The 144,179-nt window shown below is 41.1% G+C and overlaps 2 protein-coding genes and 1 pseudogene across 4 annotated transcripts; 1 reads left to right on the plus strand and 2 right to left on the minus strand.

Annotated features, from left to right (window-relative positions):
• The first annotated feature begins 22,964 nt into the window (after positions 1-22,964).
• Positions 22,965-28,151, plus strand: CD8A (CD8 subunit alpha). Of its 2 annotated transcripts, none has more exons than XM_057558461.1 (6): positions 22,965-23,071; positions 23,174-23,539; positions 24,115-24,225; positions 24,407-24,521; positions 25,809-25,835; positions 27,988-28,151. In XM_057558461.1, the coding sequence occupies exons 1-6, from the start codon at positions 23,023-23,025 to the stop codon at positions 28,037-28,039; spliced, it is 720 nt and encodes a 239-aa protein (XP_057414444.1). In that variant the 5' UTR covers positions 22,965-23,022; the 3' UTR covers positions 28,040-28,151. The 2 variants fall into 2 exon arrangements, with proteins under 2 accessions (XP_057414444.1, XP_057414442.1); XM_057558459.1 differs by having other exon boundaries at positions 22,989-23,071; positions 24,410-24,521.
• Positions 28,152-37,583: 9,432 nt separating this feature from the next.
• Positions 37,584-98,731, minus strand: RMND5A (required for meiotic nuclear division 5 homolog A). 2 transcript variants are annotated; one of them, XM_007175320.2, is made up of 9 exons: positions 98,126-98,727; positions 77,010-77,152; positions 63,426-63,560; positions 61,619-61,719; positions 49,429-49,595; positions 48,570-48,735; positions 45,469-45,571; positions 43,331-43,485; positions 37,584-42,080 (listed from the first exon to the last, which is right to left on the minus strand). In XM_007175320.2, exons 1-9 carry the CDS (start codon positions 98,265-98,267, stop codon positions 42,017-42,019), a joined length of 1,176 nt encoding a protein of 391 aa, XP_007175382.2. In that variant the 5' UTR covers positions 98,268-98,727; the 3' UTR covers positions 37,584-42,016. The 2 variants fall into 2 exon arrangements, with proteins under 2 accessions (XP_007175382.2, XP_057414253.1); XM_057558270.1 differs by lacking the exons at positions 37,584-42,080; positions 43,331-43,485; positions 45,469-45,571 and adding an exon at positions 45,612-46,354 and having other exon boundaries at positions 98,126-98,731.
• A 40,614-nt stretch (positions 98,732-139,345) lies between these two features.
• Positions 139,346-139,955, minus strand: LOC102998781 (high mobility group protein B1-like; annotated as a pseudogene).
• Between the last annotated feature and the right edge of the window lie 4,224 nt (positions 139,956-144,179).

Here is a 144,179-nt window from a genome sequence, read left to right on the forward strand (position 1 = left end):
TTTATTTACCCATTCACCTACTGAAGGACATCTTGGTTGCTTCCAATTTGGCAATTATGAATAAAGCTACTATACACATCTCTGTGCAGTTTTTTGTGTGGACGTGAGTTTTCAACTCCTTTGGGTAAATACAAGGAGTACAACTGCTGGATCATACGATAAGAGTATGTTTAGTTTTGAAAGAAACTGGCAAACAGTTTTCCAAAGTGGCTGTACCATTTTGCGTTCCCACCAGCAACGAGTGAGAGTTCCTCCACATCCTTGCCAGCATTTGATGTTGCCAGTGTTTTGGCTTTGGGTCATTCTAATACGTGTGTGGTGGTAACTCGTTGTTTTAATTCGCATTTCCCTAATAACATATGATGTGGAGCATCTTTTCTTATGCTAAATTGCTATTTTCATATATTCTTTGATGAGGTGTCTGTTAAGATTGTGGCCCTTATTTTAATCAGGTTGTTTGTTTTCTTATTGTTGAGTTTTAAAAGTACTTTGTATAATTCAGATAACAGTCCTTTATCAGATGTATCTTTTGCAAATATTTCTTCCGGTCTGTGGCTTGTCTCATCACTCTCTTGACATTGTCTTAGCAGAGCTGAAGTTTTTAACTTTAATGAAGTCCATCTTATCAGTTACTTCTTTCATGGATCATGACTTAGAAAAATGCAGCATTTTAAAACTCTGTGTTTCCCAAGTGGAACAGCTTTCCTTGTAGTACACAGACCTTCCTGCTGTGTTTATAGACCTAAAGCATAGGAGCTTATGCTAGAAACACTGCAGGAACTCAAAGCCCTAGGGAGGGTACCTGGTTTACTCCACCCTGCGCCTGGAGGCAAATTAGGGCAGGATTATTTGGAAGCGGTAACCTAAGTACAGGGTTACACTGAGTTGCTTGAGGAGACAGCAAGAGAGGTCTTTGGGCAGAGATTCCTCATCCAGGCAGAGGGCAGATGGACAATCCAGAACCTGAAAGCAGTGCAGTAGCTGTCCAAAATGAGAGAGAAGCAGAGTTGGAAAAGGCAAAAGGATAAAGAAGGCAAGATGGGATGGAGCTAAGGCATTAGCAGTGGTAAGAGAAGGGTGCAGGAAGCAAGGGGCATAGAATGAGCGCATCCCCCCCACAAGGGGACTCTGCCTTCGGAGAAGGTTGGTTACAGTGGGGGCTTTCCCCCGCTGCGGCAGGGTCTTGCTAAAAGTGAAACTGGGATTTTCCAAGGGTTCTGAAGGGGGTTGCCCTGGCAAGGAAGATGTTCCACTTGGGGGTCCACACTGGCTTAAAAACAATCCTCCAGCTTTCGGTTACCAAGCCCTACGGCAGTGACCCCAACTCACCCTGCATCTCAGCGTGGGCCGGGGCGTGAAGGACCCCCAGTGTGTCTCAGCTCAAGTGTGCAAGGACTAGACCCCAGCTGCTTCCTCACCACAAGATGAAGAAGAGTAATAAAGCTCCCATCTGCTGAGTGCTTCCCAGGCGCCAGCACTATGCTGGGATCTGTGCGTTCCTTTTCTTCTTTACTTTCCTAACAGCCTTATTTAAAGTAGATATTAGTGACCCCTTTAACAGGTGAGGAGACTGAGGCTCAGAGAGGTTCCCCAGCATGATCGAAATCACACAGCATTTAATGAATTGGAGCACTACGATGCAACACCCATCGGCCTAGCTCCAACGCCTTACCTACTCTCCACTTACCCCAGAAATAGCCCAGCTGCTCCTTAAGGCTTTCAGGAGCAGCAAGCAGGTGAGTTTGGAGAAAAACTTGCGAGAAGCCTGTGTAACCTGATAAAAGTCTGAGTTATTGGATTATTTGAGAATAAAGTTGGTCTTTTCAAATCAACTAACTCCAGCTACACAGCGTAGTTCAGGAAAAGAGGTGAGGCTGGAGGAGGGGTGGTCAGAGCTCTTGGGGCAGACAGAAGGTCTCAGCGGTTAGGACAGAGGCCGGCGTCTGGCAGACTTGGGCTGCTGTGTGACCCTGGGCAAGTGATCCTGGTTATTTTTCCCCCAGTTTTATTGAGAGATAATTGACAAAATACTGTATCAGTTTACAGTGTACAATATAATGATTTGATATATACATATTGTGAAATGACTACCACAATGTCTAGTTAATGTCGCTCATTTCACATAGTTACAATTTTTTTTCTCATTATAAGAACTTTTAAGATCTACTTAACAACTTTCAAATATACAAAACAGTGTGGCTAACTACAGTCGCCATGCTGTACATCACATGCCCGGAACTCATTTATCTTATAACTGGACGTTTATACCTTTTGATCCCCATCACCCATCCCCGCCCCTCCATCTTTTCTCTGTTTCTCTGTGTTCAGTTTTTTTAGATTCCACATATAAGCGAGATCATACAGCATTTATCTTTCTCCATCTGACTCATTGCATTCAGTGAATGCCTTCAAGGTCCATCCATGTTGTTGCAAATGGCAGGATTTCCTTGTTCTCTGTGGCTGAACAATATTCCATTGTTTATATGCACCACATTTTCCTTATCCATCCATCCATCTATGGACATTTAACTTGTTTCCATATCTTGGCTATTGTCAATAATGCTGCAATGAACATGGGGATGCCGATATCTCTTCAAGACAGTGATTTCATTTCCTTTGGATCAATACTCAGAAGTGGAATAACCGGATCATATGGTAATCCTATTTTTAATTCTATTTTTAATTCTTTACATTCTCACCAACAATGCACAAAGGTTCCTTTTTCTCCAAACACCCTCCACAACATTTGTTATCGCCTGTCTTTTTTTTTTTTTTTAATTAATAGCTACTTTATTTATTTATTTTTGGCTGTGTTGGGTCTTCGTTTCGTGCGAGGGCTTTCTCTAGTTGCGGCAAGCGGGGGCAAGCGGGGGCCACTCTTCATCGCGGTGCGCGGGCCTTTCACTATCACGGCCCCTCCCGTTGCGGGGCACAGGCTCCAGACGTGCAGGCTCAGTAGTTGTGGCTCACAGGCCCAGTTGCTCCGCGGCCTGTTGGATCTTCCCAGACCAGGGCTCGAACCCATGTCCCCTGAATTAGCAGGCAGATTCTCAACCACTGCGCCACCAGGGAAGCCCCTCTCCTGTCTTTTTGATAATAGCCATTCTAACAGATGTGAGGTGATATCTCATTGTGGTTTTGATGTGCATTTCCCTGATGAATAGTAATGTTGAGCACCTTTTCATGTACCAATTGGCCATTTGTATGTCTTCTTTGGAAAAGTGTCTGTTCAGTTCCTCTGCCTATTTTTTAATAGGATTGTTCAATTTTTTGCTATTGAGTTGTATGAGTTGTTTATATATTTTGGATATTAACCCCTTCTCAGATATTTGATTTCCCTGGCTATTTTTGAACGGCCTAAATCCCACCCCGACTTAAGGCCAGGAAACAGATGTTTCATTAACCTTGGGAATTCCAGTACTTCAGACAGTGCCTGGGACACAGCAGGTACTTGTTATATGTAATTATTCTATAAAAAACTTCTAAAGAGAACAGAGTTTTTGAATTTTTGTTTTAAATTGCATAATATGTCAAATAAAAGTACTGAAAGTCATATCATAAATGCCCAGGGACCCCTGTCAGATTTAGAAAATTTAACATTTTTCCAGTTTGCTTCAGGTTTTTATTTCAAGAAATAAATGTTCATACTTACTTCACCCTCATTCCTTCCTCCACTACTGCCCAGAGATTGTCAGAGTATAAAAATCCAAGACCCAACCCTATGTTGTCTATAAGAAACCTACTTTAAATGTAAAGACTCAGGTAAGTTGTAAAGGGATGGAGAAAGCTATATCATGCTAACACTAATCAAAAGAAAGCTGGAATAATCAGACAGAACAGACTTCAGAACAAAGAAAATTATCAGGGTTGAAAAGGGGCATTACATAATGTTAAAGGGATCAATTCTCCAAGACTTAACAATCCTTAATGTGGATGCGTCTAATAACAGAGCATCAAAATATATGAGACGAAAACTGAGGCTACAAGGAGAAATAGACAAATCCACTATTATAGTTGGATATTTCAATGCTCTTCTGTAAGTAATTGATAGAGCCAGCAGGCAGAAAATAGTAATGAGTTAATTGACCTGAACAGCACTATCAAATAACTTGATTTAATTGACATTTATAGAATACTCCATCAAACTACAGCAAAATATACATCCTACCCAAGCTCACATGGGACGTTCACCGAAATAGACCAGATTCTGGGCCATAACTCACATCTTAACAACATTTAAAAAATAAAAACCATACAAAGTATGTTCTCAGAACACAATGAAATTAAACTAGCAATCAGATAACAGAAAGATATCTGGACAATCCCCAAATATTTGGAGATTAAACAACATACTTCTAAATAACGCATGGGCCAAAGAATAAGTCTCAGTGGAAATTTACGAATATTTTGAACCAAATGAAAATGAAAACACAACTTATCAAAATTTGTGGGATGCAACAAAGGCAGTGCTTAGAGGCCCTGCACATAAATTTATAACATTAAATGCACATATTAAAAAGTAAGGAAGGTCTAAAATGAATAACCTAAGCTTTCATCTTGGGAAATGAGAGAAAGAAGAACAATTTAAGCCTAAAGCAAGTAGAAGAAAAGAAATAAAAATTAGAGCAGAAATCAGTGAAATTGGAAGCAGGGAAACAATAGAGAAAAATCAATGAAATTAAAAGTTGGTTCTAAGAAAAGATCAATAAAATTGATAAATCTCTAGCCAGGCCAACCAAGAAAAAAAGAGAGCAAACACAAATTACTAACAGAGAAATGAAAGTAGGGTCATATCTACTGATAGTGTGGACATTAAAGTTATACTGAAGGAATACTGTAAATCGATGGAGCTACTTGTGTATGACAAGCTGGGCCATTCCTCCTCTTTCTTAGTCCTGAAAAAAAAAGCAAAGGACTCCAGCTCCCCACACCTTACTCTACCCTCCCTCTCACCACACCCCCTTTATCTGAGGGACACTGGAACAGGAACCTATCGATCCCGGGAAAATCACGTAATCTCATTAGACATCACTTTTCCCCATATTTCAGCCCAGTTACCCTAAAATCTCACCACTATAAAAAAAGAGCTAAAGAAGCCCCTCCCCCCAACTGTATAAGCTTTAGGTCCCACAGGACCCCTATCTGCTTTGTGTGCTACATTGAAAGATCTGCTCAGGTAGCAGGGAGAGAAGCAGTCAGGGTGAATTCAAGGTATCTGGTTTGAAGGGATGGAGTTTTTCTTTTTCAATAAGGTGTTTTGTGGTAGAATAAACAAAAACATATTCCTAGAATATGAGCTGGAAGAGATTAATCTCCACAAATTAGAAGTTAGAAAACAGAAGCACAAAAAGATGAGAACAGACAATCCACACACACAAAAAAGAAAATTCAACTGATTGGACCTACAGAAAAAAAAAAAAAGTCAACCTCAATAAAAATCAAAGCAAAGTTTTTAAAGTATCCCCATTTCTTACCGTCTTGCTTGATTGTGTTCTTTTTATACCTTTTGCTGACCATGTGGAAGCCAACAATGTGCATTTGTCAAATCCTTAAGAGGCCAATTTGGCTTTCAAGGCCGTTTTCTTCTGAAAATCCAGGTCAAGAAAATAATTCAAAATGCATAAAAAGATATATATGCCAATAAGTGTATTTGTTTATCATCTCAACAGCCACGTGGTTTTTACACCTTATAATGTTAACTTTAAAATACGGAAATAAAACCATCAAAGGGTACAAATTTCCAGCTGTAAGATGAGTAAATTCTGGGGAAGTAATGTACAGCATGGTGACTATAGCTAACAATACTGTATTGTACTTTTGAAAGTGGCTAAGAGAGTAGATCTTAAATGTTCTCAACTCACACACACAGAAAAAAATGTAACTATATGAAGTGATAAATGTGTTAACTAACTTTATTGTGATAATTTCGAAATGTATGCGTATATCAAACCATCATGTTGTGCAGCTTAAACGTATACAATGTTACACGTCAATCATATCTCAATAAAACTTGAACAAAAATTTTTTAAATACATAAATATGTAAAGCAAAATCTGTTAGAAGTATAAAAAGGAAATGGCAAATCCACAAACATATTTTGAAAAATTACAGTTCTTTCAAAAATTAACCCATCAAGTAGATACAATAAAGAACATAGCAAATATGGATAATATATATTTACTAAGTTTGATCTAATATATAGAATTTTGTATTCATTCATTCAAAATTATGCCTAAAGTTATTTTAAAAATTGACCATCTATCAAAAGCTCAATAAATTCCAAAAGCATAAATACAAGCCACATTCTCAGACCACAGGACAATAAAATTAAAAACAAATGGGGAAAAAAATCTATCCACTTTAAAAATTGTAACGTTTTTAAAGAACGCTTAAGATAATTAAAACACAAAAATTGAAATTACATACTATTTAGAAACCACTGTATCATAATGAAAAAGTACACACCCTTAAATGTCCAACTAACTGGGGACTAATTGGTCAAAATATAAACAGAATATTATGCAGATATCAGGTGAGACTCATGAAGAATATGTTAGAAGAGAACTGTGTACGATACAAGAATTGTAAAAAGCAGCCTGGAAACCTGAATAGGAGATATGATGACATTGATGGAAAAAATTTTTAATATATAAATATAGGATTCGAACAGAAAAAAGGCTTAAACCCCCCCCCCAAAAAACAACAAACAAACAAAAACAAAATAAATACACCAAAATGTTGAGAGATTATAGTTCCATACTGGCATTATGAGCGATTATTTTTTCTTTTCTATTTTTCAACATTTTTGACCAAGGGGCTCTGGTTCCTAGCACGTCCTGGGCCAGTGCGGGGCTGAGCCTTCCACATAAACTAAAACCAAGAGCGAAACGAAATCGGTGAAAAGGCCAAGGAACCTCAGAGAGGCCCTGGCCCCTGTAACCTCCCACCTAGTGCTCCGAGGCTTTCCCTTCTCCCAGGCCCGCCCGCGCCCAGTGCGGACGAGACCCGACCCGCCGCCTGGACCTTACTTACCCTGCACAGTGACCACCGCGCCCTGCGCGAGAGAAACCAGGGGCCGGCCGCTCCACCTGACCTCAGGACATCCGAAGCCCCCCGACCCCGTCCGCTTCCTGCCTGGTGCACCCCTCCTGCCCTCCCTCCGGGCCCAAGGCCCCCTCTCGGGGCTGCTGGTCTGGATAAGCAAGCTGGAGGAACCTGTCCGCCTCTCCTCCGCGCCTGGGTCCCGCCGTTCGCGCCAGGGACCAGCAGACAGCTGCTGGGTCAGCCCCGGGCGGGGCTCCCGGAGCTTGCGACGGCCCAGGATCTCCAGTCCGGTCCCTTTTCATTTTTGACAAGTGAGGGAGGGAGAGCTGGGAGAACTCACAGCCTGGCACAAAGAAGAGAGGTTCTCAAACTGGGGACTCCTCTCCACCATTAAAGCGTTGACATTTTATTTCTACGGACGATGCATCGCACAGATGGTTTAGGATTCATTGGTAGATACTGAGGGATTGGGGGAGGTTAGGAGTCTACCCGAGATATCTCCCCGCCCTATCTTGGGCCAGAAATTCCGTCTTCAACCAGTCTTTTGATCCCCAATCAAATGCAATTCCTGCCCTCCACCCCACGCCACTCCATCCCCCAAGGTACCCTCGGTCGCCGAAGAGAAGTAGAACTCTAGGGGCCTGTAATAGGACTCTTGGGAGTCGGGGTGGGAATCCTGAGAAGGGCGAGGCCAAAGCCACAGCCGGGGAACAGCTAGGTGGGGTCTTTGAAGAGGGCTGGGCACCGGCGGGCTGGGAGGGAGCGTAAACCGGCTTCAGTTTTGCTTGGGGGCACGCGCGGACTGAATTCACAATTCCTCCCTCCCCGCCCCGCCCGCCCGCTCCGCCCCCAACCAGGCCCAAACTAGAGCAACATCGCCCCCTGCTGGACTGAGCGGGGCATTAGATTTTATTCAAGGCAGGCCGCGCTCGGGAGCGGGAAGGAGCGTCCCATGGTACTTAGTCCCGGCTCAGTCCTGGCCTCCTGAGTTACTCTAGTAAATGGCTCACCCTCCCTGGGCCTCCGATTTTCTTCCTCTATAAAATAAATGTGTTGGGTCGGATCTTCTCTGAGCTCACTTCCAGGTCCGGATTCTAGAACTCTCCTTTCTCCTCCCCCCGCCCCCAGCCAGGGGCCCGCAGGCGCTTCTTCACCTGCCTCCCCCCGCCCCGCCCCGCCACCCGCAAGGTCCTGCCCACCCGCTAGGGCACCCCAGTTTCTACCCCAGTGCTGCGGGCTGAGCTCTGTGCCCTAAGCGTGCAGCTGCAGGCCAGCACCTGCCCCTCGTCTGGGGCCCCTGTTTTCCTGGGGTAAGAGTGGGAAATGTGCTGCCCCCTCCGATCAGGGCTGGCTGTCCCCAGAAAAAGTTTCTGTGAGAAACGGTGGAGGAGAATCCAGGCCTTGGATCAATCGGGGTGGATATTTGAGACCTCTGCCCAAGTCTGGCCCAGAGAATTGTGCAGAAGGAGTAACTGAGAAGGGAAGGAGTGTCAACCGACCCCCAGCCCCTCTCCAGCATCAGCTCTGCCTCCACAGCCCCGCCTCGGGCCACCGTACCTCTGCAGCACCGCCTGCCTTCAGCCTGGCTCGCCACCCGACCCCCCCCACTCCCATCACGCCTGCTTCTTCGCCTCCAGGAAGACCGAATCCGGACCCAGCTGGCTCTAGTCGCTTTGATCGCCCTCCCCAGTCCCCACCCCACCGGCTGAGGGCGGCGGGAGGTTGGGCTCCTCGTGCGCCTGTCCGCGGCGGCACCCACCACATCCTGGCACGCTCATGGTGGTACCACGTGTTCCCTTGTCTGTCCCCATTGCTTAGCCGGTGCCCAGGACGGCAAGAGACACCCACGGCAACCGCACGCCCCCCCCCCCACACACACACACCCGCACCCCAGCTCCCTGTAGCTCCTCTCCACTGCGCGATCGCTTGGGGGTCTCTGCGTGGAGATCCTATTTCATGCCTCTGCCTCTGAGCACAGCCAGGAACATTCCTGAAGGGCAGTTTACCTTAGTGTCTGGGGTGTGAAAGAAGCAGCTCATTTCTCTCCTTCCTGCTAAACTGAGAAGGTGCAAACCACCCTGAGAAATCCTCTAACCCCCATCATTCCGCCCCCGCCAAAGGCGGTGGGTGGGAGGAGCCGGAGGACAAGAAGAGAAGGGAGGGAAAAGCCTTCGGCCTCCCTCATCTATTCTTTCCTTCCCTAGCTCCGCCTTTTCTGCCCTCCTCCCTCTCCCAGGATCCACACCTCCCTCCTCCTCTTCCCAGAGAAGACTCTGATAAATGGTCACCGTCCTACAGGAGTTGCCGGGCCCTTTTAAAGGGCCCGCCCTCTGGCTCTGGTGGTTAGCTGTGGAAACAGTCGTTCTTCCCTCTTGCAATGTTTCCATTGCTGCGTCCTCCGGCTTCCACAGCTCACCCCGCAGGTAACCGGAGACAACAACTCAGGTCCCCTCGGAAAGTTGCATGAGGGGCTTGTCATAGTTTGTAAAATGTGAGCGTGAAAAGCTTTACACGGTTGAGTTGAGGTTACTTCGTGGATGCTCCACCAGCGGCCAAATAAAAAAAATTAACCCTCTTGTGTAAAAAGAAAACTTTCCACTGACTTTTTAAAGTTTCTCTTTTGGGTAAACGGTTTCAAGACGACAAATTGTCTCACCAAAAAAGAAGGAGGAGGAGGAGGTGAAAGAGGAGAAGGAGGGGAGGAGGGAGAAGGGGAGGGGAAAGAAAGGAGCCTTGGCCTTTTGATAGTTTATTTTGCCTCACAGGGTTTTTTGGCAGAGCCTGAACTGCGAATACAGCAAGACTCAGGACAGTCTGAACAGAGAAAAGAGCTGAAGCCTCATTTGGTTGTTGAAATTAGTAGTGAACAACTGACTGGAAAGAAAGCATGTTCTTTAAGCACCAATGAAATTTGTATTTTAAGTGATGTGAGTTCTGGAAGATAGGGACAACACCTGGTGTGTGGAAGTTACTAACATTGTTGACACTCAAAGAAGGCAAAGAAAACAAACAAGTGCTTTGCAGAAGAGGCTGAATGGCCAACATCTGACAAAACGCTCAATCCCATCCTTGTTTAGGGAGATGCAGGTTTAAACAACAATAAGATACCAACTCACACCTATCAGATTGGCTGAACTGAAAACACTGGCAAAACCAAGAATTAGAAAGCATGTGGGTAAATGGAAATTCATCCATAGCTGGTGTGAGTGTAAGTGGGTACCATCACTTTGGAGAGAACTTTGCCAGTAGCTATGGGGGTAAGAGAAGAAGATGCTTCAAGTCATCATTCCTCTCAAGGTCAGTGTCCTCCTTAAGTCATTCCTCTTCCAGGTTGATACCCTAGAGAAAATCTTGTACATGGACTCTAGGAAGTATATGTACAAGGATGTTCACTGTAGTGTTGTTTATAATGGCAAAAACTGGAAACAGCCAAAAGGTCCATCAACAGAGGACTAGAGAAGTAAACAGTGGCATTTGTCATCAAATCTTACTTCTTTTGTATCACCCCCCAAATATGAAAGACTATGTGCTCCACTCATTTAAAAAATTTTTATTGTGGTAAAATACACGTAATGTTTACCATCCTAACCATTTTTAAGTGCACAGTTGAGTGGTATGAAGTACAGTCACATTGTTGCCCAACTATCACCACCATCCATCTTCAGAACTTTTCACTTTGCAAAACTGAAACTCTATACCCGTTAAACAACTCCCCATTCCCCCTCCCCTCCAGCCCCTGACAACCACCATTCTACTTTCTGTCTCTGATTTTGGCTACTCTATGTACCTCGTGTAAGTGAAGCATACAGTATTTGTCTTTTTGTGACGGCCTTATTTCACTTAGCATAACATCCTCAAAGTTCATCCGTGACTACAGTATATGTCAACATTTCCTTCCTTTTTAAGGTTGCATAATATTCTATTGTATGCATATGCCACATTTTGCTTATCCAGCCACCCATCAATGGACATCTGGGTTGCTTCCACGTTCTAGCTACTGTGAATAATGCTGCTGTGAATGTGGTGTACCTCTTCACTCAGTTTTAACTTGACATCAAACCCTTTTCTTCATAGTATACTTGTAAAGTATATAATTTCCAATGTGTTGTAAATACTGGTATTTTAAAATAAAACTTTACATCACTCTTTTTATTTCTAATAGAATATAAACAGATGACGTATCAATTTTATTTCAACCATTGATGCCAAAAATCTTGGCTCTCTGTACCCCGATGCCAAAAAGAAATACCGAGACAGAGTTTTGGAGGAACGAGAAAGAGTAGCTTTATTATTTGCCACACAAAGAGGGAACAAAGTGGGCTAGCACCTCAAGAACTGTGCCCCCCTCCCTGGGGAATAGGGAAAGGTTTTTTTATAGCCCAGGGCTCCTGATCTGGGGTAGGTGATAACACTCAAAGTAAATAAGGTCTTGCATTTCTTTTCTTCTGCAAATTCAGGCAGTGCAGCAACCTGGTCTGGTGTCCCTGAAGTTATTCGCCCATAACCTTCTTTCTGAAATGAAGAGTGCTACAAGGGAGTGTAGGGGGAGAAGAAATGCCAGGTGCAAAGGGTAATTCATATGGAGTCAGAGAGTAATTAGCTTTGTGAAGGACAAGTCTAGCTACAAGTGTTTGTTAGTAGTAACAGCTAAAAAATAACCAAGATTGCTTAACTCTTTATGGGCTGTTTCCCCAGCCTGTTCATTGTTTCCTTATTTTCCTTGTTTATCAGAAAAGAAAAGTCTCATTTCTATTTTTTGCTGCAACACCATCACCCATTTTAAAAATACAACAACAAGTTCTTTAACTTTTGGAAATTCTCCATCATTCCTTTTTTTCTTCAGACTTATGAATTCTATCCCACTTCCTCCATAGACATTTATTCTAATATAATACATTCTTATGCTTGAAGATCTTTTATTGATCATACTTCTCTGCCAAAAAAAAAAGCATACAAACTGAAGTTTTAATTTCCTACAATCATAAATTTCCAAGTATTAAAAGTTTAGATTATGCCATCATTGCAACTATCAGTAGTACACAATTGTTCAAAAATAACAAATTTAAAATAAAATTAATTTTAAATTATAAAAATTTAAATTATTAAAAAGTAATTATTAAACATAAAAAGTAACCCTTGGTTCTAATGTACTACAGTTAAGCAAAATGTTACCATTGGGGGAAAGTAGATGAAGGATACATGGAATCTGTCTATATTATTTCTTATAATTGCAGTGTCAATCTGTAATCATCTCAAAATAAGAAGTTTTATAAAAAAGTAACTTTGAGGGTGTCAACCACAAATTGGCATTTTCCATGAGCACTTGCCATTGACCTCTACAAGGAGTAAATCATGAGCTGCTGCAGCCGCTGACTTCCAACACCCCTTGAAAGGAGTTCAGGGTGGAGAGCAGAAATGAGGCACTCCGTGCTCTGGGAAAAACTGGCAGAACAGGTCTTCAGATAGTTAGATATTTTCAGGAGCCCATTTTATGAGCCCAATTCTTGTATCTCCTCATATCTAGAAAAGCACTAAAATCCTTCATGGTGACTGACGTCTGCTCCTGTTGGCTAGCAGTAACCTGCACGAGACTAGCAGCAACCTTCTGTAAAAAATGTGTGCTTGGTTGCATGTATTCCCCCTTCACCAAAATCACATATATACTGATCTTCCTGCCTGCCTCTTTGGAGCAGTTTCTCAGAGCTATCTGGGATGCTGTCTCCTGGGCTGCCGTCCTCATTTTGCCCCAAATAAAACTTAACTCACTCCTCTCGTGCTGTGCATTTTTTTTAAGTCGACAAGGGGAAATTCAGCTCTTAATGAGATGAATAGAGTCCAATTAGTTAATGAACCCACAGGATAATATTACCTATTGTTAGAATGAGACAGAGCTCAGCATCAATTATTTTACTTTTTTTGTTTGTTTGTTTTTGTTTTGTTCATAAAGGAAGCACTGAAAAATCTTGTTTCCATAAATAAACAATTGGTTTTGTTACAGCAGAGTCACTAAATCTTTTAACTTTTTCCAAATTTTTTTTGGCCAAAAAAAACCCCAATAACCCCACAATAGTGACCCATCATCAGAAGGTAAATTTAATGATCTATTAGTTGCTTTGTTATTTTGCAACTAACAAAGTACCACAAACTAAGTAGCTTAAACCACAGGAACGTGTTGTCTCACAGTTCTGGAAGCTAGAAATTTGGGATCAAGGTGTTGACTACATTAGTTCCTTCTGAGGGCTGAAAGGAAGATCTGTTCCATGCCTCTCTCATAGCTTCTAGTGGGTTGCTGGCTGTCTTTGGGGTTCCTTGAATTGTAGAAGCATCACCCCTATCTCTGTCTTTATTTTTGTTGCAGCAAAAATAGAAATGAAGTTTTCCTTCTCCTGAGAGCAAGGAAAACAAAGGGAACAGTGAACAGGACAGAGAAGAGACATAACCTGGCTTGAAAGAGTTAATCACTCCTAGTTTTATTTTAACTGTTACTAATCTGTAGTATCTGTAACTAGATTTATACTTCTCAAAGCTAACCTCACTCCCTCACACTATGTAAATTACATTCTGCACCTATCACCCCTGACTCTGTGTGAGTTATAGCCTGTGCCTATCACTCCCTAACCTTATCACATCCTCGGGCATACATCCCCTATGCCCTCTGGTAACAAATTACCCCCTGTAGCTTCTGCATTTCAGAAAGGTCTCTGGCGGATAAATCAGAAACAAACGGTCCCAATTACCAGAATGCTGGACCCCAATTACCGGGCTGCCTGACGCCAGCTATGATTGTTTTGAAATAATGCAAAGGAAAAAGAATGCAAGACCTTCACTATTTTGATCCTTATCACATACCCCACCTGTGAGCCCCACATATAAAATCTTCTCCAATTCCCCAAGGAGGGGGGGTTGGGCACAGTTCTTGAGGCACTAGCCTACTGTGTCTTCCCTTTGCCTGGCAAAGAAAAATAAAGCCATCTCTCTCATCCTCCAAAATCTCTGTCTCGGTATTTCTGTTCGGCATCGGTGCACAGAGAAGCTGAGATCTGGCAACATTTTCACTTGATGTTCTCCCTGGCTATGTGTCTATAACCAGATTTCCCCTTTTTTAAGGACACCAATTATATTGGATTAGGACCCACCCTGATGAACTCATATTAACTCATTTACCTCTGTAAAAACCTTATCTCCAAATAAGGTCACATTCAGAGATACTGGGGATTAGGACTTCAGCATATGTAAATTTGTGGGGGGGTGGGGTGGGGGGAGACTCATTTCAATCTATAACAGTTGCCAGCTCTAGTAGGTCTTCTTCCAATTATGTTGGAAGGAAAGACTCAGGAAGCACTGACCTGCATGTGGATTGGTCATGATCTTTAGAGTTATTCACTTCTCAGTTTCTGGAATCCACCGAAATAGGCTTTATACTACAGCCTATCAAGTAACTATCACCTGCATTGTTCCTCTCTCACCAAAAGCAGTTGCCTACCCTGATGAACTCAGAAAGGGTTGGGGAAATAGAAATATTTTTAATTACCATACAAATTTACCAAAACAATATTTTGATAAAATATTTTTATCTTATCAAAGGCTTTACACTTTGTTTTCACTACAACTTTGGAGCTAAAGGTTTCCCTCGTGTGATTCACGGAAAATAAAAATACTGCCAACTAACCTCACTGGCAAAGGCTTCAATGTCAAACCAACTAGCAAATCAGGCTTCCGTTCTGTTAAAAAAAAGAAGTCTGATTCCTTTTGCAATTCTAATGAACATGTTAATGTGCCTCCCATAATAACTGTCTCACTTCTGAATTCCAGCTCTACAGTGGAGAGGCAGGTAGAGCAATGCGGCTCAGGAGTCCGCCCCGAGGAGCTCTGCCTCTAGTATTCTCCCGGATGCCCTGTTTTCCAGCATCTCGGGGACTCTACTCAGGAGAAATGCATTCTTTGGCAACTCCTAAGCAGATGGATACTAAATGAAAAATATTTGGGTGTTTCTCTTTGATTGCACCACAGTAAGGTACAGGAGGGTGGGAAGTCTGCTGTTTTGTTTTAAAGCAGGTAAAGAGCAATTATGAAATGCGGGGTGGGGAAGGAGAATCTGTGTGAAAACTAGACAAAGGCATTTGTTCTTGGGCAGATCTGTCTCAGGAAAAAGGATAAACAGGCTTTCGGGATCTGGAAAACAAACCCCTTAAAACTATGTGTATCCTCTGTTGATGGGAATGTAAATTGGTGCAGCCATTATGGAAAACAGTATGGAGGTTCCTCAAAAAACTAAAAATAGCATTACTATATGATCCAGCAATCTCACTCCTGGGCATATAGCCAGACAAAACTGTAATTCAAAAAGATACATGCACCCCTATGTTCATAACAGCACTATTCACAATAGCCAAAACATGGAAACAACCTAAATGTCCATCGACAGATGAATCGATACAGAAGATGTGGTATAAATACATATATACAATGGAATACTACTCAGCCATAAAAAGGAATGAAATAATGCCATTTGCAGCAACATAGGTGCAACTTGAGATTATCATACGAAGTGAAGTAAGTCAGAAAGAGAAAGACAAATACCATATGATATCACTTATATGTGGAATCTAAAATATGACACAAATGAACTATCTATGAAACAGAAACAAACTCACAGACATAGAAAACAGACTTGTGATTGCCAAGGGGGAAGGCGTGTGGGGGAGGGATGGATTGGGAGTTTGGGATTAACAGATGCAAACTCTTACATATAGAATGGATAAACAACAAGATCCTGCTGTATAGCACATGGAACAATATTCAATATCCTGTGATAAACCATAATGGAAAAGAATATGAAAAAGAATGTATGTATATGTATAACTGAATCACTTTGCTGTACAGCAGAAATTAACACATTATAAATCAACTATACTTCAATAGAATAAATTTTTTAAAAGTTACGTGTATCCTTAAGGACAGTCTTCACGTCCCCCCAAAGGTATGAAGACCCTGATTGAGAACTACTGAACTGTGGTATATTCACCAGATAATACTACTATACAGCATTTAAGTTAAATGAACTAAATTTACGTCTCAGCATAACTCAAACTCAAAGACATTCAACATGATAATATTTCTGTATAATGAAACATTCTCAAAAATTATATACAGCTAATACATACATATATATATATATATGTATATATATATATATATATATATATATATATATATATATATATATATACAGTAAAGGTATTAAAACAGAGAGGGGCAAGTTGAAAGTAATAGGATGAAGATATCATTCAAACAGAAAACATAAGAGAGCTAGAGTGGCCATATGAATATCAAACTAGACTTCCAAACAAGGTATCACCAGAGATAAAGAGGGACAATTTGTAATGATAAAAGGGTCAATCTGATAAGAAAACAGAACAATCTTAAATGTGTATGTATCCAACAACAAAGCTTCAAAATATACAAGGCAAAAAGTGGACAGAGTTAAAGGGAGAAATAGACAAATCCAGGACCATAGTTGGAAATGTAACATCCTTCTTTCACAACTGATAGACAAAAACCCAATTTTTGCTTCTGGGGAGGAGGCAAGTTATTTGAGGTTGCTGCAATTGTATCTGTAACGTTTATCTGAAGCAAATATGACAAAATGCTAACACATTAGTTTTGAGGGGTGTTTTCTGAGGAGCATATGAGTGTTTTATATTATTTGCTCTATTTTTTCCAAATGCTTTCGTAACTTAAAAAAAAAGTGAATGGAAGAAACATTTAAGTGAATGAACAATAAATGAGGTGCAGACATCAATGTCACCTCATCCAACATTACTCCAACTCCCTACCCTCCCCAGCCTACCCTCCCTCCCCTGCCTCCCTCCCTACCTGTGAGTCTTCCTCTGATAAGCATGTCCTTAAGTGGACCAGGCACTGAACACAGGCTTACAATCTCTTCCTGCTATGGGCTGTATTCAAGCTGTCCCAAGCTTGAATGCCCTCCCAAAGCTCCTTTATAGCCCAAACCTGCAGCAGCCCCTTCTCCATAAAGGCTTGCCACCTTCTCAAGCCCCATCCTGAAGTTCCTACACCACCTGAATTAATGCCAATGTCTTCTTCCCTCTCCTTAAATATGCACCTTCCCTAAAGGTTCCATATCCTCTTCTACTCCTCCCCTCCACTCTACCTCTCTTTGCAATCAGACCCACTCTCACAACTTAAATTATTACCCCCTTGCAGAGGCTGCCACCCCAGCCCTGGCCCCTCTCTTGAATTCAAATCCTGGCTCTCCAATTGCATTCAGGATGCTTCTGTTTGAATGTTCTTGACATTAAAGATCTGTAGCAAGTTGATGCAACTTTACAGCAAACGTGTGTCTGCACCAAGAGAGGAGAATGACACAGCGTGAATACAAGTTGTCAACTGATATGTGGGTTTTTCCCATCACAGATCAGCTTCTTACTCTCTTCACCCCATCCAAACTGTGACTAAGCCTCCCCCAAGCATATTTTAAACATCATCTCAACTTCTTCTGGCCTCCTGGGATGCCTTCCTCTCTTTGCTTTTGAAGTCTTGTGGTTCATCTTGATATGTTCAGAGATGGACATAGTTTTACTTATCCTATTTGGCATTCTGGGAGCACTTTTGATCTGATCACTTGTGTCTTTAATTGTAGAAAATCATAAGCAATGATCTCTTCCATTTTTCCTTCTCCACACTCCCTTTATTCTCTTCTTTCTGAAATCCCATTAAACATTTCACAATACTGATTCACATCTCAATAGCTTTTCAAACTGCTTCTGTCTTTATCTCCCTGCATTGCAGTCTCTGTGAATTCCTCAATGCTAGTTTCCATTTCACTAATTGTCCCTTCAACTATGTCTAATCTAGAGTGTATCCTAGTTTATATCTAAACTATATATAGATTTCATTTCCAGGATGCTCAGTATTTATCAGTATTTATTCAGTTGTTCTTGTTTAATTTCTGCATTTTTTACACCTTCTTGTTCTCTGTTTCAAACTCTTTTCAGATTGTTCTATAATTTGCATCTCTTCTGGAGTGAACTCCCATCCCAATTTTAGTTAAATATCTTTACATATATTTTGAATTTTGAGTGTCTACATAATCTCATCTTGAATGGGAACTTTAAAAATCTCTCTCTCTTTATACTGCATCCTCCTGGGTTTTTTCAGGGCCCACAGTCAGAACCAGGCCTTATTCTGATGGCTCTGGGCTCCTGTCCAGTAGTGACACTGCCACAGCTCCAGTCTCTGGCCTGCCCTCCCGACACTATAGGGGAGCAGCCCTATGTGAGCCTTGACTATGGAGAAGCGCACAGCTTTCTCCAGACTTTCACCAAGAGAAATCCTGACCCAAGACACAGACTCAGGAACAGACCCCAACAAGCTGGCCCCAGATTTCAGCCCTGGTTCCACCCCTACATCCAGGATGACACTCGCCTTGCTTTTGAATGCATCTATCTTCTCCCCTTCCTCCATCTCCTTCTTTTACCTTCAACCATACCATTACTACGTATTAAAACATGGTATCAGCACCATCTTGATTAGAAGTCAAGTGCCTCATTCTAAGCAACCTCTCTCCTAATTCTTACCTTATCTACAAACCAGCCACTTTGTAAAGCCTTCCCTGAGCACTCTTACCTGAAATGAGCAATCTCTACCTCCTCTGATCTGCTCTATGCTGCATTTAGCTTTTACAAAACAAGGGTTTCTTGAAGACCAAGCGTGTGCCATGGCCTATTAGGCACCTCGATATAAACATGAACAATACAAGGTCTCTTCCTCAAGACACCAAGGGTCTGGTCATCAAGCTGGATGAGCAAACACACCGTTGCTGTGCAGAATAAGTGCTTCAGTCCAGGGACGCCCAAGGTCCAGGTGACACTGAGAAGCATATGGTCTATACTGCCTGGGAGCACAGGGAGGGGGCAAGGGGCTGAGCCCAGGAGGAGGAGATGCTTGAACTGGGTCTTAAGGAAGAGGAGTTTACTAAGCAGAGAGCAGAGCTGAGAACAAGCCAGGCTAAAAGAATAGCATGGAGGCAATGGCGCTGAGGAGAAACAGAGAGGCACCAAGCCTAGGAGGTGTGAAGGAGGCAAGCGGGAGGGGATGAAGATGGGCTGCAGAGCCGAGTGTGCAGGGCCTCAGACAACATCCAGGATCCCCCAGTGTTCTCCTAGGGACCATGGGAAGCCCTTGCAGGATGGAGCACAGGGTTGGCAGGACAAGATTTTCACTGAAAGGGACCAGAAGCACGGGAAGAGACCAGAGTAGAAGTGGGGTGGCCAGTTAGGAGACCACTGCGAAAGTCCAGACAAGAGATGACAGTAGCCTTGTTGAACTTGGGAGCCTGGGGGGTGGAAAAGTGGAAATAGCAGAAGTGAGGTAGAATTAACAGGTATTTGTGATTGAGATAAAGCAAGGCTCTGATAATTCTAGAGTTCAAAGGCCTTTCTAGGCCCAAACAAGCTAACTCTTTCCAAGGAGACGGTAACATCTCTTGGACCAGGAAGGGGAGACAGCAGGCAACTTCCAACACCGTGATTCCAGGTTGGCCCTGAGTCAGCGTCTTAGGAGCTGATTAATTTCCTACCACTGCCCTGCGCAGTTATGTGTTCTGAATAGTCTTTAATTAATGTAAAAAAGTATTTGCATGGCTTAAGAACATACACCTTGAGGAAAAACAAAGACCTGTTTAAATTCAGCATAGAAACTGGTTACTCTCTTACCCTCTCTCTCTCTCTCTCTCTCTCTCTCTGGATATCTTTAAAAATAAGGAGTTTATTTGACAGAGTGCTGCTGTTCCCCTTTCTTCATCCACCCCATGTGAGTGCCACACAGTGTGGGATGTGGAAGCTTACCTGGCAGGCCCCACCCAGCCCTCTGCACACCTGGCCCTGCAGCAAACAAGCATCCCCAGAACTTGCACAATTGCATCTGTTCTCCTGTCTTTTGCAGGGCGGATGTCACTGTGGTTTCATTGAGACTCTACCAGTTCTGTGAAAAATATCATTGGGGTCGCAAAGCCTCCTTGGTGGGTTTGACATGTTGCCCTGACATCCCCCCATCCTCTGTCATGCTCTGCACAAAAGGGGCTGCCACACACACGGCTGACACTTTTCTTAACTGCAAGGCTGGAAGACCTCCAAACCAGCTGCAGTTCACTTTCAGGAGATTGGGATAGGACGATTCTATTTTCAAGTCTTGTACCCCAGAATCTGGCCATCATCGTACTCAGGGACCTGGTTCCCAAGATCCAAATATCTGCGGGTTGACTCTGGCTCCCCTCCAATGCTTCCTCCACCAGCAAGGTATGCCTTTGTGGCTGGCCATCCTCTTCACCACCCTCCTGATTGCATCTTTTGGCCAGAAGGGCCATTGAACATTCCTGCAGTGGGAACAGAGACGAAGCAAAATGGGAAACTATCTAAAAAGAGGATTGCCTTGTCAGTGGCCTATCTGGACTTGGCTGTTTCCTTGTCACCCTCATTGATGTAAGTTAAGGCACAGCACTGTGTCTACACAGCCAGGAACACACACACACACATATATCGATATGCCAGGGGACCCACTGCTGTGTGCCACAGTCATATTTACAGTTACAAAGGGTTTTCCTTCCCCCACCTGCCTGTCTTCCATCTGAAAATGTTACATGTGCATGAGTGACTCCTCAATGATACAGATACGTTGTATCTACTACAGCCTTACTAGTAATTGCAAAAATTGAGAAACTGCTTAAATGTCTATTAATAGGAAAACTAAGTTAGGGAACACCCATATAAAATGCGCCTCTTTAGAAATATGGAGTAGATCTACAGGTGCTGACACAGAAAGCTTTCTTCTGCTGTTAGACAAGAAAGGCAAGTTGCAAAAAATATGTGCATAGTACAACCATGTGTCAAAAATGGTGTGTAAGCAGCTGTTGATGCATAGATTACATCTGAGGAGCACACTTAACTGTTAACAGTGCTTTTCTCCGGAGGATGGATGATGGTGAGGAGAACTGAGACAGGGAAATTTCCCCATACTCTTTTTTGTATTGTCTGAAGTTTTTCAAGAATACATAACTTTTGTAATTTAAAAGACACTGTAGGGCTTCCCTGGTGGCGCAGTGGTTGAGAGTCTGCCTGCTAATGCGGGAGACACGGGTTCGAGCCCTGGTCTGGGAAGATCCCACATGCCGCGGAGCGGCTGGGCCCGTGAGCCACAGCTGCTGAGCCTGCGCGTCTGGAGCCTGTGCCCCGCAACGGGAGGGGCCGCGATAGTGAAAGGCCCGCGCACCGCGATGAAGAGCGGTCCCCGCACCGCGATGAAGAGTGGCCCCCACTTGCCGCAACTAGAGAAAGCCCTCGCACGAACCGAAGACCCAGCACAGCCAAAAATAAATAAATAAATAAATAAATAAATAAATAAATAAAATTAAAAGACACTGTAAAAAAAACATGTCTAAATATAAATGGTCCACGTTAGAGTAAGCACCTTTGATGCTTTGGGCGGAGGGCTGGGGGAGGGGGTTGAAATCAAAGTAAAAAAAAAAAAAAAAAAAAAGAAGCCCACCCAACACTTAAGTTCAGACCGCACGAGGGGAGTACAGTTCTGCAAACACAGCTCAGCCCAAGCTGTGATGTGACATGACATGCAACCTCGCGGCGGGGGGCAGAGGGGGCGCCGGGGCGTGTGTCTGGAAAATAGTTCTCGCCACTGCCGCGGGGCAGAACTCACGGGTGGGGCAGACACATGGAACAGATAATGCCAGCTGGCTTAGAATCAGGCAGCAGCAGCAGGAAGGGCACCCACTATGGGATGCAAAGTGGGAAGACCCTGAAGAAATGAGAGAGGGCACCCACTATGGGGCGGAAGTTTTCCGGACAGCAGAAGACATAAAGGAAGTGGCCAAGTGTGTGTCAGGTTCAGACAGGGAGAACTGTCTCCACCCAAGCATTCACCCAGGCTGCACACTTGTCCCCACCAAGCACCCATAGCCAGAGGTACAGAGGAGTGAGGTCCAAGTCCCCTAGCACGGGAGCTGGGCCCGGGGAGGAAACAGAACAGCATTCCAGGCATAGGGAACAGCAAAGGCAAGAGGAGCCCACAGTTCAGATAATCTCAGGCCCTGTGGGAATGCAGCGGTAGGTGGATGGGAAAGACCAGGGCAGAGGCTTGGGAGCAGCCAGAACCCAAAGGCTCGGGGCCAAGCCAGGGCTGAGCTGCCACGCGGTCCTGCAGGTCATGGAAGGTTGCGGGAGTGATACCATCAGATGCCCTTTTGGAGAATAATGTTCACAGCAGGGTGGCTGGGGGACTGGCCAGGAGAGGGGCTGGTGTGGAGACTGCTGGGTGGGCGCCGGAAGGAGTGAGGCTGTGTGGCCAGGTGCAGCTGCTGGGGAGAGCCTGAAGGGTGTGGTCAGCAGAGGTCACAAAAGGCTTGAGTGGCTGCTGCCCCTTGGAGCTCCGGAGGAGTGGGCCAGTCACGAACTCCTCTTCAGCCCTCAGGGCCCATTTTACGGCCCCAAAGCCCCAAGGTGCCGGTGCTAGGGCCACTTTGAGTGAGGGCAAAGGAAGTGGACACTTCTCTCTCCTTCCTGCTCACTCACCCTCCCTTCTTGAAATCTCTCATCTCTATCCCCTGCCGCTGTCACACCCACAGGAGAGCCATTCCAAGGGCCACTTCCAAGCCCTTTTCCTTGTCCTCAAACCCGCGGTTCTCAACCATTCCCAGCTTCCCGTCAAGGCTGCCTCGACGGCCTCCATTCACGGACCCCAGCCCCCTCTCTGGGCTGGAAGGTGACAACCGCGAAAAGGAGGGCGACTCTCTCCTCCGCGGGACTTCACGTGACATCACATCCTCCGAACGCGAAATCGGCTCCGCGGCCGGCCGAAGGGCGCAACTTCCCCGGTCGGCGTCCCACTGGCTCCTGCGCTCCTTCGAGCTTCGAGCCGCGAGCGGAGCGGCGCCGCGGGGAGCGCGCCATGGCCTCGCCGGTGACCGCCCTGCTCCTGCCGCTGGCCCTGGTGCTCCGTGAGTTGGCGACCCCTGGGGAAGACGGGGCCGGGGCTGGCGGGGGGCGCGGGGCGCGGGGCGCGGGGCTCCCGGCTCAGCCTCACTGCCTGTGCCCCGCAGATGCCGCCGCGGTCCTCGAGTCATTCTCGTTCCGGATGTCGCCGGTGCAGGTGCAGGCTCGCCTGGGCGAGAAGGTGAAGCTGCACTGCGAGGTGCTGCAGTCCAGCATGACGTCGGGCTGCTCCTGGCTCTACCAGAAGCCCGGGGCCGCCTCCAGACCCATCTTCCTAGTGTACCTCTCCAGCACGCGGTCCAAGCCGGCCGAGGGGCTGGACACCAATTACATCTCCGGCGCCAAGGCCGAGGGCGCCAACTTCCACCTCACTCTGCACCGCTTCCGCGAGGAGGACCAAGGCTACTATTTTTGCTCGTTCATGAGCAACTCGGTTATGTACTTCAGCAATTTCGTGCCTGTCTTCTTGCCAGGTCCGGGCGCCCGGGGCGTGGCACCCCTCGGTGTGGGGTTTGGGGCTCAGTCTGAGTCCGTTTTTCACACGCTTCGAGCCTCTTAGCGCCCCTGGGGGCTACTTAGATACTGTTCCCATTTCACAGATGAGGAAACTGAGGCTAGGGGCTAGAGTGCGACTGGATAGGAACTGAAGATGGCTTTTTAGGTCCGGTTGATCTGGGCTCGAGTTCCGGGCTTGTGTGATCCTGGGCAAGTTGTACTTAAATTCTCTGAGCCTCCCTTTGCTGGTCAGTAAAATGCGGGTATCACCGCCAAGCCCACGAGGTTTCTGGTGGGGCCCTGGAGAGAGGCCGGGCGGAGGGGAGCGGGCCCTGCATTCACGTCCGAGGCGCCGGGTGCGGTTCGCGGACCAGGAGGTCCCACCCCATCTCCCCTGCCCTGAGCGCAGAGCTCCGCGCGGGCGGCGGTCTACGGCTCCTCCAGTGGAAAATCGGGAGGAGGCGCCCACTTGGCCAAGGCGCGCGGAGCGGTGGGGAGGGTTCGCGTGCACAGCTCCAGCCCGGCCCCTAACCACTCTCTGTTGCTCCCGCAGCGAAGCCCACCACGACGCCGGCGACGCCACCATCCACGCGGGCGCCCACCAAAGCGTTGCAGACTGTGTCTCCGCGCCCAGAGGTGTGCCGGCCCTCGGCGGGCAGCGCAGGTGAGGCGGGCGCGGGGAGAGCCCTCTACCTGCAGCCCTGATCCTGCAGGTAGAGCCGAGGGCAGCCCGAGTGGTGGGGAAACCGAGAGACGGAGCCGGGAGAGGGAAGTGCCCCGGCTGGCGGGGTGGGGTGAGGGATCCCGGGCCCGCTCCTAAATGTCGGTGTCTTCTGTGTCGTCAGTAGACACAAGGGGGCTGGATTTCTCCTGCGATATCTACATCTGGGCGCCCCTGGCCGGGACCTGCGCCATCCTTCTCCTGTTATTGGTCATCACGGTCATCTGCCACCGTCGTAAGTCCTAGGGAATCGCGGCAGGGAGAGTCCGCCCGACTCCCGCCCTTTGCGCGGCTTCGCTCTAGGCAGCCCTTGCCGGGAGTCGGAGTTGGAATTCCTGGGACTCCGAGCTGCTCCGCAGGGCCAGGCGCAGCCTTTGTCTTTCCTGGAGAGAGAACGCGGGAAGACCCCTTCGCGCTGCTCTTTCCGCTCTCCGGGAGGTTTTTAGGAAGACAGTGCCCCGGAGCGGCAGCAGCAGGGGTGGGGTGTTCCCTGGGCAAAGCCTGTAGCAAGCGCACAGGTCTGGGCTTATTACAAACGCCTGGGACAGGGCGCGGGGGGCGCGGGGGGGGGTGGGCTCTGTGGCCCTGGGACCTGTGCCCGGGAGGGCTGGGTCAGAACCACGACAGGCAATGGTTTATCTTTGGTCCCCCTCCTTGCGAGCCCCCCACCCCGTCTTGGATCCCACACAGGTGATTGTACTAACCCACGTTCACCCACATCTGTATTTGCAATGTTTTTTATTTAACATCTTTATTGGAGTATAATTGCTTTACAATGGTGTGTTAGTTTCTGCTGTATAACAAAGTGAATTAGCTATACATATACATATATCCCCATATCTCCTCCCTCTTGCGTCTCCCTCCCACCCTCCCTATCCCATCCCTCTAGGTGGTCACAAAGCACCGAGCTGATCTCCCTGGGCTATGTGGCTGCTTCCCACTAGCTATCGATTTTACATTTGGTAGTGTGTATATGCAATGTTTTTAAAATTGATACAAAGAGGGATAGGAACGAAGCCCTCACCTGGACTCTCATGAGTGATAATCTTACTTACTGTATAGCACAGGGAACTATGTTTTTGTAATAACCTATAATGGAAAAGAATCTGAAAAAATATATACATATTATTTGTATAACTGAATCACTTTGCCGTACAGCTGAAACTAACACCATATTGTAAACTGTCTACAATTTTTAAAATTTTTAATAATAACTATTAAAACCATAAAATATAAATATTATATCATGCTTTCTTTACAGCTTATTTCTTTATAATATAAATTAATCTTCACAGTGTCAATCATCATTATGCACTAATGTCATTTTACAAGTTTATTATGTCTTTTTTATAATGTCAATGTAGTTATTGTTTGCTTTAAATAAAATAGTCATAGCCACACTAGAAAAAAAAAAAAAAGAGTTATAATCCTAAATAAATAGGAAAAGTGAAGGAGAAACCATATTTGGGAACTATTCGTCGTGATGGGGCAGTCACTTTATCCCTTCTTTTTACTTATCCAGGGAGCCGAAGACGCGTCTGCAAATGTCCCAGGTGAGTCTCTTATAACCTCTGGGCCTGCTAACCCCAGGCAGCCCTGGACACAGGTCCTGGCTCCCCAAGCAGCAGATGGTGGGAACCTTTCCCAGAGAGAGGCCATGGCAGTGGAGTCCTGGGGGCCAGGGAGTCAGCATAGTGCCTGAACAAAGAGAGGCAGAAGGCTGACATTGGGGAGAAAATGGAGGCCCAGGTTGGGCTTAGGGGAAGAGAAGTGTGACTTCAGGAAATGTCTGTCTTATTTGGCCTAGTATCAAAAAGCCCATCTGAAGAATTCCCCCAATTAATCCTAGCTCCTCCGAAGACCTGAGGTCTATTTATCTGGATGATTCCAGCTGGGTCTTGTAGTTTTCTTAAGAAAACTTATTTTTTCCTATTGGCTTGGTCTAGACTTTTTTGAGAGACGGCCAGTTTTATCACCTGAACCAAATAAAGAATGGCCTCAGTTCCTAATTTCCCTGTGGCAATTCGGGGCCTTGATTTGCTGCCAAGGACTGGAGCGGGAAGAAAGGAGGACCAGGGGTAGGGGCAATTAGCTATCTGGCAGTTCGACTCCCTTACCCAGTTCCAGCCCATGATCTTTCTGAAGCGATTAGGAAAAAACAAAAACCAAAAACAGTGTCTGGAAGAGAGGCCTCAGTCTCCTCTCTCCTTCGAGCTTCGGCCAGGCAGCCCTGTGCTAACATCCTGCAAGCGCCCACTCTAGCCCAGCTCTGTGGTGGGAGTTATACCCAGGGTCTTCCTTACCCTCACAGCAACGCCATGGGGGAAACACCGTGGTACCATCTCACAGATCACTGGCTCAGAGATCAGGAAACCTACCCAAGGTGGCAGAGATATGCTTACCCTCCAATTATCAATAATATTGAATAATAACAACCATTTGATGAAAGCCTAAAGTGTACCAGTGCCATATATATATATATATATATATATAAAGTTTCAAGTTTCATAACAACCTTTAAAATAGTTACTGTGACCACCATTTTACAGACGAGGAGACTGAGGCTTAACACATTTAGTGACTTGTCCAAGGCCATACTGCTAGCAAGTAGCAGAGCTGCAACTGCTATTCAAAGCCCAGGCTCCTCTCTGTGGCTGGGGGCCGGGGCAGAGGGCATTAACGATAACCAACTATATTCACCAGTTCCTTTCGGTAGGTGAAAATGTTTCAAGTTTTATGCCTGGGGTTCGCATTTCACACTCCTTGATATTTCTCTGCAGGAACCCAAATTCACTGTCTTATACATCATTATTTTTAACAGTGGAAATGTAATGAATTTCCAATGCATATACTAGAGGTGATATACCAAGGGGATAAAGACTCTTTAAAAGCAGAGAAGGATTTTTAGCAATTTCAATATTCAGGGTACAGTTGGGAGCTTTTGGAGGAGAATCGTCCCTTATCTCTATCTTTTCTGAAAATTCTCATTTTGAAATGAGCAACTGAGAATAAAACTCTGCCCTGAAATACAAAGCTATGCAGATTAAAAATATGAGGAACTCACGCATGAGTTAATAAACTCAGTGATGACCAAGGGCAGCTCAGCTTCAACACAGAGGTTTTGGAGGATGGTGTGTGTAGACATGACACTCACGATGAATCAGCCCATTTAGAAGGTGCCAGCCCAGTCCTGAATTAACACATTTTTAGTGCAGCATCAAATTTGGGTTGTCAAAGGGACTTTCAGGTAAAGTAGCTCTGCTTGGTTGATGGTGGTGGTTCTTTCACATCCTCCCCTATCACTGTGATCCTCCTGAGGGCTGAGAATCAAGTCAGATGATGGCTTGGTTATCAGCCTGCTTCTCTCACCTCCATGGGGACCTTGACAAAGTCTCTAAGAAGCTAGGCTAACTGGCTTCAGATCCTGGCTCCACCACCTCCTAGTTATGTGACCTTGGGCACGTTCTCTAACTTCTCATCCCCAGTGGCTACCCCTCAGGTTGCCGTGAGGATTAAACAAGATGGCACAAGGAAAGCTCTTGGCAGGGTTGCTGAGGTCATTCACCCAGTGCTGGTGCCGCAGGGACAAGTCCTCAGACCCCCATGAAGGCTGGGAGGTTGGTGAGGGGTGGGTAGACACGGGTGAATGCTGCATCGCATTGCAGGGGCTCTTGCTGCAGTGATGGTCACCTGCCTCTCTTCCAGGCCTGTGGTCAGACAGGGAGGCAAGCCCAGCCCTTCAGAGAGATGCACCTAGCATGGCGATGGGCCCCGCGTGACAGCCACTACAAGACTTCAAACTGAGAACCCTCCTGACGGGGAGAGCAAGAGTCCTTCCCTTTCGGTTTCTCCAGCCTTCCTTCCTTCCACATGTATTCATTCTCATTATTATTGTTTTCCTGGGGGTGGGGTGGGAAGGGTTAACTTTTTCTTTACGTGTTTACTTTAATTGACACAAAACGAGACTCTACCGTGTCTACGGTACACCGCAAGGGTTATAATACCGTTGCGCTCCCATATTGGGGTAAAGGGGAGGTAGGCCAGAGCTATACCGCAAGCTGTGTTCTCAGAACAAGGCTGTGAGGGCTGGCAGGGGCCTCGGCACCCACTCAGCCCCAACCTCTTCCCCAGCCATTTACAAAGGAGGAGGCTGAAGCCCAGAGATGGGGGGCAGCTGGACCAGAGTCCCAGCAGGGCTCAGGGCTCAACCTCCACATGGTTCAGATCTCTCTTCTGGAGGCCTCTGTCTCAACATGGGGAGCTGTGTCTCAAGCCTCAAGAGAACGAGTGATTTTTTGAGCACCTGTGATAGACCCATTACTGCGCCCAGAGCCCCAAGGAGGTAATGAAATAAGACAAGAGGACTTGACAGAGTTCTATGATGTAGCTGAACAGGATCAGACTTTTTAATAATCAAGCGTGAAACAATACAGGTAGCAGGAATTCCTCAAATAAAGTGGAAGGGGTGAACTGAATCCTGGAAAATGAAGAACTAGACCTCTGAAGAAAACCTCTGTGAAATCCCAAAGTCGAGGCAGGATGGTTCCCCCAGCCCTTGCGTTGCAGAGGGACCCATGAAAGAGGAGAAGCTGCCCTTTGCAAACAAGATTTGAACATCAGGAAAGCTGAAGGGAAGTCAGCTCTCTCTGAACTTGAGATTTTGTATTTGAACATGCTCCTGGGATCGTCGGTGAGTTTTTACAGTTTGTAAAGGCAGAATTGTGACAGCAGCTGGTACAGGCCCTGGCCTCCCCCAGACCAGCAGATGTGGGAACGTACCAGACAGACTCTGGCGAGGAAGCTAAGAGCCCAAACTGCAGCCCTACACACGCATTTCCTCTCTTACCGCGTTGTAGAAGAAATGCATGCTCATTGGAAGAAAACACTTAAAAGATAAGGTAATAAGAATCACCCATAATTCTTTACCTCAGGAATAATCCATTGTTAATATTACGGTGTACATTCTTCCTGATTATTTTCTATGCATATATATAAAATGTATACTTTTAAAAAATGGGATTGCACTATGCTTTTATAAGTGGCTTTAATAAACAAACATTTATGGCAAAATCTTTTTTTATTACTTGGCTGCATCGGGTCTTAGTTGCGGCACATGAGATCTTCGTTGCGGCATGCAGGATCTTTCGTTGCGGCATGCGGGCTTCTCTCTAGTTGCAGCACGAGGGCTCTAGAGCGTGCGGGCTCAGTAGTTGTGGTGCACAGGCTTAGCTGCCCCATGGCATGCGGAATGCTAGTTCCCCGACCAGGGATTGAACCCACGTCCCCTGCATTGGAAGGCGGATTCTTAACCACTGGACCACCAGGGAAGTCCTATGGCATACTTCATAATAGCAAAATCTCATTCCATTTTTGGTTGTGCCATCGTTTAACTATGACTTGACATTTAATTGTTTTCAGTTTTCCACCACTATAATAACAAACACTACTAAAATGTTGCACACATCTTTAGGAGGAATACCTAAAATTATTGGGTCACTGCCCACTTTCACCTTGGACCCCCCCCCATTTTCACATCAATTGAAATGGGTTCATCTCTTCTTGTATCATCTTCCTTCCTTTTGTTCTTTCTTGGCAACAGATGAGCTGATACTCCTCTCATAATAAATCACAAAATCTTCGTGTCTGTTGTTCAGGTAAAATATACATACTGAAAAGTGCACAAGTCGTAAGCATACAGCTCCAAGTCGCTATTAAATGAACACTCGCATACCCAGCACCAGGGCAGAAATAGAGCTTTCCCTGCCTCCCAGAAACTGCCTTCCACAGCCTTAATTTTTAAAAACAGTCTACTTTTAGAGAACAAAATTCTAGAGGAAAAAGTATCCCGAGTGTGGGAAAGCAGAAATGAAAGCTGAGACAGTTCCTTTGAGACAAAATCTGGTTCTTGACCCCTCCTCCTGAACATACCAAGCTAACCAGACCAGGGTTGGGGGGAGACACCCCAGGGACTGAGGCCCAGCTTGGAGCAGGTGCCAGGCTCTGGGGCTGTCTCTGGGTTCCCTGAAAGAGGTGAGGAGAGAAGCATCCCACAAAGGGCACTCCTCTCCTCACGGGAGAAACTTGTAAGGATGGCTGTCCTCATGGGACTAACCGGAGAGGATGGCCGTGGAGCACCAATGTCAGAGAATCTGAGCCAGGGCGAAGGGACAGGAAAAGAGCATTTCCTCTCCAACCTGCAGCTCAGGTGTAAGCGGCCGGTGAGCCATGCTAGGGAGGCTCCAGAGAGGGTTAAATATAATACTTACTGATCTTTTTCATACCCCCTACAAAAGGGTTTCACTTACCACAAATAATATGGTAAACAACAACTTGGAGATTAAAAACATCAACGTAGGAAAAAAGCATTCATTAGAGTTGGCCCTCGAGACCAGGAAGAAAATAGAATGCCAGTCTGCAGACCACGAGGCCTAAAGCATGCTAGGGGTGGGGGCTGCGAATCTAGGCTCAGGGCTCTCCGGAGACCACAGACATCCAGTCTGCCTGTTCTACACGTGCGGGAGGAACACCCACAGTTCAAAGCCGAAGGCCTCAGGTCCAACCGTCGTATTTTACTTGCCAATCTCTAGCCTGAAGCTCTGGTTTTACAAATTCTCCTATGTGAAAGATGCCCACAACACATTTTTGGACCCTAAAAAACAGAAACTAGAGAAATGACTTCTGTACTAGGCAGTACACTTGTTTATCAGCTGGCCAGAATCCAGCCTCAGTGTGGTTCATTAAACAAACATGCATTCTCTTAACAAAGTGTATCCTATTTGTGGAAGAAAAAAACAGAGAAATTGGTGGTTTCTTTCTCCAGCTTTTAAACTGTTAACTGTTTTTAAGAGAGCCCACCATATGCTTGGAAATCCCCCATGACTCTTCAATAAGTGGGTCAGGGAGAAGGCTCTTTTTTTTTTTTTTTTTTTTTTCTTTAACCAGCAAGAAGCTGCCCCTCCCTTCTGCCCTGGGCCTGTATACAAATCCTTCCTGCACATGATTTTACAACAGGTAGGGACAGGCACCCCTTAACCTGCTCTGAAAAGCAGGTTTGAGCAATGCCTCTCCACCAAAGGGAGCTGCAGGAGGTCGCCACGATAACCTTAAATTAGGTTACATGCAGAGGCTCTGAAAGCAGCTCCCTGGCTCTGCTACTTATTAACTGTGTGTTCTCCAGCAAATGACAACGTCTCAATACCTCAGTTTCCCCACTTGTAAAATGAGGGTAACAATAGTCCCCATCTCAAAAGGTTCTTGGCAAGAATACACATGTTTATATGTATTTTCCAAGTGCCTAGAACAGCTCCTGGAACATAGTAACAAATGTATACTGAAAAAATGAACTTGTACCGAATTTCTCAAAACTACTGTTGTGGGCTTCCCTGGTGGCGCAGTGGTTGAGAATCTGCCTGCCAATGCAGGGGACGCGGGTTCGAGCCCTGGTCTGGGAAGATCCCACATGCCGCGGAGCAACTAGGCCCGTGAGCCACAATTACTGAGCCTGCACGTCTGGAGCCTGTGCTCGGCAACGAGAGGCCGCGATAGTGAGAGGCCCGCGCACCGCGATGAAGAGTGGCCCCCACACCGCGATGAAGAGTGGCCCCCACTTGCCACAACTAGAGAAAGCCCTCGCACAGAAACGAAGACCCAACAAAGCCATACATACATACATACATACATACATACATAAAAAGAATGTAAGCAGACAATAGCATTAAAAAAAAAACCAAACTACTGTTGTACCAATTACACTCTGAATGCAGCCACTCGTGTCTGATTCTTCCAAATTCTATTGTGAAAAGGGGTACACAATAGTCATTCCTGATGGATCCATGGGCTAGTATACCCAGGGATCTCCGCCCCTGTGTGCGGAAGACAGCCCTTCATACACATCTCACAAGAGCTCAGTCCCAGACGGACGTGGCCTCTGCACGGTGTGATGTGAAGCTCCCTTCAGCCTGGCATCCTGAGTGCCACCACCCTCCCTGTGCTGGTGGGGGCTGTGCCTGTCCACTGCACAGGAGAGTCTTACCATCCTTAGAACACTTGGCTGAGGCCAGCAGAGTGGGAAAAGGATGTGTCCGACCGTTGGTCATCTCAGCACCTACTGAAGGCCCCGTCCCTGCAGGCCTATCTCACCTTTGCATGCCAGTTACAAATTCCCCTTGTCTGCTCTCTCTGAGCTGGCTGTGACCCGCATATGTCATCAGTCTTATGTTTCATTGACTTAACGAAATAATAGCTACCAGTTACTCAGCACTCACCACGGGCCAGGTATCTCATTTAGGCCTCATCAAAACCATGAGGTAGGAACTTTTATTCTACTTTACAGGTGAGTAAACTAAGGCATAGATAGGAAGTTTCTATCACTTGCCCAAGATTCTACAACTAGAATCTGGTGGGATTGGGATTTGAACTCAGGTCTAATCCCATAGCCCAAACTCTTAACTGCTTTGCTATATTGAATATTTTACAGTCTGTTTCTATTTTAAAATTAGGCAAATACAGGCAAACCTCAGAAATATTGTGGGTTCGGTTCTAGACCACTGCAATAAAGCAAGTATCACAATAAAGCAAATCACTCGAATTTTCTGGTTTCCCAGTGCATATAAAAGTTATGTTTATACTATACTGTAGTCTATTAAGTGTACAATAGCTTTATGTCTAAAAAAATGCACATACCTTAATTGTAAAAACTTTATGGCTAAAAAGTATTAACCATCATCTGAGCCCTCAGCAAGTCGTAGCAGTAACATCAAAGATTACTGATCACAGATCACCGTAACACATAAAATAGTGAAAAAGTTTGAAATATTGCTAGCGTTACCAAAATGTGACAGAGACATGAAGTAAGCAAATGTTGTTGGCAAAATAGCACCAATAGATTTGCTCAACGCAGAGTTGTCACAAACCTTCAATTTGTAAAAAACACAATCTCTGTGAAGCCCAATAAATTGAAGTGCAATAAAACAAGGTCTGCCTGTAGAGCACTTAAAAATTCTCTAAAAGTCTAAAAGCATCTCAAAACCAAATGTACTTTTTTTTACCTATGCAGCCCAAGGTAGAGAACAAAGGTCACCACCTGCTCTGAAATTCAACAAATGGGAAGAATATTCTAGAACAAGCGTAGAACAGGGGTTCTGTCGGAAGTTAGGGCGAGGTTGCTGCTTCTGAATACCACCAGGGGCCAAGAAATGCAGCTCGAGGAGACGTACTGTCAGTGAAAAGCACTGACAGCTAACTCCTCATTTGTCCAGTATCTCAGGGCAGGTGAAAGCATTGACCACTGGTGCTGATGACTTAATTCCATTCTGTGAATCAAATTTCACCTGTTTCCTGGCTGAAATACATGGTTAAGTGTGGCAGAGACTGCAGGTTGCTCTCCTAACAACCATTCTCCCCTTCTTCCTTCCGAACAGAACTTTCATTTTATTATAGGCGGCGATGTGCCAGGCTCAAAGACTACATTTCCCAGACTTCCTTGCAGCCAAACGTGGCTCGTAAGCCGCTGGGTAGAGCTTCCGGGGAAGACTTCAAAGGGGCTAACTCAGCTGGAAGCTTGTTCTTTCCCCACTCCTTTCCTCCTCCTTCCTGCCTGGAACACAGATATGATCAGAGGTGAAACTGAGGCCACACGTCAAGGCTGTGGAGCAGAATGACAGGAGCCTGGGTCCCCTGATAGCATGAAGCCACCACACATACCCCAGACTGCCTACAGCACACGTGGGGCTAACTGATACACACTAGCACAGACACGGGCCCTCAGCCCGAATTTCCAGAACCACCTCTCAAAGCTTTCACGACAATGTAATAATTTCCTGTGAAATTCCTCTGTAGGGCTGATTAGCTCACTTAATCTAAAATAACTAAAAGCAACAGTCTTGTGTTAAGAATGAAAGGAAACCTAAAATGCATTTCTAACCTGATCAAAAGGGGAAAGCTCCCAAAACAGTCTTGAACGCTAACAAATAACGTGTTTCCTTTCAAGGTACATCTTTGCTTCAGAGGGGAAAGGACACCAAAGCCGTTCATTTGAAGGGCAGCACTTGCTCTGTGGCTGAATGCAGTCTTCAAACGGAGTAAAAAGACCAGTCCCAACGGGAGATTGGCATATCATTACACAACCCCCATAGTGTAGGGGGCCAGTATAAGTAAGCAGAGTGTGGAGAAGTTAGAAACTCACCTAGAAACTGGAGACAATAGAAAGAAATGGGAATATCTTCTAGAACACCAGAGCAAGGAGTCCCATCGCCTTGAGAGACAAGAACGCTTCAATGCCTCTGTATATTACAAAAGATTTTGGAGCACTGTGTGTGACAAAAGCATCACCTTGCTGCATTTTCATTACACTTCTCTCAGATTACCCTCACTGAGAGTAGAGACCAAGTCTGTCTTGTTCACCACTCTCCTCCCAGAACCTAGAGTGCTCAAGAAAAACTCACTCTCAGCTTCATTACCTCCTGTACTGGCCTCCCAGGGTCTAACCTCCTCCTCTCCCCAACCACCTTTCAGACCACTGTGGCCAGAGTGGACCTTAAAGACACACAGATCAGGAAATTTCCCGGCGGTCCAGTGGTTAGGACTTCACGCTTTCACTGCCAAGGACGCAGGTTCGATCCCTGGTTGGGGAACTAAGATTCCCGCAAGCTGCGGGGTGCAGCCAAAAAAAAAAAAAAAAAACCACACACACAAATCATTACATCTCTCCTTTCTCTTCTCTCCCATCATCATCCAGTAGTTAGGTCACTGGTGGGGATTAACCTCACTACAGGGTCTTCGTACTTTTCTACTTTTCTGCACCTACCAGCAGTCCATAAGCTCCTGGAGGCCCAGGAACTTGCTTCCTCCCAGTGCCTGGCGCTTAAAAAAAAAATTCCGTGTTGAATGACTGAAGGTGTCATTCCACGATATGTTAAGTACTTTCTGCATTTAACAGGCACACAACTGCTTAAGTTACTAATGGATTCTATTGCACAAGCCAGTATTTAGCTTGAAGCACTTTGCACTTTTCTAAGCTGGAAGGAAGCATAGCTAAGGAGATACAAAATTCCCTGACACACATGAGCCCTTGCTTAGGCAGTGCTTCTAATGTTCAGGAATGTTACATTTGCTAGCATGGAAGACTCATGGGAGCATCACACCCCGCTGCAAGGAAAAGGTTTTTTGGAAAAAGAAAAAACTTTCTATCATACACATTGACAGGAGATTTCAATGAAGCTTTGTGAATGGATCATTACACTGTCATCCCTTAATGCGAGGCTGGCTGGCTTGCCTAACCACCCATCCAACCATCCAACCATCCATCCATCCATCCATCCATCCATGCATCCATTCGTGCCGGGCCTCGCGGCTTCTTGGCCCTCAGCATTGAAAGCGCAGAATCCTAACCACTGGACCGCCAGGGAATTCCCAATGCAAGGCTTTTTTAAACAGTGGATCCCGACCCATTAGAGAGTCATGAAATCAATTGTCTTGATGAGCATTAACCAAATAATAAAAAATATCAGAGGGCTTCCCTGGTGGCGCAGTGGTTAAGAATCCGCCTGCCAATGCAGGGGACACGGGTTCGAGCCCTGGTCCGGGAAGATCCCACATGCCGTGGAGCAACTAAGCCCGCGAGCCACAACTACTGAGCCTGCGCTCTAGAGCCCTCGAGCTACGAATACTGAAGCCCGTGCTCTGCAGCAAGAGAAGCTACCGCAATGAGAAGCCCCCGCGCGCAGCAATGAAGACCCAACGCAGCCTAAAATAAATTAAAAAAAAAAAATCAGAGCGCACCACACATAAGCATTAAATATATAGTTCTGTAAAACTTGTTTCAGAGTTATAAACTTTCATGTGTATACAGGGTTGTATTAATTTCTTACTGAGGGCCAGAAAAAAAGTTAGGAAAGAGTGTCCTCTGGGAAATGACATTTGTGTTTGCTGGGATATTATCATCAAGTTTCTCTACTGGGAGTTGAGGGTGAGAAGCATCAAGCTGTTCATCTGAAGGTACATTTTCAGTCTTTATTCTGCCATGACAAAAATCTATTATTTTACATCTTTGGTGCTCAACCTTCCCCATTTGGAGAGGGGTGGAAAATGCATTTTGCCACGCTGTGAATACAACAAACACTCCCTCAATTACCTGGATGCCTAAAGAAATACACTGATTTCTAAAATAACCATACTAAAACAGAGTTCAAAGCACACTCAATTTAACTTTTCTTGATGACTCTGGACTTAGTCATCAGGGTAAATTTTGTTCAGTACATGTGATCCTTACCTGCCACATTTAAGAGGAAGGATACTTCATAAAATAGGGAGCATCCAAGAAGCTCCTTATGAGGGAATCCAGTTTCTCACGAGCATGCAGATGTGGATTCATCAGGTCTGGGCTGAGGCCTGGGATTCTGCATTTCTCACAAGCTCTCAGGTGATGCCCGTGCTGCTAGAGACCGACCACACTTTGAGTCTGGAGAGCCCCAAATGCAGGGATAGGTGGTGATGCCACGCCGCATCTATACCCCCTGGACCACTAGCTCCAAATGCGACTGGGTAGAACCCACCCTGATTCCCCTAGGTAGAAACATTCTCAAATTTCAGATGAGAATGAGTCTTTCTTAGAAAATATACAAAAGCAGCACAAATAGATCCTTGGTCTCTACCACCTTAGTGTGTCACGGTGTATGACAATTCGTCCTCTGTTCCTCCTTGGCAAAGCTGGGTGTTCATGCCCCACTCCACCAGCAGCCTGGGCAGAGCTGTTTCTGGGCCCCTCTTCCCAGTCACACACTATTCACTTGGTCAGAGGGTCCCAGGCATCCACAGGATGAGCATGAGGGGCAGGAACCTGTAAACATTAACCCAATTCCCCCCTTAGAAACTGGGGACAGTGCCCAGCCACCTCCTCTTCTCACACTGCTGGTGGCCCAGAAACAGGATGAGATGGTGACAAAGATATTTCCTTAAATTCTTTACGTGCAGACCCTCAGCAAATACAGACAGCGATGTTCTCTTACCTCCATACTCCCTCCCTCCTACCTCTGGCACCTGTCACATTTATACAGACTGGTTCCACAAAACACTTTTCAAATGTGCATTTCTTTAATTTTTAAAAATATACACAGGAGAAGCCATGTGTTTTACATAGGAATACACACATTAACAAAGCATTTCTTATAGTTTTCCAAAACTCTATTATATCAGTCTGAGATTTATAAATTAAATAGATCAGAACCTTTTAAGTTAAAATGATATCCCTGAAACTACTGGATATGCTAGACTTTTCTCAAGATCAAATGAACAGAGAATGTGAATATGGTTTGTGTTAAATAAGGTTTATTGTTAGCTTTATTGCCTATAGTCTATAAGATGCAACTTTATTGTGCCTTTGCAAACAGGATACATTTCTTAAAAAAAACTGATCAAAATTTTCCATACATATAGCTCTATATGATAGATTACAGTGCAACACTATTGTTACATAATTATAGAAATACTATAGAACCCAAGAGCACAGGGTAAGCAAAAGAAATACAATCCTGAGCCATCTGAACAAGATGATTTGATGAATCCTTTCAGTATAAGTCTAGAAAACATGGAGGAGGGCAAAAAAATACATGCACACTGCAGTCAGGAGCAAAATACATTAAATACCTGTTCCTTGCTAGACACAGGTGGGGGTAATGGTGAATTTCAGACACATGCACACTCATTCACGCTCCCATTTTCTTCTCCTAGCTTCCCTCCCATCCCCGATACATTCACTCCCACCCCTTCCCAAAAGAAAAGATCAGGCACTAAGTCCTCGTGAACCCCACATCTGCCTTGCTGGAGAACATTAAAGTAAGAGTGTAGGTCATCACCCATAACATGAAACAAAGCATGTGCTATAAGCCAGTTCCAGCTGCTTCTGCCTCTTTGGAAGTAAATGAAGCATATGCTCACTACAGTTTCAAACTGTAGAGCAAAATGTCTTGAAAACTAAACTGTTTTCTCTCCCTACATCTTGAAGTAAAATCAACAGCGGAAAAACTCGCCCTAAAACTAATTGCCTCATCTGCTATTAAAATACATTTGTCATTCCATTTTTGGTATCTATTCAATTATCGTTGAGTAAGAACAGTTCGTGAAGTTTGTACCTGCTTATGGTAAACACCACCGTACTACATAAAACCTGCCGTAGCCGGACAGGCTTATGAAGCACCAAACCTTCTGTTGTGTTCCCTGCTACCATTCCCCCAAGACCAGAGCATTCTAGTGTTACCAAAGATAATGTACGAAGAGTTAAGTAATTAAAGGTATTTGGTTTGTGTCTTCACCTTACACATCCTAGTGATGAAATTAACCAAACATGCCTCCATGCCTTCCCTGAAAATAACCTGAGTCAGCTGACTAAGCAGACTGGCCAGCCTGACTGTCAATCCACTTAATCAGAAGTTGAGCTGGAAAACCAGAGGGCTAATGTCTACCAGCAGCTTGTCTTGTGCAGATAAACCAAGAGTTCTTGGTTTTTGCAGTATCTACTGTCCCAAAGGCTGAAACCACCGAGGTGGAAAATAACTCACAGCGTAAAATTTACTGAACTTTAAACTGCATAACCTGTGGGACTACCTGGAGAGAAAAAAGGATCCTCATTGCCCCACAAAATGTGGCGTGGGTTTTAGTGTCTCTGTATACATCATCAGCTGCTACAGAAAAATCAAAACAAAAGATTTACTTCATAATTTCCTTAGTTTCAGTCAAATGCTCATACACCCACAAAATACTCACACACCCTATGAATATGAGGTGGCTCTTTTCTTCGAAATTTTAAAAATCGAGAGGCACCAATACCCGTTCATTTATGTATTAGAAGTATCATATAATCACCACTAAAACGACAGAAATGGCATTTGTGATGATCGCACAAAGGAGAAAAAAAGATCAAAAGACAACCTTAGCCACTGCACTTCAGGCTGCACTTGAAAGCACAGATGCTCTAAATCAGAATCTAAGAATCTGATAAGGTTTTACTGGTTTAGCATAGTCCCATGGCCTTTGTCCATGACTGGTAAATGGAAATGGTTTCCTAAAGAAATTTAGGAAACCACTCTGAAATTCTGTTTTCAATGGACATAATTAGTCTGACTGTAAAAACCTTGGCTCTTTTTCACGACCTTTTGCAAGAGGAAGCAGAGAGCGACGAAGTGCGTCCGCCCGCGCTGCTGACTGACAGCCTCAGTAATGACATGGTCCTGACACCATTGGTGAAGGTGTTTCTAGAGTAGAAAGGACAGCACGTTTTATTTCAGCATCTTTGGTTAAGGTCTGGCCTCTTCAAATCCACCTCTCTCCTTCACATTTAGTCACCAGTGAATTTTAAGTCCATGCATTTAATTAAAGAAGGTTACAAGACATCATGTGCACGTTAAATTGTCAGATCAATAGAGTTTCAAATTTTTGGCCCTAACCCTGCCCAGTGGGACCACAAGGACCTTTGCACAGGAAGCTGTAAAATCAAATGCTTCCATTAAAGCATATTCTTTCTAACGTTTCATGAGCTGCACAGAAAACTGTCAACAGGATTTCCAACATGGGGAGAGGGACAAAGCAGAGCTCTCTCCTGATTTTCTCCTTGAAACTGGCCTGAGCCAGCTGTGTGAAGTGTCTGGCCGCCAACAGACATTTACCACCAGCCTCTGGAGCAATGTCTGTATTGTTCCAACCTTATGTAAAGCCTAAATGTTGTGCAGGTATTTGAGGTGGAAAGGTGAGAGTAAGTTGTAACTAAAACTAAAACTACATCTGGCCTAGTGAGAAAAAGGTAAAAAAAAAAAAAAAAAAAAAAGACACTCTGGGTTTCATTCAAAGGAAAAAATACATAATAAAGCAATTTTACATCCTCGGCCAGAGTGTCGCCTGGAGTTCTCTACCTTCTCCTGGAGTCCAAGGAGCTTCTCTCTGCTCCCTTCCTTCACTGTGTTAGTGGACAGAGGGTGCCGACAGGAAAGCCGTGAGGCTGAGCCGGAGGCTGGGCAAAGCGAGCGGCTCAGCAGGCCAGTCGATCCCTGGCCAAGCCCCCCAGCACACAGTAACTCCTGCCATCAGCCTGATCACACACAGCAATCAAGCAGTACCCCTTTCCTTTACAAACAAATCCCCGTTCCCTCAGGTGAACATTTCAAGATAAACCATCCAGGCTAGGATACACTACAGCAAACGCTGCCCGTTTCCAATTAACTTAGCACCAGATCTGGTATCTCCCTCCCCCGCAAACGAAGTCAATCTGCAGTTTAAAATGTGAAGCGTCACATTTGTCTTTGCTTCTGTGTATTCTTCTTTCTTCATTTTCTCATGAAAGTCTTCCTCTATTGATATTCAGTTCCGTGTCAGACGACACAGAGTTGCAAAGTATTTGGTGATTTCCATATGACATTCTTCTCAAAATGAAGTAACTTCATGGGTTTAAGTCAGAATTATGTCCACAGAAGTCTTTTCCATGTAGTTCAGCATACAGAGAAAGACTCTTACACATGGCTATTTCTGGACAGTGCATTAAATGAAGATACCTCACAAGAGAAAAGATCGTTATCTGTATCCATTAGAATAATATACAGATTCACAGTCAATGAGATGATATGCTTTGCAGAAGAGAGGCATTGAACAGTATACTATTCAAATACAAAAACAGCAATAAACATATTCTGCACTACAGAAAATTTGCTAGCTTCTAACTTTAAGGGTTGAAAGTGATGAGTCTGGTAACTGCACTTTAGGACTGGAACATGCTTCTTCCCCTCCAGATACACAATGTTTAATGCTGGTGCACATATATATATATATATATACACATATATATATACACATACACGCAACACTGTGCCTGCAATGATATACAAATGCAATATAAACAGCCAAGTCCTGAAAGCAGATTTTAGAGAAGAGGGCTACCAAGACCAAGAGAGCAAATATCAACTTAAGAACACTTCTAACTTCACGATTTTGTTTTATTGAACACTCTTTTAAAACAAGCACCTCTTGGCAATAAAAGCAAAGAAACAATAGTACTGCTTCCACTCTGTTCTAGTGGAAGACTGCTCACACCAACTTGCTAATAAATTGGTGATGGAATTTTATAACAGGCAGCCTGCTGGGGCTATAAGCAGAGCTCAGATGCAGGTCTGCTGACTTCTTGGTGAGAGCTGGAGCAGAGGAAAACATCACAAAAAGCAAATTTGGAAGCTATCACAGCTCTCGTCCTTAAGCAAAAAAACCCCTGCAAATTAGTTTCATAACCACAATTCAGTTTTTCAAACTGTTTCTGAAGAATTTTCATTTAATTATGTATACATAACAGGAAATAAAACATTTTCCACACACATTCTCAAGGCTTACAGTTATCAGGAGAATGACAAAAGTAAAAGCAGGAGAAATATTAAACACATGGCAGGAAGGTAAATTTCTGTTTCTGCTCTTAAAAAGTAAAAAAATCACCATATAATTAAGTACAAAAACCTGCATTGAATGACAACTGCTGGTGTATTTACTTGATCAGAAATGAAGACCAAGAATATAATAAAGCCCTGTGATAATATTCATCTGGAGCACTCCCCTCAGTGTGTAGACACTAAAATGTTGGCAAAGTTTCCGGAGCATTAGCTTATATAAACACGGGAGTCCTTGGTTAGCTGCATTAAATGGAACGTTCTCTTCTGAAATGCACTCTCGATTCAGTTTCACTTACAAATTGCAAACTAAAGTTATTTCTTCAGAAAAATATCTGTTTGGCATCCCCTGGACTTTGTTCCATTGGACAATATGGACATTTTAATCTAAAGACAAGAAAGAAAACATTAAATCAAGGGACAGGATCAGTACCGAGCATTCAATTTTTATCTAGTTATAGAGTCTTTAACAATTACACACACACACACACACACACACATGCACACATCTGTTTTTTGCTTTGAGGATTAACTGTGCTTTCCCTTAATGTTAACAGCCAAGCTCTGAAGGGTCACAAATAAACACCATCCAAGCCAGACGCTAAACTTCAAGGCTCTTCTTCAGTGGAAATCAGTGAAAACTATTTTGAAAACAAAGACAACTGTTCTGAAAATTACTTTTGGGGTTTCAGAAGTAAATCCAATCTTTCTTCTCCAAGGTTTAGCTCATACCTATCTCAAAATGACTTTCGGTACTGGTGTCACAATCCACTCACATGCAGCAAATCTGATGCCAGCTGCTCTGCCTACCCAGAGCAGCCTACATGCCCCGTCGTGGCACACAATACCCTGTAGTGAGTGGCACATGAAACCAGCATGGTCTGAACCAAGATCAAGCTCTGGCTTCAAGTCACCACCTATCTGCACTCCCAGGGTTTCTGGGAAGAACGTGAACAGCTTCAGGGCCTTCTCTTAAAAGAAAGACTTCACCATAATGGGTCTGAAATGAACCCCAATGAGAAATTTTCTAGCTGCCTTAGCTAGCAATAGGGTTTTGAGACTGTATTTTTAAATTCAGGTTCATTATGTATAGAAATTATAAATGTGTATACCTGTTGAATTACAATTCTACAAATTTATAAATCACATATAGATACGGTAATTCACTTTACAGTAACAAAAGTTAAATGCTCATCGTTAGGGAGCTGGTTAAATAAATTATCACATTTCCATATGACAGAATAATCTACAGCTTTAAAAAAGAATGAGGGCTCTTTCTATACCATAAGAAAATCTCCAAGATGTATCACTAAGTGAAAAAAAGCAAAGTTCAGAACAGTGTATAGCATGCTACCATTTGTGTAAAAGGGAGGGGAAGGGCTGAGATGACAATGTACCACCCACCCAAAAAGTTAAGAGTTAAAGATCATGCTTATAAATCTAATCAATAAATTCACGAACAAAGACTAAAGACTGAGAAAAGATACCACCCACTAAACTAAATAAGTAGTTAAGAAATCTGTTTATTTCTAAATTCTAGCTACATTTATTTATCCTTGTTACTTATCTTCCCACTAAGTTCCAAAAGAGTATTTGTTTCTTTATTTTTAATGCCACTGAAAAAGTCAGACACTTACTTGCTACCATTAAACATTTTATTCAGGGCATCTCTTGATATAATATGACCACAGACCAATTTCATGGGTGGATTGTTATCTGTTGTTTGCTGACGAAGAATAGGACAGGCAAATATTGAGTGATACCAGCACTTTTTACCAAGGTCCACTTCAATCTGTTTTTAAAAAAAGGTAAAAGGCTCAAGTTATATTACAGAAAACCATCCACATATCAATACGTACTCTGCAGCAAAGAACATGTATCAAACCTACTCATCTGAAGGTAACTTTTTACAGCACTCTTCTAAACTAACCAAAGATGGACAGTCTTTGGGAGTCAAAGTATTACCTCACAATTCTAAATTATTTTTAACACTATGTATCAAACCAAATTCTGATGCCTGAGAGCAAGAGTCAAAGGCAAGGCAACACTCTACAAGTCAAATACTCTTGAAAATTCATCAGGATATATCGAAGAGTAAACCCACCCGAAATCCTGACTGTTTTTACAGCACCCTTAGCTAGGTGATACAATTCAGTGCGATAATTCCTTTAAAGGTAGACTAAACATTGTTTACTGCTGTGTGGGCCTCAGATCCAGATCTTTTCCATGTTTTATGTGTAATTGTCCAGAGAAACTACCTGAAACAAGGGCTTTAAACTAAAGTTTAGCAGGAGAATTCACAACCCATCCATCTGAGATCACAGCACTTGTATCAGCTATCTCTCTTTGCAGTAAACAAAAGCTATGAAATCACCTTAGCATAGGGGTTCGCACAGGACAGAGGCTCCACAAACATCAGCTCTTTCTGTTTTCTTTCCTTTTAAATCTAAAATGGCTATATCTACATAAAAGTCTATTGCTCAGATTCTTTCAAGAAAGGTGGCAAAGTGTAACAATAATCCTGAGAAAAAATGACCAGATCATTCCCCCCCCCCCCCCGCAACTGTTTTATTACCCTGACACACAGGCTTTGGGTGAATTCAGATTTCAGTGTGCTTTGTTCTAGTGCGCAAGCGTCAAAGATACTGACAATACACCTGGGAAACTGCCAGGTTCCTGCAGGCACCTGCCTCAGCAAAGCGAGTGAAGGCTCAAGTTCTTTTCATTTGCTCAAATGAGCAGCCACAATGCAGGGTATTGCTCGTGTCCCGACCACACTCAGGACTGGCAGTGCACCTGCGCCTTTCATCAGGACAGATCTCTGAGAAGCTGGGGCAACCAACCGACAGTTACCAGCTGGAAGAACAGGGTAATTGCAGATAAACCTGCGCACAGGGGTGGCAGAAAAAAAGCAAAAAGCCAAATGCATATTTTAGCCCTTTAGGGTCTGTGACCAAGTCATGACAGGAATGATAATTCCCGTCAAAGTTTCAGTGCCTACTGTCAGAGGCCTGGTGGAAACATACACACACGATGACCTTTGTTATTGCTCCACGTCATAACTACTACGGCAACAAAACCTGACTGCCTACTATGTGTCCTATATTATTCTAAGCATCCCTCTGTTACCTCCAGCCTTTAATAGCCCCATAAAGAGAAGGATGGTCCCCATTTCAGAGATGGACAAACTACTGCTTTGAGAAGTTAGAGAGTTGGCAAGTGACTGGAGCAGATGTTTAAAACCACGGCCCAGTCCGTGACAACAGTGGACACACAGCACGGGAGGGCCACTGATGACCGCAGGTGTCGCTGCGATGACCTTTAACAGCTATACACTTGTTTTAATTGGTATTAGAAAAATATAACCAGCACAAGCCCATGATCTCAGAAATATCAATGTTTCAGACAAAACTAAATCAAGTTGACTCACTGCTTTCATATTTTAAAAAGTTCACAGTACGAGTGGTTTAGCAACTGCACTTAGAACACACCACATGCTACAGTATATCCACTCTCCCCACTTCTGATGCTTTCCTTCATTAGCTGTCACTGCCACTCTAAGTCAAAATGGTAAGAAAGCTCCTCCAGCGCCTCCAAAATGTACCAGCTCCCCACTTCTACTGTTTAATCATGTCTACATACACATAAAAGAACCCCTGTCAAAAGGCTACAATAATGTTCCCTGATTAAAAGGCAAGACAGGCATTTAAAATCCTTAACATCCACGTTCTTCTAATGACAGGAGAGGTAATAACTAACAGAAAATGGCACTCACAGGTAATTCATCTTTCTGGTTCCAAACTCCAGTGCACTGCCTCTGTTCGATCACAGCTTTGATATTAATTAAAGCTGGCAGCGCCACACAACCTGCTGAGAAACTGGGAGGGCAGAAGAGGAAATGTTAATGCCAGGCCAGGTGTCAGAAACCTTGGTCCTAGGAAACGCCAACTCCTCCAGACTCTGTTCTGTGTGCAGAGGGCCCCGGCCATTGGATTCAAAGCATTACAAAGCCCTCTATTTTGCGTGCACGCACGCACACACACAGTCTTACAGTTTACAAAACCACCAGATTTAATAAGCTCTGCCTACCAGTCATTAATAGCATTTTTTTAAATTATTTTATTTTATTTTATTTTTCGCTGCATTGGGTCTTTGTTGCTGCGTGCTGGCTTTCTCTAGTTGGGGTGAGCAGGGGTTACTCTTCATTGCAGTGGCCGGGCTTCTCACTGCAGTGGCTTCTCTTGTTGCGGAGCATGGGCTCTAGGCGCACGGGCTTCAGTAGTTGTGGCACGTGGGCTCAGTAGTTGTGGCTCGCGAACTCTAGAGCGTGGGCTCAGTAGTTGTGGCACACAGGCTTAGTTGCTCCGCGGCATGTGGGATCTTCCTGGACCAGGGCTCGAACCCATGTCCCCTGCATTGGCAGGCGGATTCTCAACCACTGCGCCACCAGGGAAGTCCATTAATGGCATTCTTAACATTAATGACACTCTGAAACATTTTCTTGCACAGTTCCTTCCAGACCCAGATCACCCCTGTACAGGGCAGAAGCACCTTTCTCATCTAGAAGTGCTGGCGGTCAGCTCTCCACTGAGTCCCTCTTCAGGACTGTCCTCATTTGGAGAAAGCGACCTGACCAGGGACACGTTCGATGACTGCTCCACCTGAGGATACAAAAGTTGTACCAATTTGGGACAACTCCACAGGCCGCTGCAGCTCCAGAGCTCCACAGGGGTGGACTGAGGCCTCTGGTGAGACTGTCTCCCAGTCCGGCTTCTCCCTCTGCCTGGTCCTGCTGCTTTCATTCCCCACAGGGGCTGATCCCAGTAAACTTCCTGCACGTGGGTCTCCGCTCATTTCAGAGTCCGCCCCAGACAACCAGACCTGCAGCCCCACCACACCTTACAGTTAACTGCACGAGTCTGTCTCCTACGCTCAGGTGGGGCCCCTATGGAATGCGGGCTGCGCCTTATTCACCTCTGTGTCCCACACAATGCCTGGCACGTAGCAGGGGTTCAAAACACTGGAGGAGCCAAATAAAGAGAAGAGCTAAAAAGGCTTTTTTTTTTTTTTTTTTTTTTTGGCTGCGCCGCGAGGCATATGTAGGATCTTAGCTCCCCGACCAGGGATCGAACCCGCGCCCCCTGCAGTGCAAGCAGAGTCCTAACCACTGGACCACCAGGGAAGTCCCCAAAAAGTTATTTCTTAAAACTGGTTCTTGAACCTTTTGGATCTCAGGACCCCTTTACAGGCTTAAACATTAAGGATCTCAAAGAGCATTTAGTTTTGTGGGTTATATCTATCATTATTTATTGTATTAGAAATTAAAACTGAGAATTAAAATATTGATTAATTCACCTAAAAATAATAAACATGTTATAAATAACAGTCTCACAAAAAATAACTATATTTTCCAAACCAAAAATAAACCTGTGAGAAGAGCAGCATTGTTTTATGTTTTTACAAATCTTTCTAATATCTGGCTTAACAGAAGACAGCTGGATTCTTACAACTTCCTCTGCATTCAATCTGTTGCAATGTATTCTTTTGGTTGAAGTAAGTGAAAAAAATCTAGCCTCACACAGATATGTAGTACGTAAACCACCTTTTCAGATAACTGTGGATATTCTTCTTTAATGCCACACCAAAACTCAACAAATAGTAGTTTTGTTTTGTTTTTAATTTGGCTGCCCCAGGTCTTTGGTTGCAGCATGCAGGATCTTCAGTTGTAGCATGTGGAATCTTTAGTTGTGGCATGCGGGATCTAGTTCCCTGACCAGGGATCGCACCCAGGACCCCCCCACCTGCCCCTGCATTGAGAGCATGGAGTCTTAACCGCTGGACCAACAGGGAAGTCCCAACAAGTACTAGTTTTTTTTAAAGGTTAGTTGGAAAGTGGAATCTGAATCCTTGCCATTGTACTTTTTGTACCCTGCTCCACTGAAATCCAGTGGTCTTGTACTCTGAATGAATCTTTTACTCATGCATGATTTTGTGAGATCTTACTGATCTTCCAAGTGTTAGCACATTTCATTATGTAATATGAAAAAATTCAAATTCATTATTATTACCACCAATCTCATCAGAAATGTCTTTAAGCATTGGGGAACTGTCAAGCTTACAGTGGTCGGTTCAAGTTTTCCCAACTTTCTATTTTAGCTTACAATCTTGAATTTTACCACTGTAGTAAAAGATACCACCAGTTGCTTTCCCTGACACCACAGGCTTACTTCATTCATCTGAATAAATATCTGCCAAAAACCTGAGTGTAACTATAGTCTGTCTTTTAAGACAGTAAAAGTAAAAACTGTGTTCAAGTAAAAACTGTGTTCCAGGAAAAAAGCAACCAGTTTTTAGCTCATAACTCAAACATTATACAGATGCTTTTTCTTGAGACAATCATCATACTGTCTTATGATTTGGCATGAGCTGAAGTGCTTTATCTGAGCTTCCTATTTGGGCACACAGAATATTAAAAAGATGTATACTCAAAGGTCAAAATTTATAAAGTGAGTGATTTTTAACGTTTTGTCAAGAACATTCTTAAGTAAAACTAAAATATCTGCAAGTGTGTGGTGGATGAGGAATACAGCAAGTCCTTGTGGGGTTTGGGACCACTGCCCCGATCTGTGCTAAGGCTGGAGCAGTTTAACCCACAACGTGAACACAGTGAAAAAGGCTCTCAGAGACCCCCCAAAGGATCACAGACCACACTTAGAACTAGGTCACTGCCAATTGTGACGATCTCTTGAAATACCAATTGTACTCTTCTTCAGAAAGACACATGTTCTCTCAGCTTTAAACGTCAAGAACTAGACAACAAATTAAGCAGAACTAACCAATGCAACGCACATTTCAATAATAGGACAATTTCCATACCTGACACTGAGCGGGGACTCCACGGAGAGCCCCAGGAGGGCACAGGCATCCCGTGTAAAGATGTCACAGATGTCAGCCCACTGGTTTGCGTCAAGCAGGTGAACATATGGTGAGTTCTCAATCCCTTGTCTCAGGTACACGAGGCTTCCCATCAAAACCTGAATGTCTAAACAAAAGCAGCAACAATTTGGAGGTGTGAATGATCACATCTGAAACAGAGCTTGCTAGTAACACACTGAAAAAGGCAAGAATTCCCCAAGCTGACATGGCATAAAATAACTTACTGACAATATCTTTTAAAATTCTGGTACTTAAGCTTGGTTTCTATTAAAGAAACAGCACAGAGAAAAAGAAGAAGAAAAGGGAAGCACTAAATACTGAACTTATAATTTATACACAGCACAGTATAATTACCATTATCTAGAGAAGTAACACTAATGTCATAAATGGGGTCATCACATCTCTTTGGCTGTAAAACTAGTCAGTCCCTCTACACTGACACTTGGGGGTAACTGCTGCTACCCTGTCGCACCTTCAGACACTCTGTCGTGGCCGTAACAGCAGTACGGTGGGGGATGCCAGGGGCAAGTGCATACTTTACGTTTTCTCTGTCTCCTCTTAGGTTAATGTAGAATCCCCCAAAATGCAATGTCTCTCTCTGACTTTTCAATTAAGAGGCTTTAATGCTTTACTTTTGTTCTAGAGCCAGCCAAGAAGCTCTTTTTAGTAAGTGATTTATCATCTACAATTGTTTCAGTTTATTAGCAAATGTATATTAGATCTAGTTAAGATAAACTTAAATTCCAGTGGCGGCCATGGTCCTGTTCCAACCATTAAAAACAGCTGACTCTAGACTCACCTTTTTGATGATTTAGGGCAAACGGCTGAAAGTTTTTCGCATATTGTAATGCCTCTCGTTGATTTGTAGTTCCACCCATTAACAAGCTAATAAAATAGAGTCTGTGTAGCTTAAATTCCAAGGAGCTGTTCTGGGCTATGAGCATTTCTCGGTTTGATACCGCCCATCTAAAGAAAAAGCAAAAAAAGATTTTTAACAGTAATTAAGAGCACAGGCATGTCTGTTAAAAATGGTTTGAAACCTAACACCAAAAAATGGGTTTAGTCTGCCATCTTGTGGAAGTCAGTGGTAACATCAATCCCTAGGCCCAGAGACTTTCGTAAAGAAAGTAAACAAACGACACCTAAAGATGCTCTGCAGCCAGTGAAAGAAAGAAAAAATATTAAGTTAGATGACAATTACATATTTAATAAGGTTTAACACCAAGACAAGACTGTCTCTGACATATTTGGAACTGTACAAGGCCACCCTTTGAAGCAGGTGTCAGCCATGAGATTGACTATTGACTGCCTAGATCCACTACTCTTTTCCTGTTAAACTGGCATGTTTATAAATGAAACACAAGATTTTGAAGGCGAACATCTATGTTTAAACTTTCACTGGTGCAAGATTTTGTGCTATACGTGCTTTGAGATTAAAAACAGTAATCGTAAGTATTTACCCTCAAGATGCTTTCAGTCTAATCAGGCAGATAAAGCTGTATAAGTAACATATAGTGTCAACACACAGCGCCAAAAAGATTTGTACAAACAGTGCTAATGAGGGAAAGAACAACATGCAGTTCTGAATGATCCGAAGTACAGTGACGCCAGCCTCTAGAGTACAGACAGTTGGAATAACCCATCTTGAGATGGGACTACCAGTTAAAGGTAAGCACTAAAGCAGAAGAGCATTATCAGCCAGCTGTTAAAATCAGATTTGCAAGCAAGCGGTAAGAAGCACTGCTTCATTTCTTTAAACATATTAACACGTAGAAGATGTTGGTATCATTCTTCTTCAATCTGATCTTTAGTTGGACAGATATTCCCCACCTAACCCAATTCACTAAGGACCCTCAGAATCTGAACTACTGGGTATGAATATGAACACTGAGTTACTCTACAAACTACAAGAGTAAAAATGCTTCAAGTTATTCATAATGAATCAGCTGACTGGGATTAGATGTCACGCAGCAGCACTTTCACTGGGTCCTGTCCTCCCCAAAAAGGTCGGCACACGCACATGCATATTCTCATCAACTTGCTGATACATCCACATCTTAGAGTCAAATCATGAAGCTTCTCTGACCTCAAAATCAATGTGATTTTTAAAAATACTAATCACTTGGACCTTGGAAATATTTGCTTACATTTATTTAAGTAAGCCTTGGATCCTGACGTGGCACTAAGGTTAATGCAGTCTGGTGACTTGGTGACACCAACTGGGTACCGCCAGCAGCTCTCTTTTATGAATGCCCAACACCAGCTGTCAGTACCGAAAGCAATGCGCATCTGCCCGTCTCCAGTCTGTCAGGCACCTTCCTGACTTCCAGGTCCAAGCAAGCGTATTTTTTTTTTTTTTTTGAGAGGAAACCTTTTCTGTTTTTTATTGAATAATCAAGAATATAATAAAGTCCACATGAAGTACAGACATTATTCTGGCAAAACAGTCATCTAGGCAGATTACATAGAAGGTAAAGAGTAACCTTTCATATTTTAGGCAGGTCATTAACCAGTAAACCAAGGAAGCAAGCCCAACAAAATTGAACAAATGTCAAGCAAGCGTATTTAAATCAGATCACTTACCAAAGTTTTTCCTACTCCCTTCTAACTCATAAAAGCATGAGTATGTTTTCCTCCTACCAAGTAAAGAGAGGCAGTGAGCCTTTTCTTTTTTTCAGTTTCTGATATGAGGTATATACCCAAGCGTTTGCAAGAGTCAAAGAAGGGAACTAACAGAGAGTAACTACAAATTTTAGTGAACGATGAAGACCAACAGAAAAGGGCAAAGTCCTTAAGTGGGCAACTCACAGAGGAGGAAAAACTCTATTTTTAGAGGCAAATGTTCATGATACAATGTTAAAGGGGGGGAAAAGTTGTGATATATAGGGAAAAAATAAATCCTACTCGCCAGAATTTTTAACAGGAATGACTCTAGGAAAGCTGGATTCACGCATCATCTGCTGCAGTGTGGGCTATGACTCATCGGAATAGGGCACCGACTGTGAGGGCAGCCCCAGGGGGCTCAACACACCCAGGGGGACACACGGATGAACAGCAGCTAACGGCAGTCCAGAGGACAGGGATTTTTAAGACAGGACAGTTTTCCAAGTTTTCTATAATGAACATATATCACTTATTTTTATACTTAACTTTTGTAGCTAATGCAAAACTAAACAAAATTCCTTAACTTTCTTTTTTCATCAAAGAGCTAACGGTAATTGCAAATTACTTTTGTTAAAAGTAATTCAGGCTATGCATTAGAAATTCAAGCGTTTCAAGCTACAAATATATGGACCTTGTTTTTAAACTTGGAGAGGCATTTAGACAATGTAATTCCTTATTTACTACTTGAATTTATTTTGACACACTTTCAAATTTTGCTATAGACAGGGCTACAAAATAGTCAGGAAAAACTAGCATTGCTAATTGCTGTCCCCCTACAAGATTCTTAGAAAAGTAGATACCGATTACAAAAAGGAGCTGCAGAGAGAGTGTAGAGAGAATGCAAAACCTAAATTCATAGAATACAAGTTTTCACGTGTTTCTTAAGAGTCATATTTCTTGTCATTCTATTCTGCAACACTGTATTATCTTCATTTAACTTCTAAATATTATATTAAGCTTAAATCTCACAAGGCAAGGGATTAGAATAAACATTTCTAAGTTTCTCCCTCTCTGGCAAAATGTCATTTTCTAAGCTAAGGATGATATACCCCAGTTTTAGCCCTGCAAACATGTAAGCACGCTTAAGCATTAGGGTGAAACCCTTGCTGATGGGGCCTCTCCCTCATCCCCAGGATTGTACCCGGGCCCCCATGTTTGAGTTTTCTTGACCCTAATTCCTGGGCCACACTTAACCAGCCAGGTAAGTATCGGTTTAACACTCTGTGTTGCCTCCTAACATGAGAGTTCATCTATTTTGATCTCCTTCATGATCACTTCATGGTCTTAAATCTCTAGCTGTGTAAGTTCTTGATGGGGGTTGTCTCGCTCGACAATCATCGTTAACACCTGCCTTACCTCATCTTTGGAATCTGGGTACGAATTTCACAGCAGCTTTCTTATCCACGCTAGCAGCCTCCCTAGACAGTTTAACGTTAGTCTATTCATGATGATTTCTGAAATGATGAAACCATCCTTTACTGGCAGTAAAGTCCTTCCTCAATCTCCTTTTATAACTGTTTTCTTTCAGTGAGGCAACTAATAACTTAAGCACTTTGGCCTGAATGTTAGCCAAACTGATGGGAGGTGTTTTGGTTTGTTTTGTTTGTTTTTACAAACAAAGTAGAAGTAAATGCTCCATCATTTAAACCACAAGCAGCTTTCTGTTCCCAGTGCGATTTAAATTAAAAGGTGTTGAAGCGACTTTAACCTTGGTTTTTACATTCATGGGACTTATCAATATGCAGTGTACCATTAGCTTCATGTAGGCCTAGGTCTTGTCCTAGCCTCACTTTGCTGTCATCATTTTCAAATCTTCCTCAATGCATTCAGTTTCACTTCTAGCAATTCATCTTTGTTGACCAAGTCCCTCTTTCAATGATCCATTTCTGTAATGTGTCATGTGGGCTTATCAGCAGAGGCAAGGAAGCAACACAACCACACATTTGCTGTCTGAGGGTGAAACGAATTGCACTGTGACCAATCACCAACAGACTGAAAAAGCAGTGAGGTGACCGGTCATGATCATGAGGCACATGTGTTATTATGTAGTGATCTGTGGACTGAAGAGCTGGCAGAGAAGTTTTTATTTTATGCAATTACTCACAATACTTCATGGTGACTGAAATCTGAACTGTGCTGTTGGGGAACTGGTGTTATTTAACTAAACTGTGGTAAATGAAATTTGGGCATACTGGAATTGTGCAGAGAGAACTGCCCATCGCTTCAACAGAGAAAAGAAATAGGAGAGGAAAAACATAAGGATCTCAGAGGCAGGAGGTTACTTTATAAAGGCAAAGACAGCCCAGAGTGACACAACGGAGAAAGAAGTTTGGGAACTGGGCCTAGCATCACCGAGATCTCTGCCCCTCCACTCTTCTTTCTGAGAAGAGGGAAGGCTGGAAAACCAAGAGGCTGATGCCGAGAGGCAGCACAGGGAAGGTGAAGAACACGGTGGCTGGCCAACAGGGTAAATTAGAGGCATCTGTCAGGCGGTATAAAGAATTAAAGGAGGAAAATAAGAGGCCTCTTGAGAACAGAACGGAGGCAGAGAGAGGTGCAGGCCAAGAAAAACATGCAAACAGATTCAGACAACCTGATGCAGCAATATCCATCACCAGCAACAGTGATGTGTCCAGGTGAATGAAAGCTGGTCCAGATAGAGGACTTGTTCCTTCTATGAAATTAGAAGCCATGGTCCTATCTCCGAGTGTAGGTGCTAGTTATATTTTTACAAAAGTACAATCAAACAAATTGAGTAGCTGAGAACAGAATTGAAAAATCCAAGGCCCAGGCTCAGTGACCATATTTTCTACAAGTTCCCCACTCATCTCTCCATCCACAGAACTCAAGAGGTTCTTTACTTGAACCTGTCTCAGCTCTTCACACACAGTCTACTTGGTAGGACAGTTTCTGGTCTCTTAAAGCAGGGGCTCTGCCTTGCTCAGCTTGGCACCCCTTCTACTCTGCATGGGATACAGTGATAGAGGGCACAGGTTAATAGAGCCAAACATGCATGGACCTTTAAACCCTGGCTCTGTGGTGTGAATCGGGGCAGTCTGTTACTTAATGCTCTCAAGTCTGTTTCCTTACTGTAAAGCGGGGGCAACTCAGAGGGTTATGGGCATTAAATGAGGGGGCTCGTAGAAGCACTGAGCCCGGAGACTGGCACAAACAGACAATGATAAGCTACTTAACATGTGTTTACTGAGGGGACAGGCCTAACGTTCTCCAAAGTCATTAGTAAGAAAATTACATTTACAAGAGTTACTTGGGCATTTCCATGTAATACTCAGTGCTGCTTTGATTTTTATAGAACCAACTCTGTGGGAATCAGCATGTACCAGTTAATCCCCTTTAGAAATTTTTGAAGTTGTCTTCGCTAGAAGTTCACACTGAATATTGGACTGTTTGATTCACTGAGCAGGAATAAGGAGCAGAACAGCCTTAATTAACCTGATAACAACAAATCCCAAACCAACAAAGCACACGAGACTGCAAAAGCACAAAACTACAATCGGCACCAAAAACTGAATCCACTTGTCTACAAAGCACTAGAAGACATACGACAGAAAGACAAACAAACAGTTAATAAGGGAACGGGGTGCTGTATTCTGGCTAATGGCATTTCTGGCAGAAAACTTTTGATTTTTAATTTTTAAAAAACTAACGATCACTATACTACAACCAGCAAGCTAAATGTAAACATTCAGGTAAATTATTAGCTTTACTGTGGTTTCTAAAATAAATTCTGCTCCCACATCTCCAATGTGTGCCACAAGAGCACTGCCAGCTTTGGAACCATTCCTTGTTTAGAGAAACACTGCAGACCAAAAAAATGACACCCAATAAGGTCACCTATGTCACAATTCTCTCTGTTCACTGCCACTGCAGTGGCCAGTAGAGAGACCTTCTGGGCCTCTTCCATTAAAAGACCCCCAAACAATTCTACTTACTTAGGTGACTAAGTCAGAAGCAACCCCCATCGATGCAATTATCCCACAGAAACACAAAGCGTTAATTATCTTCATCGTCAGGCCTCCGAAAAGACTTGGCCCATTGTTAGCTCCGTGTTTAGAATTTCCGTATTAATCCAAAAATAATTAAAACGAGATTCTACCTTCAGAGCTAGCTGTTCTTTCCCAGAAACCTAACTGACAGCACTGGTCTGTTTATCTCTCCTCTCACCATTCTGCCAGCCTGGGTTGGGCTCTGTTTCTGATAATAGTGAATAAAAATGCCTCTCTCCAGTTCCTACGGCACATTCCACTACAACCGTTCACAGCGTTTTTAAAAGGCTTACAAATACCTTCTTCTTCTAGTCTATCTCAGGGCTATCTTCTTGGGGGTAAAAGCTGAAGCTCAGGGGAATGAGTGACACGCGTTTACTCCACAGGTGCCGACTGGCTGAATGTTGCTGGTGACCGAATCAAGTGCTTAAAAAATCCAGAAACTGGAATTCACCCAAAAAAAGTGAAGAACCCTATCACTTTGCTTTAGGACAGCTAGCATTTGATTTCTGAGACATTTTCAAATGGCAACTCAGATATGAGTTGAGTCCATCGCTGGAACTACTAACATTTTACTCATCTCAGAGTTGGTGTGAATCTCTGTCCTTCTTCCATGCTATTTAAGAAACCACACAAACTACCGTGTTTCACATTTGAATCATACTTCAACTTTACATGAGGTTCTTAGTAACACAGGCTTGGTGGGCATACCCAGTAGCTACCTGTGACAAGCGGCCACCACATTGGACAGCACAGTTCTATAGATCAGTGATTTTTTAATAAAGTACTTAAATATGACTTTGCCTTATTTACTGCTAGTTTCCCACCACAAAACCAAGTGTTTGATAGGCTTAAATTAATAACAGTTCAGCATTTTATAAGAACAAATTCCAGAGTCCCCTTTAGTTCCCCCTCCTGGCCTAGTTCAACTCCTTATTCTTTTAAACACTTAATCTCAGTGACAGTTTCTTTCAATTTTCCCCTTTTGTAAAAGAAGAGTCTTAATCTCTCTATAGTCATAGCTTGCCCACTCATTTCTAGTAATGCTCAAGCCCTTGGTGAGGATGGATCCAGATAAGAGATGGCCATGTCTCTTCTTCTTCCTGAGGAGTACCTACTGTCTTGGAACCTCATACAGACTTTTGCCAGCAACAAACATAGAACAGACAACAAAAAATGATGTCCTCACCCCAGATATTTTTTCCCCTTTGGCCTTTATATTCCATTGTGCTTTCTTCTCTTCTGTGTTCTTGCCACTGGGCACCTCTTTCCATTTTCAATTAGCTTCTTTTTAACAGAGTCGCTCTCTCTCCACCAGACTTAGTGCATGGGCCCCGTGAATTAAAACAGTATCCCTCAACTCAGCTCTTCTGCCCTTTCAGAATTAACAACCCCTGGGACACAACAAAACAAAAAAAGAAACAAAACAAAACAGAACCCCCTCAGACTGGGGTGGGGGGGAACCCAACTTGTTCAAACCTTGACTCCTCTTCTCCAATAGTACATCTATCAGAGTCTTTATTCTGAGGTTCTCTGTAGCTATTAAAAATGCCTGAATCAGCAAGACTGCCTGCCTACAGGAAGACAAAACTAACAACGAGAAAACAGACACCAGAAACAGCGTAATCCGGGTCACCCTCTTTGCCAGTGGCAGCCAAGGCTCTATGACCAGGCACCTTGGCTTGCTTCCTTCATTTTCACTTTCTAAAACCCTTCTCTGCTTATAAATTGTGTCTTATGCACTGATACCACAATTTCTCTAAGTCCAGCAACCATTTTCTTCTCCTCAGACCCACCGTTCACACACACCACCAAGAAACCACAATGGCAAGCTCACCTCAGATTCCTCTGTGGTTTTTATTTCTAGCCTCACCTAATCGCTAGGCGTAGAGATGGAGTCCTCTCATACTTCAACAGCTTGCCTGATACTGTTCATGGCCTGTCTAATCGAAAGCAGTGATCTAGACTAATGAAATAGTTTTTCTCTCTTCTTCTGTGAAAAATTCTATAACATCTCTCTTTCTTATAATCATTCAGTTAGTTTCTGTTCTCTTAATGGCATTCTACTGAGACTTTGCAAATAGAACTGCAAATTCCTCTAAACAAGGGCTATGAGGCCCCTGGGCCTGCTCTGGGTACTGAAAAACAACAGGTTCCCAAGTCTGCAAGGTTGAGAGTCAGATTCTAGACTGCGGCAAATCCACCAAGGCAGGATTACTCTTTGAAACACCTTTACGAAGGCAACCAACCAGCTTCCCCTCGAGACAGCACTTTCAAAATATCAGTAACTGGCACAGAGTTACAGATAGTTTCTATTTTTCTAATTTTCTCCATCTCCTCAAATTAAGTTACTGTTATTCTTTTGTTGACACTAGTTATTTTTGGCTTTGCTTCTATCTGCCACATGAAGGAGGAGGTCATGTTTGTTCAAAGTTCTCCTTCAAATTATTCCATCTTTTATTGAGTGCCTGCTACGAAATAAGCACTATGCTAGGTGCCAAGAGGAACTCGAAAAACAGACAAAGCGATCTGGATGAGGAGAAAAATCTGTACGCAAACTCAGAAATATAGGGGCAGGAACAAAAGAGTAGGCAGGGTCCTGACTAGATCTGTATATATAATTAGCTGTTCTTCTGCCGCTTCTCTCTGCCATGTCACCTTCCTTACTGCCTTCTTTTCCACTGCCTTTTATTAGTTGCGATTAATAGGTAATGCTCACCAGACTTCCTCCTCATCTAGTCCTTCCGTGACCTCTATCCATATTAATCTTTTTGGTTGGCCTCTGCCTCAACTGCGTAGGCTGCCTCGAGAACTGCTGCAGGCTTTCACCTTTTTCTTTCTCTCTCGGATGGTTCCACGGTAGCTCCTGTACCTCTCAGCAGGTACAAAGAGAAGATGCCACACGTGAAATATGAAAGATTTTCCACCGTGTATCTGAACCAAAATCTCCGAAACTCATGTCCCACATTTTTAAATTTTTGGTACAAGTTTTGAGTACAGTGAATTTTCCATACCTTGCCCATAAAATATGTTGAGTAAGTATTTGCTTTGCATCCACCAATAATAGGCAAGAATTGGGAGAAGTCTGAGTTTCTGTAATGGAGATTTCTGTTAAAATAACATTTTCCAAACTTATGTTCTACAGATCACCAATTTTGTGAGTTTTAATAGGTGTTAGGAGACAGGGAGTCTTCGGTTAAATACGCATGGGAAACACTGGGTTTTACAAAGTTAAATGAGTTTCTTTACCGTAGGACTGTTGATGGCCCCTTAGTATGCTAAAGTGAATCTCTCATTTCTTTTAATTAACTTTTATTGGAGTATAGTTGCTTTACAATGTTGTGTTAGTATCTACTGTACAGCAAAGTGAATCAGCTATATGTATAAATGTATCCCCTCTTTTTTGGATTTCCTTCCCACTTAGGTCACCACAGAGCACTGAGTAGAGTTCCCTGTGCTATGCAGCAGGTTCTCATTAGTTATCTATTTTACACGTAGTATCAATAGTGTATATATGTCCATCCCAATCTCCCGATTCATCCCACCTCCCCCTTCCCCCCTTGGTGTCCATATGTTTGTTCTCTACATCTGTGTCTCTATTTCTGCTTTGCAACTAAGTTCATCTGTATCATTTTTCTAGATTCCACATGTAAGCGATATTAATACGATATTTGTTTTTCTCTTTCTCCCTTACTTCTAAAGTGACTCTCTTAGAGGAGAGTATTAGGGAATATCATGTGAAGCCTTCCTCGACTGACCTTTTGACTCCATATCCTTTTTTTCATGGAGCAACTTCCAGGCTCAATTCCTCCTCTGTAAACCCAGTACTTACTTCATGGGGTTATTTATGAGGATTGAATAAGCTAATACAAATAAAATGCTTAGAACAATGCTAGGCATGTAGTAAGCACTCCAAAAGAGACAACTATAATTATGACTACATCCCCATATGCAGATATTTAACATGGCAATATTCCCAGAAAAGCGAAACGAGAAAATTTCTACTGTACAGTTGGCCCTCCGAATCCACGGTTGCGGAACGTGCGGATGTGGAGGGCCTCCGCAGGTTCCACAGCCGTGGATACGGAGGGCCAAGGATACCAGGCCGTTTTACATAACAGACTTGAGCATCCATGAATTTTGGTATCCACAGGGGTCCCTAGAACCAATCTCCCACGGATACCGAGGGACTACTCTAGTTTCCACTGTTAGTGCCAAGTGGATGGGATGAGTCCTCCCTTTGCCTGAGAGGCACTGCTTGAGGCTACAAATAACAGAACACATTTACAGAAATCATTGATATATATGCCATAGTTATCAGTCAGAAACTTAGATCTTACAGAAAAAGCCCAAAGGTAAAAAAGGGTCTTATGAATTTTCCTCATTCCAAAAGGAACAAGCCTTGAGAATTTTGAGGGCTAAGGCAGTCCAAATACTCAGCACAGTCTCTGGTACATAATAAGCACTCAATAAAAGTTTGATGACAAACCTGAGAAATTAATGGATAAATGACTATTACCTCAAATAACAACTCATATATTATTTCTAAATCACTATAAGACAACTGGGAAACCCATTACATTTTTATATTTAGGCTCCCTCACTCTCCTTTAAAATTGTTTAATCATTTAGGTGGAATATAAAAGTAGACAGAAGAGTGGCTGCCATATTTTGTTTAAGAGGTGTTATTAGAGGCACTTGATTAAATTTAATCTCACAGGGATGTCACAATAAAATCTGCTAAAAAAAAAAATCAAACTATAAAGGTAATATGCATAGTACACACTGGTGCTGCTTAAGTGACGTTTACATCTTTAAAGAATTAAAATAAATGAGGGACTTCCCTGGTGGCGCAGTGGTTAAGAATCCGCCTGCCAATGCAGGGCACACGGGTTCGATCCCTGGTCCAGGAAGATCCCACATGCCGCAGAGCAACTAAGCCCGTGTGCCACAACTACTGAGCCTGCACTCTAGAGCCTGTGAGCCACAACTACTGAGCCCGCATGCCATAACTACTGAAGCCTGTGTGCCCTAGAGCCCACGTGCTGCAGCTACTGGAGCCGTGCTCCGCAACGAGAAGCCACCGCACCACAACGAAGAGTAGCCCCTGCTCGCCGCAAATAGAGAAAGCCCACATGCAGCAACGAAAATAAATGAGCTACCTCATAGTTATAATTTATACAGAAATTTGATATTTATAAATTTACACAGGACTCTACCTCTGCCTGTTCACCTAGGCTGGTTTTAGAACTCTGCAAAATTTTCTAAGAACTGAGAAATGATGAGAAACGGAAAACTAACCTATGAAGAATTAAATGGGTTAGTAGAAGGAAAAGAAAGTGTATTTTTTAAAACTCATGAAGGATTTTCCCAACTATTTTTTTCCCTGATAACAACGATACCAAATACTTCCAGTTTTAAAATCCCAGGATTCTAAGGCTATGACCTCAAAATCATATCACTGCTTCTATCACCCAGTTTCTTCCTTTTATTTTGTAACTTTCCTTCCTTCCTCCTTCCCTTTCTTCCTTCTTAAAACAAATAACCTGATAATTCTCACATTAAAAAATTCTAGGACAGGGGTCAGCAAACTATGACCATGGGCCAAATAGGACTTGCTGCCTGTTTTGTATGCCAGATGGTCAAGACGGTTTTTTTACGTTGTTAAGGGTTGTAAAATAAAATAAAGAAAAATATGCAACAGAGACCTTATGTGGCCTGCTAAGCCTAAAATATTTACTACCTGGCCCTTTATGAAAAACTCTGCTGATTCTGAACTAGGATAATACTTATCAGAGCTAACCCAGTAATTTCATACAATTCATATCAATGACAAGTTCACAGTGAATTATTTTATGACGGTAATTAGAGTAAAACTCCATAACAATATTTGTTCTCTTTACGTATACCACTTGGTTCCAATAACCAATTAAATTGCCTTTTTTTTTTTTTAGAATGCTAGCACCGAACCCAGAACATTATGGAAGTTCAAATATCAAACTCAGACCATCTGAACAACAGTCCTTCAGTTATAAAGCTAGTCTAAAGCGGTGGTGTAGCCTAGCTAGAGGAAACCCTCTTCTCTCATGGGAATTCAGACCAACTGATAAGTGAAATGAGCCCTAAACATTTTCTCATATTGCATATCCCCCAAACTCACATCGCTAAAAGAAATAAAATAATTCTCCCCTGATGCCTCTGAAGTCTACCCCAGGTGAGATATATATATAATCTCAAAATCTCTAATGTGTTTTCTGATTCCATTTTCTTATAGAGCTCTCTCAAAGTACTCAAAAGAAAACAAACTCAGTAACTCACTCCAGAGCAGGTCTCAGAACTCGGACTTTTAACGCTTCTAATATTCGGTTTAACTCCACAAATGGTTCTTTCTGGCTTGGGTCTACAGAAAGACCAGATTCCTGAAAAAATTGAAAGAACTTTCATTAGCAGTAATCAGAATAAAGAGATATGGTAAAAGCATATTCTACATTATAAAATGTGAGGCAAATCACTAAAGATAATTTCTTTTTACCATGCATTTCTCTGGCAGAGACTGATGACTGAGCCCCAGTATCATTCTTCCTCCATTTCTATAACAGTAAAACCCCAGATTTTAGCTGGGCACAAAACCATATGGAATAAAGCTGGGCATGGCTTTGCAAAATGTAAGTTCTAGCCAATGAAACATAAGTATATACTCTTTGTCCCTTCCTGTAATACAAAATGTCTAGCTGGGGTTCGGGCTATCCTGGACCATGTGGACAAGGGACACCTTAGAAACAGCAGAGCTACAAGCAGCCAAGGTCCCTAAGAGCTTCACGGCACATGGCTACCATATATGCAATGGATGGCTTACTACCTCCTATTTCTGTGTAAGAGAAGTAAACTTCATTCTTGTTTAAGCCATTGGTATTTTGGGTCTCTGTTACTTGTAAACAAAACTTAATCCTAAATGACACAATTTATTTTAGGAAATTTATATGGACACACACACAAAATCCCATAACATAAAGAGAAAGACTTGAGTTATTGCTTATCTGAAGTGTTTAACAGAAAAGGCTTACATTAGAGGTCTGGTTTACAGACTGGCTTTAAATTATTTAATCCTTATGGTCCTTCGTTTTTCTAAATGGAAAATACAACAGCACAGAATGTAAGCCACAGAACAGAGTCTGAAGACACACGAATTGGAACTGAATCCAAGTTCCTCCACGAAGAACCTGTATGGCCTTGGGCTGGTTACTTCTCCAGACCTCAGATTCCACATCTGTAGAATGGGAGCAGTCATTTCTTCCTCACAGGGTTGCAGTGAGGAATAAAGGCAGGGCTTGGCGGGTGGTAAATGCTCAATACAGGGCAGCTGCTAATATTATGACTATGTGGTATTGGTAAACTGTTCTGAGACCACTAAGTTCATGTCTAATAGGAATAAAAGACAAATGTTGCTCACCTGAAGTAAATTTTAGCTTGAAATTCATTTGATAAACAAAGTTCTTTAAGCTGGGCTAGATGAGAAAAGCAAATATAAACCTCTTTGTCCTTTTCTTCTCTGCTATACTAACCCTCCCTCTTAAAAGAGATGTTTTATACATACTACTGTATATAGAAGATAACTAATAAGAACCTACTGTATAGCACAGGGAACTCTATTCAGTGCTCTGTAAGGACCTATATGGGGACAGAGTCTAGAAGAAAGTGTGTATATGTGTATGTATGGCTGATTCACTTTGCTGTGCAGCAGAAACTATCACAACATTGTAAATCAACTACACTCCAATAAAAAAATTAATTAAAAAAATAAATAAAATGCCCTGGCTTATTCCAAAAAAACAAACAAACAAAAAAACAAAAGAGGAGATGTTTGAAAAAGTAGCATCACTTCTGACCCTTGATTGATGACCTGGGACCAACATTCTGGGGCAGGAATAAGGAAATAATTTGAATAACAAGTTCTAGGACTATAATTTTCACCAACTTAAAAAAAAAACAAACAAAAACTTCCTAGTAAACTGAAGTCAGCCCAGATGATTAAAACGTAAAAATCTGCCTATGGCTTAGAAGACTTAAAAACTGCAAGGACTTCCCTTGTTTCTGTTTCATCCTCTCGCAGGTGGCACACTGTTACCTGGCAGAGCTCCTCGGCTACATCCAGCATTCCTTGTCGAAAGAAGTGCTCCACCATCACCTCATTGAGAAGCCTTTGGCTGTCTGCCTGCCAGCAGCCATCTATTCCCACACTGCTAATGTCAGAATCAAAATTCTGAAAAACAAGAAAGCAAATCATGAATTGACCAGGATACATCACTTGATATGTTTTGACCCCACCTAACTTAACAGAAACAATGGCCTTTGTTTCACTCTGAGACACCTCAAATAAGTACCCAATTCCAATTCATCTGTAGCCTACGACAGGAAGTAGCTTTTCCATTGCTCTTTTCTAAAACTTGCCACGCTCATTCATTACTGCTGGGAGGGTAAACAAGCACATTTTTTGAGGGTATTTTAGGGAAATACATAAATTTAACAATGACTTCTGTGAAGAAATTGATTTCTAGGCATTATACAATAGCAATATTTTCAGAGGTGTGCAGTGATACCTGTAAAAGCATGTTAAATGCAGCACTGTCTAACAGAAAAAAAAAAAAGAAAGAAAACCCATTATGTCCAGCATAGGATTATTCAATAATCCATGGCATATCCCAACAACTGCCGTGCCAAGGTGGAGACTGGGGATAGGAGAACGGCCAGATAGTTCAAAGAACAGGCTCTGGGGCCAATCTACCTGGGTGTGAATCCTGGTTCTATCTTACTAGCTGTGTGACCTTGGCCAAAATTACTCAAGGTCTGTGAGCCTCAGTTTCCTTATCTTAAGCAGAGAAAAATACTTTTATGGGCTGAACTGCATCCTTTCACAATTCCTGTGTTGAAGTCCTAACTCCCAATACTTTATAAAGTTAAAATGAGGTCATTAAGGAGAGCCCTAATCCAATAGGACTGGTATCCTTATAAAAAGAGGAAATCAGGACACAGACAGGTATAGAGTGAAGACCATGTGTTACAGACCGAACGTCTGTGTCTCTCCCAAATTCCTACATGGAAGCCCCAGCAACCAGTGTGACTGTATTTGCAGACAGAGTCTGGGAGAAAGTGGTAAAGGTTAAATGAAGTCCTAAGGGTGGGGCCCTAATCCGGTAGGCCTGGTGCTCTTGTAAAGACAAGGAACAAACACCAGGGCTCGCTTGCTTGCTCACTCACTCTCCACCACATGAGGACACAGTGAGAAGGTGGTCATCTGCAAGCCAGGAAGGAGGTTGTCTGCCTTCAACAGGCAATGAATTGGCCAGCACCTTGATCTTGGACTTCTCAGTCTCTAGAACTATGAGAAAACACATTTCTGTTGTTTAAACCACCCAGTCTACGGAATTTTGTTACGGTAGCCCAAGCAGATGAAGACACCACATGATGACACAGGAAGAAGATGGCTATCTACAAGTCAGGGAGAAAGGTCTCAGAAGAAACCAACCCTACCACACCTTGATACGGAACTTCCAGTCTCCAGAACTGTGGGAAAATAAATGTCTGTGTAAGCCACCCAGTCTGTGGTACTTTGTTATAGCAGCCCTCATAAATTAATATACTTCTTTATTGGTTCAATGAAATGGTAGTTGCCATTGCTAGTATTACTATTCATAATTAAAAAGTGAGGTTCATTGTTCTGTATCTACTAACATGGAAAAATGTCCATAACACCTTAAGTGAAAAAAAGCAACTTTGGGCTTCCCTGGTGGCGCAGTGGTTGAGAATCTGCCTGCCGATGCAGGGGAAACGGGTTCGAGCCCTGGTCTGGGAAGATCCCACATGCCGCGGAGCAACTAGCCCCTTAAGTCACAACTACTGAGCCTGTGCGTCTGGAGCCTGTGCTCCGCAACAAGAGAGGCCACGATGGTGAGAGGACCGCGCATCGCGATGAAGAGTGGCCCCCGCTTGCCGCAACTGGAGAAAGCCCTCGCACAGAAACAAAGACCCAACACAGCCAAAAATAAATAAATAAATAATTAAATAATTTTTTTAAAAAAGCAACTTCTACAAAACTACAAAATTATGACTCCATTTGTTAAAAAAAAAAAAAAAAAGAATCCTTAAAAACCCAACCTCTCCCACTGAATGCAGTTACAAAATCAGGACTGAATGGAGTAGCTACTTGAGGAAACAAAAAAGTGAATAGTAGTAAGTGGACTGGGGAGGAAGGCAAAGAACTGGCAGTGAGTTTACTACTTTTCTCCCTCCAATATCTCTTAGCCTGGATGCAATGCAGCCAAAACCCACAACTGGGCACCCAGGATGTGGACAGAGCACTCCAGGAGAAGCCCTTCGGTTCTGGCATGGGGAACAGGAGTGTATTCTCCTACCACACAGAGAGTGGGGGAAATCGCATGCTTTTTTCCCTCCCTTTTCTTGTACCTGTAGCTCAAGGCAGTCTGTAGTTAAATCAGTTTCTATTTCTACCCTTCACAGCAGTACCTAGATTATGTTTGACTGAATAACCATGGGACAAGAATCTTGGGAGACCTTTAGAACTCTGTCTACCACAGCAGGCAACCTAAAACTCTGAGGCACCTTTAGAAAGGGATCCTTCCTCTCCAGTCAGAGAAGCTATGGTCCCAAGAGCGAGGGGCAAAATCCCCTCTTGCATCTTTTCTCTCTGTCCTTCCACCTTGTAGCCCCAGATATAGGCAGAGTTATGGTAAATATACAGGAGAGCAGGGTAAGTAAAGCCCCAGATTTCTGGCTGGATGACTAAAAAGGCAGCCCCAGAGAACCATAAAGTAGCAGGGAGATCACAGAGAGGAAGGAATGCAGAAAAGTGATCCCCCCACCAAGTTGTTTATGAACTCCTGGGCTCACCCTCAAGTTATACAGGATGGGTCTGACCCTCAGCAGCATACCACAGACTTTGAAAACTGGACTAAGAGACAGCCCTAGTTTCCAGGTCCCAGAATGGCCACTGGTTGGCACACAAACAGAACATATATGAAGAGCTCTGTAATGGCTTTAGAAACGAAGCTGACATTGAAATTACTTTACAACTCAGAGAATACTGAGTAGCCTGAACCCAACCAGGTCAAGTCTGCTAAAACAAAAACATCAATGTTCTCCATAGAACTTAAATAAGACCCAGAGGCTCAAAACATAATATTAAAAATGTCCAAAATACAATCCAAAATTATTTGTCATACGAAGAACTAGGAAAATCTAAATTCACGTAAGATGTTCAACAGACAACAATGCAAAGGTGACAGATGTTGGTATCATCAAAGACGTTAGAACAATTATAAAATTGCTTCAAGAAGGAAGGGCAAACACTTTGAAACAAAAGACAGAAAGTCTCAGCAAGAAACAAGATATAGTAATCAAAATTAAAAAGTTGTTGCATGGACGCAACAGCAGAACAGAGGCAAGAGCGCAAAAGTCAGTGAAGATCAACAGAAATTATCTAATCTGAATAACCAAAGATTGAAAAAAATCAAACAGAGCCTCAGGGCCCTGCATGACAATAACAAAAGATCTAACAGTCATGTCAATGGAGTGCTAGAACAACAGAAGAGTATATAGTGTAGAAAAAAATGTTTTTAATATTTCCCAAACCTGGCAAAAGACATAAATCTAGAGATTCAAGAAGCTCAGCAGACTCCTAAAAGGATAAATTCAAAGAAATCCACACTTAGACACTTCGTAATCAAACTGTTAAAAACTTAAGACAAAGAAAAAATCTTGAAATAGTTATCAAGAAAAGTGATGCACTACTTATAGGGGAACTATGATTCAAATGACTACAGATTTCTCAATAGAAACCATGGAGACCAGAAGAAAGTGGTACACTTTTCAAGTACTAAAAGAAAAGAACTGTCATCCCCAAATTTTGTACCAAGTGAAAATATCCTTCAGGAATGAAGGTGAAATAAAGACATTCTCAGATGAAGGAAAGCTGAATTTGTTGGCAGAAGACCTGCTCTGAAAGAATCGCTAAAAGTTCTCCTGATAGAAGGGATATTATACTAGTAGAAGACAACTCGGAACATCAAGAGTGAAGGAAAAACAAAGATACCTCTGAAAGCTTTCCCTGCCCAATTTTACTTCCACCGCCTTATCTTTCATAGGCATTACCCGCTGGTAAACCTCTTGCATTTCTTTCTTTTTTTTTTTGAAGCACATGAATTTAATTAGACGAGATCATTTAGATTTACTGAAATTACAATCTAAGTCAATCATTGCTTAAATACAGTCCACACGACACAGGATTATTTTACAGTACATACACGAACAGGTAGTAATAGAACTGCAAACCACCTACCATTTACGATCACTACAATGCAGGAGAGATCTCCTCTCCAAAAGTAAGCCCATTTTTCTTTAAAGAGCTATCTATTCTTAGATGTCAAGTCAGTAGCCTAAAACTAAATATGCACATTAACATTTGGAATTACTCAGACAAAAACAAAAAAGCAAAATTACTCTGAGTCTTCATTTTTATTCATTTTCTTTTTATAGACCTCTTTCTTGGCCTGGTACTTAATCTAAAGAATGGAAATAACATAGGGTATCTAGATGCTACAGCAATAGTCTCCATGCCCACACTGAATAGACTATCTAGCACTGAAGAAAAGCCAGAATTGTTTGGATAAGGTTCTCTAATTTCCCATCTGCTTATCAGATTCCGCCTGTTGAGAGATGATTTCGTAACAGTTCATCAATACTTTTAAGCAAATTATTATATCTTTATGCTGTCTATGACAACTAGAATACTAGAAGTGAAGATGGTGCTATCTTGTTCCTCTTCTGGACTAAGGTACAGGCCTAGAAGGGTGACTGATGTACACTCTCCCATATTTTATTTCCCCTGACAAATGCCCATTCAAGTGACCAAAGGAATGGGTATCAGAAGATGACAGAATTTATTGTGAACTCAGAAATCTGCCTATAATTGTATAACTGTCTGAATGCACCCTATAAGCAAGAATCATTGAGACTAATTAAGATTCCTCACTGATCTTTCAACCTCATTCAATCCAAATACAACCTTCAGATTTCTACTTATCCATTTAATGATTACTCCCCAACCGCATCAACCCCCAACAAATTTATCAGGTGTCTATTATTCTGCAGGAAAGAAAGAAAAAAGCTTTGGAAGACACAATGGTCAGCTCAAAGCACAGACCACATTAAAAGAGACAATTTTTTTGGTAGTATATACTTAGGATTTTAATAGCTACCACCAGACAGTAACTGCTCCAATCAAACAAAACAATTCCTTTAAATCTTTCCTTAATATACATACCAAAGGTAAATGTTCATCTAGAAAACTAGATGACTTTAAAATGAAAGAGTCTAACATTTAAACAAATTTAGACGGTTTTACAATGATGCTCTTCATGTAACTTTATTCCTATAATGTGTACCATGGTCAGTACTACACAGGTGGTAAGAAAAATTGAATACCCTTGCACTCAGGATACCTCTACTACATTCAAGTTCTAGAACTTATTTGCTAGTCTTGGAAAATACAACTAAGCATGAATAAGCAATGCATTCGATGAAAATTTCTGAGCTCCCTTCTACCGTTCTGACTTTCCAGTTTAAACCACTGAGGTCGATAAGTAAATTTTTTTCATAGCTTATTTTCTGCTCACATGCAGTAAAAATTAAAGCTAAAATTATTAAACAAAAAAAAAGGTTGAGGAAATGCAATATAGTATCAGAACTCCTTTTGTTTTAACTGCATGTTCTTACCGTTGCATCAGAGCAAGGATCAGTTCCAGCCCCTGTTGCTAGGTGACCAAACTCATTTGCATGGCTGCCCAGGAAATCAGCAGCACCGCAAACCAGCCAAGAAGCGGCTAGTGAAGAGAAACATCTGTCTATTACCACTTCTGTTTTACTATACTTTTTCCTTTTATATTTTTAAAGGAAAAGAAAAAAAAAAGTGGAAAGATGTTCCTAAATGTGAAGGCAGGATTCAAAAAAGAATCAAAAGCAAAAAAGCACACATTCAAGGGTGTGTCTGCCTAGAAAAGATATTACGGCTTAAAAAGAGAAATCAGGACACATAAATTCGTACACCACCTCATGTACTTTTAGTATCATTCACATTTTTGATGGATTAAAAGTTTTAAAATCTGGAAGCTAGGCAGAGGAGGAGTAAATAACTTTAACAGACCATCGCTATGAAACCATGAAATCTAAAACCATCCTACCTCTCTGCCGTATCATGAACATGCTTACAAATTGGTTAGATTTAAGGACTGGCTTTCATTGCTCACCATCCGAAACAAATCCATTTCTGAAATACATTTTATGAAATTATAATTATTGAGCAGGTAGTGATAACCATACACGATAAAACTCAGTATTTGTTTTAATTCCTAAGTGCCAATTCTTTAATACTGTTAATTTGTTTTAAACTTCTCCATCTACTTTTGAAGAAAAATTGGCCTGTGAACCTAACTATGTGCTATTGTTGCACCCACCAGGAATCAACTTCCCTTCTAAGCACCCAGTTAATCTGATTTAGCAGTGAGAGGTAAACTGCAAAGAATATTTAACAGAGAACAAAAAGACCTGGATTCTGGTTCCATGCAGGCTGGGAAAAGATACCTACTTGACTACAACCCCAAAAAGATTAGTGTCCAAAAGAGGTTTTTTTAAAAAAAAAATTCCTACCAATCAATAAAAAAGACAAATAACCCAATAGAAAACAATAGACAAATAACCAAGAAATTCACAAAGGAGAAAATTCACATGGTCAAACATATGAAAAGAGGCTCAACTTCAAAGATGATGAAGGAAATGCAAATTAATACAAATAGATACTATTTCACATCTATCTGATTGATTTAAATTTTTTAAAAGTCTGATAATACCAAGTGTAAGTAAGAATTGAGGAAACAGAAACTGTTATATATGTTCAGTAGGACTATAAATGGTTACAAACCCTTTAGGGAAAAATTGCTAAATTTTTACTAGTAAACTTAGTAAAGGTGATGAGGAGGTATACGCCCTGTAATAAAATAATCCGTATGTAGGTATATACCAGACAGCAGTGCTTTGCCAACTATGGGTTGGAAAATAAATTTAGTAGCGTCTCATAATGAGCATTTATAAATGCTGCTCCTTTTAGACACTCCAGTCTCTCCTCTGCATGATATTCATACCTCTCCTTTAGTTTTCAAAGTTAAGAGATAGGTAGATTAACCAGGTCAAGGAAGGTGGGGGGGTGGTTAGGGGGTGCACACTGGTAAGTTATTTCTTTATAAACAAAGGGGAGTCATGTGGCGTGGCCAGACATGTGCCAAACTACTCCGCTGGGCTTTTAAGATCCTTAAAATGCCCCACAGTCTAACCACCTGTCACATTTGCATCCCTGTCCCTCACAATTATCTTACATGCTATTTCACATACCTTTCTGCTCTGGTCAATCTGCTTCCCCAACTTCCTCCTTATCTGAACCAACTACAGAAATCTGAGCGACTATTTTACTAATTCTCCCAAAGAAGGCACATACCTCTTACCACTCTAGAAGCACAGGCCAGAAATTCATACATACAGTGGGTGCCCTCAGGGTACTAGGAATTAATTCTTTCAAAGAACTCCAGTTGGGAAAGGCTCTTCAAAGTCTTAAAATCTGGGCTTTTATCCCAGCTCTTCCATTTGCTTCCTAGTTCTGTGATCTCAGGCAGGTTACTTAGCCAAAGTCTTAATTCTCACATCTGTGTATGCCGACCACAATCTCTACCTCACAGGGTGTTGCTAAAGACTAAATTAAATAATGTACATGAAGATATCTACTACTATCAGTACCTATCCCATGGTAAGCCTTCAATAACACAGATGTTGAATCTGAGGGCCAGGCCTTGCCACCAAATCTTCTGATTCTACATTTAAAAGAGCTTCATTTTAGAAAACGTAAATAAAAATAAAAACACAAAAGCACTTTAACAGAGGCATTAATAATGAATTCATTAATTTAAAATCACTTGAATACAATTACAGACTGGATTAGTTGGCGCAGCTTAATAGGTATAGGGTCTGTTTCCCCTCTCAACCCAACCTAACTTGGATGCTAGACCAAGCAAGCTGTTTCATCTAGACTCAGGCAAAAGTGGGTCTGTACCCCCTCCAGATCCAGTGGGGCTCTCTGATCCTGTATCCTAATCTGAGACTTGACTGCAAAGGTCCAGGCTTTTCTCTGTGGACTAGACTATAATTCAACAAATAATTATCATTACCAACTAAATAAGGTAGTTCCATCCTGCTCAGAGCCTAAAACTAATAACGTAATGGGACACATGGCAGAGAAAGCGGAACTCAACTCATCTTCTCTTCTGAGAATGATCTTCAGACTGAAAAGGGTAAAACCAATATTGTTTCACAGAAACTGAAGCCCAGTACAAGTGAAGAGACCCAGAGAGCAACTAGCTGCTTAAGTCAGGACTCTTGGTTCCTACAAACAGAAATCTCTTTTACCCAAGCAAGCTGGATTTTAAAAGATGCACAGGTAACCAGGGGTAGACAGGAGGATAAATGGGTCTCAAAAGATTTCCCCTCCCTTATTCTCACGACATGTAGGTTTTGCTTCCCATAAGAGACCAGATTCTTTCAAGGGCTACTCATCACTCCAGGGCTCACGTATTTTCAGCGCTTCTTTCCATAAGGGCTCTAATGAGAAAGATCCTAGGGAAGGACGGTGAGGTACCCACCCGGGAGCAAACGAAGGTGGCCAAGCCTGGATGGCTCAGGCCCATCCTCACACCATGCAGCACTGTGGCCAAAGTGGACAGGGTATCGAGAACACGCTGCTCCTATTCAAACCACATAATTTAAAAAGGAAAATCTTCCATCCTGACCACAAAAATATGAGATTTTTATTAAATGCCTTGCTAGTAATTGGTGGCGGTGGCGGGGGGAGGGGGAGGTGGTTAGTTTGACATGTTTTATTTTCAGGGAATTTGTTCCCAGCTTCTCAACACTGTTGTCTTTTTATAACTTTGTTCACCATTCCTTTTCAATAATTCTAAAAATTCCACCCAAAACATAAATCAAATTATCTGCCTATATTTCAGAACTCAAAACTTAGCTTTTTCACCTTAGACTAAATTTTCTGGCCTTTTTAATTTCCTTCATTTCCTTCCTTAATCTCCTTCCTTCGTTAACGTCTCTCGACTACAAGGATTTATCCATTACATAGTAAGAACTTTAGAGCCAGTACTTATCTGACCTCACCCACTCAAACCAAACGACTTTTTAAGGCTAAACCCCCCCAAATTTTCTCCTGCCAGTATCTTTTTCTCCTCTCATACCCCAGTCATATCTACATAAAAGGCAGTTCCAAACGGCTCACCCAGAACTATCTTAAAATATTCTCTGTTTCACTTTTTATAGCCTTACTCCATTTTTAAACAATCATCATGTTGCCTCACCAGTGTAGATGCTCCATCTGGTGGCAGAAGATTTTCCCCCTTAAAACACTACCAGCCCTGCAACGGCCTAACTGATTTCCTAGCACAGCACAGTGTTTAAGACCAAACTCTTGTGTGAATACCTTTTCCCAAACATCGATTCACCACTTCCAAGCTGTACACCTGGGGTATGTTACTGAATATTTCCGAATCTTAGTTTCCTCATATGTGAAATGGGAATAATGTACCTGCATCATGGGCTATAAATGTACGTAAAGCTCTCAGCTCAGTATCTGGAACATGGTCAACACTCCATTAAGTGAGAGCTGTATTTTCCTACTCCTGACTTCTCCTTAGTCTAATTTCATCCTATCTAACGAAGGCAAGCAAACCCTCAAATGCTTTCATCGTTCCCTCCCTTTCCCCCTAATCTCCTTGGAACAAATCCTGAGGCCTTCCATCACTGGCCTGTCCCCAGCCTGATCTTGTCCTAGTCCTGACAAGGGCGGCCGCTCCAATCCAGTCAGTCCCTGAGAGTCTTTAACAGGAGTCACGCATTTTCTCAGCTGTTCAGCTCCTTTCTGGGTGCCACAGAAGAACCACACCTCACTGCTCTGCTGCTCTAAATCTTACCCATTCTTCCAAATCAAATTTAAAATATCAACTCCAGAAACCTTTGATTAATCAAGAGCATAATGATCTTCCCTTTCTTTTCTACAGTAAGCAGAGTCTATCCTATGCAAACTTACTTTATGTTGCCTCGGAATCTTTCCAGTTCTTTTATGCGTACAAAAAGCACCCTTACATGAACAAACTAGACCACAATCTTCTAAAGAACTGCATGTTTCACTTTCCACTGTCCCACAGCAAATTTTAGACACTTTAAAATCTTAGCACTATTTCACACACACACACACACAGGAGTCTAAAGCAATAATTGTTTTTATTGACTTTTCTTAGGAACTAAACTTTAAAAAAGTCAACAGACTAAGTAAAACACTAAATAAAATACACTAAACAGGAGAGAAGTCTAGATTTTCTTAAAATAGAGAAGGAATTAAAAAATTATAAAATAAAAATTAAAAACACATTAAAAAAATTTTTACCACAAAACCCAACGGTTGTTGTTATTATATATTATAAACTATGATTATACGACAAGCATCTGGAAATAGTCAACACGTTAAAGCAGAAATCTTCAATAACTTTTTATGTTGGCAATAATTAAAAGGCAGAAAATGTCTTGGTTAACATCATAAACTTCTTATCTGTGTACATTTTCAGCCAAGTGATGACTAAAGAACTTTAAAAGGAGCCCTGAAACATTAAAGGAAAAAATAAATCATTTAAGCATGTCAAAAATTTACTGAAGTTCCTCACTCAACAGCCAACCTGCTCACAAAGGAGTCACCGGCTTCTTTACTGTCCTCCTCTCAGCAGGGTGGGAACATGTGTCCATAACATGGTGCTCACAGGCCGCTGGATGACATTCCAGTTGATTACTCAAGGCTGTTTGGTGTGTAAAGGCTTGAGCCACAATGGCTTCAGCTTCACCCTGTTTGTTCACCAGTCTACACAAGTCCACCCAGCCTTTATAGCAGGCGGCCCCGGAAGCTTGCACAAATTTACCAGGTGCAAACTAGAAGAGCGGGAAGACTTTACAAGGCAATGGAGTCTTAGACAACAACAGCCAACATAGAGTTCCTCATATGCATGGGAAGCTCATGTACAAGGTTTAGGTAGTTCTAGCAGGGTAACAGCTTCGTTTACAGCTGAGGCTAAGTAGATGCCCACCCCCACCCCAAAAGAGGGGAGAGAATGCACTGGAAAATGTTAGCGAACTGGGCTAAGAGATCCAAGCTTTCTGCTGTGCCCCAGGACTATAATTCAACAAATAGCACCAGTATCAACTTAATGATCTTATTTCATATGATAGATCAGAAGAATCTAGAATCCAGGTCACCTAGAACCTAAACTACTTTCACAGGAACATAAAACCTACCAAAAAAAAAGAAACTACTTGAAAAAGCCCTTATAACTTCCAAGTACCTGAAAAGTGTCCTCAAAAGAGAAATGAGTGAATTGAAATACTTAATTAGCAACATTCACCTCAAACACATCCCCCTAAAAAAGTCAGAATATAGATTACTCACTATGTGTTCCCTTGTTATCCAATCTCAAAAAGATACTTCCATTTCTAGCACCAAATACATTTAAATGCTTTGTCTCAAAGATTAGCCAAAATATGATAACCCTTATGAATATCTATAAAGACCTGCCAGATCAGGAGGAAGACATGTTTAGCAAGTCACCAGTAGCTGGGGGACACGAGTAAAAGAGGGTTCTGATGATAATTATGACAGAACAAGACATAAGCTAGGAAATGAGGACATATGGTCACCCTACCAGTGGCAGAATGCAAAGCTCTTGAATTATTTGCCCAAATCTTGGTGGCCAGTAGTCCGCACACTTGAGGTACGACTGCTGAGGCCATCCCTACCTACTCCCAGAATCTGGGATCTTTCCTCAGAAGCTTTCTCTGATTGGCTGCTTTGGAAGCTTCAGCTATTCTCACTGTCATGGCATGTTCTGGTCCTGCTGCCCCCCCGACACTGGCCTAACTGCAGGCAGCGTGGTGGTCAATGCCTCCAGGAACCTCCTGGGGTCTGAACCATCATTAGAACGCCTTGGTCGCTGTCAGCCGCCAAAATCCAAAGCTTCCTCAACACCACCAGTAGTTACGTCACCCTAAAGAAACAGAGGGTTCCTCACCCACAGTGATTAAAGACCACCTCTAAAGTGCCCCCATCACCATTCCAGGAGGTCTTTAAGTAGTACACGTCAACACTCACTTCAGGTACCAGCTGACCGCATCCAACGCCACAGCCCCCAGAAGTCTGAGGCTGAAGCCACTCCCAAAGCTGTGTTCACTCCCCTGCAGTTAACAAACAGGCATCACAACCTCAAAGCTATTTCAGAGAACACTTGCTGCCTTCCCAGCCTCTGCTGGCAACGGCCATCACTGACCCCAAAAGGAGGCCGCCGCCGCCGCCAACACCACTCCTCTGCCTCTTTGGCTGCGGCGAAGCCCGCAGCGCTGTGGGAGTGGTGAGAGCTCTCCGAAAGGTCACTAACACTTCTGAGGGCACAGCTACCCAAACAGTCCCCAGAGCCCCGCCTCTCACAGTCCTGTCCCACCGTTCCTACCAGGTAACCACGTCTCCTTACGAGCATCTACTGCTCACTGAGGCTGCCTCGAGCCTAGCTTCTCAATCCTACTGCTCTGTAGGATTATTTCTAACAGACTTTCCCACGAGTTAGAGCCACTCTCTGGATTCCACGAGTTTCTACGTTACAGCTACTGTTCTCATGTATACAGATGGAGCAGCTCGTAAGACTGGTTTTGCTACAAACAGCTGTCCCCAAAAGTTCTTCCTACCCTCCCGGAAGTTTACAATGTGTGAACAAAAATGTCCATAAGCAGTCACAAACTCCCCAGTGATTGACTATTTCAAACTCCTCTGAAATAGTCAGTCAGAAGTATCACACAGTAACCTTATTAGGCCACTTCTCTTAGTCGCCACTAGGACTATGAACTCCGAGGGTAAAACTGGCCCAGGGCTAAAAGTGAAAACTGCTTAAAAGTAAACCACCAAGTTAAAGATTTAAGAGATGTCACAAGAGCAATTATATTCCAATAAAAATTAAAAAAGAAAAATCACCCAATACAAGTGACAGGCCTTGCTAGCTGGCAACCAACCCACTCACACAGAAAGCAACACGGGAGACAAGTGACTAGCATGCTCACAGGAAAACAGCAAGAGGTAGGATGGTGCGGGGGAGACAGATGCAAGCGTGTTACCCTAATCATCCCATAACAGAGGCAGAGTCATGGCCTCGGAATTACTCAGGAAGTAGGAAAAGTTACTTCTAGAAACAAACTCCCTCCTAGTAAGTTAAAATTGCTTGGACATTTACTCATCATGACACTAGGAACGGTAATCATTTAAGCAAATGGGTGAAAAACAAGGCTGTAAAAAGAGAAGGTTTTCGGTTTGTTTTCTTTTCGTTTTTTTAAATGACAGCAACAGGGAACTTTAAGAATAACATAGTAAAACCAGATCTGCAAAAGTTTATTAAAAGCAACGATAAAAGAAACAAGAGAAAATAATCTGAGAAAGCTAATGTTATTGAAGCAGTGACAGGAGATGAAGGACGATGCTAAAGCACACCAGACACTCCCTTCAGCACCATACCTTATCAATGGCTTTTCCAACCCGAGAAACACTGCTGTGGATGTCTTTGTGGTCTGAGGCTAATTTTTGAACAGTATCCTTTATCCTCTTACAGCACTGTGTCAAAACAAGTGAAAGCGTCCCTGATAATTCAGCATCTTGACCTATAAAAAAGAAGAAAACGAAGAAGATTGGTTACTCACAAAAGCAAATCCAAAGATGGCAAGTTACAAATTGGCCCTTTGGAACATGAAAGATGGAAGTAAAGTGAAGAAAAATCAGTGTCTGCTTTGAACAGATGGTCACATTCATAGATAATATTTTTCAAGTGAATACTAAGAAAGCTATTTTAACTTTTTATTGTTTGGAATAAATTTTAAAATTTTACTATGAAATAAATCACTTTTGTAATTACTGAAATCAGGAGACAATCATACTGTGAAGGCATTTTTCAGAAAATATGCCTACATGAATAAACTCACTTATTCAATCCACTTAAACTGTCCAAGTCATTCTCACATTTCAATTATTACTAAATTTCCTAAAGAGAGATAAATCTAAATGCTTTATGTTCTACATAAAGAAGAAAAAACGAACTTCTTTGGATACCATGATGAAAACAGTGAAAAGAGAAACACGGCAGTAAAAGAGTTAACATATCCCCACCTGTAAGCAATAGTGAGCCATTCTTAACCAGTTAGGGGGTAGGAACCCTCCTGAAAGCCAAGTTCCCAGATGCCAGCCAAGGGTCAACCTTGCAAGCAGGCCTGGAACTGGAGGGTTCCTACCACCCTAACTGGTTAAGAATGGCTCACTGTGCCTCAACTGTCTGTATAACGTGGTTTGTGAACTACTTTTCTTCTTCGGTATCTGCTAGACAGAGGGTGCCTGTAATGACAAGTACCCAGTAAACACCTGAATACTGTGTCTCTAAATGAGCTTCCCTGGTAGGTAACACTTTACACTTGTTAGGATTTGATGTTAGAGGAATTAAGCGTGCCCTGTGTGACTCCACTGGGAGAGGACTCTTGGAAGCTTTCTCCTGGTTTCCTCCGGACTATGCCCCATGTGACTTTTCCCTTGGCTGATTTTTGCCTTGTATCTTTTTGCTGTAATAAATGTTAGCCATAAGTATGGGTATGACCACCTGCTGAGTCCAGTGCATCCTGCTGGTAATCACTAGAACCTAAAGCTAGTCTTGGGGACCCTGACACACAAAACAATTAATCAACTGGAAGTTACTATAGTTTATATCCTCTTTCCCTGTGCTACTTCCTCAGGAAATAGGGAGGAGGAAGAGAAAGAGAAGAACCAAGAGAGAACAAATTCAGTTATACTTGTCAATTACCTCATAGATCTACACATCCACACCTGTAAGCAACAGACCTGGCTCCTGAAATCCTGCTCATAGTGGTGGTTCTTAAACTTTAATTTACATCAGAAATTTGGCTGCGCTAAGACCCAGCGCAGCCAAATTAAGAAAAAAAAAGCCCAAAAGTACAGTAGCCTTAGGATGTTTATTCATTCAACAGCTATTTATTGAGCACTCAATTATGTGACAGGTATAGAAGTGTCCAGGCAAAAATCTCTGCCCTAAAACTTACCTTCTGGTGAGGAAGATAAACACAAAGTAAGTCAATTATACAGTATGACAAAAAAGGATACGTGCCACTGGCAGGGGTGGGGGGAAGCAGAGTAAAACAAATGGGGAGTGTGTGTGGCTTGAGCAATTGTAATCTTAAACAGGTGGACATCGTAGGCCTCACTGAGAAAGTGACATCTGGGCGAAGACTTGAAAGAAGCGAGGGAATCAGCCATGTGGCTACCTCGGGGGGTGAAGGGTAGCAGAATATGCCACCCCAAAATAGCTTCTTTGGCGTAACAATGATTTTGAGCTGATTATTCTGAGAAAGAGCAGACACAGAAGCTCTGAAAACAGAGTAGAAGTTACCCTTTGGTAAAGGAAATTTAAATTTATAAAATAAATCTCCATTTGTAAGGGTATCTCCCTCTCTGTACCAGGCAGAGAAGAATGACTCTAAACCTCTAAAGAAATTTTTTTATCATGATGACAGCTCAGACTTAGATCTGTATAACAAACCTTATTCTTGTTTACTGTGCTTTTCCTGGTAACCTCTCCATTACTGGCCTCCCCATACCAACCTTTCTTTTGTCTTTAGCTGAAGATGGTATTTAAGCCTGAATTCTAAGCCACCTCTTTGAGTTACTCATTTTTCCCTGAGAATCTCCCACATACACATGAGGTATATGTGTTAACAAACTGTCTCTTTTTCACTGGTTAATCTGTCTTTTAATATAGTATTTTCAGCCAAGAACTTGCAAGGGTAGAAAGAAAATTATTTTTCCTCCCCTACAGAGGAAAGCATTCCAGACTGAGGGGGACAAAGCCCTATTGCAGAAATATACCTAGATTACTCAAGAAATAGCAAAGAGGCCAGCGTGGCGAAAGTAGATTTCTGGCAAAGGAAATCAGTAAGAGAGGAAGCCCAGGAGACCAGGGGGGGTCCTGATCTTGTAGGGCCTTTCTGGTACTGTAAAGTCTTTGCCTTTTACTTTCTTTGAGTAACAGGAATGCCCATTGCAAAGTTTTGAGCAGAACAGCTACATAAACTGACGTAACATTTTAATACAGTCATTCTGGCTGATGATAGGAGTACAAGACAGAAGCAAGGCGATGAGTCAGGAGGCTGGCAGCAATCCAGATGAGAACAGTGGCTCAGCCCAGGGTGTTAGGTGTGGAGGTGGTGAGAAGTGGTTGGATTCTGGACATATTCTGAGGGCAAAGCCAACAGGATTTTGACTGGCTATGAGGGAAGAAAAGGACTCACAGATGACTCCAAGGTTTTCACCCCAAGTCAACCAGAAAGACAGAGCTGTCTCCAATTCAGATGAAAAAGATTAAAGGCTGAGCAGTTATGAGGGGGGAGGGAGACATAAAGAGTTCAGTTTGGGGCTTGTGAAAGCTGAGATGTTGAGTAGTCACCCCAGTGCATATGTGTAAGAGTGAGTTGGATATATAAACCTGGAGTTCAAGACTAAGGTCAAGGTTGGATACAAATTTGTGAGTTACTGGCATACATATGATACTAAACGAAATCAGCAAGAGAGAGTTGGGGCAGACACACAGAAGTGATAAAAGGAGGGAGTCCTGGGAACTCCAAGTTTATGAGACCAAGACAAAGTAGAACTGGAAAAGGGGACTAACAAAGACTACTGAAACACTAACTCTGGTGTGGGAGGAAAATCAAGGAAATACGGTGTTCAGAAAGCCAAGTGAAGAAAATGTGCCAAGGAGGAGGGAGTAACCAACTGCGTTAAATGTGCTGCTATGTATCAAGTAAGATGTGGGCTGAGAGCTGACCACTGACCTACAATATAGAAGTAATCAGTGACCATGACAAGATAGTTTTTCCAGAGTTTTAAGAAAAGAAATCTAGAAGATTGTAGGGACTGTGAAGAGGGAATATAGTAAGTCTGGCTCAATGACAACCACTGAGAGAAGTAAAAAGATAAGTAAACTGGAGATAGTGCCCATAAGGTACCCAATCCAATGTGGGGTGGCCAAAATAGAAACTATCCTTACTTCTAAATACAACTGCACAAAGTATATATCAGGTGCTTCCAATCTCTAATAACACAGTTTAGCCTAAGAGAATACTTGGTAATCCAGGAGAATTTTAAAATCTGTCTAAAAGGTGTCCCATACATAGTTGGGGCCAAAAGAATCTAATTGCTTCAGTAAGCTCTGCTCTGACCATTTCTGGTCTTTCTGTATCTAAACCTTATCTAAGGTCAATGGCTTTATCTTCTCTATGAACTTCTCTGCCCACAGACTTACTCAGTCTTCTCAGTTCCTAATGAATTCTGTTCTCTCCACCACTCCTCTGGCACAGAATCATACACTATTTAACGATTTCATGTATATATGCCACCATCAATCTCAACTAGATGTAAGACCCAAAGGGAAGACAAGTTCTTATTGTAAACTGTATACTTCACAGTCTTATCATATGCCTTGCACATCTGCAGGCACTATTAATATAAGTATTTGGATTGATGGTAAATAAAGCAAGGGGGAAAAAAAAGTTAAAAAGAAAGTCATATTGAACAAACGGTGCTGGGATAACGAGCTATCCATATGCAAAAGAATCATACCATAGAGAAAAATTAAATCAAAATGGAATGAAGACTGAAATGTAAGAGCTGAAACCATCGAACTCTTGGAAGAAAGTGGGTGTATTCTTGACCCTGGATTGGGCAATGGTTTCTGAGATATGACACCAAAAGCAAAAGCAACCAAAGAAAAAATAATTAAATTGGACTTCATCAAAACTAAACTTTTGTGCTTCAAATGCTACCAAGAAAATGAAAAGAGAACCCACAGAATGGGAGAAAATACCTGCAAATCATATATCAGATAAGGGTCTAGTATCTAGAATACACAAAGAACTCTTACAACTTATCAATATCCAGGTGAATAACCCAATTCAAAAATGGGCAAAGAATTTGAATAGACATTTTTTCCAAATAAGATATACTGGGAATTCCCTGCTGGTCCAGCAGCTAGAACTTGGCGCTTTCACTGCCGTGGCCCGGGTTCAATCCCTGGTCAGGGAACATCCCACAAGCTGTGTAGTGCAGTCAAAAAAAAAAAAAAAAAGATACACAAGTAATCAATAAGCACAGGAAAAGGTGCTCAACATCTTTAATCAACAGGGAAATGCAAACCAAAACTACAGTGAGAGGGACTTCCCTGGTGGCACAGTGGTTAAGAATCCACCTGCCAATGCAGGGGACGCAGGTTCGATCCCTGGTCCGGGAAGATCCCACATGCTGCAGAGCAACTAAGCCCGTGAGCCACAACTGAGCCCAAGTGCCACAAATATTGAAGCCTGCGCGCCTAGAGCCCGTGCTCCTCAACAAGGGAAGCCACCGCAATGAGAAGCCGGCACCCCAAGGAAGAGTAGCCCCCGCTCGCCACAACTAGAGAAAGCCTGTGCGCAGCAACGAAGACCCAACACAGCCAAAAATAAATAAATAAATAAATAAAATTTATTAAGAAAAAAAAACTACAGTGAGAAACTACTTCACACCCACTGGGATAGCTATAACAAAAAAGATGGGCAACAAGTGTTGGCAAGAATATAGAGACTCAGACCCATATCCACTGCTGATGGAATGTAAAATGGTGCAAAAGCGGTAGAAAACATTCCTCAGAAAGTTAAACAAAGTTACCACATGACCCAAGAATTCCACTCCTAGGTATACACCCAAGAGAAATGAAAACGTATGTCCATACACGAACTTATACGTGTTCATAGCAGCATTTAATAGCCCCAAAATGGAAGCAATCCAAATGTCCAAATGATGAATGGATAAACAAAATGTGGCAAATCCATATGACAGAGTATTATTCAGCTATAAAAAGGAATGCTGATACATGCTACAACATGGAGGAACCTTGAAAACATTAAGTGAGATAAGCCAGACACAAAGGGCCACAAATTGTTTAATTCTACTTCTATGAAATGTCCAGAATAGGCAAGGAGATTCATGGTTGCCAGGGGGTGGGGGAAGGGTGGAATAGAGAGTGACTGTTAGTGATATGAGGTTTCTTCTGGGAGTGATGAAAATGTTCTGGAATTAGATAATGGTTATGGCTGCACAACTCTGAATGTACTAAAAGCTAGTGAAATACACACTTTAAAAGGGTGATTTTTATGGTATGAGAACTTTAACTCAATTTTTTTAAAAACCTAAAAAATGCAAACCATGACTCCTATCCATCCAGACATGTTTGTTTCTACAGTCAGTAGACAATGTAAGCAAAAGGTTAAGGAACAGAAAAGCAGAGCCCAAGCTGGAGAGAGGGCATTTGGAATTTACCAGCTGAACTTCTATGCCCCACCCTTGAAATCCATCGGTATTTTCGAAACTTAGCAACTTAGTTTGCTAAGTTTATAAATGATAGATACTAGTAATATAAGGTCAATTAATTAACACTGAGAGAGTTTTCAGTATGCCCCAAGGAAAAATAATTTCTACAAACTATTTGGAAGCACAAGAAAAGTATAATGGAATAATCTGAAAGAGAACCCTGGGAAAGCCCTGTTCAGAGAGAAGGATTCCACTAATGCATTTTCAAATGGATTCAGTGGAAAGCAGCCAAAGGTAAAAACAGGTTTGAAAATCACTATAATAACAAACTGACTGAGACCAAATTTCTAAGTCCTAAAGGGAGTGTCCTAATGTTCTTTTGATTTATTTATCTGAAAACAAAACCTGCTTCAAGGAGAACCATTCTGTGAAAGAAATCTAACTGGATTCAGTTCCTAGGAGGAAAGCTGGGCAATTACTGTGACAGCCATCTTTACCATAACTAAACCAGATATGAAGGTGAACGCTGGATTCCAGGTTTGCCACTGGAGTGTTCACTTTTTACCCAGGATGAAGTCGCGTGCCAACTGTGTCTGGCAATGCGATAAACCTCCCTGTACTCAGAACCCATACACAAACATGAAAGAAATCGTTCTGAGACAGTGCTCACCACTTAGTCACCACGAGTACTTTTTTTTTCTAATACTTTATTTTTTGAGAGCAGTTTTATGTTTACAACAAAATTGAGAGGAGGCACTGAGATTTCCCATATATACATTACCCCTATACATGTACAGCTTAATGGCTCATTCCTTTTTATTTAGTCCACTGTCTGGATATAAGCACACCTTCCTTATCCATACACCTACTGAAGGACATCTTGGCTGTTTCCAAGTTCTGGCAATTATGAATAAAGCTGCTATAAACATCCATGTGCAGGTTTTTGTGTGGACCTAAGTTTCAACTCCTTTGGGTAAATACCAAGGAGCCCTGATTGCCGCATCTTATGGTAAGAGTAATGTTTAGTTTTGCAAGAAACCACCAAACTGTCCTCCAAAGTGGCTGTACCAGAAAAGTACTTTTTTTTTTAAGGTCACTTTTATTATTAGACTTGATTCAACAGGCAAAATAATTAGCATGTCAGTAAGAGATTTTAAATCCAAACAAAGGACCAACACACATGGTTGGTCTAAGTTAAAGATAATTTTTCTTTTAGTGCAATAGAATAGTACCTTTTATAAACAAATTTTAAGCGTGATATTCTCAGAAATTGGAATAGGCATGGTCTCCTCCAAAATCAGACATCTGCCAAACTAAATTAAACATATTTGAGTTAACTCCTAAATTGTTTTTATAGAGCCCAGCTAAGACTTCAAGCTCTGCCCTTCAGCTTCACTGCCTAGCCATTTCAGGATTTACGTCCATTCATTTCACGGAAACTGTAAATTAGAAAAATATTTGTTTGCATAGCTTCCTGTACTTCTCTATCAGGGTTTCACACTACATTGTAAATATTTATTTGTCTATCACCCCCACGAAATTAGTTGAAGGTAGAAAATATGAGTGTTTAATCTCCAGCGTTTAGCATGGCAACCAGCACATATCAGGTGTTCAATAACTATTTACTGAATGAACAGAAAAATAATAGATCGTGTATTACACAGTCTCAATTTCAAGCCCAGCACTGGAGACTCAGGCACTACCAACGCTGTGAACCAACGCCCTCTCAGCTGCCAACCTTTCACGTCTAGCTGCTCGCTGTACCTCTGCTCTCTCCCAGGATGCTTCAGCTGTACTACTCCCAAGAGCACTGCACCCTAAATTTTCCAAACACCAAATAAATACACCAGTCAATACACACACCAATTTTCAAATAAAACACATTCACAAAGTAGAGTCCCCCCAGTTATAAGTTCCTTCTCTTTTCCAAAGAACGACACCCCCCCAAAAAAAACCCCCTAAACATGTAGGTGACGACTTGGAATAAGAATTCACAGGCTTGTGTTTTGAGCCACAGTTTCCTTGTTTGTAAAAGAAAATTATCCCAAAGCTTGCCAAAGAAATGAAATACTTCTCAACTTTAGTACGTAATGTGTTCCTATAAAAGCGTACCCAAAGTCAGTATGTAGGAAGGTAGAACAAATTACACATTAAAAAGGGTATTTGGTTCCCACAAAGCAAAAAATTATAAAATTCCTAATTTAACTTGGTTTTACAAATAACTTTTAATACAGTTTGATCATTTTGCTCATATATTTGTTCCATTATTTTCCTTCATTACTAATCACATGGCTTAAAACAGCCATGTGAACAACTTTGTGACGTGATTTACTCATCATTTTGGGCCACCTAATAATACAAGCAAGACAATGATATCATTAAGACTGAAAACTAAGTTTGCATCCCTACTCAGTGTTTGCATTTTCAATTTTGTTTGCCACTTATTTTTATGGTAACCCAGGGAAAAAAACTCAAAAAATTACACCTACACAGTTAAGAAAGTGTTGTTAAAACTGAACAGCTGGTTGGTAGGTAGCTCTACAAACGCCATCAGTTGATATGTCTGCTCATCAGTAGATAATGAAAAGTTCTAATTTGGTCCATAAAAGGCAGTTTAGAGGTATCAATTACACCACAAAGTACATGCTGCCTAAGAGTCAAACACATGAGAGATGAGACTCATGATAACAGAGACCACGCTATAAAACATGGTGAGGCACAACATAGAAAGGTATTGCTATGATGACAATTATTAACATTTCCCAAAAAGCTGAAAACCTCACCACCTAGGATTAGGACATTTTGGTAGAAATAAATAAGACTCCCCAGAAATCACTAAGACTTATTAACGTTTTTATGAATATTGTGGAGGCAGGAAAAAATTTAAATATCCAAGTTTATAAATAATACATGTATGGCATTTGAGCTCTTCTGAGTTATTAAAAGTTAACTCCGCTTTCATAAAATGGACAGAGATTTTAAATTTGGAATTAAGGGGAAAGCAAAATGGCACACAAGTTTTAATACAGATAAACAGAAAGAAATTCATTTACTAAACATAATCCTAACTGTACCTAAATGAAAACTCAGACCTCACAGAACTATACTCCAGAATTCATTCTAGATTAGTTCCTTTAAAAAATAATTAAAGGGCTTCCCTGGTGGCGCAGTGGTAGAGAATCCGCCTGCCAATGCAGGGGACACGGGTTCAAGCCCTGGTCTGGGAGGATCCCACATGCCGCGGAGCAACTAGGCCCGTGAGCCACAACTACTGAGCCTGCGTATCTGGAGCCTCTGCTCCACAACAAGAGAGGCCACGACAGTGAGAGGCCCGCGCACCGTGATGAAGAGTGGCCCCCGCTTGCCACAACTAGAGAAAGCCCTCGCACAGAAACGAAGACCCAACACAGCCAAAAATAAAATAAATAAAAATAAATAATATATATTAAAAAAAAAGGAATAAAGAGAATGTAAATTTCTCAGTTAAAAAATAATAATAATAATAATAATTAAAGAGGGGCTTCCCTGCCGGCGCAGTGGTTAAGAATCCGCCTGCCAATGCAGGGGAAACGGGTTTGAGCCCTGGTCCGGGAAGATCCCACATGCCGTGGAGCAACTAAGCCCGTGCGCCACAACTACTGAGCCTGCGCTCTAGAACCCGCGTTCCACAACTACTGAAGCCCGCACACCTAGGGCCCGTGCTCCACAACAAGAGAAGCCACCACAATGAGAAGCATGTGCACTGCAATGCAGAGTAGCCCCTGCTTGCTGCAACTAGAGAAAGCCTGCGCACAGCAACGAAGATCTAACACAGCCAAAAACAAATAAATAAAATAAATTTATTTTTTTAAAAAAAAGGGGAGGGAGAAATCACAACATTAAGAGTCAATGAACATTTGAGTGCTGAATGCCTTGTCAGCAGCGTTGAGGGTACGGATTAAGTGTTCTATACAGATTAAGAAATTTAGGATGGGAAGGAATTCCCAGGCAGTCCAGTGGTTAGGACTCGGCACTTTCACTGCCGGGGCCCGGGTTCGATCCCTGGTCAGGGAAGTAAGATCCCACAAGCCCAAACCGAACCAAACCAAATTAAAATAAAATGAAATATTATCTCAGTAAGCATGACTAAAAACAAAAAAGCTTAAAAAAAAAAAAAAAGAGATTTAGGATTGGAATAAAAGGAGATGAAAGATAAGAGTCCAAGACTAATTCTAAAGAAGTTGTTGACAAGGTGAACATGGATGTGCTTGCAAGATATTAAAATAGAAAAACTTGAAACTCTGAAAGGTAAGGCTGGTATTAAAAATAATAATAAAAGGGCTACTTCATACTGTGAGCAGCAAACCAAACTGTGGCCTATTGACGTTCTGAGCTTCTTATGAGCTACCTCAGCACCTAGAACACAGCAGCTGCGCAACAGAGATTTACTCAGAGGAAAAGGAAAAGGCACAAAGAGAAAACACTCATTTTTTTTTTCTAGAGGCAGTACATCCTGAAAACAAAACAAACTTTTTGGTATATTAATAGCTGGCAAACGTACAAAGTAAAGGATAGCATTTGTTGGTCAACCTCTGACCTTTCTGAACAGAAAGGTAGATTCACAGATAGGTGTTCTGATCCACTGCACCAAATCACAGCCTAGTGGGCTGCAAAACCAACCACGAGCGAAAACAAAAACACACAAATTTATCTTTAAGAGCTAAGTGACATGGTACAGACTAACAGCACTCCTGGAGCAGAGAGCAAGACCAACATGACGGGCACAAGTTTGAAAGGTGACGTTCTACAGTAGCCTGTGAGGCAAGAACTACCCAGAGAAGAAGAGGAGGAGGATGCAGGCACAAGTTTTTAAATGTCTCCTAGATATTTTTAGAGAGCCTGTTCGCTCTGTTCACATTAGAAATATAGAGAATTAATCGCTAGACATCTATTTATCTCTGAAATGAATAGGGGAACCAGTTAGCACTTCTTTTAGCATTTGAATGTGGGTTTCACATTTAAAAATCAAACCCAAATTTCTACCTTTCCCTCTCCTAAACTTCCCATTTTCCTCCTGGTTCTATAACTGTCTACCTGTCATTCATGCTCAGACCTTAGATTAACCTTTGATTTTTCTAGCCCTTCTCTCCCACTCTGCACCAAGTCCTGGTAATTCCTTACCTCAGGAGAGCCCACGCATGGGTCTCCATCTCTACCACCACTACCCCAAAACAGGTGCCTATTTCATCAGATCGAGGTTGACAGTAAACCTTAACTAGGCTTCTTGCCTCTAGTCAAACCTCACTCCCAACTCCAATCAACTTAAATGCTAACTGGTCTCAGATCATGTCCGTGTCCCTTCCCTGTTCAAAATGCACCCCCCGCCCCTGCCCCAAGTCATTCAGTACCTTCCCAGTCTACCACCTTCCCTGATAGCCATGACTCTATAAAACCTGATTCCAATTTAATTTTCCTTCTTTTTACTCTTATCTCCCCACTCTGGTCCTTCACTGTTCCCAGGACGCCTCTTGTACTCTCACTCCTCCACACCTTTGTTCTCGCCAACCTCCTCTCCTGGCACCCCCCCCCTATATTCCCACTCTCCACATTCAGTCTGTTACTGAAACTTCCCACAGGTTAGAAGAGTCTGTCCCTGTCCCAAACCCTACCCTATTGTTGCCACCATTCAATCAGCATTTGGCCTATCCTGTACACACGGCCTTGCATTGTAAAAACATACTGGGCTCAGTATGTAAAAACATACTGGGTTCATACTGGGCTCTCCCCAGCTACTCAGGAAGTTCTTACAGCATGATGAGGACGATTGCTTGTCCTCTGTAACTCCCACAAGATTTAGCCTAGTTCCACATATACTTGGTGATTAATAACTACCGATCAAGTGCTCTGCAGTTCAACTGAAATAGCCCACCTCCAAGCAGCTCCTTCTAAGGGGTCCTCTCTCCCCATTTCTCTGAACTGCTAGTATTTATACCAAGCAGAAACACTGTTATCTATTATAGTGTACTGTGCTATGGCCAGGGTTTTTTCCCCTCTCCAATGTAAAAGTCTGGCCTCATTATCCAAATAAAGCCCCTTGAAGACTCTGTTTTGTATACCTTTTGAATGTTCCTTATAGCAGCGGTCCCCAACCTTTTTGGCACCAGGGACCAGTTTCGTGGAAGACAGTTTTTCCACGGACCAGGGGGTGGGGTTGGTTTCGGGATGATTCAAGCGCATTACATTTATCGTGCACTACATTTATTGTGCACTTTTCTGTTATTATTACTTTGTAATATATAATGAAATAATTATACAACTCACCATAATGCAGAATCAGTGGGAGCCCTGAGCTTGTTTTCCTGCAACGAGATGGTCCCATCTGGGGGTGATGGAGACGGTGACACCTGAAGTGTGTTGCTTATGTCCAGGCTACTCCGTAAGATGCACCTTAATTGCCACTTGCCACTCACTGATAGGGTTTTGATATGAGTCTGCAAGAAGTTGATTTATTATGGTCTCTGTGCAGTCAAACCTCTCTGCTAATGATAATTGGTATTTGCAGCCACTCCCCAGCGCTAGCATCACCGCCTCAGCTCCACCTCAGATCACCAGGCATTAGATTCTCATAAGGAGTGCGCAACCTAGATCCCTCGCGTGCGCAGTTCACAGTAGGGTTTGAGCTCCTACAACAATCCAATATCATCTCACACCAGTCAGAATGGCCATCATCAAAAAATCTAGAAACAATAAATGCTGGAGAGGGTGTGGAGGAAAGGGAACACTCTTGCACTGTTGGTGGGAATGTAAATTGATACAGCCACTATGGAGAACAGTATGGAGGTTCCTTAAAAAACTAAAAATAGAACTACCATATGACCCAGCAATCCCACTACTGAGCATATACCCTGAGAAAACCGTAATTCAAAGAGTCATGTACCAGAATGTTCACTGCAGCTCTATTTACAATAGCCAGGACATGGAAGCAACCTAAGTGTCCATCGACAGATGACTGGATAAAGAAGATGTGGCACATATACACAATGGAATATTACTCAGCCATTAAAAAGAAACGAAATTGAGATATTTGTAGGGAGGTGGATGGACCTAGAGTCTGTCATACAGAGTGAAGTAAGTCAGAAAGAGAAAAACAAATACCATATGCTAACACATATATATGGAATCTAAGAAAAAAAAAAAGGTCATGAAGAACCTAGGGGCAAGACGGGAATAAAGATGCAGACCTACTAGAGAATGGACTTGAGGATATGGGGAGGGGGAAGGGTAAGCTGGGACAAAGTGAGAGAGTGGCATGGACATATATACACTACCAAATGTAAAATAGATAGCTAGTGGGAAGCAGCCGCATAGCACAGGGAGATCAGCTCGGTGGTTTGTGACCACCTAGAGGGATGGGATAGGGAGGGTGGGAGGGAGAGAGACGCAAGAGGGAAGAAATATGGAAACATATGTATATGTATAACTGATTCACTTTGTTATAAAGCAGAAACTAACACACCATTGTAAAGCAATTATACTCCAATAAAGATGTTAAAAAAAAAAAAAAAGAACCTAATGCCTAATGATTGGAGGTGGAGCTGAGGCGGTGATGTGAGCGATGGGGAGCGGCTGTAAATACAGATGAAGCTTCGATCGCTGGCCCGCCACTTACCTCCTGCTGTGTGGCCCGGTTCCTAACCGGCCACGTCCTGGCCCAGGGGTTGGGGACCCCTGCCTTACAGTGTTAAGCAGACCACTGGACACAGAATGGTAGTTAACAAACACCAGTAATAAAGATATCTAAATAGTCAGAGTGTCTCAATTAAAACACTGCTTAACACTGCTTAAAGGTACAGACCTTAAAAATAACAAGTAAACCTTGTTTTACAGATTTCAAAGCCAGTTCATATCATCTATTTAATTCCCATAACTCCGTAATATAACTTACCAGTCTACTGAAGAGGAAAGAGGCTAAGCAAGATTGTAGAACCAGTGAAGTGGTAGAACAAGGACTCAAATCCAGATCTCCTGAGCTCAAGGACAGACAAACTTTTATGTTCTTCTCCACAAGCTCAGACTCATCCTCTTATCTCCTGAACTAGCCTCCACCTTCCTGGAGGACTGAGGCCGTGTATACAATGTTTCTTTTTAAAGAAGTCTCACTTTATCTCCTCCCAAATGTCTTCATATACCAGTAATAAGATATTAAATCTATATGGATTCCACAGACACAACAAACTCATCAAAGATAACACACTGTGCCCCAGGCCTCTTACGTGGAGAAAGACTTGGCAACATAAGCCTTATGGACTCTCTGAACAATGTTCCCAAATAAGGTGAAAGCTTATTTCTAAAAGCCTCAGTTCTGCCAGAGATTCTAGTCTCTGTTCTTTGAGGCGTTAGACTGCACGTAATCTAAGAAGGAAGGCCAGACGAAATGCCCTGTTGAGAGCATCACCTCCCTGGTACCTATCAACTTCTGGGAGTTACATGGAGTACCACAGGCCTCCAAGTACACAGCTCAGGGACAGGGCCCCCCCCCCCTCAACAGTTCTCCCCTCAACTGCATTTTGGGGTCATTTTCAAAGATTTTACAGATCAAGAAGCAGGGCCCAAAATAAAAACAAGACAGTTTTAATATCCCAAGTGAATAGTATTTTGCCTAAAACACCACTCTCACTATTCTAACTACTAAGATTAAGACATGAAAACAATGGAAATTTCTCTACTGACTCTAGTATGACAGTATCACAGAAGTGTTGGCAAGTTTCTCCCTTACCGATGTTATTATCCAGAGTTAGAAACTACTTAAGAGATAAGATAACCCTAGGAAAATGATTTTATTATACCAATCATTAAAGCAATTTCAAATAAGTTCCCAAAGGTAACATGAATTGAGTTGTATTCTCTAGTCTGCAGATTAAGTCATACCAGCCACTCAGTATTTGAATTACATGAACATTACAGTTAGGAGCCAAGGCAAAAGCTGAGAAATAAAGAAACCATCTCAAAGGACGTTGTTATCAAATGTAACTTGTAGCTGCTCAACTATCACAGACATCTATCACTTCTGTCTGGGTGCAAGTCTTCCTTTCTAGAACTCTCTCCTCTGAGCAACAGTGGATCACATGGCCATACATCCGACGTTTGCTAAGCACAGCCCACATTTAGGTGGCTAATGGGCTCCACCCACCAGGCCCCGTTACTGATCAGGAAAAGCTTATGACCTGAACCAAGACAATAAGGATATTCCCTGGTAATTTTGTCGGAAATACAGAAAACAGGCATGTTCCTGTATCTGGAATCACAAGCAGTACAAGGATGACATGAGTCCACTGGCCATCTTTACTTCCATGTGGAAAAAGCTCTGCTGAGAATGAAGCCAACCATGGAAAGCACAGCTGAGAGGAAGAGGACAAAACCAGTCCTCGCGACACCCTCTGTGCCCCTGGAGCCGCTGACCTAACCTCAGCCTTTTTAGTTATGAGTCAACAAATCCCATCTTAGTTAAAACTATTCTGCCACCTGCAACCAAAAGGATCCTGAGTAATATACTAGTCTGAATGAGTAAGGTGCCAAAGGACAAAGGATTATCTCCTAAATGGGCCTGAAAAGGAATGGCTGACAGTTAAATCTGCTTCTAAACCCAACTGGAAACACCAACACTAACCTATTATTATTATTCTCACCATCTGTAAAATAGGCCCAAGTAGCTTGGTGACTGGTCTATTCCCTTCCTTGAGTATTTGAACGATGGCTACTGCTAATCCACGCAAACTTTTCCGACCTACTTGTCTGCTACCTTCCAGACTAGATGTTCAACGTAGATGTCAAATTTTATTCAATTCAGAACTTTAAAGGCATTATTCTCTCAAGAGTGTCTTGTCTAGCAAAAAGTTTGATTAACAAATGGAAGACCAAGCTATGTAGTCTACTTGAAGTACACCAAAGAATAAGGGTGAATAAATAGACAAAGCACCGGTCCACCAAACCCTGATCCTTTTACAACTCATTCAACACAGTACACTCAACACTGGTAGGCTCTGAAAAGCAGAGAATTTACATATATAAATAAACATACTTTTCAATATGTATATAATATATACAACCCAAATTCTAGAATGGAAAGTTATGCCTAACATGCGACCACTGACCTCTGGTTTTTGTCTACTGACACAATACCACAAAAACTAGTTTAAAACATGATCATCTATTTTGTTTTTTCTTTCATGTTCAACTGCCTACTTCTCATTTGTCACCCTCAAATTAAAAAAAAAAAAAAAAAAAAGGAAGCAATTCTGCAGGTAGTAACTAAATTCTCTTTGATTCACCAAAGAGATAAATATAGAGGATGATACTTTAAAAGAGTTTTATTACTAAGCGTCAGACCACACACACACAAACACACACACACACACACAAAAGGAGTTTTAGATGATAATATGTATTGATCACACCCACAAATGAAGTTGTCTTTACCACCTTGCAAATTGAGATAATACTAGGCCTAAATCACAGTAAGTAGAACCACATGTCCAATGCCTCAAAGAAAAAATAAACAGTGATAAATTATCATTTCCCTGAATCCTCTTAAAATTTTTTCTGGAGGGCTTCCCTGGTGGCGCGGTGGTTGAGAATCTGCCTGCCAGTGCAGGGGACACAGGTTCGAGCCCTGGTCTGGGAGGATCCCACATGCCGTGGAGCAGCTGGGCCCGTGAGCCACAATTGCTGAGCCTGGGCGTCTGGAGCCTGTGCTCGACAGCGGAAGGCCGCGATAGTGAGAGGCCCGCGCACCGCGATGAAGAGTGGCCCCCGCTTGCCAAAACTAGAGAAGGCCCTCGCACAGAAACGAAGACCCAACAAAGCCATACATACATACATACATACATACATAAAAAGAATGTAAGCAGACAACAATAGCATTAAAAAAAAAATTTTTTTTTTTCTGGAAACTAGCATCTCTGGCTGTGAAGTGGTCCAAGAATAAGAAAGACTGAGATGGAGATTTTTTTTACTGGGTATCCTTTTTTATCATTTGAATTTATACCATTTACATGTATTATCTACTCAAAATATATACAATTTTTTTTTTTTTTTTTTAAAGATTTATTTATTGATTGATTGATTACTATGTTGGGTCTTCGTTTCTGTGCTAGGGCTTCCTGTAGTTGTGGCAAGCGGGGGCTACTCTTCATCGCGGTGCGCGGGCCTCTCACTGTTGTGGCTTCTCTTGTTGCGGAGCACAGGCTCCAGACGCGCAGGCTCAGTAGTTGTGGCTCACGGGCCTAGTTGCTCCGTGGCATGTGGGATCCTCCCAGGCCAGGGCGCGAACCCGTGTCCCCTGCATTAGCAGGCAGACTCCCAACCACTGCGCCACCAAGGAAGCCCTACAATTTTAAATTTAGAAAATTCCTTGAGAATCACTTTCAGAAACTATATTAAAACTCCCTTTAATAACAGCCTAAAAATAATTTTAAAAAATACTGTACATCCTTTACACTTACAAAGATTATAATTTTTTCAAGTATACCACATACATGTCATAAAACTGTTACCCAATTGTTTCAGCCTAATTTTCTATCACGAAATATGAGTTTAGAATATCAGCAATACACGATATATAGTTCTTTTATGTTCTCCCTTTCACCACAGAAGTACTAATGAGAAACAAAGTATAAATATACTTGCCAAAAGAAGGTAATAAATAACCACAAGTCAAATCACCAAGATGTATCTATCTATACCATTTATCTGTTAATCAAGGGCTGTCCAAACTGTGGTTCCAATACCACTGATGTGAATGGTGACCTCAGTTGTATGTGAGATAATATTTTAATAGTTACAAATTTATTTTAATACGTAGTTGATTATACCTAACGCACCAAATCTATGATTTCACAAATATCATTGCCTCAAATGAGGATAAATCTATTTAAGTGAAATTGTGAATCCATTTGAAAAGTAAGAGTGCACATGTGTGAGGGAAGTTTGGGAAGAACCAGCACATCATCCAAATTAGATCAAGGGCACTCTGTGAACAATCGCCAAACAGCATCAACGGCATCACCTATACTGAATCTTAAATTAGACCAAAGTTCACACTCACAGGGAAACTCACTGAAAGGCTGATACAACTAAATGACAACAGTGCTCTCCTCTTCCCTCAAGAGTTGGGGAAATGCCACATGGGGCAATTTAGAGCAAATGAGAGATCTTAGGGCAGGCCCGGCAAGCACCCTTTGGGCAGTGTTTACGATCTGGAATCAGAGTGGTGAGAGTGGACCTGAGTTGTCAATGGGCTTACAAATTAAACTCCACTGATGTTTGATCAGTTTCTACCACAAACCATCCTAACTGTCCTCACTTGGTATAGCTGTCTGCTCACAACTTTAGAAAAAAGAAATTTAAACATAAGAAAGGGTAATTCAACCTCCCAAACTGACCTGATCCCCTGACCCTCGCTAATGGACACTTCTAAATCAGGCAGTCACTCACCAACAGTATGATGCAAAGTAGGGGATCTATGAAGTCCCCAAGATTCTACTTTATTCATACCACATTCTTACAAGAATATCACCACAAATGAGCCCTGAGAATGAGATCCAAAGCCCTAATGGAGGGTCCCAATTGGAGCCCCTCCCTCAGGTCACCAGAGGCCACCAGATCACTTGCCCAGACAGGTACATTCAGAGCCTTGAAAACTTCCCTTTAAACTTGAAAATGGAGTTCCAAATTCAGATTTCAGTCGATATAACTTTGAGAAGGGTATATCTAAGATTCAATGTAATACCCTGCAGAGAACTTTAGAAATGATCTGCTTTGAAAAATACCATAACCCAGATAGCAAAGCATGATGTTTGTTGTTTTCATACATAAGAACACTATAAGAAAGTAGACCTTATTTTGAAAACTAGACCTGGCACTTGTGGTACTTATTTTTCTTTCATGTTTTATAGCTGCCTTTAGTCACTTAATCCTATTACTAAAGAATTTTTTAAAAATCAAAGAGATTATTAATATAAGACTGCAATTTGGTAGACAAGAAGGTAAAAAATAGGAGGCTGAAGAGGGAACACACACAATTTACCACATCAGACTGTTGGAATAGCACAGCAAACTCTGTGGCTAATACCCCGCTGACCGTAAGTTCCTTGAGAAGTTCCCAAGCAAAGAGGTCTAGAACACATTCCTGCTTCAGCAAGTTCTCAAAATGATTTTATCCATCTGGGATGGGCCCCAAATCCCCTAAAATGAGGCTCACAATCACATTCTCCTTCAATTAATATGCCCTCTGTCTTCTCATGGAAGAAAGGGATTTTACCTTCCATCTTCCGCCTCTCAAGCTCTGCCTATCCAAGCCCTCAATCTCTGACCTGGTCCCTAAAAATGAAATGTTCCTTCCACCGCTCCAAGTCTGCACCCTGCACCCACTCCTTCCCTTTCAGTCTTTAGCAAAACAAAGATCTCCTCTCCAGCTGAAGGCAGAGGGGGCACACCTTCAGCCCCATTACTTAAGCAGCCCCTCACCCCTCAATCTGCATTATTTTTCTTAACTCCCAGTCACTTAGTTTATTTTAACAATTCTATGAAACTGCAAGGAAAGAGGGTCACTGACTCCCAATAACCAAATACCAGTTGACCAACCTCTCTTTTTCTAAGCCTGTCCTTTCTGTTTCTGGGGGCACCTCCTGGCCCTCTGCTCTTCAAGAGGAGTTCAAGGCTGCGGTTAGATCCTAGAGTCTTTCCTCCCTGCAGCCTAAGTAATCTCCTTCACTCTCCTCTGCAGGAATGACACCAGGAAACCATCTTAAACCTTACTTTCCTCCCAAACTCCATCTATACATCGTCAACCACCAGTAGACATTACGCCCTTGGCTATCTTCATTGGCCTTTCAAGGCCAACTTTGTCCAAAACCAAGTTCACCAGAGCCTTGCCAGGAGTCTCACCCCACTCCACCTCTCCCCCATCGCAGGCAGCTGTCTAGGTCTGCTCATTTTTCCATATTCACATTCCAAGTCCTACTCCCACTATGGTCTCTGGTTTGCTTCTTCCCCGGAGTTCAAACGTGACTGCCGGTGTCCAAGATGAGATGCTGTTAAGACATCCCTCACCATGGATGAGCACTAACTCTCAACTGCAAGCAGTCTGGGAAAGGAAGGTATACAAGAAGGAAGGAGAGATGGAGAGAAGCTCGGCCACCGCCACTGTCCTCAATCGCACCTGCCACAGTATCGACATCACCCCAGCTACCAAACCTCCCTCGTCAGAAACTTCTGTTCAGCCTCTGAGTTGAGAAGGCCCCCCCAACCTCTTCAATAAATCCATTAAATAAAGTCCTTTACTTCTTGCTCAGAAGGAATCCACACTATGGATATTTTAATCTAAGGACACCAGACCTTTAATGTTCTTCAACAAAACCAAAACCCAAAACCCTTCCCAACCAGCTTCCACAAGTTAACTCTGGCAAAGTATCTGCCCCCAGGGCCCAGGGCAATAATAATACAGGGGAAACACCTTCCAGAGAAAAGCTGTTTGCTGAAAGGAAATCAAGTAAAAACTTGACCAGGTAACGCAAGTAACTAACAACTTATGTTACAATGTGTTTCCGGAGAGTTGCCTCTGTCTCTTCGCAGGCTACGTCAGGAGAGCTGAACAGTTTGATTTAGCTAGTTTCCTAGGAATCGTGTCGGTGCCGCTGCGGAGTTAAGAAAAGCTACTTCTACACAGAGTCAAATTATGGACTTGCAGGAGCGGCTGTTCCGTTAATCCACAGCTAAGAATAACACTCGAGTTTCTAATTTAAGAAAAAGAAGAAGAAAAAACAGAAGAAGAAAGGCGAGGAAAGTAAGTCCCCGGGCTAAGTGTTCGGAGCAGGGGAGGAGGAGGGGGCTTGCTGCACTGACCCTCTTATGGTCCAGATCCTTGGGCCCAAGGCAATTGACGAGGAGCGCCCACCCCGGGAGGGTGGCAGTTTGCAGGTGCGAAGGAGCGGCCCCCATCCCCGTTTAACCCGGGCTGGAGCCCGTGGCTCCGGAATGGGTTTCCGGGTGGGCTCGCGCTGACTCGTAATAAACAACGAGATCCGGGCAGGTTCGAGACAAATGGGGCGAGAGAAGGAGAAAAAGTCACAGGGGCCTGGTGAGTCTCCGCGCCCCGGGGAAGGCGGGACCGGGCCCCCATGAGGGCACCCTCCTAGCCCGCCGGGGCCTGAGGGACGCGGGCGGGTGGGCCCGGCCCCGCGCGCCCACCCGGGCCGCCCTACCGTGGCTCTGCAGGATCTCGTGCTTGAGGCCGCCCGTGTAGTCGATGAGCTCCTCCAGGCCGCGCTCGCACAGCTGCCCGTAGCCTGAGAACTTGTGCAGCACCTTCTCCAGCTCGCGCTCCACCGTCACGCACTGCTCCATCCCGGAGGCGGCGGCGGCAGCGTTCGGCTCCCCGGCGCTCGGGTGTCCGCAGCCGTTCGGCCCGGGCCCGGCCGAGGCCGCGTCCTGCTCCTCGTCCCCCAGGCGGGCGGCGCGGGCGGCCGAGGCGGCGGACGCGCTAGCCCCGGCGCCGGGGAAGCCCGGCGAAGCCCGCGCCCGCCTGCCCCATGGCGCCCCGACCCCGGCGCGTCGCCGCTGCTCCCGCTCTCTAGTCCCACCCGGCCCCGTGCCCCCGCTCCCCGCGTTCGGCTGCCAGCCGAGGCGCCGCCGATTGTTTTTGTTTTCACGGGAACCGACCGATGACCTGGTTCTCCCGGGCGGCACCAAGCGCCGCCGACCCGAGGGGGAGGAAACCACCCCAGCTAGAGAAGGAGGCGGCGCGGGCCGTACCAATCGCACCCTCGAGGGGGAGGCAACCCGGCGAGCGCGGGCGGAGGAACGCGACGAGCGTCCGCTCGCGCCGCCGCTCTAAAGCTGTGGGCCGTACCACGCGGGAGGCGTGCAAGGGAGCGGGAGAGGGTGGAGCAAGGACCCAATTGGTCCGAAGAGCTAAATAGGGAACTTTGGAGACAGCCCCAGCGATCCGAGAGCGCTACAACTACGCGCTCCGTAAACAAGAGGGTGGAAACCGTCCCGAACCACTCCGCCCAGAAACGGGGAAAACGAACCAATGGGCGCCGGGAATACGTAAGGAACAAACGTCCTCCAATCCCTGGCCGAGGCGTAACCCTTCAGCCAATCCGAGACTAAGGGCCAAACCAATAGACTCGCTGTTGGAGGGGGTGACTTGGAGAGCATCCCGGGAAGCAAGTCGTTTCTAGAAAGCCAAGAGGGAAAACAAGGCAGAAATAAAAAGGTTTATTTTCCGTAGGACTTCGCTCTAGCCCTGAGTTATTTCATCTCCCCATCACTCCTGGGAGTACTGTCGTTCCGAAGTTTTGGAAGACGGACTCTCCGCCCCGGAGGAAAAATCAAGCCTGGCCAGGCGTGGTGGGTGGTGCTGCAGGCGAGGGTCGCTAACGAGAATGAAAGGCGGGGGCGATTCTGAGGCGGGAGAGGGGGGCTGTCTGCTGGCCGGGCGCGGTCCCCAGTGCTGGCTCGACTCTTGCGACACCGGAAGGTCACACGCCTCACACCACCACCCCCGCAGGCCTCGGCCCTTTGGCCCCTGGGCCTGGAGCCTCTCCTGACCGATTGCCTCACCCCGCGTCTAATACGGGCAGCTTCGCGGAATGCAAACTCGCGTCGGAGATCCTGACGGCCTGGCGCCTGCCTCTTCGGCGCCTTACTCCTTTGAATCGGATGGAGTTACGCCCTTTGCGTAAATCCTTTCCTTGACTTGCCGTGGCGCCTCCAACCTTGGCCTATACCTACTTGCTCACTAAGCTGCAGCTGCACGAGGAGCCAAGCGGGTTCTTGCTTCAGGGCCTCTGTACTTAGCTTTTCTTTGGCCTTGGAAAGCTCTTCCACCTTGTCATCCACCTTGTCATTAGCTCACTTGTCCCACAGAGGGTCCTCCCCTGACCACACTAATGTATCTTCTACCCTCCCTCACTCCCTCCTCCATTGCTATATCGTTTATTATAATACCTATTATACTACCAGTTTTATTCTTTTCGCTGTACTTATTAAAATCTGAAATGATCGGATTAAATTATTCGTTTACTTTTCTGTCTGCACCTCTTCAATAAAGTTCCACGAAGGCAGCCCCCTTGCCTGTCTTTTCTGTGCCTGGAACAGTGCCTGGCAACATAGTATGAAATTTTTTTTTTTTTTAATTAAGGTAAAACCTCTTTGAGCTTCAATTTCCTTTTTTTATAATTTGGAAATAATCAGAATTAATAATACTTCACGTCATTGTTAGGAAAATTAAGTGAGATAATTTATGTAAACACCCAGAAGCACATGATAACCACATGATAAATAGTGATGGTGGTTGTTACTATTGTTGTCAGTTCCCAGGAGTAAATCTGAGATGGCAGTTGAAAGTCATGGAATCATGTTGGTCTAGCACCCAATCCTTTAATTTATTTCTTGGTAATTCTCAAGGGCAGCCCCAACTGTTGCTGTTACATATCTTCTTTCTCTTCCCCACCTAACCCGATTTCCTTTCTCCTTTCTTGGCAGGTGGCCCTGATTCTGGCTTCACTGAGAAAGTGAAAAACATCCAACTACAGCACCCTCTGCCACTCTTCTCAAAGTATGTCTACCTATACCATCCATTTTGTTAACTGTTGTCAAATACCTAAAGGAAGAAGAGTCCCTTCTCCCTTCCTAAGCTGCCAGCTGACCTGGGGACATGGGGGAAACCTTCATGTAACCCTCCTCAAGCTGTTTCCCTTTTCCTCTCAGTCCTTTCATGGCCAAACTGCCCAAACAAATCCTCTGCACTTGTTCCTCCTGTTTCTCCAAGGATTTCCTTGATAAGCTCAGTCACCCTTTTCTCACTCTTTTTTTCCTTGACCTCACTGCAACACATGAAAATTGTGACTCACCATCACTTTTAAAATTCTTCCTTCACCTTCAGGGCATTGCCATGGTATGGGTCAGTCACCCCTTCTCCCTTGCTGGCTCTTCTTTCTCATTTAGTCACCTATGTGGATGAGCATTCGTCCCAGGTTCTATCCTCAACCTTCTCTTTTCCCTTTACCTGCTGTACTGTGAGAACACATTAAAATTGCCCCTCTCCAGCCTTGATCTGTCTCATAAACCAGCTTCACATTCCCCCCAACTAGCAAGACATCATCATCCAGAGGAATCGTTACCTCCAGTCAGCATGTCAGAAACAGAATCCGTATTTCCCTTCTACAACAGACTTTCCTCCTCTTGACTCCTCAATTTTTGTCCGCATTACCCTAACTCTCCCATGTTCCTCTGCCACTTCACCATCCTCATCATTAACTTACCTCTAGGATTCTTGAAAACCTTTTCCTCATCAGATTTCTTGACTCCACTAACCTGTTTCCATTGCCAACTACATTCTTCTGAAGATCCGTTTACTAAGTCAGCTGCTTTCAGTCACCCCAGAATTATTGGTGCTTCCCAGGATTTTGTCCTCATCAGTATCCCTAAGGATAAAGATTGTCTCACTCCCTTTTCCATTCACCCTCCACATGTTCTATTGAGTCTAACTTCCTAATGTCTTAAATGAGGCTTTTTAGTTTCTACATCCTTCACCTTCCTTAGTACTTTTGACATGTTTCCAAGGTTATAATTGCTTCTCTTACCTGCCTTTGTCTCTTACCTCTACAGTCCCACCAGGTGAATCTTCATTCCCCTCAAAAGGTTGTTATAAGAATTAAATCAGACCAAAAAACAAAAGAATTAAATCAGACAATCCATGTAAGGCACTCAATATAATGCCTGGCACATGGTAAGAGCTATTATTATCCACTGATCAGAAGTAATCACGACTCCCCATTACTTACAGCTTCAAATCCTAATTCTCAGCTGCATGGTCTGCCCAGCATAGTGACACATCACAATCCCCCATCCAAACACTGGGCACTTGCACACTTTCAAGGTGAATTGAGTACAGCTTCTTCATGCTTTTTCTTCTTCTAGAATGCTTTCCTTTATTCTCAGCTACTCAGATCCTCCCCTTTCTTCAAGTAACAGGACAAATCCTATTACTATTGATACCTTTCACTATTGATACCTTCCAGATCTTGATCTACCACTCCCCAATATGGTAGTCATCAGCCATATGTAGCTATTTAAAATTTTAATTAAAAATTTTTTAAATTCATTTTCTCAATTGTACTAACCACATTTCAACTACTCAGTAACCACACATGGCTAGTAGCTACTGTGTTAATCAGCACAGTATGAACATTTTCATTGCTGTAGAAAGTTCAGTTGAACAGTACTGATCTAGACCATGACCATAGTAAAGTTACCAGCTACTCCTTTAACTGCTGGAGGACTTCGCTGTTCAGTCATTTAATGCTTAAATACGTACTGCCCCTGTATTTTTAGTTAACTTTTCCAATGTGTACCTTGTTTTCTCAACTAGATTGTTAACACTTAGGTCAGGGCTGACTTTTCTTTCCTCTCCCATGATTTAATCAACACAGAAAAAGTACTCTAGGTATTTGTTAAAGGAAAGAAAATAAACAAGAGGAGAAGAGGCCTCAAATTTAACCGAGGAGAGAAAAATAGTACTTTTAAGGGCAGAGATGTTTATGTTCTCTCCTTACTTTGTATTGGTCCTTCCTACCCAGTGCACAATTGCTTTAAGCCTAAACCTTGATTTCTCAGAGAAGGGTCTCTAGAAGCAACAACCAAAAAATTCCATTTTCAGAACAACTGCAAATTATTTTTCTATGATTGCATTTTTACCACACAACAAAAAATAATTCACTCACACACGAACACCAACCAGCCAACAAACAAAAACCCCAGCCAGTATCAAATGGACTCCTGCCCCATATTTTGTTCAATCTAGAGAACCTTTCATTTGCAATTATTCTGGTCTTTGCATTGGTCCTCCCCTCCACTCCAGATTCCTTTCTCTGTAACATTTAAGAAAACAATCCAAAGAAAGAAAGACGAGAGAAAGAAAAACCCTTTGTCTTATGACCAAAATACATGTTCATTGTAAGAAAATCAGAAAGTACAAATAGGTAAACAGAAATAATCAACCCGTGAAATCCCAAGACCCAGAAAAAAAGAAAAATCAGTTTTAACATCTGGGGTGAATTTCCAGAGTTTTTCCTGCATATACACATAGACCCATATGTGAAGGGTAGCTCTCGTTATATGTAACTATTTTGTAAACCGCTTTTACTGTCCACTTAACATTTCTCTAACAAAAGGAAGTTTCTAGAACTGCTCGTGCCATCTTTTTGAAATGTTTAATAGTTAACTATAACTTAGCATTCACCCTTATTCTCATATGTATTCTTTTCATTTTGACTTATTCTTAGCTTGAAACTAGACAGAGGCAAGATAGAAAAAGTCAAAATTTCATCTTTCAGATTTGAGAATCTATAAAAAAAACTGCTTTAAAAATATGCTTTTATGCAAAATGCACTTTCAGATATGAGTAAGAAAGACTATGTTTATAATTGTAAAAAACAGACCTTGTGAAAGAGACCTTGCTCATTTACTGACTGTTCTAGCTGATAGCCAATATGAAAGTAAGGTTAAATTGACAAAATACATTATTATGAAATACTGGATTACAAAAAATAACATTCCTTTTCATCATTTCTTTAAAAATCGATTTTCATCATTTTTAAGCCAAAAAAATAATCTCCACACGGACATATCTGGAAAATGCTACTAAGAATAATTTAAGAAATGGGTGGACTTCCCTGGTAGCGCAGTGGTTAAGAATCTGCCTGCCAATGCAGGGGACATGGGTTCGATCCCTGGTCTGGGAAGATCCCACATGCCCGGGAGCAACTAAGCCCGTGCGCCACAACTACTGAGCCTGTGCTCTAGAGCCCGCAAGCCACAACTACTGAAGCCCGTGCGCTTATAGCTCGTGCACCGCAACAAGAGAAGCCACAGCAATGAGAAGCCCGTGCACCACAAGGAAGAGTAGCCCCAACTCGCCTCAACTGGAGAAAGCCCGCGAGCAGCAACGAACATCCAACGCAGTCAAAAATAAAATTTAAAAAAAGAAATGGGTGAAAGCATAACTACTAGCAAAAAATATTGATCTGAATGTTTTTCACTTCTTTTATATCTCCTCTGTGGTTTGGGGTATATTGACACTTACATGCCTGTTTGCCGACATGGATGATACTTGCCTGCCATAATGACCTACTGTTAGGGATTGGACAGGCAGTGTTGACAATAATGCCTTTCCTTCTGTATCCATTACCAACTTCTTTCAGCATCACTAATGTTTGTAGAAGACAGCCTCTCTCACCAGCAAAGCCCACCCCAATGTAGCCTTCACCCCTTCTGTAAGCCACTCACTGGTTGCCTTCTAGTTTAGATACCCCCTTATAGATCTCTACGAGGATGATATGTAGGCATTGCCCTCATATATGACGTCCCGTAGGGAGGTATTTACACCTTTTGGACCTGCTCCCTCAAGTTTTATTGGTCTGAATCTTTTTCTTTTTGGAATCCTGGTGTCTTTCTGTACTTTGTTTCCTGCTCACTCTTTTGTGTGGTTTACCAGGTCAGGTGTAGCCAGAAGGGTGCTAGCACTGTAACCCTGAAGTAATTCATTCAGCCCCTCTCAGGCTCAGTTTCCTTATATATAAAATGAGAAGCTTGAAATAGATGACCTTTAAGTCCCTTCCAGTTCTAGAACTACAGAGATGTCAGTGTTTATTAAGCAACATGTGAGGTACTGCACAGCCGAACAGGAATGGGTAGATGCACCCTCCCTGCTTTTGAAAGCTTTGATTCTGAATCATTACTTCCTCATTATGGAAATGCAATGGGTTCCCCCCCACCTGGCTTTGTTTATTTATCCTAGTAATAATAATAGCTGCCATTTATTGAGTGCTTACAATATGCCAGGCACTTTGCTTTAAATGTGTGATTATCCAAAGCAATCTTTTCAAGTAAATATTATTTTTATCCGTATTTTACAGATGAAGAAACTGAGGCAGAGAGGGGTTAAGTAATTTCTCGAAGATTACACAGCTAATACACAGTGGAGCTGGAATTTGAATTTGAATCTGTCTGACTCCAAAACCCATAAGCAGTGTACCTCAAAGAAGCAAAATTATGCTCCATGATTACTTGTTAACATGGGGTTTCTAATAAAACAAAAGATCATTTATCCTAAGTAGTGTGGTTAGATAATAGGAGTCTAGGGCTAAAATTCACAAAAATTGTAACACTTCTACTTAAGATTCTTTGGTAAGAATCTTAACCAAACAGCCTTTTTTTTTTTTTTTTAAATAACAATATCTACTTCACCCACCTTGCAACATCACTGAGTTATATATATTTATTTATAAAGTAATATAAATATGTTTTCAATAGTAAATGTATACATGTAATTAGTAAATGTATAAGAATATATATGTATATGTAGATATATAGAAAGTACTCTGTAAACCATGAAGCCCTATAAAAATTTGGGGTGCCGTTATTTCCTCTTATTATGTATGCATTTGATTCATCTGTTTATGTATCTTACTATGCATCTCTTCAGGGCAGAGTCTAGGTTGTAAATTGTTGAAGTACAAGTTTCATGACTTTTGACAACCTGGGGGAGACTCCAGATAGTAAACTAAGCAAGTGCTTAAAAATGGCCTTTTGAGACTTCCAGTTCCACAAACATGAAGTAATCCCATTCCTCCAGGCTGTTCCTAAAAAACTCTGGACATAGCACAGAAAACAAACATAGGAATGTTTTGAAAGGTAGGAAGAACATACATAGGAACAAACATAGGAATGTTTTGAAAGGTAGGAAGAAGTTGGGCTGCATAGGGGTCTTGGGACTTGAGAAATGCCATGGTGGTAAATTCACAGGTTTCCTCTCATATCTCAGATGGGGCACTGCAGAAACCTTCAGCCCAGCACCACAAACAGGCACAGACAAAAGCTCCAAGAAAAGCCCTAACCAACGAATGGAAAAAAGAGTGGCCTAACGATGAAAACTTTGTTGACAATATCTGTCCTACTCCAGCCAAACACACAAAAAACTGCATCCTCTCCCCCTAGCATGGTATCAGCAGAGCTGAGCAGGGACTTAATTTTCCACTCAACCCCCTTTAATCCATAGACGTGGAGGCAGCACTCCAATTCCTCTGCAGGACGGTTTTGGCAGGGCTGAGTCAGGGAGCTGATCTTCCATCTCCTGCCTGGCAAAAGCAGGTGGTGCTCCAATTCCCCCAGCAAGTGGTATGAAACACGTTGAGCAGGGAGCTGAGCTTACAGCCCCATTAAGAGGCAACAAGACAGTGGGAGTTGGTGCCCCGATTTCACTGGGAAGTTGTCAGTGGAGCAAGGGGAGTGTTGAACTTCCACCCCACCTATTTGCAACAAGGCAGCGTGAGTCAGTGCTCCACTTTTGCCAAGGTGGTGTTGGCAGGGCTTAGAAGCTAAACATACATACCCAGCCGCCCATGTGCTAAATCTCAACAGGGGGCTGCCTGCTAAAGAAAAAGGAAAAAGAAGACAAAGATGAAATGTGATCCAGAGCTTTGTTAATATGCTATCAAGAATGTCCACTATCCAATTTTTTAAAAAATTACTCATCCAACAACCAGGAAAATCACAACATGAATGAGAAAAGACAATCAATAGATGCCAACAATGAGATGAATCAAATGTTGGAATTATCTGATAATTATGTTAAAGCTATCAAAAAAACAATCATTTACAAACTTTCTTGAAACAAATTAAAGACAAATAATTCAGCAAAGATATAGAAATTATTAAAAGAATGGAATGGAAATGATAGAACTGAAAAATACATAAGTAAAACTAAAAACTTGCTGTTTGGGCTCAATAATAGAGTGAAGATAGCAGAGGATAGGATCAGTGAACTTGAGGAACAGACCAACAGAATTTACCCACTCTGAACAACAGAGAGAAAATAGTCTGGAATAAAATGAACAGAGTCTCAGTGACTGTAGGGTGTTTTGTTTTTTAAAGTAACAATCATATCACTGTCGTCACAGAAGGAGAGGAGAATGAGAGGAAGACTTAAAAAGTATTCAAAGAAATAATAGCTGAAAACTTCCCTAACTTGGCAAAAGATATAAACCTATGAATTCAAGTTGAACAAATACCAAATACTGTTAGATAAACCCAAAGAATTCTACTTCAAGACATATGACAATTAAACTTCTGAAAAATAAAGAAAAAGAAAATATCTTGAAAACAGCCAGAAAGAAATGACACCATTTTTTATAGGGGAAAACCAAAACAAATTGCAGCAGATTTCTCACCTGAACCACAGAGGCCAGAAGGAAGTGACACAACATTTTTCTTTTTTATTTTGAATTTTAGAATTTTATTTTTTTTTATACAGCAGGTTCTTATTAGTTTTCCATTTTATACATATTAGTGTATATATGTCAATCCCAATCTCCCAATTCATCAGACCACCACCACCCCACCCCTGCCACTTTCCCCCCTTGGTGTCCATACATTTGTTCCCTACCTCTGTGTCTCTATTTCTACCCTGCAAACCAGTTCATCTGTACCATTTTTCTAGGTTCCACATATATGCATTAATATGATATTTGTTTTTCTGACTTACTTCACTCTGTATGACATAGATCCATCCACATCTCTACAAATGACCCGATTTCATTCTTTTTTATGGCTGAGTAATATTCCACTGTATATATGTACCACATCTTCTTTATCCATTCGTCTGTCGCTGGGCATTTAGGTTGCTTCCATGACCTGGCTATTGTAAATAGTGCTGCAATGAACATTGGGTTGCATGTGTCTTTTTGAATAATGGTTTTCCCTGGGTATATGCCCAGTAGTGGGATTGCTGGGTCACATGGTAATTCTATTTTTAGTTTTTTAAGAAACCTCCATACTGTTCTCCATAGTGGCTGTATCAGTTTACATTCCCACCAACAGTACAAGAGGGTTCCCTTTTCTCCACACCCTCTCCAGCATTTGTTGTTTGTAGATTTTCTGATGATACCCATTCTAACTGGCGTGAGGTGATACCTCATTGTAGTTTTGATTTGCATTTCTCTAATAATTAGTGATGTTGAGCAGCTTTTCATGTGCTTCTTGGCCATCTGTATGTCTTCTTTGGAGAAAAGTCTATTTAGATCTTCAGCCCATTTTTTGATTGGGTTGTTTGTTTTTTTAATATTGAGCTGCATGAGCTGTTTAAATATTTTGGAGATTAATCCTTTGTCTGTTGATTCGTTTGCAAATATTTTCTCCCATTCTGAGGGTTGTCTTTTTGTCTTGTTTATGGTTTCCTTTGCTGTGCAAAAGCTTTTAAGTTTCATTAGGTCCCATTTGTTTATTTTTGTTTTTATTTCCATTACTCTGGGTGGTGGGTCAAAAAGGATCTTGCTGTGATTTATGTCAAAGAGTGTTCTTCCTATGTTTTCCTCTAAGAGTTTTATAGTGTCCAGTCTTACACTTAGGTCTTTAATCCATTTTGAGTTCATTTTTGTGTATGGTGTTAGGGAGTGTTCTAATTTCATACTTTTACATGTAGCTGTCCAGTTTTCGCAGCACCACTTATTGAAGAGACTGTCTTTTCTCCATTGTATATCCTTGCCTCCTTTGTCATAGATTAGTTGACCATAGGGGTGTGGGTTTATCTCTGGGCTTTCTATCCTGTTCCATTGATCTATATTTCTGTTTTTGTGCCAGTACCATATTGTCTTGATTACTGTAGCTTTGTAGTATAGTCTGAAGTCAAGGAGTCTGATTCCTCCAGCTCCGTTTTTTTCCCTCAAGATTGCTTTGGCTGTTCAGGGTCTTTTGTGTCTCCATACAGATTTTAAGATTTTTTTGTTCTAGTTCTGTAAAGAATGCCACTGGTGATTTGACAGGGATTGCATTGAATCTGTAGATTGCTTTGGGTAGTATAGTCATTTTCACAATATTGATTCTTCCAATCCAAGAACATGGTCTATCTCTCCATCTGTTGGTATCATCTTGAATTTCTTTCATCAGGGTCCTTTCTCTCTCTCTTCTCCTTCTGGGACCCCTATAATGCAAATGTTGTTGCATTTAATGTTGTCCCAGAGGTCTCTTAGGCTGTCTTCATTTCTTTGCATTCTTTTTTCTTTATTCTGTTCTGTGGCAGTGATTTCCACCATTCTGTCTTCCAGGTCACTTATCCGTTCTTCTGCCTCAGTTATTCTGCTCTTGATTCCTTCTAGTGTATTTTTCATTTCAGTTATTGTATTGTTCATCTCTGTTTGTTTGTTCTTTAATTCTTCTAGGTGTTTGTTCTTTAATTCATCTAGGTCTTTGTTAAACATTTCTTGCATCTTCTCGATCTTTGCCCCCATTCTTTTTCCGAGGTCCTGAATCATCTTCACTATCATTATTCTGAATTCTTTTTCTGGAAGGTTTCCCATCTTTACTTCATTTAGTTGTTTTTCTGGGGTTTTATCTTGTTCCTTCATCTGGTACATAGCTTTCTGCCTTTTCATCTTGTGTGTCTTTCTGTGAATGAAATTTTCGTTCCACAGGCAGGATTGTAGTCTTCTTGCTTCTGCTGTCTGCCCTCTGGTGGATGAGGCTATCTAAGAGGCTTGTGCAAGTTTCCTGATGGGAGGGACTGGTGGTGGGTAGAGCTGGGTGTTGCTCTGGTGGGCAGAGCTCAGTAAAACTTTAATCTACTTGTCTGCTGATGGGTGGGGCTGGGTTCCCTCCCTGTTGGTTGTTTGGCCTGAGGTGACCCAACACTGGAGCCTACCTGGCTCTTTGGTGGGGCTAATGGCGGACTCTGGGAGAGCTCCCGCCAAGGAGTACTTCCCAGAACTTCTGCTGCCAGTGTCCTTGTCCTCACATTGAGCCACCGCCACCCCCTGTCTCTGCAGGAGACCCTCCAACACTAGCAGGTAGGTCTGGTTCAGTCTCCTATGGGGTCACTGCTCCTTTCCCTGGGTCCCAATGCGAACACTACTTTGTGTGTGCCCTCCAAGAGTGGAGTCTCCGTTTCCCCCAGTCCTGTTGGAGTCTTGCAATCAAATCCCACTAGCCTTCAAAGTCGGATTCTCTAGGAATTCCTCCCCCCATTGCCAGACCCCCAGGTTGGGAAGCCTGACGTGGGGCTCAGAACCCTCACTCCAGTGGGTGGACTTATGTGGTATAAGTGTTCTCCAGTTTGTGAGTCACACATGCAGCAGTTATGGGATTTGATTTTATTGTGATTGCGCACCTCCTACCATCTCACTGTGGCTTCTCCTTTGTCTTTGGATGTGGGGTATCTTTTCTGGTGAGTTCCAGTGTCTTCCTGTCGATGACTGTTCAGCAGTTAGTTGTGATTCCGGTGCTCTCACAAGAGGGACTGAGCGCACGTCCTTCTACTCCACCATCTTGAACCAATCTTGGCACAACATTTTTCAAGTACTAAAAGGAAAGGATTGTCAACCCAGAATTCTATGTCCAGTGAAAATATTTTTCAGTAATGAAAGGGAAATCTTGGCATTCTTTTTGAAGGAAAACTAAGAGAATTTGTCACCCGCAGACATACCAAAAAGAATATTTTCCAAACAAAGAAAACAAAAAAGAAAATTGGAACATCAAGAAGAAAAAAAGAACATAATAAGCAAAAATATTGGTATGTACTATAGACTTTCCTTCTCCTCTTGGGTTTTCTAAATTTCTAAATTTACAGTGCCAGCAAAAATTATAACACTGTTTGACGTGGTTCTAAATGTATGTAGAGTAAGTATTTAAGACAATTACATTAAGAGGGAGGGCAACACATAAAGGGAGATAAGGTTTCTATACTTAACTTGAATTGGTAAAAGGACAGTAGTAGACTGTGATACGTATGTATAATGTTATACCTAGAGCAACCACTAAAAAAAAAAAATTTACAGAGTAAAATTTAAAATACTATAGATAAGGGGAAAATGGGGAGTTACTGTTTAAGGGGTACAGAGTTTCTGTTTGGGATGATGAAAAAGCTACCAAAATGAATAGTTGTGATGGCTGTCCGACACAGTGAATGTACTGAGTTTCATATTTAAAATGATTAAATATGATAAATTTTATGTTATGTATATTTTGCCAAAATTTTAAGCATAGGTAATTAAAATAGTTAATTAAAAAAAACATAGCCGTGGTAATCATTTTGCAATATATAAGTGTATCAAATCAACATGTTGTACATCTTAAACTTACAGAATGTTATATATCAATTATATCTCTGTAAAGTTGGGGAAAAACACTATAGATAAATCAAAATGTAATTCTTCAAAAATGTTCAAGTAGGAACTTCCCTGGTGGCATAGTGGTTAACAATCCACCTGCCAGTGCAGGGGACACTGGTTTGAGCCCTGATCAGGGAAGATCCCACATGCCGCAGAGCAACTAAGCCCGTGCACCACAACTACTGAGCTTGTGCTCTAGAGCCTGCGAGCCACAACTACTGAGCCCACATTCCACAACTACTGAAGCCCACACACCTAGATCCCATGCTCCGCAACAAGAGAAGCCACTGCAATAAGAAGCCCGCTCACTGCAATGAAGAGTAACCCCCGCTTGCCACAACTAGAGAAAAACCCCCACACAGCAACGAAGACCCAACGCAGCCATAAATAAATAAATAAATAAATGTATAAAAAACGTTCAAGTAATCCACAGTATGTCTAGGAAAAAGAAACCAGAGAAACAGAAAACAAAGAGAAGACACAGAAAGCAAAAAATAGAATGGCAGACTTAAGCTCTAACATATCATTAATTATATTAAATGTAAATGATCTAAATACACCAATTAGAGGACAAGATTGGCAGAGTGGATTAAAAAACATGACCTAACTATATTATGTCTACAATAAGCTCATGTCAAATATAATCATATAAGTAGACTGAATGTAAAAGAATTTTAAAAGATATCATACAAACATTAATCAAAAGAAAGTAGGAGTAGCTATGTTAATATCACATAAAGACAACTTCAGAGCAAAGAAAACTACCAGAGATAGAGGTGGCCATTATATCATAGTGAAAGGGTCAATCCACCAAGAAGACATACCAATTAAAAATATGTATGCACCAGACAACAGAGATGCAAATTATGTGGAACAAAAACTGACAGAGCTAGAAGAAATAGGCAAATTCACAATAATAGTTGGAGACTTCAACACCCTTCTTTCAATAGTTGATAGAACAGCTAGACAGAAAATAAACAAAGATATAAAAGAACTTAACACCACCAACAACCAGTAGGATCTGATCAACATTTATAGATACCAACCCAATAACAGCAAAATATGCATTCTTTTCTTTTTTTAATTTATTATTTATTTATTTAGTTTGGCTGCACTGGGGTTAGTTGTGGCACACGGGACCTTTGTTGTGGCTTGTGGGATCTTTTTTAGTTGCGGCATGCAGGCTTCTTAGTTGCAGCATGCAAACTCTTAGTTGAGGCATGCATGCAGCATCTAATTCCCTGACCAGGGATGGAACCTGAGCCCTCTGCATTGGGAGCTCAGAGTCTTACCCACTGGACCACCAGGGAAGTTCCAAAATACGCATTCTTATGAGGTGTCCATGGAATATATATCAAGATAGATCATATCCTGGGCCATAAAACAATTCTCAGTAAATTTAAAAGAATTTGAAATCATACTGCATATGTTATCCAAACACAATGGAATCAAACTAAAAATGAATAACAGAACGATAACAGGAAAATAACAGGATAATAGTGATAACAGGAAAATCTCCAAACACTTGGAAACTAAACAACACACTTCTGAATAATACATGGGTCAAAGAAAACTCTCACCTCAAGAAACTAGGAAAAGAAGTGCAAGATAAACTGAAAGCAAGGAGAAGGAAGAAAATAATAAATATAAAGAGAGATATGAATAAAATTGAAAATAGGAAAACAATAGAGAAAATCAGTGAAAGAAAATTTAACAAACCTCCAGCAAGATTGACAGTGAATAAAAGAAGACACTAATTATCAATATCAGGAATTAAACGGGATATCACTACAGACTCTGCTGACATCAAAAAGATAAGGAAATACTGCAACTCTATACATATAAATTTAACAACTTAGATGAAATGAGCCAGTTACTCAAAAACACAGACTACCACAACTTGCTCAATATGAAACAGATCATTTGTATTTTTTTGTTGTTTTTTTGTTTGTTTTTTGTTTTGTTTTGTTTTTTTGGTCACGTGCGGCTTGTGGGATCTTAGTTCCCCAATCAGGAGTTGAACCTGGGCTTGGCAGTGAAAGTGTGGAGTCCTAACCACTGAACCACCAGAGAATTCCCTAAAACAGATCATTTGAATAGCCCTACAGCTATTAAGGAAATTGAGTGCATAATTTTTTAACTCTCAGAAAAGAAATCTCTAGGCTTACATGGTGTCTCTGGAGAATTCTGCCAAAACTTTAAAGAAGAATTAACACCAATTCTATACACTCTCTACAGAGAATACCTAATTCATTCTATGAAGCTAGTATTACCCTGGTACCAAAACCAGATAAAGACAGTAAGCCAAAAGAAAACTATAAACCAATATATCTCATGAACTTAGTTGCAGTAATACCTATGAAATAGTAAATTCATTCCAGCAATGTGTAAAAAGATTTATATACCATAATGTACAAGGAATACAAGGCTGATTCAGTGTTCAATATCAACTCATAAATCCACCAAATCAACAGGCTAAAGAAGAAAAAGCATATAATCATATCAATTGATGCAGAAAAGGCATTTGACAACATCCAACATCTGTTTGTGGTAAAAAGACTCAGTAATGGGAATTCCCTGGTGATCCAGTGGTTAGGACTTGGTGCTTTCACTGCCAGGATGGGTTCAATCCCTGGTCGGGGGACCTTCTCAACTTGTTAAAGAACATCTACAAAAACCTACAGCTAACGTAGTTACTGGCGTAAGGCTGAATGTTTTTCCCCTAAGATGTCCTTGGATGTCCATTTTCACCACTATAGTGAAGTGGCTAGAAGTTCTAGCCTGTTCAATAAAGCAAGAAAAAGAAATAAAAGACATGACATACATATTAGAAAGGAGGAAATAATACTGTCCCTATTGCCAATGATGTTAGTGTCTACATAGAAAATTCCAAAGAATTTACACACACACACACACACACACACACACAATCCCAGAACTATTTAGTGAGTTCAGCAAGATCTCAAGATACATGGTCGATGCGCAAAACCCAATTGCATTTCTATGTATTGACATTAACAACATGTGGAAACTGAAATTAAAAACACAATGCCATTTACAATTGCTCCAAAGAAAAATACTTACATATAAATCTAATAAAACATATACAACATCTGTATTCTGAAAATTACAAAATGCTGATGAAAGAAATAAGAGAAGACCTAGACAAATGGATAAACACATTGTGTTCATACATTACTCAGTAAAGATATGGATTCTCCCCAAACTGATTGCTAGAGATTTAATGCAATTCTGGTCAAAATCTCAGCAAGGTATTTTATAACATAGACAAGCGTGCTGTAAAATTTATAGGTAAAGGTGCAGGACCTAGAATAGTTATAATAATTTTGAAAAAAAAGAATGAAGTAGGAGGAATCACTCTATCCAATGTAAAGTCTTAATATATAGCTACAGTAACCAAGACTGTATGGTATTGGCACAGTGATAGACTGATAGATCAATGGAATAGAATAGAGAACACAGAAATAGGCCCACACAAATATGGCCAAGTGATTTTTAGCAAAGGTTCAGGAGAAATTCAGTAGAGGAAGGATAGCCTTTTCAGCAAATAGGGCTGGAGTTATCGGGCATTCATAGGCCAAACAGAAGTGAACCTCAACCTAAGTCAAACACTTTTTACAAAAATTATCTCAAAATGGATTATGGACTTAAATGTAAAATAGGTCATGTAAAACTTAAAAAAAAAAAACATTGGCCAAAAATCTTTGGTACATAGGGATAAACAAAGAATTTTTATATATGACACCAAAAACAGTATCCATAAAATGAAAAACTTGTTCACGAACCTCATCAAAATTAAAACCTTTTGCTCTGTGAAAGATCCTGTGAAGAGGGTGAAAAAGACAAACTATAGACTGAGAGAGTATAATTGCAAACCACATATCTGACAAAGAACTTATTTCTGGAATACATAAAGAACTCTCAAAACTGAACAGTTTTTAAAAAACAACAGTCCAATTAGAAAACGGGCAAAGGGGACTTCCCTGGTGGTGCAGTGGTTAATCCGCCAGCCAATGCATGGGACATGGGTTTGAGCCCTGGTCCGGGAAGGTCCCACATGCCGAGCAGCAACTACGCCTGTGCGCCACAACTACTGAGCCTGCACTCTAGAGGCCGCGAGCCACAACTACCGAGCCCACATGCCACAACTACCAAAGCCTGCCCACCTAGAGCCCATGCTCCACAACAAGAGAAGCCATCGCAATAAGAAGCCTGCACACCGCAACGAAGAGCAGCCCCCGCTCACCTCAACTAGAGAAAGCCCATGCACAGCAACAGAGACCCAATGCAGCCAGAAATAAATAAATTATTTTTAAAAAACACAGGAAAGAAAACAGGGAAGGACATGAACATACGTAGCACTGAAGAGGATTTACAGATGGCAAATAAGCACATAAAAAGCTGTTCAAAAATAAATAGCAATTATACATATACATGTATCTATTCTTTTTCAAATTCTTTTCCCATTTAGGTTATTACAGAGTATTGAGCACTTAGCTGTACACCTGGAACTAACACAACATTGTTAGTAATCAACTATACTCCAATATAAAATAAAAATTTTTTAAAAACAAGAAAAAGGAAAAAAATTAGCAATTAGCAAAATACAAATTTAAACCACAATGAGATATCACTATATACGTATCAGGATGGCTAAAATAAAATGTAGCAATATGCCAAATGAGGGTGAGGATGCAGAGAAACTAGATCACTCACACATTGCAGATGGGAATGTAAAAAGATACAGCCAGGACTTCCCTGGTGGTGCAGTGGTTAAGAATCCGCCTGCCAACGCAGGGGACATGGGTTTGAGTCCTGGTCCGGGAAGATCCCACATGCCATGGAGCAACTAAGCCCATGCGCCACAACTACTGAGCCTGCACTCTAGAGCCCGCGAGCCACAACTACTGAAGCCCGTGCACCTAGAGCCCATGCTCCTCAACAAGAGAAACCACCGCAATGAGAAGCCCGCGCACCACAACAAAGAGTAACCCCCGCTCGCCGCAACTAGAGAAAGCCTGCGCGCAGCAACAAAGACCCAACGCAGCCAAAAATAAAAAATATATATATAAATAAATAAATAAATAAATTTATTTTTAAAAAAAAGATACAGCCATTCTGGAGAAGAGTATGGCAGTTTCTTACAAAACTAAACTTGCACTTACCATGTAACCCAGCAGTTGTTTACAAAAGTTTTATTTGTGATAGCTCCAAGCAGGAAACAACCCAAATGCCCTTCAACAGGTGACTGTTTAAACAAACTGTGGTACATCCATACTGTGGACTATTACTCAGCAGTTAAGGGAAGTGAACTGTTGATACACATGACAGCATGGATAAATCTCAGGGAATTATGCTGAGTGAAAAAAAGCCAATCTCAGAAGGTATTTTTATGCAGCATTCTTGAGTGACAAAATTACAGCGATAGAGAACATATTGGAGTTTGTCAGGGATTGGGGATAGTAGGAGGGGCAGGGGTGGCTATGGCTACATAAGAGTAACGAGGGATCTTTGTGATGGAGCTCTTCTGCATCTTGATTCTGATGGCCACACGATTCTACCTATGTGATAAAATTGCATAGAAGTAAGCTTCAGCATATACACACACACACACACACACACACATGTGCATGTAAAATAAATAAATTTGATGGGTTGTACCAGTGTTAGTATCCTGGTTGTGATATAGGCCTATGTAGGATCTCTCTGCATTATTCTAACTGTGTAGGAATCTACAATTAACTCAAAAAAATTTTTTTACCTGGCCTTTTGAGAATAATTATGATAATGAAGGGGAAAGGCAACCACTCTCTATGTCCCTACTTATTATATCTACATCTTCTTCTCTTTGTTTTTAGGTATACCTGGTTCCTTTTTTCCAGTGATTAATTCTGAGTTATGTTTAATCCCCCTTCTTCTATCTTCTCCATTTTTCCTGTCAAATAATCAATAGGTTTTTTGGGCCTGACGCAAGATTATTTAAAGTTATATTTAAATATAGAAACTATGATCATAGTTCTCAAACTTTTGACTGATTTTCCTTACTGTCCCAAGGGAAATAAGGAGAGTGTTGTGCTCTCTAGTGGACAGCACGTGAGAAGTATGTAAACAGTGAGCTTCTGTTGCTACCAAAGAAATGCCTCCATTACTAATCCTCTAAATCGTCTTGTGTGTTGAAACAAGTGAAGGGATTGTTTTCTGCTCAACTCATTCTGAGCTCCTGCCTTTACCCTTGGTTGAGAATCAGGCATTATTCTTTTTGGAAAAGAGTAACAGCTTACTAGAATTCCAAGAGGGTAATGTTTACCAGTAGAAATAAAGGTCAGGATATAAGGAAGGCCACATAACTGATTACAAACATTTGAAAGGAATAGTAACATGTCCTTGGCAAGTACGGCGTCGTTTTGTGCCCCCGTACCTCAGCATATGCTATTCCATCTGCCTGGAATGCCTTCCTTCCGTCTTTCAAATCCTGCTTAGGTGTCTGAATCCTTCTGACCCCTTTCTTTATCCTACAGATATAATCATTCCATGTGCTGTACTACTCCTACAAAGAATACATACTTATATTGTGACATATAAAATGGAAAGAAGCAGTGCAATACAGTGATTAAGAACTTGAACTCCGGCAGCAAACTGAGTTTGAATCTCAGTTCCACTATCTGTATGACCATGACCAAGTTATTTAACCTCTTGTTGCCTCAATTTCCTCATCTATAAAATGGTGATAGTAATAATATTTACCTCATAGAGTTGTTATAAGATGAAATTAATCAATATATATAAAATCCTTAGAAAAGTACCTGGCATGTAATAAGCACTATATTAAGTGTTAGCTATTGTCTTTATGTATATATTTATTTCATTTAATCAGACCATAAGCTACTTGAGGGCAGTGTAAGTTATCTATTGCTATATTCAAATTACTCTAAAACTTAACGATTAAAACAACAAACATTATCTCATGGTTTTGTGGGTCAGAAATCTGGGAACACTTAGGTGGGTCCTCTGGTGCAGGGTTTCTCACGAGGCTGCAGTGAAGGTGTTGGCTAGGTTGGCAGTTATCTGAAGGCTCAACTAGGGGAGGATCATGTGGGTTTTGGCAGGATTAAATTCCTCATGGATTGTTGGACCGAGTTCTCAGTTCCTCACTACCTGTTGGCCACCCTCGGTTCCTTTCGACTGGGCAACTCACAGCGTGGCAGCTGGCTTCCATTGAACGAACAAGCAAGAGGCTGAGCAAGAGGTGTCACCCTAATTTTATACCCTAATCTCAGAAGTGACATCCCTCACCTTTCCTGCATTCTATTTGTGAGAAGCACGTTACCAGGTCCAGCCCACATTCAAAGTGAGGGAATTACACAAGAGCAAGAATAAGAGGAGGCAGGGCTCCCCGGAACCCATCTTAGGGGCTGCCTCCCTCCTCCCACGTGCAAATTGCACTCATTGCCTCCCAAAGTACCCCAAAGTCTCATCTCATTATAGGCAGAGACTGTAACTACAGCTACCTTTTCTTATGGGTTTGAACAAAGGGAAAACAGTAACATTCTTCTTTGTTTTGAAGGAAAAGTATAGAATCTCTTGTCCCCAAAACTTAAGCTATGTGAACAAAATTCTATAAACAAAAATGTATTAAAGAACAAGATTTTTTTTAGCCGTTATTTTTTTTTAATTTTTATTGGAGTATATTTGATTTACTCTTAGCACTTATTTTGGATGCCCTGAAATCTTTTGGAGAATTTAATAACTACACAAATTTTAAACATTCATCATTTGATTTCATTTCCATGTTTGGTTTGAGTGTGAAGATATTCCAAGAGATCAGGAGGTAAAACTTAATTTTACATCTTAAATTTCAATAAGCTCATCCATGTAATATTTATCTCGTCTATTTATAGTTGGTTTCATAATGCCAAGGAATGTGGATAATTTAAACTCCTTTTTCCAAAACAACTCCTGATCATGGTTGTCCAAGAAGGTACAACCAACTAAAACACAGCATTGTATTCAAATAGAACTCTTCTCATCTAGCCATCTCCAGGGCATTTCTCCAATCTCTAGCTATAGGTGCATTCATTCACCTGTGATATGAAAGAAACACAGAGTAGGTATATGACATACCTTGCTTTCTATCCATGAGACATATTTTCCCAAGGCATAAGCAAAAGCCATCTGCTTTGCCATGGAGCCTCTGGTTGGATGTGTAATAGCTGTTGGAGAGGGTGTTGGAGAAAGGGCAGAGGGAAGGGGATTTCTCCTTATGAAGAGCTGAGTTCAGCGCCTTGAGACAAACCAGAGGAGTTGAACTTGAAGCCGACAGGTCTCCTCAAGGGGTATGTATTGATGGCACAATAATTAAAATCTATTTTTCTTGTTCCCAGTCCAGAAAACTTTTTTTTCTGTTTTAAAACTTTGGGATTTTAAGACAAACTTAAGTTTTTAGATTTAAATTATCAATATAAAGGGAGATTTTCAAGCTACTTCATCTATCAGGGCTAAAAACCTGTAGGGATCTTCAGGGTAGTAGTTTTATTTTTCCTGAGAAGCTATGAAGGATATAATTCATAAAAAATCAAATGGTGTATTATAAATAGTAAATAGTTCTGTCAGTGGACCGCCAGTCTCCTGAAATAGCACTTCTAGGAATCTCTGAGCAATGCCTACTTACTAAATCCAGTAACGTTCCTGTCCTGCTTGCTACTGACCCATTTGTTTTCGAAACTTCTTCCCAGCATGAACCTTCAGTTCTGATCTAAATCAATCTCCTCATTTTCTCTGCTCACACTGTCCTTGCTTCTGTCCACACCCCTCTGCTAATCTAATGCCCTTTTCTCAAGCCTCTGAAGTCTGATCCTAACCCTCAGAGCCCAGCTTATATTACAGTTTTTCCTTGAAGCCTCCCCACACCATGGGAGCCCTCCTGGATCTCTGCCTCCTGTGGATTACTCTTGCAGATAAAATTTGTCACTGCTTATTTTGGCTCTTAACCAAATAGTCTTTCTTTAGTTATCATATAACCTTTTCATGAGTGAGTGTCCATCACAAAGCTGTCATGTCATGATATTTGTTTTCAATTTTCAAAGACCTGTGGAGGGACTTCCCTGGTGGTCCAGTGGGTAAGACTCCACGCTCCCAATGCAGCGAGCCTGGGTTCGATCCCAGGTTGGAGAACTAGATCCCACATGCATGCCGCAACTAAGAGTCCACATGCCACAGCTAAAGATCCCACATTGCTGCAACTAAAGATCCCGCATGCCACAACTAACACCTAGCACAGCCTAAATAAATAAATACTAAAAAAAAAAAAAAAGACCTGTGGAGATTAATAGGTTGTAAAGTGGGAGTTTGTCCTGCAGATGCTGTACAACACTACCAGGTGGTGGTGAACAGTGCTGCGTATTCTTGAGATTGAAGGGTGCAGAAACAGAAGAATGTGTCTTGACTGAATTAAATGGTAGGTTTCTGCCTGAAACATTGAAATTAGACTTCCAAATCACAGTACAGAAATAAACTAAAACAACTTCAAATTAAACATGTAAAGCTGGTATTTCTTAAGAGTATCTTACTAAAAATGTTATATGGTGTATCTACACGTGCACACATTTGTATGTCTGTATTCTATGATACATGTGGATTCCTTTCCTCGTGGTTTCTTAATTATTTCTGAAACTATAATTTTGAAATTTTCCTGAATTTTTACTTAAACTAAGTCATTTTGTGGGCAGTTTGTCAAGTTTACTACCTTTTCTGGCAAGAGTTTTATCGTGACTACTGCTGGGCTCAGAAGTAAAACATCTACAAACTTCTGAACTAAATTGTAATAATGGTGACAGGTTTTATTCACCCTTCTTGGGTACCTTCTCACAGAATTTTCCAACCTGTCTCTCACTTGCTCTCCAGTCATTTCTCAGTACAAAATACATAAGACACTGTTTTATAGTCAGCAGCCAAAAATTCTTATATATTTTCCACCAAACAGAAGATAATACTCAGCCACTTAGGAAAATTCATCTTAATTTTACCCTCTCTCATGGCCATCTCAGGCAGGGAGTCCTTTAGGCATTTTTTATTTACTAACCTAAGTTACCAATTTAACAAGTTTTTCCCTTGGCAAATTATAGTGTGTGTGTGTGTGTGTGTGTGTGTGTGTGAGATTTCAGTGGTTTCTTCATATTACATTTAAAGTGACAGTATCCCTTTTGGGAGACAGAAAAATAGCTGGTTTCATCATACTCCATAACTAAATTATAGGGTTTTTAAAAAATAAATTTATTTATTTATTATATTTTTGGCTGCGTTGGGTCTTTGTTGCTGCGCACGGGCTTTTCTGTAGTTGCGAGTGGGGGCTACTCTTTGTTGCGGTGCACGGGCTTCTCATTGCCGTGGCTTCTCTTGTTGTGGAGCACAGGCTCTAGGTGCTTGGGCTTCAGTAGTTGTGGCACGTGGGCTAAGTAGTTGTGGCACACAGGCTCAGTAGTTGTGGCGCACAGGCTTAGTTGCTCCGCGCTATGTGGGATCTTCCTGGACCAGGGCTCGAACCCGTGTCCCCTGCATTAGCAGGCGGATTCTTAACCACTGTGCCATCAGGGAAGTCCCTATAGATTTTTTAAAAATTTTCTCTTTCCTGCACCTCTCCCAACTTAGCGCAAGTGTTTAAGTAGTATAGTATGTAGTCCTAAATTAAAATTCTGTTTAAAATCCAAAAATTAGAATATGTCAGGGTACTAACTGCTACAAAAAGTTCTAGACCTCCTCCCCTACCATTAATGTTACCACAGTATTATAAATTTCATTTGTTGGAAATGAAATTTTAATTTTTAAGACTAATAAATAATTAGCAATTTAACAAATTACATTTAATATTTGTTGATGAGAGTTTACAACAGTGAAGCTGCTAAATTTCTCAACATGTTGCCCTTATCCACACACAACAAGTGAAAAGTGCTCTCCGTAAGAGACTCCATGTTCTCGCTGTGATCAGAGTCCTGGTTCTCTCTTTAGAATTAAGGGAGCGTCTAAAGTTCAAGATTCAATACTGTTGGAGAAGAAGTGATAAAGCCTTGATCCAACAACTCCCAAGAATGAAAATTCTGGAACAATTTCCTGGGCTGGTCTTCTTCTCCTGTTACCCAGCCTCTGGACCCAGAAGGAGTTAAAAGGAAATGTCATGATAGAGTTGCTCTATTAGTTATCTCTTGCTACATAACAAATTATCCCAAAACTTAAGAGCTTAAAACAGCAAACATTAATTGCCTCACTTAATTTCTGAGGTTCAGGAATCCAGGAGTGGCTTAGCTGGGTGGTTCTAGCTTAGGGTCCTAAAAATAGACGACTCATTTATATATACATATGTATATATATGTATATGTATATTTATATATAAATGAGTCATCTATTTTTATAAATTTATATAATTTTATATATAAAATTGCAAAAAAGTGAGCACATTTTATTTTACATGAACATTACATTTAATCAGAATGTATCATGTGTTTCATTATCATTTCAATTAACTTCTGATTCTTTTTTTTTTTTTTTTTTTTTTGCCTCTTTGATCAGGTCTTTATTCAAAATTAGCTGTCCAAAATGATTTGACCTTTACCGAATAAACAAATTTTAAGTTTATGCAGCAGCCTTGTTTTCCTCTGTGGTGGGTTTCTTTTCTGTGGGCTTCTTTTTAGCAGGCTTCTTTTCAGCTGCTGGTTTCTTGGTCAGAAGAAAGGCTATAAAAACTTTTTCAGACAGCACAGGTTGGCTCCTCCCAGAGAAATGCAGCAACATAGCAAATAATTAATAAATGGGAAAAAAGACTAATGAAAGCATCAGTGTCAAATCATGGGGCAGATTAAGCAGAGAGCCATTAAAGTGAAATTGACAGTCCATAGTAGAAAGAGGAAGATGATGAAGTACAAAGGGCATGGAACATGGAATCAGAAGTTTGGCCTTCCAGCCCAGTTCTTCCAGTTGTTTGGCCTTAGGTAGGACACTTACTTCTCTGTGACTTTGTTTCCTGAACTATAAATTGAGGAGATTAGAAGATCATGGTACCAGAAATCTCTTCTTAAAATGATGTAGCTCTGTGTGTCTAAGCTCTAATTGGCAAGACATAGAAGTATACAAGACAATAAAGAAAAGGCAAACAAAATACACACTTTAAGGAAATAACTGAAGAAAAAATTTCTGAATCAAACAAACAAACAACTTAAAGGTCAAGAAAGTTCAAGCTGCCTCCAAAGAATAATGATCAAAGAAAAACTCATTCCCACCATTCTCCCACCCCCAGTCAAGCATATTTGAAAGAATAATTGATCATAAATTAAGCAATAAATGAAAGTCTAATTATAATAAAAGATATGAACTCTGCATTTTCAAAAGATTATAATAAATTTAACAAAGGTACAGTAGATTTGAACAATACAATGAATAAAATGTAACTGATTGAAAAAATCTATAAATGTACTTCCTTTCAGATGAAAAGATTCAAATGAATCTTTTATAAGAACTACACGATAAGCATAAAGAGTATCAATTCTATAAATGACTTTATACAGTTTCAAATAATTTTTTCAAGTACCTAACCATAAGGGAAAATAGTAAAACATTATTTTTACAAAGGTTCTCTTCAAAGAAGAAATACAGGGACTTCCCTGGTGGCGCAGTGGTTAAGAATCTGCCTGCCAATGCAGGGGACGCGGGTTCGAGCCCTGGTCCAGGAAGATCCCACATAGCGCGGAGCAGCTAAGCCCGTGTGCCACAACTACCGAGCCTGCGCTCTAGAGCTTGTGAGCCACAACTGCTGAGCCCGCATGCCTAGAACCCATGCTCTGCAACAAGACAAGCCCCTGAAATGAGAAGCCTGTGCGCTGCAACAGAGTAGCCCCCGCTCGCTGCAACTAGAGAAAGCCCGCACGCAGCAACGAAGATCCAATGCAGCCAAAAATAAATAGATAAAACAAATAAATTTTTTTAAAAAACTTATGAAAAAAGAAGAAATACAGACTATAATAATGGAATTTTAAATTAGCTGTATTGAGGTATAGTTAACATACAATAAACTGCACGTATTTAAAGTGTGCAATTTGACAAGTTTTGACATATGTATACACCCATGAAAACATCACCACAATCCACACAATGAGCACACCCATCACCCCCAAAATGTTCCTTGTGCCCCTCCACAATCTCTCCTGCACTGCCCTGCCTCCTGCCCATCCACATGATCTACTTTCTGTCACTATAAATTACTTCACATTTTCTAGAGTTTTATATAGATGGAATTATACAGTATGTACTCTTTTTGCCTGACCTCTTACTCAGCATAATTATTTTGAGATTCATCCATGTTATAACTTGTATGATCAATTCATTCATTTTTATTGCTCAGTAGTTTTCTACTGTATGGATGTACCACAATTTGTTTATCCATTCACCTGTTGATGGACATTTGGGTTGTTTCCAGTTTGAGGCTATTACAAATAAAGCTGGTATGAATATTTGTGCACCAGTCATTGTATGGATATACACTTTAATTTCTCTTAGGTAAATGCCTAGGAATTGAATGACTAGGTTATATGGTAAGTGTATGCTTAAGTTTTAAGAAACTGACAAACTGTTTTTCAAAGTGCTAGTACCATTTTTCATTCCTACCAGCAGAATGTAGGAGTTATAGCTCCTCCACATCCTTGCCAACACTTGGTATGGACAGTCTTTTAAATTAGACATTCTAATTGAGGCATAGCGATATCTCGTGATTTTAAATTTGCATTTCCCTAATGCTAATGATTTTTAAGCATCTTTTCATATGCTTATTTGCCATCTGTGTATCTTCTTTAGTGAAGTATCTTCTTTTGCCCATTTTTTATCGGTTGTCAGGTTTTAAAAAAATTTTTAGTAATCTTGAGAGTATTTATATATCCTGGACACAAGTCCTTTATCAGATATGTAACTTACAAATACTTCTCCAAGACTGTGCCTTGTCTTTTCACTCTCTTACCACTGTTTTTCAAAGTGCAGAAGTTCTTGATTGTGGTAAAATCAATTTTTTTTTCTTTTATGGACTGTGCTTTGGTGTTGTTTCCATGAAATCTTTGCCTAACCCAAAAACATAAGATTTTCTTCCATATATTCTTCTAGAAGATTTATAGTTTTAGGTTCTGCATTTAGTTCTATGAACTAACATGAGTTAATTTTTCTGTGTAGTGTGAGATATGGATCAAAGTTCTTTTCTTTCTTTCTTTCTTTCTTTCTTTCTTTCTTTCTTTTTTTGGCATATGGATATCCAATTGTTCCAGCAGAATTTGTTGAAAAGAAATGTAATTTCTTTGGATGTTTGTGAAAACTCAGTTGTCTGTATATGTGTGGGTCTATTTTTGGCCTCTGTGTTCTTTCCATTCATCTGTTTGTCTATCTTTTTTTTTTAAGCATTTTTTAAAATTTATTTTATTTATTTATTTTTGGCTGCATTGGGTCTTCGTTGCTGCGCGCGGGCTTTCTCTAGTTGCAGTGAGCGGGGGCTACTCTTTGTTGCAGTGCACGGGCTTCTCATTGCAGTGGCTTCTCTTGTTGCAGAGCACAGGCTCTAGGCGCGTGGGCTTCAGTAGGTGTGATGCATGGGCTTCAGTAGTTGTGGCTCACGGGCTCTGGAGTGCAGGCTCAGTAATTGTGGTGCATGGGCTTAGTTGCTCCGCGGCATGTGGGATCTTCCCGGACCAGGACTTGAACCCGTGTCCCCTGCATTGGCAGGCGGATTCTTAACCACTGTGCCACCAGGGAAACCCCTGTTTGTCTATCTTGATACCAATTCCATATTGTCTAGATTACCGTAGTTTTACAATGTCTTGAATTCAAGTAGTGGAAGTTCTTCAACTTCGTTCTCCTTTCACAGAGTTGTTTGGCTTTCTAGGTACTTTGTATTTCCGTATGAATTTTATAATCAACTTGTCAGTGTTTACAGAAAAAGCCTATTGGGATTTTGGTTGAGATTGCATTTAATATATAAATCAGTTTGGGGACCGTTGGCATCTTAACAGTATTGAGTCTTCCAACCCATGAACAAGGTGTGTCTCTTCCTTTATTTACATCTTTTTAAATTTTTCTCAGCAATATTTTGTAGTTTTCAGAATACAGCTGTTATACATCTCTTTTTCAGGTTAATCACTAAGTATTTCATATTCTTTATGCAAATATAAGTGGTCTTTTAAAAGTTTTTTCAGTTTCCAATTGTTCTTTGACCATGTATGGAAATAGAATTGAATTTTGTATATTGACTTTATATCCTACAACCTTGCTAAACTCACTTCTAATTAATGATCACTTCTCATACCTCTTTTGCAAACTCCATTGGATTTCCTAAATGATCATGTCTGCAAATAACAATAGTTTTACTCTTTTCTTTTCAATCTGGATTCATTTTATTTCTTTTTCTTGCCTGATTTCATTGGCTGTACTTTCCAGTACCAAGCTGAATAGCAGTGGTGAGAATGCACATCCTTGTCTGTTCCTGATCTTAGGGAGAAAGTATTCAGGCTTTCACCACTAAGTATGACAGCAGCTGTAGATTTTTTTTTAGATGCCCTTTATCAGGTTGAGGAAATTCCCTCATGCTTTTGTAATTATTGATATAGTTAGGTTTAAGTCTATCATTCTGATATGTCTTTTCTAATTGCCCCATATGTATGTACCTTGTTCTTCTTTTCTTCATTTTCTTTGGATTGAGGATTTTTTATGATTCCTTTTTATATCTTGAGTTGGGTATTGGCTATTACTTTTTCTGTTGTTCAATGGTTGAGTTAATGTTTATAGTATATTTTCCTTGATGCATCACAGTCTACCTTGAAGTGATATTATGCCACTTCATGTATAGTATACAAACCTTAAAATAGTATACTTCTACTTCTTAGCTCCTGGCTTTTATGCTATTGTTGTCATGTATTAGAGTTAATACATGTATTAGAAACCCCACAATACATTGTTCTTATGTTTTCTTAAACAGTTATCTTTTAAAGATATTTAAATAAGAAAAAAGGGCAAATATTTACCCATATAGTTACCATTTCCAGTGTTTTTCATTCCTTTACATAGATTTATATTTCCACCTGATACATTTTTCCTTCTGTCTGAAGGACTTCCTTTAACATTTATTTCAGTCTAGGTCTGCTGGTGATTAATCCTTTCATTTTCTATGTATTTCAAAAAGTCTTTATATTGCCTGGGTTTTTTGTTTTCTGGGGGTTTTTTTTTTTTTTGGCTGTGCGGCATGTGGGATCTTAGTTCCCCAACCAGGGATTGAACCGTCACCCCCTACATTGGAAGGTGAAGTCTTACCCACTGGACCACCAGGGAAGTCCCTAGGCTGACAGATTTTTTTTTTCTTTTAGTATATTAAACATGCTGCTCTCTGCCATCTAACTTGCATTGTTTCCAAAGAGAAATCTGATGCTTCTTTGTGTCTTTCTACATAACTTGTATCTTTTCTTTGGTTGCTTTTATCACTTTTTTTTGTAAACTGATAATGATGTACCTTGGTGTAGTTTTTGTTATATTTCTTGTGTTTGAGATTTGTCAAGCTACTTGAATCTTTGAATTTATAATTTTCATCAAATATGAAAAAAAAAGTTGGACCATTGCTTCTTCAAATATTTTGCAGATCCCCACCCTGTCTCCGTTGAGGACTCCAATTACATTTATATTAGGCTACTTGAAGTTGCCCCAAAGATCACTGATTTTCTGTTCCTTTTTTCTTGAATTATTTTTTAAATCTATGCTTCAGTTTGGATAGTTTCTATTGCTATGCCTTGATGTTCACTAATCTTCTTTATGTCAATTTATAATCTGCCATTAATGACATCTAGTTTATTTTTCACCTTAGATACTGTAGTACTCATCTCTACATATTCAATTAGGTGTTTTTTAAAATATATTTTATGTTTCTACTTAAGTTTTGAACATATGGAACACAGTTATAATAAGTCTTTTTTTTAACATCTTTATTGGAGTATAATTGCTTTACAATGGTATGTTAGTTTCTGCTTTATAACAAAGTGAATCAGCTATACATATACATATATCCCCATATCTCGTATAATAACTCTTCTAATGTCATTGACTGCCAATCTGACAGCTGTGTAAGTTCTAGTTTAGTTTTGTTTTATTGATTCAATCCTCATCAAGGGTCATATTTTCCTGCTTCTTTGTATGTCTAGTAATCCTCGACTGGCTGCCAAACATTGTGAACTTTGCCTTGTTGGGAAGTGGCTATTTTTATTCCTATGAATTTTCTTGAACTTTGTTCTGGAATGCATTTAAGATAATTGGAAACACTTTGATCCTTTCAGGTCTTTCTTTTACAATTGTTAGGTGAGACCAGGGCCATGTTTAGTCCAAGGTTAGTTATTCTTTACTACTGAGGTAAGATCCTTTTGAGTACTCTACCCAACGTGCCGTAAATTATGAGACTATTCCGTTTGGCTAATGGGAACAGGCCCTATTCCCGGCCCTCTGTGAGTTTCTCTAATCCTTTTGGGTGCTTAATTCCCAAGCCTTGAGTAATTTCCTTACACATATGCACTGATCAGCACTCTGCTCAATACTCAAGAGGGACATTCTGAAGATCTTCAGGGTTCTCTTTTTGTATCTCTCTGGTACTCTGTCCTGTGATGTATAGCCATCTTGGTCTCTCCAGACTCTCAGTTTCATTTCCTCCATTCAGGGAGTCCAGTGAATCCCCTTTCTAGGCTCTAGACTGGAAACTCTCTAAAGGTGAAAAGCCGGGACAATTATAGGGCCTACCTCATTTGTTTCTTATCTCTCAGGAATCACCTTCTTTCATTGCCAGTGTGCAATATTGAAAATTATTGTTTCAAATATTTTGTCTGGTTCTGCTGTTGTTGCTTCAGATGGGAGGATAAAGCCATTTCCCATTACTCCATGTTGGCCAAAAGCTCAAGTCCATTAGTCTTTTATAAGGACTATACAGTAATCTTAAATAAGCTTAAATTCTACAGAGAATTATGTGTGTGTGTGTATATATATATATATAAAATTTTATACATATACCAAATTATGTGAGTAAATGACAAAAATTATGTTAAAAGTAAATATTCTCTTCAGAAAGTCCAGAAATAATAATGGCATATTTTTAAACAATGGAAATCCTAGATAAAACATTTAAAAATCACTGGAATAGAGCCAAAAACAATATGTTTGCTTCAAGTGCTTACACTGACAAGAAGAAAGAAAAGAGAAACCCAATTAGTCAAATTATATTTTAGAAAAATAGAAAAGGAAATTAGGAAAGGTATAGTAATAAATTTAAAAGTAGAAATACAGTATTGGAAAATGATAACTTAGTATGAAGGATAAATAAAACTTAAAATTAGCTCTTTGAAGAATAAAATACAGGTAAACTTTCAGCCCAACTAATTTTTTTAGAGCACAGAAAGTACATAAATTAAGAATGCCCAAAATGAAGAAGAAGATATTGCAACCAATAAATACATGTATAGGGAAATGATGTAAGCCAAAATGCAGTAGTCTCCCCTTGTCTTCTGTTTTACTTTCCCCAGATTTCAGTGACCAGCAATCAACCACAGTTTGAAAATACCTACAATACAATAAGATATTTTGAGAGAGAGAGAGACCATATTCACATAACTTTTATGACAGTATATTGTTATAATTGTTCTATTATATTAGTAGTATTGTTGTTAATCTCTGAGGTTGCCCAATTTATAAGTTAAACTTTATCATATGTATGGATAGGAAAGACCATAGTATACATAGGGTTTGGTACTATCCGAGATTTCAGGCATCCACTGGGGTTCTTGGAATGTATCCCCCTTGGATAAGGGGGGACTACTGTATTACTTACTAGTTATCATTGGGAGCTGGGGTTACATATAACTTTTATTTATCTCTTTCTCTGTTGTATGTATGTGTGTGTCTGTGTGTGTTTTACATTTTCTGCAAAGAACATATGATACTTTGTAATAAAAAAGGTATTTGGAAAAAAAGTTTATGCAACAAGATTTAGAAAACTTAAAGGAAGTAAGAAGGAAAGAAAGAAAAACATTTATCCAGTTGATTCACAGAAGGAAAAATTGGAGTGGCCAAGAAAAGATTAAAGAGATGTTCACACTTACTAGTAATCAGAGAACACAAAATAAAACAATGTGAGAACATTCCACATCTTTGAGTTTGCATAATTTAGTAAGTCTGATAATGCCACGTGCTGGTAAGGATGTAAGACCCAGGAGCTCTTATATTCTGCTAGCAATAGTGTAAACTTATAATGTTGCACTTTGGTTCTCTGGGAAACAGGCTCTGAGACAGAGATCTGTGTATGGAAGATATTGGAGAGTGTGCTTGGGAGCAATACCTGTAAGGAGGGAGAGAAGTAACATTCAGCAAAAAGAGAAGTTGAGCACTCCTTACTCCTCTTCCCCAAGACCCTGGCAACCATGAATAGGCTTTCTATCTTTATGAATTTTATTTCATATGAATGTAATCATATGACATATGTCCTTTTGTGAATGGCTTCTTTTACTCAGCATGTTTTCAAAGTTCATCCATATTGTAACATGTATTAGTACTTCATTCCTTTTGATGACTGAAATTTCATTGTATAGATATATCACATTTTGCTTATTCATTCATTAGTCAGTGAATACTTTGGTTGTTTCTGCCTTTTGACTATCATGAATAGTGCTGCCATGAACATTTATGTGCAAGTGAACATCTATTTTCAATGGGTATATAGCCAGGAGTGGAGTTGCTGGGTCATATAGTAATTCTATTTTTAACTTATTGAGGAACTGCTAAACCGTTTTCCATAGTAGCTGCAACATTTTTCACCCTACCAGCAATGCATGAGAATTCTACTTTACCCACACCCTTGGCCAACACTTGTTATTTTCTGTTTTTTTTAATTATTATTATTATTATTATTATTATTATTATTATTATTATTATTAAAGCCATTCTACCCGATGTGAAGTGGTATCACATTGTGGTTTGAGTTGCATTTCCCTAATGACTAATGACATTGAACATCTTTTCATGTGCTTGTTGGTGATGTGTGTATCTTCTTTGGACAAATGCCTATTCTGAAGTGTTTTTTTTCTATCACCATCAAGCAATTCTCAGCAGACACTCACAGGGTGTCTTACAAATTTAACTCAGTTCTGACACTATCTACCTGGAGGTAGCATCAGATCCCACAGGTTAAGGGCCCGGTCCCATAAGACTGCTCCCACAGCAGACACCAATCAAAACGCTAGACATTCCACAGCCCCCGCCTCCAGTTTGATCATTTGGTTAGAATAGCTCACAGAATTCAGGGAAACCTTTACTTAGGTTTACCAGTTTATTATAAAAGATATTATAAAGGATCCAGATAAACAGCAAGATGAAGAGGTACACAGAATGAAGTCTGAAAGGGTCCCATGCACAGAAGCTTCTGTCCCTATGGAAGTGGTATATGCCATCCTCCAGTATATGGATGATTTTACCTGCCCAAAAGCTCATCAAATCACGTGTTCAAGAGTTTTTATAGAGCTTAATTTGCAGATTCTCCCTCTCCTTCTGCCCCATTCCAGAGGTTGATAGATGGGACTGAAAGTTCCAACCTTCTAATCACTTGACATTTGTGGTGACCGGCTCCATTCTGAGGCTATCTAGGGGCTCACTCTAAGTCACCTCATTGGCATAATAAACTCCCTGTGCTCTAAAGGGGGCTTCTTAATGAATAACAAAAGATACTTCTATTACTCAGGAAATTCCAAGGGTTTTAGACACTTTGTGCCAGGAACCCAGAGACAATCAGCAAATATATTTCTTATTATACCGCCCCTATTTAAGTCCTTTATCCATTTTAAAAATTGGATCATTTGTTTTTTTGTTGTTGAATTTTAAGACTTTATACATTCCAGATACCAGGCCTTTATCAGATAATATTGTTACTGAACTGAACTTGGGTCTACTCACCTGCTGCACAGCAAAGCCAATCCACTGACACCAGGTTATAGTGAAGGAAAGTACAGTGTTTGTTGCAGGGCACCAAGTGAGGAGAATAGGCAGCTAATGCTCAAAAGACCTGAACTCCCCGATGGCTTTCAGGGAAGGGTTTTAATGGCAATATTTGAGGTGATGGTTGCAGCTCGTGGACTTTCTTCTGATTGGTTGGTGGTGAGGTAATGGTGATGTTTCAGAAATCTTAATCATCAACCTTCTGGTTCCAGCCAGACTGGGGTCTACGTGCTTGTGGTCAACATGTAGCCACCATCCTCCACCTGGGGGGTGCGGGTCTTGGCTCCTTCAGAACAACTCAAAGATCTGCATCAGATTGTTATGTATGTCCCTTTGAGGAGGAACTAGGACTCTGTTTTATCACTGAAGTATTGTTTAAGCTATCATTACTTTTTTTGCTTGATTGCTTTTCCTTTCTTTCTGCATTCCCTCACTTCCCCAACTAGTAACTGTTGAATCTGCTCTTTGAAACTTAGGGAAGGCCTAGGAGAATAAAGCCTTTTTCTACAAACAAGAAACAGGGGACACAGAGGGACTTTTGTACCCAGGAGGGCCCTGCAGGGTCCTGCTCAGTTTCAATATAATTTACAAATATTTTTCTCCCTTTCTCTGGGTTTTTTCACTCTCTTTATAGTGTGCTTTGGTGTACAAAAGTTTTTAATTTTGAAAGCTGGTTTATGTATTTTTTCTTTTGTTGCTTGTGATGTTGGTGTCATATCTAAGAATCCACAGCCAAATTGAGGTCATGAAAATTTACCCCTATGTTTTCCTCTAAGAGCTTTACAGCTTTATCTCATATTTAGATCTTTGCTGCATTTTGAGTTAATTTTTGTATATTGTGTGAGTTATGGGTTCAATTTCATTCTTTTACATGTGTATGTCCAGTTTTCCCAGCATCATTTGTTGAAGAGACTATTCTTTCCCCATTGAATGGTCTTGGCACCTTCGTTGAAAATCAGTTGACAATAGATGTATGGGTTGTGACTAGGAATTCTGTGATTAAAACGGTAGCTTCCAAAGTGGGTATATACACCCCTGAAAGTATTTTAAATGATCTGTTAGGATACAGAAAGAAATTTTATAAGCTATATATATTTTTAATTTAATATATAATTTATAAGATATGTAAATTAAAATTATATATCCTTAAAATAACAAATTAATCGTATTAGTATTTACTTTGCTAAAAAAAAAATTCCACTGAGTAAATCTGAAGATCTAGTTGACTTTATTCAATGATTCATGAGCAACATCCCATCTAGTAAAGAGAAAGGCACTCTCAGGGGTTGTACAAAATGGAAGGTTTTTGTAGGCAGAAGGAGAGTGGGACAAGAAGGGATTAGCAAAAGAAAAAAAAAGGATTGTTTTAGGCCAAGCCATCTTCTTTTGTGGGGAAGGGAACAACAACACGGGGTGGGGAGGTTTGTTTTTTTGTTTTTGGTTTTTTTGGCTACGCTGCACAGCACGCTGGATCTTAGTTCCCCACCAGGGATCGAATCTGTGCCCCCTGCAGTGGAAGCACGGAGCCCTAACCACTGGACCGCCAGGGAATTCCCCAAACACAGGTTTCATTATGCATTCTTCCTCTGGGGGAAGGGGGAATAGAAAGGCCCACGTGACAGATTACCTCACTGGTGCTGATCAGAAAATCCCAGACTGGCCCACTAAGATTACATTCCTGGGGAAGGCCGAAACTAAAATTAGGTCAGGTATTAAATCTAGGTTTGGTATCCTGGGCTTTAGCAAAAGTGACACCACTTTGGGCCTGTGGTTTTCTCTTTAACAGCTTTATACATTGACCCTGTGATATACCTTTTCTTTTATTTTCTGTATATTGTGACATATCACAGTGTATTTGCTACAGGGTGTCATGAACATGATTAATCTTATTTTTTTAAAAAAAGAATTTTCAGTGCTAGACCCTCTACAATATTTTGTATTGAGATGGGAAAGCACAAATGCAATTTTTTGATACCACACGGAGTTTCACTAGCATAATCTTTCTCAATCTTTTCCCTCTAGAGGAGCTCTTGGAATAATATTCAGGTCTTAGAGAACATCTGTATAATTTTTTTTTCTTACAGCTCATAGTACATCAGCATGATCATTAAATTGTAGATATAACAATCCAATAATAATCTCCAATGATCTTTTTTATTTAATTAATTTATTTATTTGGTTGCACTGGGTCTTAGTTGTGGCATACAAACTCTTATTTGCGGCATGCATGTGGGATCTAGCTCCCTGACTAGGGATTGAACCCAGGCCCCCTGCATTGGAGCACGGAGTCTTAACCACTGCGCCACTCCAATGATCTTTTGAGTAGAGAATAATTTTTTTTTGAGGATCTGTTTATTTTAGCTAATTGATTAGCCTACTATGTTGTGAGGTTCTTCCTACTAACAAAAGATGTTAACTTATAATACCTACTTGATTTTTTATCTTAACCAACTATTCTGAAATTCTTATCACAAATTCCTACTAAAGGATATTCTAATGAGGTTGCTATGTGGTATATGTTGTGCGCGAGTATTTATTTTCCTTATTTAAAATTAAAATTTCTTTTAACCATCTGTCTTTGAAAAAGAATCAGATAATTAAGATTAGCTTACCTTTTTTGAAATTTATCTCCTTATTGCCAATTAAATGCTCTCAGATGACAGTGGAAGTAAACTAGAAATCAATAACAGAAAGACAGCTGGAAAATCCCAAAATCTTTGGTAGTTAAATAACATATTTCTAAATAACAAAGGAGTCGAAGAAGAAGTTTCAAGAGAAATTAAAAATTATTTTTAAAAAAATTAAAATGAGAATATAACTTATCAAAATTTGTAGGATACAGTGAGAGCAATGCTTAGAGAGAATTTTATACCACTAAAGGCATATATTGGAAAAGAAGAAAAATCTAAAATTAATAATCTAATTACCTTAGGAAACTAGTAAATAGTAATAAAATTAGTAATAAAAATTTTTTGAACTATTAATAAATATTAGAACAGAAAACAATGAAATTGAAAACAGGAAATCAACAAAAAAAAATCAATGAAACCAAAAAGCTGGTTATTTGAAAAGATCAGTGAAATTGATAAACCCCTAGTCAGGATAACCAAGAAAAAAAGATAAGGCACAAATTACTAATCTCAAAAGTGAAGAGGGGCCATCACTACTGATACCATGAACATTAAAAGAATAGTAAAGGAATCTTATGAACAACTCTGTGCCCACAAATTTGATAACTTGAATGAAATGGACCAATTTCTTGAAATACACAATCTACCAAAACTCACACAAGGAGGAATAGGCAATATGAGTAGGCCTAAATCTATTAAAGAAATTGAATCAATAATTAATAAACTTTCAAAACAGAATGCACCAGGTCTAGATTGTTTTCCCTGGTGAATTTTACCAAATATCTAAGGAAGAAATTATACCAATTCTCTATAATCTCTTCCAGAAAATAGAAATAGAGGGAATACTTCCTAACTCATTCTATGAGGCCAGCATTACCCTAACCAATTACCAAAACCAGAGAAATATATTACAAGAAGGAAAAAAAAAACTACACAGTGATATCTCTCATGAATAATGGTGCAAAAATCCTCAATAAAATATTAACAAATAGAATCGAAAAATGTATTTTTAAAATGTATACACTATGGCCAAGTGGGATTTATTACTCCACATATGCAGAGCTTGTTCAATATTTGAAAATCAATCAATATAATCTACCACATCAGCACACTAAAGAAGAAACATCATATGATCAAATGCAGAAAGAACACTCAACAAAATCCAACACCCATTTATAAAAGAAACTCAGCAAACTAGGAATAGAGAGGAACTTCCTAAGCTTGATGAAGAATATGTATAATAAACCTGTAGCTAACATCATACTTACTGGTGGAAAGCTAGACTCTTTCCCTCTAAGATCAGGAACTAGGCAGGGATGTCTCCTCTCACCACTCCTATTCAAATTGTACTAAAAGTCCTTGTTAAAGCAATAAGGCAAGAAGAGTAAACAAAAAGTATACAGGCCAAGAAGGAAGAAATAAAACTTCGTTCATGCAGATGATATGACCATCTCTGTAGAAAATCTCAAAGAATTGACACGGTAGCAACAACAACAAAGTCCAAAATTCCTGGAACTAATAAGAGATTATAGCAAGGTTGCCAAACATAAGGTTAACATACAAAAGTCAATTGCTTTGCACAGCAAAGGAAACCATTAACAAAACAAAAAAATAACCTATAGACAGGGATTGCAAACGATGTGACTGACAAAGGGTTAATATCCAAAGGGTTAATATCCAAAATACACAAACAGCTCATACAACTCAATATCACAAAAACAAACAACTTAATTAAAAAATGGACAGAAGACCTAAATAGGCATTTCTCCAAAGAAAACATACAGATGGCCAAAAAACACTTGAAAATGTGCTTTCAATATCGCTAATTATTTGAGAAATGAAAATCAAAAGCACAATGTGGTATCACCTCACACTGGTCAGAATGGCTTTCATCAAAAAGTCTATAAATAATAAATTCTGGAGAGGGTGTGGAGAAAAGGGATCCCTCCTACATTGTTAGTGGGAATGTAAATTGGTGCAGCCACTATGGAAAACAGTATGGAAGTTCCTTAAAAAACTAAAAATAGAGTTACCATATGATCCAGCAATCCCACTCCTGAGTATATATCCAGAAAAACATAAAACAAAAACTCTAATTCAAAAAGATACTTGCACCCCATTGTTCATAGCAGCACTATTTACAATAGCCAAGACATGGAAGCACCCTAAATGTCCATCAACAGATGAATGGATAAAGAAGATGTGGTATGTATATGTGTGTGTGTGTGTGTGTGTGTATATATATATATATATATATATATACACACACACACACACATACACACACACATATATACGTATATATGTATATACATATGTATATATATACATATGTGTGTATATATATATACACAATGGACTATTACTCAGCCATAAAAAAGAATGAAATATTACCATTTGCAGCAACATAGATGGACCTAGAGAATATTATATTTAATGAAGTAAGTCAGACAGAGAAAGATAAATACTATATATTACTTATATGTTGAATCTAAAAAATAATACAAATGCATCTATATGCAAAACAGAAACAGACTCAGAGACATAGAAAACAAACTTATGGTTACCAAAATGGAGAGGAAGGGAGGGAGGGACAAATTAGGAGTATAGAATTAACAGATACAAACTACTATACATAAAACAGATAAGCAATAAGGATTCACTGTATAACACAGGGAATTATATTCAATATCTTGTAATAACCTATGATGGAATAGAATCTGAAAAAATATATATAACTGAATCACTTTGCTGTACACATGAAACTAACACAATATTGTAAATCAGTTACACTTCCAAAAAACAGTCAATTGCTTTGGTATGTGCCAGCAATAACAAATTGGAATTTTAAAATTTAAAAATTACACCATTTACATTAGCACCCTCCCCCCCTCAGAAGGACATACTTAAGTATAAATCTAACAGAATATGAACAGAGCTATTTAAAGAAAACTACAAAACTCTTATAAAAGAATTGTGGAAAGGCGATCAATATTATTAAGATGTCCGTTTTTCATACTTGAAATCAATGCAATCACAATCAAAATCCCAAGTTATTTTATGGATCTTGACAGATTCTAATGTTTAGAGAGGCAAAAGACTCAGAAATAGCCAACACAATATTGAAAAGAAGAACAGGGAATTCCCTGGTGGTCCAGTGGTTTAGGATTTGGCACTTTCAGTGCGGGGGCCTGGGTTCTACCCCTGGCTGGAGAACTAAGATCCTGCAAGCTGCATGTGGCCAAAAAAAGAACAAAGTTGGAAAACTGACACTACAAAACTTTAAGACTTATGGTAAAGCTACAGTAATCAAGACAGTATGATATTTGGCAAAAGAATAGATAAATAGGTCAATGAAAAGAAATAGCGCAGAAGTAGAATCACACAATATAGTCAACTGATCTTTGACAAAGGAGCAAAGACAATTCAATGGAAAAAGGATAGTCTTTTCAACAAATAATGCTGGAACAACTGGACATCCACATGGAAAAAAAAAGAATCTGGGCATATACCTTACATCTTTCACAAAAATTAACTCAAAAAGGATCATAAGTCTAAAGGTAAAATGCAAACTATAAAACTTATAGAAGATAACAGAAGAAAAAATCAGCACAATCCATGAAAGAAAAATCTGTGAAGTAGAACTTCAAAATAATTAAAAACTTCTGGTCAGAGAAAGACACTAAGTGAATGAAAAGACAAGTCAAAGACTAGGGGAAAATATTTGCAAGACACATACTTGATAAATAACATATGTCCAAAATATACAAAGAACTCTTAAAACTCAACAATAAAAAGACAACCCAATTGTAAAATGGGCAAAAGATCGAGCAGACACCTCACCAGAAAGACATACATATATCAAATAAGCATATGAAAATATGCTCACCATTATATGTCATAAGGGAATTGCAAATTAAAACCAATGAGATACCACTACGCACCCATTAGATTGGCTAAAATCAAAACATTGACAACACCAAATGCTGACGAAGTTGTAGAACAACAGGAACTCATTGGGGGTGGGAATACAAAATGATACAGTCACTTTGTAGGGTTTTTGTTTTGTTTTGTTTTTGTTTGCTTTTTCCTAGTAAAAAATTGTATTTACTTAGAAGCATTCAGAATGTCAACAATCTAAAAAAAAAAAAAAAGAATGTCAACAAAAGAGCTGCAACTTTTTTTCTTTCTTTTGCAATTATGGACTGGTATTCAGTTAACAAAACAACAATTATTTCATATAAGCTGCATCAGAGACAACTGAAGATGAAAAAACTACCATCCCCATATATAACTAATTTGTGCTGTGCACCAACAAGAACCTGCTTTAAATTTCCATGCCAATTTACAACCCCCATACCGTACCAGGCAAGGTTAGTGGCTGTGGAAAGTACCACCAGGACACAGCTATCTAAATACACATTCAGTAGTGTGTTAACTGTACAAAAAAAGGCACTATACAGTTCAAAAACAAATCATACACAGCCTTACATTTCAATTTTTTTCTTTAAAAGGGGTGAGTTGTGTACAGGGGTGGTTAAATACTTTATGGACAAGAAAAAAAAACTTCACTAGAACCAACTTATTCATCATCTTCTTCTTCCTCTTCATCCTCCTCTTCCTCCTCTTCCTCTTCTTCCTTCTTTTTCTTTCTTTTCTCAGCCTTGACGATCCCCTTTTTTGCTGCATCAGGCTTCCCTTTAGCTCCTTATGCAGCAATATACTTTCTGTACTTTTCCTTCAGCTTAGGAACCTTCTTCTCATAAAGCTGCTTTTCATCTGCAGCAGTATTACTCCACATCTCTCCCAGTTTTTTTGCAACATCACCAATGGATAGGCCAGGATGTTCTCCTTTGATTTTTGGACGATACTCAGGACAAAACAAGAAAAAGGCTGAAGGAGACCTCTTAAGTGCATTGGGATCCTTGAACTTCTTTTTTGTTTCCCTTTAGGAGGGATATGAGTTTTCATTTTTCTTTCATAACAGGCCTTGTCTGCCTTTACCATGTCTTTGAATTTTCCTTTCTCTTTAGCAGACATGGTCTTCCACCTCTCTGAGCACTTGTTAGAAAACTCTGAGAAGTTGCCTAAAACATCTGAGTGCTTCTTCTTGTGCTCCTCCTAGCAAGTTTTACAAAGAATGCATATGATGACATTTTGCCTCTCGGCTTCTAAGGATCTCCTTTGCCCATGTTTAAGTATTTTTCCTCAGCGAGGCACAGAGTCGCCCAGTGCCCGTCTGGCTCTCACTTGCCCGGGCACTGTCTCTATGGAGCTCAATGACTGTATAGCCACTTTGGAAGACAGTTCGGCAGTTTCTTACAAAACAAAACATACTCTTACCATACAATCCAGCAGTTGCACTCCTTGATATTTACCTAATGAGTTAAAAACAAATTCACATCAAAACTTGTACACGTGTTTATAGCAACCTTATTCATACCTGCAAACACTTGGAAGCAACCAAGATGTCCTTCAGTAGGTATATATATAAACAAACTGTGGTATATTTATACAATAGAGTATTTTTCATCATAAAAAATAATGAGCTATGAAGCCATGAAAAGACATGGAGTAACCTTAAATGCATATTTCTAAGTGGAAGAAGCCAGTCTGAAAAGCCTGCATGCTGCATGATCCCAACTATACAGCATTCTAGAAAAGGAAAAATAGAGACAGTAAAAAATCAGGATTCTCGGGAAAAGAGGGAAGGATGAACAGGAGGAGCACAGAGAAATGTCAGGATAGTGAAACTACTCTGTATGATACTGTAATGGATACATTACATTATACATTTTTCAAAACACATAGAATCATACAACACAAAGAATGAACTCTAATGTAAACTATGGCCTTATTTAATAATAATGTATCAATATTCATGTATCAATTGTTAACAAATGCATCACACTAATGCAAGATGTTAGTAATAAAGGAAACTGGGGAGGAAGGAGTTGGATAAAGAAGATATATGTTTCTCTAAACCTAAAACTGTTCTAAAAATAAAGTCTATCAATTATTTTTTAAAAACTCTATCTCCAGAGTTAATTTTAAAAAGGTAAAAACTTTTAAACAGGATTTTCTAACCTATTTAAAAGTTTCTAAAGCACTCTAGTGGGTTTTGAACACATTTATTTAAAATGTAAATGTAGCATATTCTGATTAGCTTGCAGGAACAATTGATTGTCATTAGGAAAGATGAAAGTTGACTAGCCAAATTTCAACATAAATTTTTGCATAATTGTTGGATGAGATTGAAATATAAATCACTTGGAATTGATTATTTTTGTGAGGTGTCTTTTACAGCTATTTTAGATATTAAAACAAAACTTTAAATCCCTATGAAACAAAATGTCAAATCCAGATTTTAGCTAACATTTATTGTTACTGTGTACCAGACACAGTTCTGAGCACTTTATATGTATTAATGATGTATAGTATTCCAATAAAAATCCAACAGGTAGGTACCACTATTCATCCTATCATCCTATTTTACAGATGAAGAAACAAAGAAAGAAAGAAAGAAAGAAAGAGAGAGAGAGAGAGAAAGAAAGAAAGAAAGAAAGGAGGGAGGGAGGGAAAGAAGGAAGGGAAAAAGAAAAAGGGAAAAACGGTTAGGTAACATCATCAAGGTCATACTGACTTTAAGTGGACTAGCTGAGATTTGAACCCCAACAGTCTGTCTCTAAAACTTATATAAATTATTTTAAATATAAATAGATTAAGTACTCCAATTAAAAGTCAGAGGCTATCAGATTGGATTTAAAAATCAAGATCTAATTAAATGCTGTTTACAACATACGTACTTCACATTTAAATACACACATAGGTTGAAAGTAAAAGGATGGATAAAATATACCATGCAAACATTAATCATAATAAATCTGAAATGGCAATGTTAATGTCGGACAAAATAGACACAAAACAAAGAGTATGCATAGAAAATTAAATGGGACATTTTCATGATAAAAGGGTCAATTCATCAATAAGACATGAACATTATAATATGTACACACCTAATAAAAAAGTTTCAAAATACACTAAGCAAAAACTGCAGAACTAAATGAAGACATAGACAAATCCACAATCATGTTTGAAGAGTTTAATATCTTTCTCTCAGTAGTTGATAGAACAAGCAGGCAAAAAGTCAGTAAAGACACAAGAGTTCAACAATACTATTAAGTGACTTGATCTAATTGACATTAATAAAACATTACCTAACAAAACATAGAATACACACTCTTTTCGTGTGGAAATCATCATCATAAAGAAAATCTTGCACATGTTCATTTTTTGTAATAATGAAACACTTGAAACAAAACTAGAGAATTCATAAATAGTAGCATTTTTTACAAAGAAAAATCATACAGCAGCTAAATAATCAGAGCTAATTTCATTCATATGGATCAATATGGATAAATCTAAAAAATCTAATAATGAGTAAAAGAAGCAAGTTGCAGAATGATAAGTACAGTGTGATACCAATTTATTAAAAACCTTAAAACATACAAAACAATGTTGTATTTTAGTTATGGATACTACATACTTAATGAAAGTGCATTGGCTGTTTGGGAATGACATATTGCCACTTCAGGACAGTGGTTACCTCAAAGAAAAAGGGGAGGGAAATGAGATCAGGCATTCAAATGTATTAGTAATATATTTTTTTAAGAAAAAAGGAACTAATAAAAATTACTTTTGCCATTACTTAAAATATTGAAAAACTAGATATTATCATAGTGACTGACTGTAAGAGAATCCAACATTCCACCTACACCTATATTGCTGAAAGCCTCTGGGGCAAACCACACAACCAAGCAAGATGGTGTCCTCTCAAATTGATGATTGAGTGTTTTGGGGGAGAGAGTCTTAGTGCCCTTCCTTCCATCTCAAAGGATGAGATGGCTCTCTTCCTATGCAATCCGTCTATGTCTACATATAATCTCCATCTCCTAGTCCCAACTCCAGGATCCTGTTCCATCAGTTATTGCCTCCCTCTCATGCTTGTTCAATCTCTTGCTCTTGATAGCCTATGAACATGCTCAGATCTCTGTTAATTAAAAAAGAAAACTGACCTTGGCCTTGATAATGTCATCTTTCTTTTTACCTGCAACTAAATTTTTCAAAAGGAAAGTCTAATTACCGCCATCCATTTTCTCAACTCGCAGCAATCTGGCACCCACTCCTATCACTCCTTTGAAACTGCTGTGGCAAGCTCACCAACGATCTAGTTTCCAAATCCAGAGGTTATTATGCAGTCCTTATCTCACCTACCTCTCTGAGACACTCTCTTTCTGAAATTTTTAACCCCCGGACTTCTAAGAGCCACAGCTTTCCCATTTATCTTGGTCCTCTCTTCTTCAGGCTTCTTCTTTGGCTTCTCATTGCCCACCCACTCCACCTCAATGACTATTCTAACTAACCTTATCTACCTTATCTCTTCTTCTACCTATGTGCTGGTGATCTCCCAAATCTCCGCCTGTAGCAGGACCACTTCCAGACTTCTAGACCTATGCATCCAATTGACAAATAGTCCTCTCCACCTGGACATTCCACAAATATCTCAAATTCAACAAATACAAAATAAACTCATTATCTTTCCTATGGTGCTATCTCCTCCTGCTCCCCACCTGCATTCCTTGTCTTAGTCAATGCATCTACGGCCACCCTAGTTACCCAGCTGTTAGATCTTCCTAATTCCTCATCCCCGAAATATCAACACACACGAAGTTTTGTTGCTCCTGTGTTAGTTCAGGCCCAGCTCATTTCTCACCTGTGCTATTGCCATAGTCTTCTGCCTAGAAATCTACCTTCAGGGTTTTCCTCAAACCATCCATTCTCCTCCCTACTGCCAAAGTCATTTTTCTAAAATGCAAGTTTGATAAGTTCCCTCTCTTGCTTCAGATCCCTCAATGGCTTCCCTCTGTCCATGCCACAGAGTTCAAGTTCCTCAGCATGTCTCACAAGGTCCTTCATAATCTAGCCCCTGCTCACTCATTCAGACTCATCTCTAGTCCCTCCTCTGTTATACTCCAATAGTAATTGAAGAAATTAGTATTGAAACACTGCTAAAGTATCAATGCACAACTATTGAACTATTAAAATAAGTGAAAAAAAGTTTAAAAAACTTTATTTAATAGCACCAAACTGAAATTACTGAAATGTCCACCAAAGGAAGAATGGATAAGGAAATTGTGGCATCCTCAAGGGATAATATTACCAATAAAAAAGAATGAGCCACTGCCATACACAACAAGAACATGGATGAATTTCACAGATATAATAATGAGCAAAAGAAGGCAGACACAGGAGAAAACAATCTGCATGGTTCTATTTATATGAAGTTCAAGAGTAGATGGAAAGGGTGATGGAAACCAGAATAGTGGTTACTTCTGGGGGTGGTATTGACTGGAAAG

The sequence above is a fragment of the Balaenoptera acutorostrata genome, chromosome 12 (genome assembly GCF_949987535.1).
Source record: "Balaenoptera acutorostrata chromosome 12, mBalAcu1.1, whole genome shotgun sequence".
In the NCBI taxonomy this organism is placed as follows: Eukaryota; Metazoa; Chordata; class Mammalia; order Artiodactyla; family Balaenopteridae; genus Balaenoptera; species Balaenoptera acutorostrata.

Bases quoted from the DNA above. Each gene is read 5' to 3' on its own strand.
- CD8A (XM_057558461.1), top strand. From the start codon at position 23,023: ATGGCCTCGCCGGTGACCGCCCTGCTCCTGCCGCTGGCCCTGGTGCTC. The intron at 23,072-23,173 runs GTGAGTTGGCGA...TGTGCCCCGCAG, and splicing joins GCCGCTGGCCCTGGTGCTCC to ATGCCGCCGCGGTCCTCGAG. The intron at 24,522-25,808 runs GTCCTAGGGAAT...TTATCCAGGGAG, and splicing joins GTCATCTGCCACCGTCGTAA to CCGAAGACGCGTCTGCAAAT.
- RMND5A (XM_007175320.2), bottom strand. From the start codon at position 98,267: ATGGAGCAGTGCGTGACGGTGGAGCGCGAGCTGGAGAAGGTGCTGCAC. The intron at 63,561-77,009 runs GTATGGTGCTGA...CTTGTTTTTCAG, and splicing joins TTGGAAAAGCCATTGATAAG to AATTTTGATTCTGACATTAG. The intron at 43,486-45,468 runs GTGAGTGCCATT...TTTTAAAAACAG, and splicing joins ACCAGAAAGATGAATTACCT to ATTGAAGTGGACCTTGGTAA.